This window comes from Rutilus rutilus, assembly GCF_951802725.1.
Source record: "Rutilus rutilus genome assembly, chromosome: 9".
Classification (NCBI taxonomy): Eukaryota; Metazoa; Chordata; class Actinopteri; order Cypriniformes; family Leuciscidae; genus Rutilus; species Rutilus rutilus.
Window position 1 is genome coordinate 14,099,648 of NC_140223.1, and position 144,179 is coordinate 14,243,826.

Below are 144,179 nucleotides of genomic sequence, written 5' to 3' on the forward strand. Positions count from 1 at the left end.
ATAAAAAAATAACATTTGTTTTAGCAGCTAAGTGAATCCCAGTAGGCTACTGTTTAAAAACAATCCTTTGTACATTTGTAACACATACACTATAGCATAAGTTTGGACACACTTGAATGTGTCCAATATAAATATTTTTTTTCTTTATTATTATTATTTTTAAATGTTTAAAATCTTATTTTTTAAATTTAATTTTAGATTCTTAAATATTTAATTTTATTATTTGATTTGATTTCGAATTTCTTTTTAGCAGCTAACAAGTATATAGCATGTGAATTCCAGTACTGGTTAAAAAACCATCCTTTGCAACTGTACACAGTGTACAATATGAATATATTATCAGAATGGGAACTCCAATATCATCTCACTTTGAAGAACTTCAAATATATTCCTGATTTGCATCATATTTTTGGTCAGTGCATAATTCCCATAATTCCATGTGTTATTTCATAGGTTAAAGAGCAAAAAAAGAAAAGAAAAAAATAATCCATCCAAACATTTATTTGGTCATGTACACCTGTATAAATCTTAACAAAATATAATATACCACCTTACTGAAAAAAAAAAAAAAAAACACCTTAAAGATCACACAGTTTTTTGATTGACACTACCGCTGATCTTACAATGTTTCACAATTCCACCACAGCACATTTAATAAGGTTTAATGAGCAGGCTTGTTAAGACATCAGAGTAAGTCGTACACTTAAAGCAGTGGAGTGTTATGGTGGGATTTTGTGTTCCTCTCGCTGCATTCACAGACCAGCTGCAGCTCGTCTCAGTGGCTCGAGTTCCCATAGTTCCATTAATCCCCCAGCAGCACTTGAGGAGCACACACACACACATAGGAGGCAGAGAGGAGTGGGTGGGTTGTATTGTCCTAGTCTAGTTTATCATTTATATGCTCTTCTGTGAGATATTAATGCAAGTTAGCCAAAGAAATGCAGAACAGCTTTTTCAGCAGGCATTTCAAAAGCAGTATCACATACATCTGTTCATCCTAACAGGGGGATCTGCCTTCCATCAGGCACTGACTACATATATATACACAGTAGGCAGCATTTGAAGTGGATCAAAACCTTTCATTAAAGTTATACTTGAATTTTGTCTTAGGACGACTTTGATTCACTTTTTGATCCACTTCAAATGTTGACTACTGTATATAGCATTTTTATATATAGATGTTTAAGCCAAGCCCTTCATTTAAAAAGTACTCTCTTCACTGTAATACAGTACTAAAAAAAAAAAAGAAAAAGTTTTGGCCTGCATTACAACGATAAGAATTTTGGGGGAAATGTGCTTTTTTTTTATTTTTTTTATACAAATAAATTAGTGTATTTACTTTAAATTAAAATTAAATGCAATTATAATGAAAATAATGCAAACCCATGTAAAGCATTTTAATGGTCTTAAAACAGACTTCATTTACCGTATGCAACTATATAATTTTCTATATATTTATGTAATTTATTATTTTTATCCTGTTTTGTCCTTTCATTTTTGGGCGAAATCAGTGTTATTTTAGCTTTTATTTTTATATTTTTAGTTTTCATGTTAATTTTAGTGCGTTTGTCATTTCATTTTTTTATTGTTAATATTGCTATTTAGATTTAATTTATTTTTTATTTTGTTCTCTCAATAATTTTAGTGCATCAACAAACTAATTTCAGGTTATTGCCAAATCAACATTTGGTTTTATTTTATTTCAATTAACAGAAATGGTTTTAATAGTTTTAGTAAACGATAACAATCCTGGGTGAAATATGATCCAGATATTATTTGACAGTTTTTTTACTTTTTATCTTGCGATAAAGATTACGGAGCCCCACACAAGACATGCAGACAAAAAATGTATATATCATAGCCACAAATTAAGAATTCATTCCCACGACTTATTAATTCGTCCCCTCGTTTTGATTGAACTAAAACAAGGGAACGAATTATTATATCGTGTGCACAATTTACTTAAAACAAGGAAATGAATAGTGAACATGCTGACGTAGTAAGTCTTAGGACCTAATTGTTAATTTGTGAAAACCTATAATGCAAAAATACTCCAGAGAGCAAGTCCCATGCTAAACCACCAAAAGTAAAGTGAAGTGAAGATGCGTATGCGCTGGATGTTTGTTTGAATGTGCTGTGGGACAGAAGGTGTGTTTGAAGTTGTCCTGCAGACTCTCTTCCACTAACCCTTTCATGACATGGCAGGAGAAGTGAGACAGCTGGCGCTCAGGCTGAGGGCGTTTATTTACCTCCACCGGCAGCAAAGGAAAAGCGCTCCACAAAAGAGGGCTCATGAATGGGCTCTCACTGGGGAAGCCTTCCTAAAGTTCTTTATGTGGGTCGTCCATTTAAGCACGGCACTTTTTGTTTGTTTCTTATAACAGCAGAAGCTTTTGGGACATATAACCGAGAGCGCATGACCTTACACACTAGGTCTGACAGGAAAAGAGGGAAAAATGCAAACAAGCTGCAAAATAACAGACTGGCATTCATAAACAGAAAAAAAGAGCATTAGTTGTGTTTTGTGTTACTGAGATATTGACATATGGGATAGTTGCGCAACATAATAATTGACGTAACAGAGTCTTGTGACTGGCATGTTTTTCTTCGATGAACATGCGTGTCATCTAGATTCTTTGTTTCTATGCTCAATTCATCTTTAGTATTTGATTTCCTACTTCCATAGAAACCTTTTCTCTCAAATATATATCAAAAAACAGTTTAAAAATCTATTTAATCTGTGCTTGAAATGTTTTCCAATATGTTCTAGTTCTTTTTCTACAGTGTCTGTGATAGTATTTCCTAAGTAAATTTAAAGTCATTTTCTTTACTATTATTTAAATGCCACGTTGGTGGATTGAAGCATTAATCTCTTTTGAAAATGTGGGTAACTTTTGGGTAGTGCTATGAAACAGATATTATAGGGTGTCAGACAAATGGATGGATGTTTATTGTTATATTGCATTCATTCTTTTTGGACATTTATTCAAATCCATCATTCATTCAAAAAAGCAATTTTTTTTATCCTTCATTTATTTGATATTTATTTGAAATATTTTTGAGCTTTCGCTCTGGATGACATTCATCTGACTGACAAAGGTTGCCCTCTTCTGGTGAAATCAAAAATCTTTTTTTTTTTTACTTCACCAGTAAGATATAACTGTTACATTCCCAAACATTAAACATATTTCTAAACTAAAAAGAGCAGTATTTCTTCAAATAAATAATCAGATGTGTCATTACTAAATAACAGATTTAGATCACTGTATGGAGAAATAATTTACATTTACAATAAAACAGTAGAAAAGCATCTAACATTTTTTACATCCAAGTTTTTTTTAATGTCTTATCAAACCTAAGTAAAATGGCCAAAATATGTTAAGTGACCTGAATCTGATATACAGTATAATGTGTAATAATTCAGAAGTTACAAAATGTCACATTTATGAAAATACGCTTCCATTATTATCTGTTTCAGTCATTTAGTTTGCATTAAGAAGTGTTGAAGTATTCAGAATATTTCCAAACACGTCAAGACTGTATTTAAAGTGAAAAAAATATGTATAGAAATGCGTGGGAACTGTCTCACTGAAATATAACTTGAAACTGCTTTATATCAAAAATAATGTTGTAAACATCTATGTCCAACTAATTCACACTGACAAAGTTTTAAATGAAGAAACATTCGTGTTCACGGCTCATTAGTCCATCCTAGAGTTTCTGAATTACAACTTGGAATTTACCTATAAAGAACAGAAAAATGATTTACAAAGGCAGTGAAGACAGTTGCAGTCTCAGTAACAGTGTCAAGTCACACTTTATCATACTTGTCATTAAAGAACCATTCAAATAGTATAACCAAATGTATTATAATTATTTATCTGTTTGTTTAATCATTCATATATTTAGTTACTAAGAGTTAAAATGGTGAGGGATATATAAGGTTAGCATAGACTTACATGATGGCATTGAAGAGACCTCTGCGGTCACTACACCCTCCAAGCCCAGGTTAGAGAGAGCGCCCCGAATCATCCCACAGGAAAAGGCCAAGTACTGCAGAGAGGACATGTAGGTCTATTTATATTTCACTTCTTATGGTTTAAAAATATAGACAAAATAAATGTCAGAAGAATATGATATAGTATGAATGAGCCTAATTATCATTCTCACTTTTGGGGCCTCCTCAAGGTATTGCTTTCCACTGGAGAACTGAGTAAGTAGTGAAAATTTATTATCCTGTAAGACATATGTGCCCTAGAACAAAGCCAGAGAAAAGAAATTACAATAATGCTACATGTGTTGCCACATATTAAAATGCCCCTATTATGCTATGTTAAAGGTTACCAATTTTGTTTTGGAGTCTCCAACAATAGGTTTACATCCTTTTAAGGTCAAAAGACACTTTGATTTTCTCTTCATTTTGGAGAATCTACTCTGCTCTGATTGGTCAGATGGCTCAGTCTGGGGTACAAACGGTGCGCAACGTTTTGCTACGGTTTCCGGGTTGAACGTCATGTTTCCTGGAAACGGCGTGCACCGATGTGCAACGGGGTTTGAGATACGTTTTGTCTTGTTTGGTGGGTGTGTCAGAACTGCAGTCCAATCAGCAGCAACATGTATATAAAGCACGTGGTATTAAAGTGAACTCGCACAATGGGTTCAAGGAAAGTAATTTACAAATGTGTTCGGTGCAGCTCGGTATACGCAACAACTGAGGATATTAGAAGACATGTTTGTCGTAAGTTTTATTGTAAAAATATAGGATATCAACATAATGATGTAGTTGTTTATATTTTCAGCTTCATTGCAAGTGCATGACATTTGGTATAGAAATAAACAATGGTAATTAAGTGCTTTTCCTAAAAATGATAAAGAAAATACAGGGTATTAAAACAGTATGAACTACAAATAAAGTCAGTATGTGAAGCTAAATAGATGTGTTTTAGTCTGAATTAGGTAAGATGTGTGCTTCCATTTCAGTTTCCACAAATCCCTTCACTCGATTGGGATGTTCTCTTTTGTTCTGGGCGGCAAGTGCAGTAACTGTAACATCGGGCATATTTTGTAGTATTAAACACATATTTATACCGACTTCATCAGGCTCAGAAAATTCTTCACAAAGAACACAAAGAATGGCCTTCTCAGCTGCCATAGTTGCAACTCTTGCGTCATCAGAACAATGTGTTCAACGCATCACCGTTTCTGTTTAAAAAACGTTGTGCAACGTTTTGTCGGGGCTGAACGCAGCCCTGTTGTGATTGGTCTAATCTACTCTGATTGGTCAGATGGCTTAGTCTTTTGTGATTGGTCTACTCTGCTCTGATTGGTCAGATGGCTTAGTCTGTTGTGATTGGTCTACTCTGCTCTGATTGGTCAGATGGCCCTGTCTGTTGTGATTTGTCTACTCTGCTCTGATTGGTCAGATGGCCCGGTCTGTTGTGATTTGTCTACTCTGCTCTGATTGGTCAGATGGCCCGGTCTGTTGTGATTGGTCTACTCTGCTGATTGGTCAGATGGCTCAGTCTGTTGTGATTGGTCTTCTCTGCTCTGATTGGTCAGATAACTCAGTCTGTTGTGAGTGGTCTATCTCTCACAACGTGTGTCAGAAACAAAACGCCCATTACCATATCTGAATTTCAGCTCTTCCTCAACACTTGATACACAGTGATACAAACAGTAATGATGAAGTCGGTTTTACTGTATCAATTCGTGCCATCGATCAATTCAATTCTTTAGATGTCCATGCAAAGTGGATTTGCTTTGGCAGCATTAAAAACAGTCTCTTCTCCACATGTTGAGGACACAAACCAAACAAAGTACTGTAGCATTGTTTACAGGCAGTCAATGAAGACCATAGGCTGGCATTATGCAAATTTGTTACAAAACTACGTAGGTTTGTGCAGGAAGTAAGACTGGAATTACTGACGACTCGTTTCAGGCAGTTCAGAATCAATACTTTATTTTTAGAGACTTTAGGTGCGTTCCATTCGACCGTAAGTGGACTGCGAAGTGGACTCCACATGGTATTCCGCCATCTTAAGTGAGATTCCAATCCGAAGGGAGCGAACATGTTCAGTTCGAAGGGCACTGCGCACGGCATAGGGAATAAGGGAACATCGATACATCACTTCACAGGAAGTGGAGAGCAATCCTCACCCAACTGTCATTTCGCGCACCACGTCATCACCAGTCAGAACGGTCATAACTAACGAGTTTACGTATGTGTGTAAGTATTCATACATTTCGCATGGTTATACAAATGACAGTATTTTTAACGGTTATTGTTGTGAATATTACATATACTATTTTTGATGATTATAATTTACCTCAGTGAATGCAGCCAGCTTAGCTTGTGAAGTAAAGTGATTTTATTTTAGGTAGTTGTAAAATAGTGCAATATAATTGTAAATATATAATATAATAACAAAAATTTAAATATGAATGTAGTCCTATATATATTTATGTCATATCATAATCTGCGCGACCCCGTGGTTGACTATCTTTGATGACGTTTGCAGGGCGTTTCAAATGAGCGGTTATTGTCAGTGAAGTCCACTTCAACTGATACACCGTGCTCAGGGAGTAGGGGAGCAGTGAACACTGCGTATGGACCCTGTCGAATGGAACGCACCTAATGACTCCCTTTATCATGCTCTTTTGCAGCTTTGCAGACCTTTTATCTTCACAAACAGCTAAATTACACACTACATGAAAGGTAATATCATAATAGGGGCACTTTAAATACATAATTGAACCTTCAGACCTGATGGTTAGTCCTCAAGTTGTCGATTTGTTTTTTGAAGACGGTGGTCCAGAAGTCTTTACAGAGGAACTTCATAACGTCCAGGTCATCTTTGAAGCTGGGGCAGTCTTTTGTAAACCTTCTCAAAAACATATGCAAAATCATGCCATTATTAGATTTATAAACTCTGGATTAAAAAAAATAATAATAAAATAATACAATGTAGTGCACTTTATTGTACAGTATGTGTACTTACAGTGTACTTACCCAAGAAAGTACTGGGTAAACATGGGTTACGGTTAGATTTAGGGGTTGGTTCAGGGTTAGTACCTAGTTATTGCACTATAATAAGTACATAGCTTGTACATGGGGAACAGGACAGAAAATAAAGTGCTACCACAACGTGTATAACACACAACTCTGTACATCAGAATACCTTTCAATCAGTCCTTGTCCAACTCTGAAGCCCATTGCCTCTAGAGTAGATACACACGTCACTCTCTCCTTAACAAAGCAAATCAGAGCATGATACAAATGCAAAAGACAAAATGCTATAACAAATCATCATTAAAGCAAAGGGAAAAAAAAATATGATATGTGCAGTCTGGACATTTTGTCGACTGCAATGTAAGATGGTACCCTATCAATGTCCTCCCGGGTCGCATGCTCCTTGTACACGTGAGAAACAATCTCCATGTGGAGGAATTCAAACAGAGCGTCATCTGCCATATCTGAAAGAGAACATCCATGGAAAGGTCCTCAAACATCTGGAAACACTCTTATAGAAAAACAGCCATTTCTGGGTTTAACCCATTCAGGCCCACAGGCAAACTTTTTCCACCTGAGAATATTTTTTTAAACGACTAGAGATGGTTTAAAAACAGCTGGCATAGAAGTATACAATCTCAGAAATAGTTTTTGACAACTTGCTGGATAATGTGTCACGTGTGGATGTTTAATGGGAGAAATAGGGGGTCTGTGGACGAAAAGAAACCCAGTAAAAATAAGATTAAACTAAATAAATAAATAAATAAATAAATAGATCAAATTCACAAATAATACATCTACTGTAACAGAACAGTGCTATAGTGAGTAGAAAAAACTACTATAAAATAGATTTAACATATTTGTCATATACATTTTAATAGTATAAACTTGTATACATAACGTTATACATTAGACCTTTACAGAAGCTGTCTTCAATGCATGTTGTTTATGTGAATTAATTAAATGATGTATGTCATCAATACCGATGTCTGCAAGCTTACTGCTAAAAGTCTGCTTTATACATAAAGCTAAAAATCCTAAAAATGCATAAAATGCTCATAATCTGCATGTTTAAGGTAAAGACAGCTGCTCAGCTAGCTAATGTTACTGCACCTCAACAATAGAGCTGTAAACGTGCTCAACCTATTGACGATAAATATGATATGGCATTAACATAAACACACGTTTTAAAGTACTTACTCCTTGCACGTATCTTCAGTAATCAAATAAAAATACATTTATGAAAAACACCCCCCAGATGCACAAAACCCGTCTTCAGTTCTTCAGTATAGTATCGCTGATACTGACAACCAATACTGCCACCTGCTGTTATGGAGAACAACGATCCGACATCCGCGCTCACTCATTAAATAACCTACATCATATTACAATTTAATACTAGCTCACAATATTACCGTTAAATACATTAAATAAATGCAGCCTTGGTGAGCATAAGAGGCTTCTTTCAAAAACATAAAGACATCGTAATGAACAGCGTATATATATATATATATATATATATATATATATATATATATATATATATATATATATATATATATATATATATATATATATATATATATATATAGGTGAATTGCCCTAATGTGGGACACCTAAGGTCTAGTGTTTGTAAGTCCCCCATAAATACATGAATGACAGTGAAACTATGGGTTAGACAAAGCTGTGGTGTCATATGATCAAAATCACATGACCTATCAAATGTCCAATCATATTTGAGGGTGGAGCAATCATCAAACAGGACGAGGCACCTTGTGTGAAGACCATCCAAAGGCCAGTGACATAGAGTTTTAACCAGTTTGATATTAAGGAGTTAAATACATTTTAAACAAAGCAGTCCTGCTACTTTTTAGTCTAATATGCTTATGAAATGTTTGTCCATCAAAAAATAGTGTAACTTTGTGTGTATAAAATATATATTTAATATTTGTATCAAATTTCCTAGTGTCCCACATTAGGAAATGTGGTTTCCAAATCCGGGACAGTATGATCAACCTAATGTGGGACAGTACTTAAATGAGTCAAAAATGTGTGAAATGTATTTCAGATCACAATGGCAAATATGAGAAAGACAGGGACAGATTGTCAGATGCAGAAAGAGAGACAGAAACAGGGAAAGGATAAGAGAAAGAAACGTATTCAGTGGAAGCAGGACAGGATGAAAGGAGCCATAGAGGAGTATAGGCAGATTGTTGAGGATGGTGGGGTCCCTCAGCTGAGACTGTTGGCCAGGGCATGGAATGTCCCTAAATCAACTCTCCAGTGAATCTAAAACAAAATAAGATTTTACTATTCTACATGTATCAATGTGATTTTTGGTCTTTTATCATAGATTTTTCAGTGTCCCACATTGGGGACACAACTGTCCCACATTAGGAAGATGCAGATTTTCTCAGACAACTTGCAATAAGAGCACTAATATGTGTATAATTTCTCTTATGAATGGGTTATCTGAATTTTCTCTTTTGATTTGATTAGGACACATCCTGGGTGTTTTAAAATGGTATTGGGTGTGGATTTAATGTTTTGGTTACACATCGCAATATGTCACAAAAGTCTAAAGTGCAAAAAATGTCCCACATTAGGGCAATTCACCCTATATCTATATCTATATATAGCATTTACCTATTTATTTAATAAATAGATCTTGTAATATATAATTTTAAAGCAACCTAATGATACATTTGTTACATATTATGTATTAGTTTATTATATAACTAATAAATAAGATATAACAAATTTATCATTAGGCTTTTTTTTTTTTTTTTGATTAGGTTGTTTTACTAATTAATGCCAAAATATCTCCCAATTATAGTCAATTTCAAAAGCTACGTAAAATAAGTTGCTCTACACTTAAGTACAATTAAATGTGGATTTTTTTTTTTTTTTACTACCACATTAGTATGTTTTTAGCCAGACACTTTGACTTTTGGGCAATTTTTCTGGCACAAAACCCATACTTGAACGTAAATTTGACTTCTCAGTACCCTGATGTACACTAGTGAGAAAGATCTGATTTCTTTGTTTCTAATTTCTAATGTTTCATTAGAAATGTTTCTAATGTTTCATTTCTAATGCCAGTGCCATTACAACTAATCCAACCCTGATTTAATTTGCATGTGAAAAATATGATGACACATTTCAGTGAAATATTACTTTATAATAAGAGGCAAGCAGTTATTGAAAGTAACAGACTTATAAGTTCATACTAAACCACATATGAGTTGACATTAGACATAACATACACTCTTTTGTTAAAATCAGTCTTAAAGTGTGTCCCAAACATAATTGAAAGAAATGCATACTTTTGCACATCTTGACACTTACCAATGACCTTTTTTTTCTCGGATAATGCAAGATGATTACAGACATAAAGCTACCTTGGTCCGAACTGCAATTTCAAAAGTTACTTACCATCTAAGATTCACATTGAGTGTTAGTTCGCAAACAAACCAAAGTAAATAAATAATAGCAATAAGTCTATTGTTCTATCTCTCCAAAGTGTTACTGATTAAAACATCAGAGCACTGAATATAATACTTTCCTATGAAACAAAAAAAATAAAAAAAAATAATGCACATGTTGATGTTTCAGATATTGCATCAGACAAGCAACATCCTGAAACATCTACAGGACAAAAGACTTGTGGCGGTGTTCCTACCGAATGCATAACGTCCCAATTACATGAACATCACTCAATCGTGCTTACACAATCCATTCTGCACAACAGCGTTCTTGGTTGAGGATGAAATCTCTAAAGAAGGTGGGCTAGAAGTGCTTTCTTTGCACCCCTTCATGGTTTGAGAAGTCTCGATGTTACTGCCCGATTGAGAAGGTGACCTTTTGTGGACTTCCACGAGAGAGACCTTCCAAGGAGAAGCTGTTGGTTCGATTTTGGGCATGAGGAACATGGGACATGGCTCAAGAGTCTGCGTTTGAGCTTCATGCACGTTCGGACTAACTGAAGAGTCCGTCTCCGGGGATTCGAGCTTGGGTTGGTGGTTCCTGGTGAAATTGGAGAGCTGCTCCAGGACCTGGATCTGGCGGTCCATCATTCCCAGCATGCTGCAGTGGAAGGCTCTCTGCTCGGCCAGCTGTTCTCCAAGCCGGTGGTTCAGGATGGTGAGCTGCTGGAGGATGAGGCTGCTGGTCTCCTCAGAAGTTCCTGCTCGGATGAAACAAGAAAAACTGTGACTCATGAGGTCATTAGGGGTGTGTTCACACTTGGCATGCTTGGTTCGATTAAAACAAACCCTGGTGTGATTGTTCTGCTAGTGCTGTTCATTTGAATAAGTGTGAACGCTGCCATCCAAAAAGGTGGGTCTCGGTCTGCTTCCAAACGAACTCTGGTGCGGTTCAACTGAAATATGAACGCAACACGGACCAAAGGCACGTCTCCTCGAAGCAGCTCTTCGTTTGTGTGTGTGACGGAGGGATTCCTACTGCTGTTTTGACTCCTTTACACATTTTATAAGCTCTTCACGAGTTCTCAGCTGTTTAAAATACCATTATATGCAGGCTACGCACATAAGACGAGCGCAGATATCGCAGCACACAGCCTTGTTTTGGATGTTCGGTAAGTTCCGTCACGAAATATACGTAATAAAAGTCGACCAATCAGGTTGTGAACATAACCCTATGCCTTCAGGTTCGGTATCTTTAGGTTCGGTGTTAAAATGCCAATGTGAATGCTAAGCGAACCAGGACTAAATGTTTTTTTGTTTTTTTTGGTTAGGACCAAATGAACCAAACTACAAGTGTGAACACACCCTTAGTTTGTTGTACCACACAGAATTGAACCAGCATGTCACCTGGGAAATCGTCGTGGCCGCAGTCGGCGGCGTCTCTTGTACTTTCTGTACTGTTGGGAGTGCACAGGGATGGTGGCTCGGTCTTCACTGCATAGAGGTATTCTCCTGACAAGCCCAGGGTCATAACTTCATCTGGTCCTACAGCCCAGCTTGGAGGCTCAGAACCAGCCATGTCATCTGGATTCAGGCTCTCGTCAACATCAGGTTCAAGTTTAGACATGCTCTCAGGATCACAGTTCGGGATTAAGCCTTCAGGGATTACACCTTCAGGCCAAGGACCTGAAACCGGAGACAAACAGGACCAATCCTCATCTCGTACAGTTATCACAATTAAAATGGACACAATTATAAGGAGCAACTCTAGAGAGACTCCGATGACATTTAAAGCGATACTCTGCCCAAAAATGAATAAAGGTTTGGAACAACATGAAGGTGAGACAGTAAATAATGTCATTTTTGGTTGAAATATCAAACCTGTATCAAAGTCCGTGTGCAAACGGGAAGTATACTCGATACGATACTGTTGCAAACTACAAAAATGTGAATTTGTGAAAACGGTGACGTCATGTGCATGTGTATTATGTGTTCAGTATATAGGCGCATAGTGTTTCTTTACAAAGTGACATCGCCATCTACTGGCCTTGTATGAATAATACAGTGTTTTTAGTTGTTTTTGTGGATTCATTTGACCACGTTGTTGTCTGTATGCGAAAAACGCAAAGGAAAAAAATATATTTTTAGAACACGGTTGACATGTAAACGTACCCTTGGTGTTATTCCAGAAACAGGGTTGGGAAATGCTAGTCTAATTATTGCCCTGAAAACAAGGCAATAATACCAAGAACCTGATCAAATTAAAGGAATAGTTCACCCAAAAATGAAAATTCTGTCATCATTTACTCCCCCTCATGTTGTTCCAAACCTGTATGACTTTCATTCCTCTGCAGAACACAAAAGAAGATATTCTGATTCTGAAGAATGTTGTCAACCAAAGAGTTTTGGCCAACTTCCATTATATGGACACAAAGACATTTCTCAAGATAACTTCTTTTATGTTCCGCATAAGAAAGAAAGTCATGTGGATTTGTAATGAGGATGAATAACATGAGGATGAATAAATGATAACAGAATTGTCTTTTTTTGGGACAACTCTCCCTTTAATATATTGTATAAGACCATAATTCTCAATTGGCAGGTCATGAAGTACAAATAATAAAAAGTAACTAACCATATAATTGTGCAAAATTACTATAAATGATTAGGCATCAACTTATAATTGGGAGCATAAAACAGTTCTCATATCTCTTTTATGGCGTCAAAGGATGCATGTTAAGGCTGTGAGGAGGTGTGACATGCCGCCATGCATAACAACTATGAACAAACCTGGATAAAGTAAGAAAATACGACTGGGTGGCCACATGTTCTGAGGTAAAAATGTAATAGTTTACCCAAAACTGAATATTCTGTCATCATTTATACACCAAAACACAGGTGACTTTATTTCTTCTGTGAAACTCTTTTTGTGTTCCACATACAGGCTCTTTCGACTACAAAGAAAGTAAACTGGGAAATATGCTAATTTGATACCAATGATGTCAAACCTGGTGCAACAAGTCTTGATGGACCATATTTAAAAATATTTGAACATGAATGGGATTATCAGTGAATAACAACTTGCACCTCACACAAAATGGCATGACTTTAGAAGATTTGGAATAGAGTGAACTAATCATAAGGACCACTTTTGTGGCGTTTTCATTGAGCCTGACAGCATCCAATTACGTCCTCACATTCACTGTAAGGAGAAGAGCAGCATCAACATTCAGCATCCCATTCTAACATTAGTGTTCCACAAAACAAAGGTCTGGAATGGCATGAGGGTGATTAAAGGACAGAATTTTCATTTTTGGATTAACTATTCCTTTGCATATAGACAAATAAACTGCAAGTCATGCAAAAAAGGTAATGGGCAGCAGTACTGTCTGTGTGGTCATCCAGGTCTGCGAGTGACCGTCCGAGAAGGTCGTGACCATCTGTGAGGTTGTCCTCCCTGCTTCCCGTCTTTGGTCTGCGCACCAACATGTGATCCAGCATATGAAAGTAGCGGAAAGACTCGACGGCAGAGAGGCGTGCAGCTGGACTTCGGTAGCTGGCCAGTTTGATCTTACGGTACTTATGTTTAAGGCTCTTCCAGCGGTTACGGATCTGGGTAACGGTGAAGTGGATGCCCCGCTTTGCCAGACTCAGACGGAGGCGTCGGAAGAGGGATTCGTTGCGCTGGCGCTTCTTGTCCAGCTCGTGGACCAGACCCATCTGCTCTATGAGGGCCAGCATGGCAAACGTGTCCGGTTCTGTCCACCACTTGTTGGGCTTCTTCTCATTCAGGTTCATGGTGTCCTTCCTGTTTGAGGCCCCTAAACATGCAACCCACTTCAGAAAGAGGGCAGATTAAAAAACTCGTTCAGATGATCTAACTCTCATTAGAGAGTAAAATGTATTTAAAAAGTGTATCATAAATGTATCATATCAAATGTATCATAAATTTAAAATGCATTTAAAAAGCATCACCATGAAATCAAAATGGACAGTTCTTGTTATTTATGGAATATTGTAGTATTTTTTTTATAAATGATTTATTCCTTTGACATCAGTATTTATTTATTTTAATTCATGTGCCCTCATAATCTTTAATCAAAAAAGATGAAAGACTCCCTCATGCAACAACATCTCTTCTCTTCTCTTCTTTGATGATGTTTACTGGCGAGAGGGCGACATATAATTTCAAAATATAAAACATGGAAACATTATGACGTAAAATTAATAAGAAATATTTTAGTATAAGGGGAAGTTCACACATAATGCACTGAACTGCTTTTTTTTTTTTCAATGTTAATGTTTCATTTATCATTGTGTTTGCCATTTCGCGTATGGTGTTCCAAAACCGTGGCACTTTAAATTTAAAAAATAAAAATAAAAAGCTCAATTTAAAAATAAAAAAACGTGTCTAGAAACCTTGCGTTTTAATGTGAGAATGGCCCATTAGTAGTTACAAATTTTTTTGACACTGACCATGTAAAGCCTTTCGTAAAAAGGGGAGCGTACCAAATACTCAAATCGGCATGAAACAGAAATTGCAATCGCATTTTTGGGTCTATTGTGATGTATATCTGAGTGAAACGACTTCTCAAAAGAGAGATAAAAATGTAGAGCGGAACTTAATTTTATCTATTGAAAATGTATTCGATTGTCGTTTGAAAATTGCTACAATCTCATGTGAGTGACAGGATGCTGGAGGGGAGGGATTATAATTGTCCCGCCCCCATGCCGGTGCACACCTCATAGATTATGAGGGCACATGAATAAAAAATAAAAAAAGATAATAATAAAATAATGACGTGCACAAGTAAGTCAATTATAATAAACTCGTGTGTTCCATAAACAAACAAGCATTGTCCATTTTTATTTCATAAGATATTATTAAATTTGTTTAAATATAGATTTTTTTTCTATTAAAAACTTGTGTCAATCATAACATTTGTAAAGGGGAAAAAACAATTATTCATTTTGACTAGTGGTCTCAGATATTTGGACCTCAATGCAAGTCATTATTGAACGTTATACATAATTAGATCTAGTCATTATTAAAACAAGTGAAATTCAGTATAAACCTCAACAGCAATAAGCATTCCCAGTCTACACAGACCTGTTAAGTTGTAGGCCTCCTGCACATACTGTAATGCAGAAGGGATTCATCGAAAACGCCTCCGCATCGACCGAAACGCGGTAATTTGGCGAAATGACAGGCTGCGTAAAAACATTTAGACGGTTGTTGATTGTGAAATATTTTGAATGGTATCAAGACACTGAGAACATCTGTTTACTTCATACTGTGCCTTTTCCCTCTTGGTTTCTCATAGAAATAGAACCAGCGGGTAGAATGACCATTAGCATGAAACATGAAATCTGACAGAGGCAGACATTAGCGGTCCGAATGATGTTTCCAATTAATCAGATACGATAGTTGTACAATTATTATGACCCTTCATTGTGTATTTTTGATTGAACGCCATTTAAAAATAACAATTGTCGTTTTTCTAATGTTAATTATTGTCCAGAACGTTACTTGTGTTGGTCATCCAGCCGGTGTTGTCATGTGATAATTGTTACTTTTCACAGCGCTGATTAGGATGGACCAATGACAGTCGTTTGTGAATATTTGATAATGAGTTTTGTAAATAGTCGAGTACAGATTGTTATGGTGGATTTTTGTTTTGTCTGTCATATAGGAATCTGTGGACTGAATATAATTTCATGATTATACATTTAGGTGTACAAATGCCCACCATAAGATATAACAAACCCTGAGATTTGGATGGGGCACAATGATCTATTCTGCTTTCTGGGCCATCAAGCGCCCCCTCTTGGAAGTATTCTACTTTGATTGAAAACAGTAACCTTTAGCTTTGCTTTGCAGTGCGATTTCTGCTGCTCCCGCTTGTGGTTGAAGAATATTACATTGTGACCTCGTTACTGCCACCTTGTGTATCGGAGTAGTGTTGATATTCTCATAGAGGTTCAACATAAAAAATGTCAAAAAAGGCTAAATTTGCAAACCAGTCATTCTCTAATGACAATAAGTGGGAAAGTCACTGAATGGAAACATTTAAAAATTACTATACACCAACCATACTACACATACTTTTATAAAGATCCATTACTTAAAAGTATAGTTCAGCCAAAAAATGAAAAATCTGTCATCATTTACTCACCCTCATGCTGTTCCAAACAAAGACTTTTGTTCATCTTCAAAGCATAAATGAAGATATTTTTAATTGGAGAGCTTTCTTTCCCTCCACTGACAGTCTACGCCAGTGTTTCCCAACCTTTTTTCAGTCATTTTTGAAATGATATGTGGCACCCTACACTAGTGTTGTCACGATACTACTTTGATACTATACCTTGAAATGTATCAATTTTCAATACCACAGGGAAGAACTGCCGTATAGGCCTACTGTCATCTAGATATTTTTAATATTATAAAAAAAATGTGTCCATCCATTTAAAGTCTAGGAAATCATAAATTTCATCTGAAGAGATCACTTTACATGATGACATATTTAATTAAGGCTTTAATTCATATATAAACATTGCTCAATTACCATTGCAAATGTTTACTCACCTAAATGTTTGCTCACTCAGTTTATTCGTGTTTTTATATTGGGATAATTTTGTTATAATTGCACAAGATAGCTTGTTTTTAATATATTATATGTAATAATTTCACAGTTAATCTCCAAAGTAATGTAGAAACAACATAAATACAGTATATTTCAAATAATTGTTTAATGGCATTTTTTTATGAATAAGTGTTATTTGATTCTGATGTCACTGCTGCACGTGGATCCCACACACGTCCCATTTTCTCACAACTCTTAACGTTCATTTAAGACTTTATTTAACTAATTTAAGACTGCTCTCATGAGGCTACTCAAAGCGAAAGCTCGAAAGAGATATCGATTCTGGCGCGCATCGTCCTGTGCGTCGTGTGTGTCAGCATCACAGACAGCGCATTCTTTTTTGTATTTTCTCGCTTGCATGGTTTAAAATGGTGCATGGTGCCGTGGCACCCCGGTTGGGAAACGCTGGTCTACGCAACTTTGAAGCTTCAAAAAGTTCAGAAAGAGATCATAAAACTAATCCATATTAATTGAGCAGTTTAGTCCAAATTTTCTAAAGATACACGATCACTTCATGAACAGATTGCATTTAGACTTTTATTCACATATACATTGATCAGCGAAACATAAACAGAAGCTCAACCGAACCAGCTTGAAGTGCGAGAACAACCTCATTGGTTCTTGCTGAAGCTCAAACGTGCTGCGTAATACAAGAATGAACCTCATTGGTTCTCACACATCAAGCAAACATGCTTGAGCTTATGTTTACCACAACTGATTTGTGCGTTGATGAAAGTTTAAATGTGAATACAATTCTAAATTCAATCTGTTCATCATAAGTGATCGTGTATCTTCAGAAAATTTGGACCAAACTGCTCAATTAATATGGATTAGTTTTATGATCTCTTTATGAATTTTCGTAGCTGTCGATGGAGGGACAGAAATCTCTCCGATTTTAATACAAATATCTTACTTTGTTTTCAGAAGATGAATGAAAGACTTATGGGTTTGGAACGACATGAGGGTATGTCTGTCATGGAATGACAATTAATGACAGAATTTTCATTTTTGGGTAAACTAACCCTTTCAGTAATGAGTATGTATGCTGTGCACCAGGGGCATCCCTAGTCCCTTTTTAGGAGGCCTTCTTCAACCCACCTAAAAAATTGTGATTAGCTCCATAATCTGTTCACAGATTCATGATCACCTCAGTCCCCTTTATTCGGCGGCTCCTCCCTGTCTTTTAGTCAGTGTGTCAGCATGTTCTTCAGTCTGCAGCAGCAGCAGATGACAAGGTGTACTTTTATTGATAGATTATCATGGCACCTACATCTCTGCAGTTTTTTGTTATAAATATAGTTTACATAATGTGATGCTGGAGCAATATAACACAGTTTCCCATCCACTGTAAAGTTTTCTCTGTGTTCACACCCCTCATCACACTACAGTTGTAAAAGTAACATGAAGACACTTTAGAATTTTTTTATATTTTTTTATTTGAAATAAAACGTGTTGTTGTGGATGTGGCATTAGATTATCGTGCACAGAAATTATTAAAGACAGTCACACTGTAAATCTGAACAACATTTGTGAATCTAAGATGATTTGACAAAAGATTTCAAGACAATAAATCATGAAAATAATTTTTTCAGTCAATGCACTGATTTAAACTGCTTATCACAGTGAATGACAGGGACAGAAAAACATCATGTGGAGTTATTTTGTGACCCAGCAGCTGATTGTGGCATACGTACATTTATTAGAGTAAAGGGATCTGTGGTTTTTGATGTCACTCTGAATTATAGAAGGTAAATGACAAATTGATAGATTCATTATTATTTTTCATCAGCTTTACCATCACAGGAATAAATTACATTTTAAAATATATTCAAATAGAAAAGCTATATTAAATTATAATAATATTTCACAAGATTACTGTTTTTTTTTTTTTACTGTGTTTTTGAGTCTTCTTTTGTTGTCTGTGGGAAAGTAGCACTGAAGGTGTTTTCCTGTTCAATAACAGTCATATAAAGTTAAATAAGCAGCTATTGATATCTGATAGCTGATGATAGTTGATCACATGCTGCCCCATGACACTGTAATAAATGTGTTTTTTTATTGATATGACCCAGTCCCTTTATATTGGTATCATTCTGTCCATTCCAGTAAATGACATTCCATCTCAGGCCCTTCAAGTTAATCTTTGATTTGACATTGTTCAAAACGGGGTTTCGGGAGTTGCTGTTCATCTAAACTCTACAGCTATGGACTCAAGAACGGTGTTTGTCTTATTATGGACGTTGCTGTCGTCCACCTCCACTGGAATCAAACTAGATGTAGATGGTGGTTATGTTGACATTTCCATTGCGATCAGTTCAAAAGTACCTCAGGATAACACGCTCATTGATAAAATCAAGGTGAATGTGATTATTTTTGTCTATTTAACAAACTTTATGTGCATTCATTGTTTTATTTGATTCTGTGAAAGATGTCATAGAAGATTCTGTGTTTTATTTTTTTTAAATCTTTGAAATATACAGTATATAATCACAATTTGTTGACAGTATTTGTGAATGCACAAATGAAATAATAATTGCTTTTGAATAAATACACTGAGCAGAGTTTTTTTCTCATTTTATCTTTTCACTTTCCTTCTGACAGGACATGGTCACTGAAGGGTCACTTCATCTTCATCATGCATTGGATAAAAAGGTCTATTTTAAAGATGCTACAATACTGGTTCCATCTCACTGGAATAGTAAGGAATTTACCAGAGCAAGAACAGAGTCCTTTGATAGGGTACAGAGAATTATGGCATTATATCTTGTAAAATATTCATTTCCATTAATTTCATTCACATGTGATGTTGCTGACCCAATCTCAATGTCAAACACAGGCCAAAATAAAAATCGATAACGCTGATTCAACTGAGCCATATACTCATCAGTATGGTGAATGTGGAAAAGAGGGAGATTACATTCTTTTCACCCCAAACTTCTTGCTAAGTGACACTTTCGTTAAGGTTTACGGATCAAGAGGTGAACATTATTTATCCTCCTTCTACATTTATACGTTTATAGTCAAATAAGACATCTTAAAGTCATATTTGTTACGTTTGGCATGTTTGAGTTTAATTTGAATTGGACTTTAAGTTGGTTTTGCACTGTTTTCTGTTGTTTCTGATGTTTTTGTCATTTTCTCAACTAACCGTGACAATATTAATATGGTAGTCTGTTTGTTTTACTAGCAGCTTGTTTGTTTGTTTGCAGGAAGGGTCTTTGTGCATGAATGGGCTCATCTGAGATGGGGCGTTTATGATGAATACAGTAAAACAAAGAAATTCTACCACTCAAATGGCCGTATTGAAGCTACAAGGTCATAAACTGTTAATTAAAAAAGGGATATTTTTTAAATGTCCTTGGAAATTACAATCACTATTGATTTCTTGCTTATGTTTAGGTGTAGCAAAAGCATTGAAGGACAGTATTATGAACGTACTGCTGATGGATCTCTTCAAGCGTGTCGCATTGATCCACAAACTTCCCTACCTACCGATGAGTGCACGTTTTTTCCAAACAGAAATCAAAACACAGACAGCTCCATAATGTACCTACCAAGCCTGGATTCTGTAAGTACAGATTTTGCATGTTTCCACACATTCCAGAAAATTATTTTAGTAACTAATTAAACTTACAGCGTACAGTACATGAGTTCTGTCCTGTTTTCTTCTGTTTGCCAAGTAATTTGGACGTTACATCCCACAATTATTATCTACATCTACATCAATTGGCAACATCTGCTTGACAAGTTACATTTGCAAAATATAAAGTTTGAATTGCAAGAAGCTAATATTCATTTTTAGTTTGTCAGACATTACAATGAGATATAAAATTGAAATTCAGTGGCCTGAGGACACAAAGATAATTACAGAGCCCCTAAAGGGACCTTTGCAAAAATAAAAATATACAGACTTTCTGGGCTGTAAATGGGCTGATGGCGCAATACAGCTGTGTGCATTGTACTATGTGTCCAAGTCCAAGGGTTATTAAAAAAGGCTGATACAGTAAAAAATTCTCAAGATGTGTCTTTCATTAGGGCAGTGTATCATATTTCAAGGCCTTATGTCCACTTTAACAAATTTAACAGAGAAACCGGGGAAATTGTAACGTGAGCACACACCAAAAAAAAAAAAAAATCCTGTGTGCATGCGAAAGTTTCTTATGAGCACGCAAAAGTCTGTATATGTTTATTTTTTCAAAGGTCCATAGAAAATCTATTTTTTTTGTGTGTGTGTGTGTGTGACAAATTTTGTTTTTAGGTGATCACATTTTGTCAAGCAAACGATCACAATTATGAAGCCCCCAACCTGCAAAATTACAAATGTGGCAACAAACCAACGTGGACCGTAATATTTGAGGATTCGGTGGATAAAGACGCTCTTCGTTCTCTAGAACCAATGCAGTCCTCACCACCAGCACCAACTTTCAAAGTTGTGCAACGATTGCAACGGGTTGTTTGTCTCATCCTTGATGTCTCAGGAAGTATGCAAGTATGCAAACATAAAAAAAAAAAAGAAACTTCATTTGAAACAATAGTGCCTGCATAATTTTATCCTTTACACACTGAATACCATACCAATGAAATTAGTTCCATTTTCTAGGGCGCCAGAATCCTTCGACAGCGGCAGGCTGCTACATATTTCCTGGAGAGCATCATTGAGGATCAAGCCAGTGTTGGAATTGTGACCTTTAGTAGTAATGCTAATACTCTGAGCCCCTTGATCTCTATTGACGACTCCACACGAGAGAATCTCATCAAATTGTTGCCAAACACAGCAAGTGGAGGGACGTACGTGTGTAAAGGCCTCGATCTAGGCTTAAAGGTGCCATATTAATTGTTAATTTTACTGTTTGCAATATGTAAAGTGTATAGTTTATTCAAGGCAAATGCTCTCTATTTTCTAACCATCAGGTACTTGCAACAGACAATTTGGATGTTTTAGGAGATGAAATCATATTTCTAACAGATGGTGAGGCGACGGACAACATTAATGAATGTAGTTTGAAGGCAATTAACAGTGGCGCCATTATACACACAATAGCTGTGGGTCCCAATGCAGATATAGCACTGAGGGAAATGGCGAATCAAACTGGTAAGTAAAAAAATAAATAAGTATCTATTATGATTAAATAAGTAATAATAAGTAAATCTTATTACATCAATGCCAGTTTAATATGTAATGCAAAATTGTTGCATGATTAAAATAGGGGGGGTATTTTTCTATGCCGGTGATAATTTTACCTCCAACCAGTTAATGGATGCGTTTGGTTCGCTTACATTATCAACTGGAGATAACACAAAAGAACCAGTTCAGGTTTGGCAAGTAATTGCTCATTGCCCATGATACAAATATTACTTTGAGAGTGTCATTGATATTGAGTATTTTAATATTTATTTTTGTTTCATTCTTTAGCTAGAAAGTGTTGGAAAAACAACATCAGACTGGTTCAATGGGACAGTAACAGTGGATCAAACTGTTGGCAACAAAACCAGCTTTGTAATAATCTATGAAAAAAGTGTTCCTATCATTTCCATACAGTCACCAAGTGGCTCAATCTACAGTCGGACACAAATGAGTCATGAAGTATCTCTGAAAACAGTCACCTTTAAAGTTCCAGGAACTGCAGAGGTATGACAACTTTTATGAACCAGATATTCATTTTATAGTTCAGACCATAAACATGTAGGCTAAACATGACCTATTATCATACAATAAAAGACATCTGGGCCAAGAGTTTTAGATAAACATTATCAAAATATGTTCAACAACAACTTCAGACTAAGACAGAGTTTATTAAATATGGTCAACAACAACTTTGGATTTTGGACACAATTTGGCCGTCTGAGACAAATTTTGCAAATCCTAAAAGATTCCTCTGATCCTAGGCTAAAATCTGAAGTCTTTGATTGTTAGTTTAACATGTTCACCGACAGCCAAAATTTTACCTCTGACTTAATTCTGGCAGTGTCAAAAGATTTGACTCACAGTCCTGCAGTGTGACTTCTCCTACGACGACCGTCAAATTGTCTTTGTTTTTTAAGCCATCATTTCAATCCTGCGTGTAATGCAGCCCACTGTCACCAAACGTGTCATTGATTAATGATGTAAAACTCCGGACGAGTTTTCCTGTGTGCGTCTGTTTATAACACATTTTGACTGTCGTAGTCTGACATTAATGAAAACTGAGATCTTACAGTGTGACATGGATTACAGCGATGATCATGTTCATAGTCTGACAAGCAACAATCGTGAAGGACTATTATAAATTGTACAGTGTGCACCTTGCTTAAGACAGAGTTGATCAAATATGTTCACCAACAACTTCAAACTAAGACTGATGATTCAGCTAATACATTTACAGCAAACCCTTATTTCTTTGCTTTTACTATCCATGTGTTTGGTAGATTGGGGACTGGAAGTACAGCATCCAAAGTCCAACACTTCAGTCTCTGACTATAACAGTAACAAGTCAAGCGGCGCGTGCTGATGTTCCCCCTATCATAGTCAAAACCCGCATGAACCAGCAGTTCAGTGACGGCACTAAACCCATGATAGTGTTTGCTGAGGTCAGTCAGAATTACAGGCCTGTAATAAATGCTGAAGTGTGGGCTACGCTGGAGTCCCAATCTGGGTCCGCAGAAACATTACAACTCCTGGACAATGGAGCAGGTAAATTACCCATCATTTTTGTTTCAAGTGTGCACTCAACTTAAAATATAAATAAGGTACATTTCCAAATTATATAACTCAGAGATCCATCTTTTTCAGGTGCTGATGCTTTTCAAAATGATGGCATCTATTCCAGATATTTCACAAAGTTCAAAGATGGGAGAAGCAGCTTGAAAGTGAGAGTGAAGAATCAAGATGGACAAGCCAGATTTACTTTACAAAAAAGGGGTGGTGCCCCATACGTACCTGGATACGTGGTAAACGGTAAACCCTTGGTCGTTTTGAAAATAAATTTAAACTTGGATCACATCTGAAAAGAAAACTTAATTCAGACCAACAGCACAATCGCGAGTATGATATTATTGTTATACAGCAGTTCATTACAAATTTTTACATTTAATTTTTGCCAGCAACAATAGTTCCAAATGAAGCTAAAGCAGAATTGTTTGTAAAGTCACTTGTTTCGCTTCTGAATAAATCGGTTTTTGAACAAGTGAATTCTAATCGACCGAAAGTGTCCTGCGAAGTGGATTTCACAGGGTAATCCACCATCAAAGGGACGCTCCATGATCAGTTCGAAGGGGCATTGCAAATGGCATCTACGGATTATAAGGGTTACATTGATACAATACTTTACAGGAAGAGAAAAACAAAAATGTGCCCACCAGTTATTGCGCATCTCTCCAGCACTTTAAAGTTTGTATAAAATAAAAAATAAAGGCCTGGTTTCACAGACAGGGTTTAGATAAAGCCAGGATTAGACATCTTGAGACAAAGTAATGGCACTAATGTATTTTAAGATATGTCAGTACAAGTTGCTTTCAGTTAAAACAGCTCAAATATGCATTTAGCTTAAGCCTAGTCTGTGAAACCGTGGGGAAAAGAAGTTGAGGATCTTATTATTGTGTTTAATTAATACAATGTGTGTTTTGTAAACAGCCGTTCATGGGTATAAAGTGTTCAAGACACAAAAATCACAATGCAACTTCCATGATTACTATCAAATAAGATAAGACATATTCATAAAACCAAATTACATTATTGTATTAAACAATCGCAACAGATATTTTTCACATTCAAATATGACGATTTATATTCATTAAAATAATAATACATTTTTACATAATATGGATGTATTATATACACATGTAGGCTATATTACACAAATATATGGTAATTTATATTATAATTATTTACAGAAGTATTACTTGGCCATAATACCTCAAACTGTTTGATGACGTTGCATTTAGTCAAGTGAAGTGATCTTCAACAGGTATCCTGTGCTAAGTGAATAGAGATAAGTGAACACTGCGTAGGGACCCTGATTATTGGAATGTAGCTTGACTCAAAGTTTAGTTCCTGAGTGAATGATTGTTTGGAACAAATCATTTGAGATGATTAAATTACTCACTTGTAAAAGTACTTGTATCTATGTAACCTGCAGAAAGAGTCAATGAATCCATGCACAAACTGAAACTAAGAATATAAATGTCAATAGTAAGCTACACAGTCAGCTGCTTAAAGAAAAACTTCAGAATCAAGCAGATTCAGGTGATTCCTCTAATTCCAGGTGTGGTGGAGCTGAACCCTCCCGAGCCTTCAGTTCCTGAGGAACCACTTGAGGTCGGAAGCTTTACCAGAACAGCCACTGGAGAGAGTTTTACAGTGGATTTAATGGGCTCAATTCCACCAAATTTCCCTCCTAACAAAATCACAGATCTGAGTGCTGAGATCCAGGAGGACTCTGTGCTTCTCAGCTGGACGGCTCCTGGTGAGGACCTTGACCAAGGGACAGGTAAAGCACACAATTACTATACCAGAATTTAAATACAAGGTTTTTAATTTCTTCACTGACAAATTGTAGTTTCAAATTTCGATCATGAAATAATGTCAATTTTATTGTCTTCGTGGCATGTTTCTTTTCCTTTAAGCGAAATCCTATGAGATCAGGTGGAGCTATGACCTTCAAATGCTTCGAGAAAGCTTCAGCAATGGCCATGCAGTCAACACAACTGCCGTCTCACCGCACGAGGCTGGATCAGTTGAACAGCATTCATTCAATTTCAGTTTCACAATCCAAAATGGCACCACAATGTTCTTTGCAGTTCAGTCTGAAGACAAAGAAAAAGCGAAATCTGAAACCTCCAACATTGCTCAAGCTTCAAAGATCCTCCCTGATCCAAAACCCCAAGGAATATCAAACCCAGGCATGAATTTGACAGTTCTTGTCATTTCTTTGTGTGTGGTAACTATGTTCATATGCTTTGTTGCTGCTGTCACTACATGGGCAGTGAGACGCAGAAAACGCCTTGGTTAAAGCATTATCTGGAATTAACAATCTGATACACACAATCAAAATCAATCCTTATGTGTAAATTAAACATAACCATGCATCCAACTACTTAAGAATATTTCTTACAATAATCATCTCTATCAAACAGACTTTCTAACTTCCTGAATATTTTTCCAAGTACATGTATTGCTATCTCATTTAGAATTCCCATTTATAGTTGATTCTCAATCGATTTATCTTCCTCTGAAATGTGAGCACCTTTAAATACAAATGAACAAAAACATTTCTGTACAATAAAAGGCTTGTATTAAACTTTCATCATGATGATTTAAAACACATTTTTAGTTGATTCATTATTTGAATTTTAAATGGCGACCTATTATGCTATTTTTCAAAGTGAACTTGTTTTTGGGCTCTACTAGACTAGGTTGTCATGCTTGAATGCTCAAAAAACACTTAATTTTTCCACATTATTTGACATTTTTGCAGCACCTCTCTTCCCAGACTGTCAGTAAGACTCAGTTTAGTTCCTCTCTCTATGAAGCCCCTCCTTTTGAAAACAGACTCTGTGCGTGATCCAATATGGTGGTTCGGCTGCTAGACTGCAACACTGTAAACAGCTCCAAGATCAGGTTTTCAGATATCATTTTCTCTCTTTTCGATCACTTTTTTCCCCATTTCACATTTTCTCCCATTACAAAACTGGACTACAACATTATACAACCTGGATCATTCATTAAAGGTAGACTATCATCCACCAACACATGCAGACTTTTCAACTTAATGTATTATTCTTCAATTCAAACAAACCTGATTCCTGTGGAAGTTCAAACGTGCTGTATAACACATGAGAATGAACCTCACTGGTTCTTGCACGTCAAGCAAACATGCTTGAGCTTCTGTTTACCACAACTGATGTCTGTGTGGATTAGATGATTAGATTAGATTCAACTTTATTGTCATTACACAAGTACAGGTACAAGGCAACGAAATGCAGTTTAGGTCTAACCAGAAGTGCAATAGCAGCAAGTGCAGGATATACAGTGGTTCATAAGTGCAGAACATGGATATGTACTGAATAAATATAGAGTTGAATACTATTATAAACAAAAATTTACAGATAGATTGTCCTATGAATATAATATACAGATAACTCTTACTGTGAACAGAATTTACAGCTAGAAATGTACTGAATATAATAATATACAGATGGCTATTACTATAAACAGAATGTTTACAGATAGATATGTACTGAATATAATATACAGATGGCTGTTACTATAAACATAATTTTACAGATAGATATGTACTATGAATATATATACAGATGGCTGTTACTATAAACAGAATGTGAGCATAATATACAGATGGATATTACTATAAACAGAATTTTACAAATAGATATATGTATAAGTTAGGCTAATGAGCAGTATAACAATGGATTTAAAGTAGTGCAAATAAAGTTTGGACAGAAGCTATCCGAGTGAGTGCAGTGGAAAGTAATTGCATATTACAGTTAAGGTACGATATTGCAATGTATATATAACAGTCGGTACTGTAAATAAACAGTCGGCAGTGCAAATGAGCATATTCCAGTCAAGGTAGTAGTGCAAGATGCATATGTAAACAGTTGTTACTGTAATAACAGTCAGCAGTGCAAATGAACATTATAGTATTGCAAATAACAAAATGGAGGCAGGTGTGAGGAGGGAGAGGAGAGTCAATCAGTATATAAGGGGAGTGGGATCAATGAGGGTTAGAGTTTAATAAAGAGACAGCTCTGGGGAAAAAACTGTTCTTTAGTCTGCTGGTCCTGGTCCGGAGGCACCTGAAACGCCTGCCGGAAGGCAGGAGAGAAAACAGTCTGTGGGCTGGGTGAGAGGAGTCCTTAAGGATGCTGCGAGCTCGATGCAGACAGCGTTTCCTCTGGATGTGCTCGATGGCAGGTAGTGGAGTCCCAGTGATGCGCTGGGCGGTTTTCACCACCCGCTGCAGTGCCTTGCGCTCTGCAACAGAACAGCTCCCATACCACACTGTAGCACAGTTGGTCAGGATGCTTTCTATTGCACAGCGATAGAAGTTCACCAGGATAGTGGAGGAAAGCTGATTCTTCCTCAGTGTCCTCAGGAAGAAGAGGCGCTGGTGAGCCTTCTTGACCAGGCTGGAGGTGTTGGTTGTCCAGGTCATGTCCGCCGAGATGTGGGTCCCCAGGAACTTGAAACTGGAGACACGCTCAACAGCCATTCCATTGATGTAGATGGTGTCGTGTGTGCCTCTTGACACTTTCCTGAAGTCCACGATGAGCTCCTTCGTTTTGGTGGTGTTGAGGAGCTGGTTATTTTCGGTGCACCATGTGGCCAGGTGCTTGATCTCCTCCCTATAGGCAGTCTCATCGTTGTTGCTGATGAGACCAATCACCGTAGTGTCGTCCGCAAACTTGACGATGGAATTAGATCCGTACACAGGCTTGCAGTCGGAGGTGAAGAGGGAGTAGAGGAACGGGCTTAGCACACAGCCCTGTGGTACACCAGTGTTGAGTGTGATGGATGTGGAGCAGTTGGAGCCTGATCGAACATTCTGGGGTCTGTTGGTCAAGAAGTCCAAAATCCAGTTGCACATGGAGGTGTTGAAGCCCAGGTCTCCAAGTTTGGCTATTAACTTAGTTGGGATGACAGTGTTGAATGCTGAGCTGAAGTCAACAAACAGCATGCGTGCATAAGTGTTCTTATTGTCCAGATGTGTGAGCACAGAGTGCAGTGCCATGGAGACTGCATCCTCTGTGCTCCTATTGCTACGGTAGGCAAACTGGTGTGAGTCCAATGTGGATGGTAGAGAGTCTTTTAGGTGTGCCAGGACCAGCCGCTCAAAGCACTTCATTACGATGGGTGTGAGTGCTACAGGGCGGTAGTCATTAAGGCACTTCGGGCTGGAGTGTTTTGGCACTGGCACAATGGAAGTGCATTTAAAGCATGTTGGTACAGTTGCTTGGGCAAGAGACAGGTTGAAAATGTCTGTAAAAACCCCAGCGAGCTGCTCCGCACATGCCCTGAGTACGCGTCCAGGGATGTTGTCTGGTCCAGCAGCCTTGTGCGCGCTGATCCTGCTCAGTGCATTGCAGACATCTGTGGAGGAGAGTGTGATCGGTGGGTGGTCAGCTGAGGATTTGAGCTTGGTGGCAGTTTCTCTGTTGTCTCTTTCAAAGCGAGCATAAAAGTCATTTAGCTCGTTCAGGAAGTTGACATCAGTGGCTGCGGGGGTGGAGTGAGAGGGTTTGTAGTCACTGATGGCCTGAATGCCCTGCCACATGCGCCGAGGGTCAGCGTTGGAAAAGTGTCCCTCTATCTTAAGCTTGTAGCAGTGCTTGGCCTCTTTGATGCCCCTTTTCAGATTTGCTCTGGATGTGCTATAGGCTTGTGCATCTCCTGATCTGAAGGCAGTATTGCGTGTCTTCAATAGGAGTCGCACTTCCCTGTTCATCCATGGCTTCTGATTTGGGTATGTGGTGATCTGCTTCTGGGTTGTAACACTGTCAATGGTGGTATTAATATAATCCAGTACAGAGGAGGTGTAGCAGTCAATGTCCGTGTGAGAGCCACTGGTGGCTTGAGAAGCAAACATACTCCAGTCTGTGTGTAGAAACCTTTCCTGGAGTGAGAAATCTGCCCCCGCAGGCCACACCTTGATGGTCTTCACTGATGGCTTCACGCGATTGATCAGAGGTGCATATTTGGGGGTGAGGAACAAAGAAAGGTGATCTGACTGTCCCAAGTGGGGGAGGGGTGTCGCGACGTAAGCTTCAGCCATGTTTGTGTAAACATGGTCTAAGGTTTTGTTTCCTCTGGTGTGACAGGAAACATGCTGGTGAAATTTCGGTAGCACTGACTTTAAGTTTGAATGATTAAAATCACCCGCAACAATAAACGCAGCTTCCGGGTGAACGGTCTGTTGTTTACTGATGGCTGCGTGAAGTTCTTTCATAGCAAACTTGGCATCAGCATCCGGGGGAATATAGGCTGCAGTTATAATAGTGGAAGTGAACTCCCGCGGTAGATAAAACGGTCTACATTTAACCATGAGAAACTCAAGGTTAGCTGAACAATGTCTCCCAACAATAGCAGAGTTTGTGCACCAAGCTTTGTTAATGTAAATGCACAATCCACCACCTCTGGTCTTACCGGAGCCATGTAATGTTCTATCCGCCCGGAATGTATGGCGTCCCGCTAGCTCAATAGCGTTGTCCGGTATTCCGCTGTTTAACCATGTTTCCGTGAAAATTAGAACATTACAGTTCAAAAGTCTCTTGCTGTATGTGATGTTGAGTCGAATCTCCTCCATTTTGTTCAACAGCGACCGTACATTGGCAAGGAAAATGCTGGGTAAAGAGAGCCGGTGTGGTGTTAGCTTTAGCTTAGCTCTTAGTCCTCCGCGCTTCCCCCGCCTTTGTTTACGATCTCGCCGGCGCCTGCGAGCACTTCCGCCCGGCCGGGCAGAGTGCATAGCCTCGGGTGATCTGGCGATCTCAGGAAGGAGTCGAAGGTTGTCCATAAAACTGTCGGAAATTCGCAAACCAATATCCAAAAGCTCACCTTGGGTGTACGATGTTAAGGCACAACTGTTCTGGACGAACAGACCCGAAATGAGCAAGAAAAATACTGCTAAATTACAGAATCTGGAGAGACCGCGAGCCTCGCGATGTACTCGCGCCGCCATCTTGGATCTTCTGGATTAATATTTATATGTGAATTAAAGCCTAATGACGTCTCAGACTATCTGATGGCAGATATGTAAAAGATAAGGGTTTTTCCTACTTTTGAGCAATTTGTTACTGTTTTGTACATGTTGTCATATTAATTATAATTCAAATGAATTTTGTTTTATTGACCACAATATTATTGTTGATAATTGTTGACAGGGGCACTTTTGATTAATTTTGAACTAGGGCAGGGGCTTGAGAAGTTTACCAAACTGTGATGACTTGCACTTCTGAGAACCCTGGAAATGTGAAAAGAGTCTTTCAAAATCTAGACCATTTTTTGGAGGGTTGGTGCAATGTTTTAATTTATGACTGAATGGCAAGAAAAAGAATTATGCAATATTTTATTGTGTCCCTTGTAATATGATATCACAATGAAGCAGTATCTGTAACTTCTCAAGGTTGAAGAAGATGAAGTTCCAGGCAAAAGATCCAAAATACTCAATATTTATTTAAACTGAAGAATATACGAAACAGTGTGCGTGCACAGACAAAAGAGTGCTAACACAAACATTGACCGACAACTGAATGATGGACAGAGAGAACTTAAATACATAGACAGATGAACACAAGACAGGTGATGCAAATGATGATGATGATGAACAGGAGGGTAATTGAGGGAGTGAGTTCAGGTGTGGAAACAAGGAGGATTCTGGGAACTGTAGTGAAGACAGGACGATGACAGACGGTGAATGTGACAGTATCTATATATATAAATATATTTATATATATAAATATAAGTGATATTGCATATTGTTGTCATTGCACAGGGAGAACATTTAGGCTACTGTTCATGAGGCAGACTGCCTGGGGGAATAAACTTATCTTGTGTTTGCTGCTCTGTAGTGCCAGACAGCAAAAGTTCAAGAGAAGGTGGTTTAGATGTGAGGGATCCAGAGTGATTTTCTGAACCCTTTTTCTCACTCTGGACGTATATAGTTGTTGGCGGGTGTACAGCCTTTGGCGGGTTGGCGGGTGTAAAAATGTTATATATTGAAGGGGTGGATTCTTGAATCCACTGCTGCTTCAATATATATATCCTTTTGAGTGGTTTGTAATCAAGTTATTAATCAATATTTATCCTTCCAAATATTAAACGATTTGAATGAAGCTTATGAGATTTAAGTAGAATTACATCTGTTCACTGTAACATGCTCTCTCCTTGTTTTTGAGAGAAGCACCCACCCAAAACATCTAGCTGACAATGAAAGCCGGTCACTGGAGTCACTCAGGCATGTCTCGTATGGGACCAGTTCAAAGTCAAAGCATTAACTTTACTTTTCATCTTCAGTCACTATAGAGATGCACAAGTTCACACTTACATACAATTTGAGGGGGTAAAGTTTAATGCGTATTTGGCGTGCTGTCCGGAGGGACGGCTCTGAGCTCGAACCCAGAGTACTCCCCCCGTATGTAAATGTTTTAGGACTAGAAGTGTGGAGAAGGGGTGGTGGGGAGATGCTGCAAAACTGTCAATGAATTGAGGTGAGACTGCTGAGTCCTGCTGAGACCTCTTACCATTGATTGCTGAGTGCTCTCCACTTGTGTTAATTATCTGAACATGCTCCTACCGAACTTTGTTAATAAAACCTCATATACAGTGAGGAAAATAAGTATTTGAACACCCTGCTATTTTGCAAGTTCTCCCACTTGGAAATCATGGAGGGGTCTGAAATTGTCATCGTAGGTGCATGTCCACTGTGAGAGACATAATCTAAAAAAAAAAATCCAGAATTCACAATATATGATTTTTTAACTATTTATTTGTATGATACAGCTGCAAATAAGTATTTGAACACCTGTCTATCAGCTAGAATTCTGACCCTCAAAGACCTGTTAGTCTGCCTTTAAAATGTCCACCTCCACTCCATTTATTATCCTAAATTAGATGCTCCTGTTTGAGGTCATTAGCTGCATAAAGACACCTGTCCACCCCATACAATCAGTAAGAATCCAACTACTAACATGGCCAAGACCAAAGAGCTGTCCAAAGACACTAGAGACAAAATTGTACACCTCCACAAGGCTGGAAAGGGCTACGGGGAGACAGTAGGTCATGTTTTCCTAGAATGCAGAAAGTATAGGGCAGAAAGAAATATATTCTTTATTAAACTGACAGGACTTGGAGTTAAGGCTTTTTCTCTTTTATCTTTGTTTGGTCACAGTGTTAAGCATAAACTGATCTCCAAGGCAGTTATTCAGTTCTTGCATGATACAGGACTGTATGTAAGAATTTAAGCCAAACTTTGACCTGTGGAGGGCAGTAATACGCTCAGCAGCGTCTACACTGCCGGAATCCTATAAGAAGAAGAAGAAGAAGAAGGGCTACGGGGAAATTGCCAAGCAGCTTGGTGAAAAAAGGTCCACTGTTGGAGCAATCATTAGAAAATGGAAGAAGCTAAACATGACTGTCAATCTCCCTCGGACTGGGGCTCCATGCAAGATCTCACCTCGTGGGGTCTCAATGATCCTAAGAAAGGTGAGAAATCAGCCCAGAACTACACGGGAGGAGGTGGTCAATGACCTGAAAAGAGCTGGGACCACCGTTTCCAAGATTACTGTTGGTAATACACTAAGACGTCATGGTTTGAAATCATGCATGGCACGGAAGGTTCCTGTTTCCAGACATGCAAAATGTATCTTTGGTCATTTGCAGTGCGTTGCATGCAAACATATGGAATGAAGTAATTAATCTAAATATTTGGTTTCAGGTGATGTAATTTTGTCGTGAAACCGAGCACAATTATGCAGCCCCAAACTTGCAAAATAAAAAATGTAGCAACAATAGTTATATATATTACTCGGTAGAGAATAGGAACACTATATATATACTGTATGTGTGTGTATATATATATATATATATATATATATATATATATATATATATATATATATATATATATATATATATATATATATATATACTGTATGTGTGTGTGTATATATATATATATATATATATATATATATATATATATAGTGTTCCTATTTATTAACTAGCCTGTGTGTATACATATTAACATATCTGTTATGATTTATTGTATGTCTGAAATATCAGTTAAGAATTTTGATCTTTTTAATCATGAAGTGTTTCACCACTTTCCACTTGACAAGTCATGTTTGATGTCATTGAGAGCTGCTCAATATATTTCATGAGATCCTGTGAGAGAGCTAATAAGACATCATGTAATGTACATTAGATATAAACACATCACTATGCCTTACAGCATCTTAACACTGTCATGTCTGAGGAGCTCTATGGGTTTGTAGTAATTTTCCTGTATGGCTTTATGGATGGGCTGATTGTGGCATTTGAAAAATCATAAGGGCCCTTTGGGTTCAGTCATGGCATTGTTTATGAGGATTTTAGTGTGTCATTAGATCTCATTGTGATCATTCAACTGTTATTGTGCTTTCTTTTTGTGGTAATTATATGGCAACTATGCAGTCATATAGTTTTATAAGGGGGCAATGATGCTGTACAAGGAAAATCATAGTCTAAATAAAAATGCAACTACTGGAAAATGACAATAGATTTTCAGCCATTAAGTCATTAGACACAATAAACCTCATGGTAGTATAACACAAGTTATATAAAGGAAACATGATGAAGTCAGTGTGCACCATGGGCCTCATTTATAAAATATGTACTGTGTACGCTAAAATCCAAGCCAATGTTCATATTTATAAAATCAGTCTTAACGTGCAAATGTACTTAGTGTAACCAGTCCTACTCCCCTCTAGAGCGCCTCTAGAAGCCAGGGGAGTGAGGTTTACACGATCAAATGTAGGACGGTTTCTACGCAAAGTTTTATAAATGAGGCCCCTTATGTCCAAAATATTTAAAATCACAGATAACTAATACTTTTATGCCATATGTTTCAAATTGTTATATGAATACATTTAACTTATTATATATAGCCTATATTTTATTTACATGTATATATGTTTTTGAAAGAAGTCTCTTATGCTCACAAAGGCTGCATTTATACAAAACTACAGTAATATTGTTAAATATTATCACAACTTAAAATAACCGTATTCTATTTTACTATTTTCTATTTTCAGTCACATAATCCTTCAGAAATCATTCTAATAAGCTAATTTGCTGCTCAAGAAACATTTTTTATTATCAATGTTGAAAACAGTTGTAGTGTTTAACATTTTTCCAGGATTCTTTATATATATATCTAAAGTTAATTCTTACAGAGAAGAAATTTCTGTCCGTTTTCAAACTATTAAGTCACATTCAACTTGATGCTAACTCATTTCTGATGCTGTTGAGCCATAATTACTCAACAAAGTTTAAGAAACGTTGCAAGAGGGTTAAACTGATAAGGGCCTATTCTAACACGACTACTTCTAAACTTCTAAACTACTTCTTGCCCGTCGTCACATCTTGGCTTTTCTCACACTATAGGAACAAAACTTTTAAATCTATGATTTTTTTTATCAACATGTTTGTGGTCTCTTACATTTTGAAAATCTGATAAGATTTTAAAAGTCTTTTTGTGTGGGCCAGCCTTAAGCTGGGACTCGAGATTTATAGCGTATAAACACAACATTTAGAATAAAAGCTTTCTGAGATTTAGAAAACAATCTCAGCTATAAATAAAGTCTTGTTTTACAGACAAGAAAAACCCCAAAACAAGACAAACAAGATATCTAGATAAACAGTTAAAACAAGATATTATACACTTTTAAATCCTCCAAATCTTCTGAACCAAATTTGCTTGATCCTGCTCTTGAGATACTTCTTGTCTCTGGGTTTCTCGGTTCTCTGTTGGGTTAGCAATGTAACAACTCACCCTGTTCACATATGCATAGCCCTATGGAATGATGTGTGTCTTGAAGAATGTGGATTTGCCCGCTGCAAAAAAAAATCCCCCCAAAAAACAAGGGTTATATCATAAAAATTGGTCACCTGTAAGGAGTAAGAGGATAAAACAAACACTGAAAAAAGGCTCACATCCAGGGAATCCCACTGCTACAATGACTTCCTGTTTGGTAGATGTGAGGGATGTATCAGGAGGATCGTAAAGACGCATTTTGGAGTCTAATTTCCTCTGGACAATGATACAAAAACACAAAACATTATTACAGATGTTTAGTACAGTAATGTCCAAAAAGTTTGGGCCAGTAAGATTTTTTAATATTTTTGAAAGAAGTCTCTCATGCTCATTTCTTATTATTAATAATGAAAACAGATGTGCTGCTTATTATTTTTGTGGAAACCATAAGACATTTTTTTTTTAGGATTCTTTGATGAATGAAAAGAACAGCATTTATTTGAAATATATGTTTTTTGTAACATTATAAATGTATTTAGTGCCAATTTTGATCAATTTAATCCATCTTTACTGAAGTACATATTTTTTTATTTATTTTTTTAAATCTTACTGACCCAAAACTTTTGAATGACAGTGTGAAGTACCCAACTAAGGTACAAAACATTAATAACCATACATGTAAATAACACAATACATAAATAACACAATAGACTGTGGAAAACGTGTAAGTGAAATAAAAACATTCAAAAAGACCAATTGTTTACAGGGTCAAACTCTGGCAAGCTGAACTGAGCGGGTTTCCAGCCCAAGAAGTATTCCTCTGGGGTGTGAAACTGAAGACCAATGTTGAGGGCAAACTGAGGGCACAAGAGATAAGGGATAAAAACCTGTAAAGCTGTATTTTGTCAAAAGCCCACAACATTGTAAAGTTTCCCTTTTTTGTGATACTAAAACAGAGCAAGAAAAACACTACCATGCCCTCTTGTGGCCCAACCAGAGAAAAGCTATTACACGTGATTTACATTTACATGAATATAATTTATTATAAAATGCAGTAACTCTTAGTAACAGTAACAAATTCAATCTGCTTATGAGTAATGAAGACTGCAGTTAACGTCATTACCAGTCTGTCACTGCAGGAGAAGTCTTTCTTCTTTTTCCCAGGGGCCCAGTTAGCAGGACGTCCTGCTGCATCTGTAAATGAGGGAAACCATTACTGAGCATGTAAATCTGAGATGTTATTTTGCACTATGTGCAGGAAATAAAATACATAAAATAAAAATTAAAAACAATGTTTTTGGTTGCACTTTATTTCAAGTGTGGGTATCTGCAGTCAGAGTAATTGGCGTGCCGAAAGGTAGCGGGATGTTTGAAAACGGAAAACATACGGAGAGCAGCAGCTTATATGTTTCTGCTCTGACAGCCGGAAGATCACGCCGAACACGGTGAGTGCATGTTAGAAATCAGGAATGGTGAGAGGACATTGGGTTTGGTATGTTTTAGTCTTCAAACCAAACTTGGGTCTTCAGCCTGTCTAGCTAGCGCGCTTCCCATAGCGTTTACGCATTAGGTCAGTATGCGGAGAGTAGGAAGTCTTTTGTGGCTGTTCGAACACATTTGACCACATGAGTCAATGACACAATGAAAGCAATCCGGTCGAATGTGTTTTTATGAAAGTAAAAGAGTAGCAAAACTCGAGAGCACGTAGATGTGAATTTGAAAACTTGTGCAATAAATATTCATACTTGTAGGCTATGTGAACATTTGCACTCACAGCTCCAATGTGAAAACCTGTAAAATAAAAATCTGAAGTTGAATGTTGAAATTTGCACTCACAGACAATAGGTACAAACCTGTATTCTGAATTTGAAGCTGCAGACAAGTAGTCACAAATGTGTAAAATGCCATTCACAGAAATACAATGACTGACACAAACTTATAATATATATTTGCATTTAATCTTACATTGACATTCCCAGTACAACCTCAATTAGGCACTTGCAACTTCTCAAATCTGTCAATGCAATTTCAAATATCATGCAGACAACTGCTCTTTCAGCGCAAACGGATTTGAATGTTCCAGTGTGAAGTTTTTGTCATTTAGGAATAAGATCGTGTGGGTGTTTGAATGGAGATCGTCTCTCTCTCTCTCTCTCTCTCTCTCTCTCTCAAAACGAGTGTTTTCATTACTATTTTAATATTCATGAGGTGAGTGTGAGATGACGCTATTAAAGAATAAGCTCCCCGCACTTCGCCCACACATCGGCCCAGAACCGTTTTTGGAACCGAAACTTAGGAATTTCGCATGGTTCCGGTATTCTGGTTTTCGGTTCCCAATTCACAATATTACTGTTTTGACTGTATTTTTGATCAAATAAATGCAGCCTTGGTGAGCATGAGATTTCTTTCATAAACACTAAAATAATTTGTTACATTTATATAGCGCTTTTCTGGGTGCTCAAAGCGCTTTACATTGAATGGGGGAATCTCCTCAACCACCACCATTGTGCAGCACCACCTGGATGAACGCCCACCACACATCAGCTTATTGGTGGAGAGGAGACAGAGTTATGAAGCCAATGAGTATATATGGGGATGCCATGATGATGGACAGAGGCCACTGGGCAAATTTGGCCAGGATGCCAGGGTTAAACCCCTACTCTTTTTCGAAGGACAATCTGGGATTTTTAATGATCAGAGAGTCAGGACCTCTCATCCGAAGGACGGTGCTTTTTGACAGTATAGTGTCCCCATCCATTAGGACCAACACAGACCACAGGGTGAGCGCCCCCATCTGGCCTCACTAACACTAACACAGCAACCTAGTTTTCACAGGAGGTCTCCCATCCAGGTATTGACCAGACTCAGCCCTGCTTATCTTCAGTGGGCAACCAGTCTTGGGCTACAGGGTGATATGGCTGCTGGTAATAATCTTACAGACGCCAGACTTCTGAACAGTAGTGTATGTAGTGAGCGTGCCATTAACCTGAATGGGCAACTGAAGTGTCTGTAGAATATCCTCAGCTTTGGACTTGAACACCTCCGGTCTGAGTTTTCCTCGAGATATTCCCATCTGATTGGTGAAAAATACCACCTAAACAGAGCAAAGCAAAGTAAAACCAACTGGACATTTATTGATGCTCTAACTTCTGTTATGAAACATTATCTTATACTGACAACATCAACAAGTGATAGTGGATTAAGAAGCACCTTGTATCCTTTCTTCAACAGACTGGCCAGTCTAGGCTGAATCTCTGGGAAGAGAATCCTAAAGAAGAGTAAATCATCATCAAGTGAGAGACAACAAACAGCTGCAGGGTATAGCAAGTTCTTCAACCAGACTCACTTCCAGTCATCTGGACTTGTGGGAAATACTTTCCCAGACTTTGTAGTGATAATGCAGCCGTCAATGTCAAAACCTGCGACCTGAATCACACAAAACAGCATGAAACATTATAGAAGCATAATGGTTTTGGTGGTTATACACTGTGTGCTGGTTAAACACTGTGTGCTGAATAAACACTGTGTGCTGAATAAACACTATTTGCTATGTGCTGAACAAACACTAAATGCTGAACAAACACTACATGCTGAATAAACACTATGTGCTGAATAAAGTTCATGAAAGTTCATGTCTTACTTTGGAGCTTTCTGGAACCCCTGCTGCAGTGAACAGCATAAGGCTGCCGATTTGTTGCCAGTGACTCTGAGAGCAAGTGGAAGACGGAGCGCTGGGTTTGATAGTTGGTGAGTCCAGGTTTTTATCACTCTCTCTCTCAGCAAATGCTTGTAACTGCTTAAGCTTTTTCTCAGATGAGGTCTGTTCATCTTCATCATCCTCATCGTCACACCCTCGTTTTATGCGAGGGACGTCCTTCTCTGGGCTGCGAGGTCGTTTGTTGCCTGAGAAAAAAGAGCCAAGGTTTTATGGGATATTTCATTTGATTTTATGACATAAAATAACTCTAAAAATAATAATAATAATTTAAAAGAAAAAATGGGTTGAAAGTGTTTGAAAATGTCTGTACCACAACAGGTGGTAAAAAAGCTGTTAATGATAGAATGTGCTTTGTTCTTGGTTCTAATCATAGACAGTATAAGAAATGGACACAGCGATTGGATTCAACGGAGAAAAGTGAAGTCAATTAGAAGCTCTCACTTCCTGATGGCCGAGCGTACTGCGCAGACTCAAACTGAGCTTGACGACGTAGATGTGACGTGAGTAACCCGTCTGTCTTCTAGTAGCTGTGCCAAGATCAATCTGAATCATTCCCTTCCGAAAATTGCAGAGACGGAGAGTGTGAGTAGGAGGTGTCCATGAGCTAGGAGCAGGAGAAACTTTTGCTAGGTATTCTGATTAATTACTTTGTCATTTTGCCTCCACGTCCCCCCGATTGCACGCGAGCTTCTCCTCCTGTCCATACGGTAATTTCTCTACTGTGCGACAGAGAGTCGCATGGTTATGACGCAATCGTTAGCCTATTTTTACAAAAACGTTTCTACTGGGCCATAACGTAAGATACAAGGTAATGGAGCCTTTTATACATTTTCGTGTTTCTTTAGAAATAAATAATGTACAAATGGAGTCTTTAAACGCCTCAGATGTAAAGTTATTCGCTGTCAAAGTGACGCCAAAATGAATGGGAGTCAATGGAATGCTAACAGCAGGTGATGGTCTGCTAATCAATGGCGGCGCCCAGGGAAGCTTCAATGTTTTCCGAAACACTGCCCCCCTGGTTCTAATTGCTCACAACCAGTGGGAAACTACAAAAGATAGATAGATAGATAGATAGATAGATAGATAGATAGATAGATAGATAGATAGATAGATAGATAGATAGATAGATAGATAGATAGATAGATAGATAGATAGATAGATAGATAGATAGATAGATATTTAATTTGGAATTTATAAAATCGCTGGATGTATGTTTTGCTATTGCTGTGTGATCTCATTTGAGTGACAGGTTGTCCCGCCCTCGCGCCAGTAAGCACGTCATCAGAGAAGAAGAAGATCACGTGCACAGATAAAACATTTATAATAAATACTGCTAAATTTCATAAAAAAAATAAGACTTGTCCATTTTGATTTCATGCTAACGCTAACCCGGACGTCAACGTCACTTCAGGGGTTTGGGAAAAGCACGTAAAAGTCCTGGCAGAAAGCGATGCATAAGGATGTAGTGTAACGACGTGCAGTTCCAGGAATGCACTAATATCTTTTTGGTAGTACCAGTTTGCAACAATTATTAGTTAACACTAAGTTGTTAACACTTCGGAAAAAATTATAATTCGTTGTTACACTGCACATCCTTATGCATCGCTTTCTGCCAGGACTTTTACGTGCTTTTCCCAAACCCCTGAAGTGACGTCAACGTCCGGGTTAGCAGTAGGATGAGCCGCCAGGCAAGTGTTATTTAAATAAACTCCTGATGTACTTACAATTTTTCCAATGCCTCATTTTATGACTACAGAACCTATTTGTACTAGATCTAGTTTGGTACCATTCTGGGCATTATTAGTGGGGTAATTTACGAGATACATCCTTGGATTTGTTATAGCGCCTGTGCACTAAGCCATCAGGCTGATTTCTCTAAATAAGCTCTAACTTTAATAATGTTCAACCAGGGGGAAAAAAAAGCTTCTGGGGGGTGTTTGGCTCGAGGTCATGGTGCAAAGGACACTAGGTTGATTTTACTCTGAACCATCCCTTTAACAGACACGGCAGCCATTGTCTCAGCTGTGCGGCGTGTCCGTTTTTATTTCGGCTCCCATGTTAACAGGTGCATGCGGCTCACGCGTGCATGCTAGAAATAGAACCGACGCCTATTTTTTACTGCCGATACTGTCAATACTGCCGACGTTGTCTTTGCTGCTATATATTTATGTTTAACATGAAGTATAGGCCTTCCACAACTCTCTCCCCATATGTCAAATATATCACCAATGAGGCTTTTCATATAGTGTATGATTTGTCCGTGCCACACTCGTACTGACTCTGACAGAAAGAAAAGCACGTAGCTTACTGAGAGCGGAGCGGTTTGACCAATCAGATGAAAGGGGCGTTTCAGCACCGCCCACGTGCGCAAATGAAATATCGAACCCATAAACCGATTTGTAAACCACAAACGAAAAATGAAAAATCGAGCCAAAATCTCATTTTTCGTTTTTTAAACTAAAGTAAAAAACGAATAAACGAGCTGGTTTTCATTTCTCGTTATTCCATTCCAAACAGGAAATGAAATGATCAAAAAGTACACGGACCGTATCTCTATTGCTGACAAACAGATACTCATCAGTCACTTGGCTGATGATACCACACTTTTTTTGCATGATGCTAACCAAGTTCCATTAGCACTAGAGTATATCCAGCAATTCTCCAAAGCTTCAGGCTTAGTCTTGAACCTTTCGAAATGTGAATTGATGTCCATCAAAGAGTGTAATTTGTCACAAATTTGTAATATTCAAATTAGAGATCAGGGGCCGTATGTATAAAGCCACTCAGAGTAAAATTTTAGTCTTAAGTCTCTCAAAATTCTAAGAATGACGTCACTTTACTTTTATTCCTAGACTTAAAAATAAGTGTGATTCATAAAGGTTCCTAAGTGTCAAGACTAGGTCTCAGCTCCTAAATTACTTAAGAGAGCTGAAGAGGTCTCCTAACCTAGTTAGGAGTAACAAGATGGCCACAGAGAGGAGGAGGCCACGCACTTTTCAATGAAAATATGATGTATTGGAGTTACAGTAAATGATGACGGAGTTGATCAAACAATAAAAGTTTGTTTTTATTTTTAATGACCCTACAAGTTTGCTTAAACCATCAAAATATGAGGAAAATGGTGTTTTGTTCTTCCCTCATATTTTACAATATTTGAAATATATAAATATAAAAATAAACTTAGTGAAGATATTTATCTGACAAAATTATTTCAAGTCGCTTTTTACAATACAGATTGTTTCAAAGCAGCTTTAAAGTGATAACAGGAAAATAATGCAACAAAGTTAGTTTGGGCTGTACAGCAGCTCTAGAAGAACATAGTGCCATTGTGCAGCTTAAGTAAGTTCGATGATGATTCATTTCCATTGTAAAAGATCATTAGTCATTAGTTATCTATTTAGTTCATTATACAGTCGCTCTGGAGAAAACAGTGATGTCATCATTCAGCTCAGTTCAGTTCAGAGACAATGGTGTCAATGCAGGCAGATCAATAATATGGTTGAAGAAAGGGCTAACTACAGCTACAGGTAAAAAAACAAAAAAAAAACACTAAAGAGCTCACAGGAGAAAAAAAAATCATACATTGTCTGCAACATAGTCAGTTATTAATATTTCATTGTCCTCTCTTGTTCATTTGTTTGACAGCTGTAAATTTTATTCCACTAACTGAGAGTACACAGAAAAAATATATGGCTCCAGTGAGATTGTCATTAAAGGGAAGAATTTTACTAGCCAAAGCTGAGGGCTTGTCAAGGTTAACATACGCTGTTCTTTCTTTGAGTGTCGACACCACCATTCTTAAAAAAAAATTATACAATGCTCCTCAACTTTGTTTGGAAGAATAAAACTCATTTTGTCAGAAAATCTGTACTTATGAACACCATTGAGAAGGGGGTTTAAACTTTCTTGATTTGACCACTTTAAACAACACCTTTAAAAATAAATTGGATAAAGAACTTTATTAATAAGCCCACATCTATCTGGAATCTGATCCCTAATGTTATTTTTTCCAAACTAGGGTGTCAAATTATCCCTTTTTCATAGGCAAATGTTATTAGCTTGGTCCCTCATCTTTAAACACAATTTTACACCTCACTCTTATATAATTTGGAATAATAAGGACCTACTGTATAAACATAAATCTCTTTTGTTTGATTATTTTTGTTTCTCAACTTTTCAATCAAAATGGTTCAATTTGTAATTATTCTGAGTTCTTGGTAAAGCATGGAATTCCTGTTACTCCAAAAGAGTTTGAAATCGTGGCTGATGCAGTGCCACAAGGAGTTCTCATGCTTTTTAAAGGATTTTCTTTTTCATCTCTTTGTCGCTCAGTGGATCTGTGTAAGACATTTGTAGGTAAACAGTGCCTTTCTTCTTCATCTAAATCAAAAAACATTAAGAAAATTTGAGTCTAGTCTGTTTCTATACCATTTGCAATTTCTTATTGGAATGGTTTTGTAAGTGACATTCCGTGGAAAAAAGTTTGGACATTACCTCACAAATACCTGATAACTAACAAAGAGAAATTACCTTTAAATTAATTCATAGGTTTTACCCATAGACTGTAAAAAAAGATAGACTTCGCTCTCTTCCATTGGTGAGAACTGAAACCGCCAGTATCCCGATTATGGCGCTGACATCTTGGGACTTGAGTCTGTGCAGTAGCGATCTCGGGACCAGACCTTCGCAGTAGTGAGCAGGAAGTAAAGCCGCGAAATCAACGCCCCGCTCTGCACTCTCCCTGCACTTTTTTCTGCTCCGTTCCTCCGTTCCGCTCCAATTTTGATGTCTGTTGATTGCAGTATGACAAGAGGCTTGTTAAAATAAAGTAATAGGCCGGGAGCCAGGTCCACTCCTCAGGATGTTTTTTGCTACCTTTTTTCACTATTATTTCCTATTATCTTATACCTTGGGCCATCACAAGTTGGTCATTATCACCCCCAACTCGGCCCCGTTTGGCCTCAGGGGCCAAAAAACACCCTTTTTGGGAAAAGCTTTTGGCGGAATGATGTAATTGTGAATATTAAGGTACTGCAGCTAAATGGCCATATAACCCTAAAATTGTGCATGGTGTATCCTGACACATAGGGGAAACTAGCAGAAAAAGATTCTGGGGATTGCTGCCTTTTGAGATCATGAAACAGATGAAGATGATTTGACTGATGAAATCCATACGAATATAGATGAATATGAGGAAAATGATGATTGAGAGTTGATATTCTACACTAATACAATACACTAAAATGACCAGTAGTCGAAGTACAGCATGGATAAGCAGCAAAAAGATCTAAGAACCAAATAACTGTTTTCTATTTTATGTTTGAGCTGTATTTTAGTTTCGCCATTTGGCTGTAAAGAATGTTTACCTGTACAGAAGGTTACTAATGTTTACTCTATTGAAGGTTGGCTTTTTGATAACAGACTGCACACTAGAGTCATCTTTATTCCTTGTGTTGCGAGGACTTTGTGGACTTATGGAACCCATATGGAATGGTAATGCTTGAAAGTTCTGTTTTCTCCGATTTGAGGTACAGTGGAGAGCTTTGGTTATACCAGCTATAATCCTCTAGATAGAAAGGTCATCTTGGACTTAAATTGAAGCTTATAAACTTAGGAAGTTTTTCATGTACATTTGAGGCAGTGATATATATAATAAAATGCTTGAAAATGATCACTTTTGATGACAATTTGTCAGGCGGAGAGACATCTTTTTGTCTTTTGGGGTATGTTGAGGGTGATATTTGACAGCAAAAAGGCAGCAATCCCCAGAATCTTTTCTGCTAGTTTCCCCTATGTGTCAGGATACACCATGCACAATTTTAGGGTTATATGGCCATTTATGTAGCTGCAGTACCTTAATATTCACAATTACATCATTCCGCCAAAAGCTTTTCCCAAAAAGGGTGTTTTTTAGCCCCTGAGGCCAAACGGGGCCGAGTTGGGGGTGGTCGTTATCAACTTGTGATGGCCCAAGGTATAAGATAATAGGAAATAAAAGTGAAAAAAAGGTACCAAAAACATCCTGAGGAGTGGACCTGGCTCCCGGCCTATAAATACAATCTTCTCAGTCCTCCGAAGATCCTGAAAAAAAGTCGGTTGGTGCTTCAGTGACTACTTCGCTCAGAGAACCTGTCAATCATGACGTTACACCACCGTTTTTATAGCATCGCGTAACTAACTAAAAACAAACTTATTTTAAAAACAGACACTTGAACTTACATCAGCGTGATAAAAACTACAGTAAATGACAGAAACCACCTTTGGAAAAAAGATATTTGAAGTGTAATTTAATTGTTTATTTGGTCTCACATCCTGTTGAATAACACACTTAGGCGGGGCTTATGACCTATACTAGGACCAGTCACCGGGGGGCGATCGAGACGTTTTGGCTTCACTTCTCAGGGCTTGTGCGGCACGCTTGGTTTTACCCAGATAAGTGCTCTCTCAAAAGACTTAAGAATGACATTAATACCCTCTGTTCTTTATGTTCAGAGAAACCTTCCTTCGTAGGCTAGACCAGTCCGAGCGCTTCAGATGCGCCCTTTGATATGGGACGTTGCTGTAGTTAGCAACAATTTGTTAATATTGTGACAATAAGCCTACATTTTGTTACTTTAATTTTCGGAACTGCATATTTCGTTAAGTATTCACTTGCAAATGTGAAGTAACCTGAAGTACTTTTTTTCCCTCACATCACAATGTGATTACATTACACTACACAAAAGTATATAATGTAACAACCAGATATTACTGTATATTGAAAATATACAGAAGTAAAATGCAACATAGCCTACGCAGTAATGCAGTAGTAGCCTAACATAAATGCAGTAGTTATTAAAAGTACTTTTTTCAGAAAGCCGTCGATTGAATCAGCCCTGCAAACCTGTTGGTAGACAACTTAGTGGATAGTGGAAATATGCACTTTAACACTCTGGAGACCATCCCAGATGATGTCCCACCAGCAGGAGGCCTTACCAGGGGCAGCCCATCCCGGTCCAGCAGCTCCAGCGTCTCCCTGCTCAGCTCAATAGAGTCTACATCATTTTTTTCTTATTTTATGTATTGTAAAATGAAATGTTTATGTTGATTTTGATATGTTTAACGTATTTTGTAAATAGTTGGAAAAAGTACTTTAATGTAGCCTAAAGAACAAATGATTTTCATTTACCAATTTTATTTGAAAAAATAAAAAGGTATAGAATTTGTTTCATGCAGAAAGTATAAACAATGTCCAGAACAATTCATTCTCTTTTATTTACACAATTAAAGTTGCATAAAAATAAATGTACATAATTTTTCTTTTAAAAAATAAAAGTGAAAAAAGTTAAACAAGAATATGTAGAAAATATATATATTTTTCAATAATTCTCTCAAGAAGAGAAAACAGCCTGTCCATCCTCTCCCTTCTTTCCTGTGCACTCCTCGCCTCTGCCTCCCTAGTTGCATTTCTTCTCTGATCAAGTCCAAAAACTCGTCCTGTCTCGCCGCCTTTGTGCTGGTGCTGCCCCTGGCTCCTCCTCACTGCTGAACTCGGCCCTGGTGTGTCCTCAGGGATTGAGGCGATGAGGACAGGGGGGTTGGTGCAATGCCTCTGTCCCAACATCTCATCCATGAGGACAAACCAGGGCCAAGTTGCAGCAGTGGGTTTCCCACTCACACCCTCTCCTGTCCCAGGACACTTGCAATCCTAAAGGCAGAGCAAATGAACCATGGCTTGTTAACAACAACAGGACAATACATTTCAGCAAAGATGTGTGTATTACTTTTATTTATATATATATATATATATAGACCCATTTTTTTCCTGAATTGTTCTAAAAAAGCAGAAAAGGGTACTTAACACAGAGGAGCAATCTTAAGTGCATTGTTAACACTGCAAAATATGACACATCAAGACAAGCATACAAAATACTTAAGAAATCATATTTCTGTATACTAAAATTTGGTTAAAACCACATAGCTTGCATGACAGCACTACAAAAACACATAAAAGTGAAACCCCATTGCCTTATCTACTGCTTTTCTTATTGTTTTGGGCTTTATTGGGTGAGTGATATTTCTTATAATACACAAGTGCAAATATTACAAATAGGTCGTTAAACTAATAACGTTATTACCACAAGTTTTGCCTAAAACTACCTGATAAATGAAGCCACACAATGGTGACGAAGGAGTTAAGAAGAAGTTTATAAGAAAATTTAACTCTGGTTTCGCTAGCTATTTGAGTAAATGAAAACATAATACTTACATTTAAATGTGAATTTGCTGTCCACCACCGATCTCTAGTCTCGGCCGCCTTTAAAAATAAATAAATAAATGCTGTCGTCAACGGCGCGCAATGAATTATGGGGTAGAATAGGCCGCTAAGTGTCCATTTATGTATCCTTCTTTTCATGGGGAAACGAAGGGTGCATTTGGCGTCGCTTTTGAATCAGGGAAGCCTTCGTCGCGGCGCCATGACGCAACCGGCCTTCGAATACGGCCTTCGAAGGATGGAGAATTGAATTGGGACAGCCTTCATCGAGCCGCGGTGACGCAATCTGCCTTCAAATGCGACCTTCCAAGGATGCAGCCTTTGAATTGGGACGTCCTTCGTCGCGCCGCGGTGACGCAATCGGCCTTCAAATAGGCAAAATAGGCAAGATGGCGCCGCGGATGGCTGCCTCGGTGTTGAGCTCTCCAGTTGTTACACTGTTTTTGTTAGTTTGTCCTGTTTTATGTTTGTCATTCGCTATCAGTTATACCAGGGACGAACTGCTGAACATTCGGCAGTGCACACCAACTGATCACCAACCAGTTTTTGATTCTTCTGGCGTTTTGCGGAACATTGTCGTCGGTTGTGCCGCTGCACTGTGGAAACAGTATAAGACGCGCAGGCGTGGGAAGCGAGCCGGCACACTCGTTAAGCTCAGGCAGCGCGGATTCAGAACGGCGCTGCCTAGCATCCATCTGGCGAATGTCCGCTCTCTCCCTAACAAAATGGACGAACTACTTCTGCTCTCACGCAAAAACAAGGACTTTACCAACTCTGCTGCTCTGTGTTTCACGGAAACCTGGCTGAACGAAGCCATTCCGGACAGCGCGTTACATCTACCGGACTTTCAGCTGTTCAGAGCGGATCGCGATATGGAGTCAACGGGGAAAACGCGCGGTGGTGGGACATGCTTTTACATCAACAGAAGGTGGTGTACTGATGTAACTGTGTTAAGGAAGATGTGCTGTCCTGATGTGGAAGTGCTTTTCATTAACTGTAAGCCGTTCTACTCGCCGCGGGAGTTTTCCTCGCTCGTTCTCATCAGTGTTTACATTCCACCGCAAGCACACGTGAGTACGGCGCTGCAACAGCTGGCTGATCTGATCACAGAAACAGAACAACAACACCCGGACTCTGTTCTTATCATTCTCGGAGACTTTAATCAGGCAAAACTCACACGTGAACTGCCTAAATTCAAACAGCACATTACATGCCCCACCAGAGACAATAATATTTTGGACCATTGCTACACCACAACAAAGGATGCATATCGCTCCGTCGCCAGAGCAGCTCTAGGACTTTCCGATCACTGCCTGGTTCATCTTCTACCAACTTACAGGCAAAAACTTAAAACTGCTAAGCCAGTAATAAGGACTGTAAAGAGATGGACCAACGACACAGAGCAGGTCTTACAAGCCTGTTTTGAATGCACTGACTGGAGTGTTTTTGAAGCTGCTGCCGGCGATCTGGACGAGCTCACAGAGACTGTAACATCATACATCAGTTTCTGTGAGGATTTATGCATCCCTACCAGGACTTACTTATCATTCAACAATGATAAACCATGGTTCACACCAAAACTCAGACAGCTTCGTCAGGTCAAAGAAGATGCCTACAGGAGTGGGGATAGGATCTTGTATAATCAGGCCAGGAACACATTGACAAAGGAGATTGAAGTGGCTAAGAAGAGCTATGCCAAAAAGCTGGAAAACCAGTTTTCCTCCAACGACCCTGCATCAGTGTGGAAAGGCCTGAAAGACATTACCAACTACAAGACACCATCCCCCAGCATCGACAGCAATAAGCATCTTGCGAACGAGCTGAATGTCTTTTACTGTAGATTTGAGACCCCCGATCAGACACCCCATACCCGCCCTGACCATCTCTCTACACAGCCATCAACACCTCCAGCCATCCCCCTCCCCTCCCCCCCTGCACTTCAGATCAGTGAGGATAATGTGCGTCAGATCTTCAGGAAACAGAAGAGAAGGAAAGCACCAGGCCCAGACGGTGTTTCACCAGCCTGTCTGAAAACCTGCGCTGACCAGCTGGCCTCTATCTTCTCACTGATCTTCAACAGATCACTGGAGCAGTGCAAAGTCCCTTTCTGCTTTAAACGCTCCACCATCATCCCAATCCCGAAGAAACCAAAGATCACAGGACTCAATGACTACAGACCTGTTGCCTTAACATCTGTGGCCATGAAGTCATTCGAAAGACTGGTGTTAGCATATCTGAAGGACATCACTGGACCCTTGCTGGACCCCCTGCAGTTTGCCTACAGAGCAAACCGGTCTGTGGATGATGTGGTCAATATGGGACTGCATTACACCCTACAACATCTGGACAAACCAGGGACCTATGCAAGGATTCTGTTCGTGGACTTTAGTTCTGCCTTCAACACCATCGTCCCATCACTGCTCCAGACCAAACTGACCCAGCTCTCTGTCCCTAGCTCCATCTGTCAATGGATCACCAGCTTTCTGACAGACAGACAACAGCTAGTCAGAATGGGCAAAATCACGTCCGACAGCCGCACCATCAGCACCGGTGCTCCACAGGGATGTGTTCTCTCACCACTGCTCTTCTCCCTGTACACAAATGACTGCACCTCTAAAGACACCTCTGTCAAGCTCCTGAAGTTTGCGGACGACACTACTGTTATCGGACTCATCCGGAACGGTGACGAGTCTGCGTACAGACAGGAGGTGGAGCAGCTGGCTCTTTGGTGCAGTTATAACAACCTGGAGCTGAACACGCTCAAAACAGTGGAGATGATCGTGGACTTCAGGAGAAACCCCCCTGCACTCCCTTCACTCACCATCATGGACAGCACTGTGACTGCAGTAGAGTCATTCAGGTTCCTGGGCACCACCATCTCTCAGGATCTGAAGTGGGACACTCACATAGACTCTATTGTGAAGAAAGCCCAACAGAGACTGTACTTCCTGCGTCAGCTGAGGAAATTCAACCTGCCACAGGAGCTGCTCGTACAGTTCTACTCAGCTGTCATCCAGTCCATCCTCTGCACTTCCATCACCGTCTGGTTCGGCTCTGCTACCAAAACCGACCTCCGTAGACTACAGCGGATAGTTCGGACTGCTGAGCGAATCACTGGCACTACCCTTCCCACACTCAAAGAACTGCACTCATCCAGAGTGAGTAAAAGGGCTCGCAAAATCACTCTGGACCCGTCACACCCAGCACACTTTCTGTTTGAACTGTTACCGTCTGGTCGGCGCTACAGAGCACCGAGCACAAAAACAACCAGACACAGGAAAAGTTTCTTTCCCCAGGCCATCTACCTCATGAACACTTAAATGTTCCGCTACTGTGGAACAAACATGTGCAATACTTCCCTCAGACATTTCATTATAGCACCTTATAACTTTATATATATTTATAATTTATAATCTTTTTATTTTTATTTTATTTTTATTTTTTCTATTTTTTATTTATACCTATGTTACTTGTCTTGTCACTTTATATTGTATGTGTACTGGAAGCTACTGTCACCAAGACAAATTCCTCGTATGCGCAAGCATACTTGGCAATAAAGCTCTTTCTGATTCTGATTCTGATTCAAATACGGCCTTCGAAGGACGCAGCCTTCACTTTGGGACACAGCTAGGGTCTTAAGCCGAGTTCAGACTGCACGATTTTAGCCCTGATTTTGGCTTGGCGACAGGTTTTGAGAAATCGCAGACAAATGCCCGAAATCACAGGCAAATCGGTGCTCGTTCACGCGAGTGACAATCACGTAGTGTGATTGAGCAAAGACGCAATCTGAGAGAATCGCCGATTTAAAATCCTGCTGTGTGTAAAGTGTTCTGACTGAAAACTACATCGGCAATGACCGACATCCAATGAGAGAGCAAGATACAGAGCAGCGGGGAGTTCGGGGAGGAGTTATAGACCAGAATATCAGTATTTTAATAGATATAAATTATATCAAACAGAAACAAAGCACAAACATTTGCTTGACCAGCAGCAACAGCAGCACATTGCAAAATTATTTATTTACCCACAACTCTCTTTGCAGAACACGCAGTCCTTGCTCCCCTCGTCTTCCTAACCATTTCTTCCTGCATAAACTGTTTATTTTTCTCCTTTTTGCTGCAAATCAGCGCACAGACAATTTGGATCGCAATCTTCTTGCAGGCAGTCATTTTTAATAACAATTTCAGTCTTGCGAGAGCTCCGGTCTCACGCACGCGTGATCTTGCGTTATTTCCTCATCACTTCTCGCATGTGTTTGGTTGTGAAACGTAGTTTGCGGACCAGACAGAAGTTGTCGGCGATTCTTTCTTTTGTAAAGTCATGCAGTGTGAAACCCCCTGCCGCTGATCCATCGTGCAGTGTGAACACACCAGCAACTGAATGTTACCCCAGATAGTCATGCAGTGTGAAAAGAACAGTGACCCAACTGCTTTGAAAATCGTGCAGTGTGAACTTGGCATTATTAGTCGAGCCTGCCACTTATCATCCAATCAAAAAAAAAGAAAGGGGCTACGCAATAGCCAATCAGAAAATAGCACTGTTGTATCTGGGTAAGATTTAACGCAACAACCATTAAAAAAAAGCATATCCTGGAATTGTTCAAGTGATTCTGCTACAACATCTCCCGAAAGTTTTTCGTTCACCCACAGAGGAAACCACTCCGAGCTCCGAGCATCACTTTGAGCACAGAGTAAGTCAAGATCTCCTGTTTTAATGTTACAACAAATTTACAACTTGTTTGACACAAACAGTGACAACTTGACTGCTGTTAGAGAATGTTTCCCAGATAATTAGCATCAGTTTTTCATGAGTGTCTGTAATTTAGCCAACAGTTTTACAGCCTGTTCACTGACAACACCTGCTCAGAACAAGTAGTCTAGGCCTAGTCATATTTTTGTTATCACACGATGATTGACATATTGTCACATTATAAACATCTCTCTCTCCAAATAGGCTTAATAAATTTATTAGCACTAAATAAATTAAAGTGTATTGCATAGTCGGTGTTATAGGTCACTTTTAAAATCATGTCACTCTTGCCTGTCTTCAAAACTTTAGAGCCCTGTGAAAATCAATACAATACAAAAGAATAGTATGAGTCTATTCAGTTTGTTTACGCCTGTTAGATGATAAATCTTAATTTTACATAACTATTATCATGAGATAGGATATCCTGCTAATAATTATGGCTTGATAAACACAGTTTATTTACTATGCATAATGCAGTACCAACAGTTTATTTTAAAGTGGCAAGCGTTTTTTTCTTACAACTATGGAACCCCGCACATAACATATGCATACATATAAACATAGAATATTTCATAGTCTGAAGCTAAAAATCAGAGTATGTGCCCATCATACGCTTTTCTGTGAAATTTGTCAACTATTGGCTTTCCTGTAGATCAAACAGTAGAGCGTTGGCGCTTGCAATGCCAAGGTCATTTGATTCCCAGGGAAAGCTACTCGTCTCACACAGGATACAAAATACAAATGCTGAAGGGAGTGGGTGATGGTGGTTTCTAGATAAACAAACAAAAGGAAAAAGGTTTATTTATGGGCATGCTCCTAGGGTGTGCTCCTTATCGGTCAGCCATAGTCATAGCCACAAAAACATTCCCACAGTAGTTAGCCTACACAAAGCTAAGAAGGAAAGTCATTTGAGCTTGCTTGTATCTACAGATAAAGTTGAGTGTGTGCAATTTAATATCAAGTTGCAATTTTTACATCTGTAGTCACAATTGGGATTGGATGGGAAGTAAAGTTTCAATTGTGTGTTCACTTCAGATTTGTGTATACTACTGTATATTAAATGTAATTCGTTAAACAACAAAAAAAAAAATACATTTACAAAATTACATTTCTATTTGTTTTTAAATATATGAAACTTGATTTTTTTTTTTTCTCTCTCTCTCATTTTCTGTCTTTGTGTAGGACTGAAAACCAATCGGTATGATTTTTCTGCATGCACTCTGGTGGAACAGACCCAGTGTTCAGACCCTTTAAAACTGTGTGTGTTTTGAATTGACTTACTAAAACAGAAGTAATTCACCATGGCACGCGAAAAGGACTACTACAGTCTCATGTATGGGCTGCAGGAGCTTGATTTCCAAGGAAAAGCAGTGCCCAGTGATCTTGTACTAATAGGTGAACATGCCTTTCCACTTGCCATGAATCCAAGAGGTCAGGTGTTGATGGCTGCATCTCTTTACGGTCAGGGACGTATAGTGGTGTTGGGACATGAGGAATACCTAACACGCTTTCCTGGCCTCGTCGAGAATGCTTTAATGTGGCTTATGCCATATACTGGTGATGCCGGCATTGTAGGAATTCAAAGGAGTTTACGTTCAGTAGTTGAAAACTTGAACTATTGCCCTATCAAGACAGAGCTAGGAGACTTCCGTAATGGATTAGCTATATATATCACAGATGCTTACTGTGTTGAGACCTGTGCAAAGGATCTGGTTGCTTTCCTCAAAGCTGGAGGTGGTTTGATCATTGCTGGCCAAGCATGGAGTTGGTCTTATGACCACCCACAAGAAAACACTTTAAAGAACTTTCCAGGAAACAAGGTGTGCAGTGTTGCAGGAATTTATTTCTCTGAACTCCCAGGAGAAGTTGGCAACTTTCCTGTTCCAAGAAACATCCCTACTAGTTGGCTTTCTGTATCGTAAGTTCAGCACACATGTTTGCTTTTTACCCATTCTTTAAAAAACCATTCACTATTTGTCTTGTCTTTTTTTCAGAATAGGCAAAGACTTCAAAGATGATCTAGAGTTCCTGCTACAAGGTGTGTCCGAGTTTGACACCCAAGGAGGGGCTATAGCATCTGAAGTGATGGTGCATGGACCATTAGCATTCCCCATTGCAGTCACTCCTCCTGGAAAAGCATTCATTGCTGGTGCTTATTATGGACAAGGTCGAGTAATTCTGGTATCCCATGAAGGCTACCTGGGCCGGGACTCTCTGTCCACATTCATGATCAATGCTATCAAGTGGCTTGATGAGGGTCGGAAGGGTGTTATTGGGATCCTACCCAGCCTCAAAGCAGCCCATGGGGTATTGAGCAAATCAGGTTTAGATTGCCAGTTGACCGGCTTCAGAGAAGATCTAAGCGTCTACGTCTGCACTTCCTACAGTGATGCCCAATGTGCAGAGATCCAAGAATTTGTTGCTGAAGGTGGAGGACTTCTGATTGGGGGTCATGCCTGGTATTGGGCTCAGACCCACTGTGGCTGCAATGTGATGACCAAATACCCAGGAAATCATATTCTTAACAAGATGGGATTGTGTCTCTTAGGCAATACCTTGGGTGGAGGGTTATATAAGGCCCTAGATATAGAGCATAGTTGTAGAGAGGGGTACCACTTTCGTAGAATGCTGCAGCGGTTTGCTGAACATGTAAGCCTGGGGAAAGAATTGACTGCTCATGAACAGGGCTGCTTGAAGCAGTTGGGCAGTGACTGTGCCAGTTACCTTCGTATGTGTTCTCATGACAGTGCCGCCTACACCTCAGTAGTAGCAATTCTTAGTGACATAGTGAAAGAGGTCGGTGTTCCACAGGTGTGCAGTAATTGTCCTGTTGAATGTGCTAAAGACCACCTGATGCTCCAAATTGGATCTGAGCTATACAAAGTGTCACCTAATCCTGATGCCCTACTTCCATACATCATCAAGGACAGACCCAACTTGCCCACTGTGTCTAATGCAAGAGTTCGGATCAGTGCTAACACTGCGGGTATGAAAGATTTCTTGCCAAATGCAGAAGGAAAAATGTTATTCCTTGTTTAGTTTGACTATTTGAAGCACTATAAAATTACTTGTTTCAGGTTGTGAAGAATGGATAAGCACAGGCTTATATCTTTCTCATGGTATGAAGACATACATATCAGTACCTCCAGAGATTGTTGGGAAAAATTGGCAGGTAATCAATAAAGTCTACTCTATACATGTTTCCAATCAAGGAATGGTGCTGTATGCAATAGTTATACTTGTCATTCTAGATACAACCATATTACACATAGGGCTTGGAGAGCATGTTATTAACATGAGGAGATACTCTATGTAGGTGCAGCTTGGTTGCCAGACAGATAACATTGGTGAAGCAAACATCCTGAAACGGGCTCCTGTGGTCCATGAGCGATTCCCTTTGGACACAGAAATGGTCCAGGTCTGGAATTTGTGGGGAGGGCTCATCTACCTAATAGCACCTCCCCAGAGCAAAGTGGATGGGGTGGAAATTGTCGTGCAGGTCTCAGTACAGGCTCCATACTTTAAATCTGGTAAGAATTCTGAATTAATATTCAGTGAGCATCACAGTAAGGTTTCTATTCAGAACATTTAAAGGTGCTCTAAGCGATGTTACACATTTTTCAGGCCAAAACATTTTTTGTCACATACAGTAAACATCTCCTCACTATCCGCTAGCTGCCTGTCCCCTGAACACACTGTAAAAAAAAACGCGGTCTCTGTAGACAGCCCAGGCTCCACAAACGGCAAGAAAAACAAACTGGGCTAACCCGCACCACGAAACATAACAAACTGTTCCAGCCAATAACCGACAAGAAGGATTTGGGGGTGGGGTTAATGCGCGGATGAGGAGGAGGGAGGGTCTAGCTAGCCTCCGTTTTGTTTGACAATACTTTGAACGTCAACAAGAAGTGACGTCACCCAAAATCACTTAGATCACTACATGATAAAACTTGTTCTGTCCCTCAGGAGAGACTAGTGTAGCTGACTGGGTGAGCGGGATCCGTTCGGCACCTGCCCCCTGGGCAGAACTTGAGTTTGAGAACATCATCATCACATTAGAATCAGAAATTATAAGGAATCTGGACTGCCCTGATGAGGTGGCTACACTCTGGGATACCATAATGAGAAGCATAACTGACCTGGCAGCAAGGCCTGCCAAGTTGCCCCGCAAGGAGCGGTTTGTTGCTGATGTTCAGATCTCTCACGGTCAGTGGTACTATTGCTGGGATGAAAAAACCCCATCACTATTACAACAGAATCATGCCATTATTACCTATTATATTCTCACAATTCTGATGATAACATGTCCCCCCTTTCACCCCTTCAGGTTTCATGCATGCTGGATATCCCATCATGATGCAAACCAACTCTGCCCCAGCACTAATAAACGTAAAGGAAGCCTATAAAAGTGGTCTTTGGGGACCCATTCATGAGTTGGGTCATAACCAGCAGCGTGGAGTTTGGGAGTTCCCTCCACACACCACTGAGTGCACCTGCAACCTGTGGTCCTTATACGTACATGAGGAAGTTCTGCAAATGAATAGCGCTAATGCTCATCCAGCCATCACTCTAGAAAAGCGTCAGGCTCGTGCAAAGATGTATCACAGTGGCGGAAAGGATTTAAAAAGCTGGAGAATGTGGACGGCACTCGAGACTTACATGCAGGTAAGAACAGACTGTGTATAATGTTTTAACAGTTTGTTTAATCATTTAAATGCATGTGTTTTAAAACATAGTTTGATAATGTAAATTTTTGGTTACATCATCATTGTCAGTATTGTAATTTTTTAAAGAGAGATTAAAGCAATAATGGATTATTTGTGAGCCCTAGAAGTAATAATTCATTATTTTAAGGTTAATTTTTAAAGGGATACTCCACTTTTTTCGGAAATAAGCTCATTTTACATCTCCCCCAGAGTTAAACAGTTGAGTTTTACCGTTTTAGAATCCATTCAGCCGAACTCCGGGTCTGACGGTACCACTTTTAGCATAGCTTAGCACAGATCATTGATTCTGATGAGTCCAGTAGCATTTCTTTCAAAATGACCAAAGAGTTTCAATATTTTTCCTATTTAAAACTTGACTCTTCTGTAGTTAAACCGTGTACTAAGATCGACGGAAAATGAAAAGTTGCGATTTTCTAAGCCTATATGGCTAGGAACTACTCTCATTCCGGCGTAATAATCAAGGAACTGTGCGGCTGTACCATGAGTGCAGCAGGCGTAATGATATGACGCAGCGCCTGAAAATAGTCCCCAGCTCGGTAACTTCTTCCAACGTGACCGGGACTAAGTTTGTCTAACCTATTAGACCTATTTTCAGGCGCTGCGTCATATCATTACGCCTGCTGCACTCATGGTACAGCCGCACAGTTCCTTGATTATTACGCCGGAATGAGAGTAGTTCCTAGTCATATAGGCTTAGAAAATCGCAACTTTTCATTTTCCGTCGATCTTAGTACACGGTTTAACTACAGAAGAGTCAAGTTTTAAATAGGAAAAATATTGAAACTCTTTGGTCATTTTGAAAGAAATGCTACTGGACTCATCAGAATCAATGATCTGTGCTAAGCTATGCTAAAAGTGGTACCGTCAGACCCGGAGTTCGGCTGAATGGATTCTAAAACGGTAAAACTCAACTGTTTAACTCTGGGGGAGATGTAAAATGAGCATATTTCCGAAAAAAGTGGAGTATCCCTTTAAATACAAAACAATAAAATCTGATGCGGAATAAAAAAATAAAAAAATGTAATTGTAATTGTTTAGTAATTATTATAAAAAAATATAATTATATAAATATAAAACATATTTTTACCCATTTTTATACCCATCCCATCATCCTTTTTATTTTTTATTTTTTAAGCTTCAGGAAAAATTTGGCTGGGATGCTTTTAAGAAAGTTTTTACTGCCTACCATACTATGAGTGGAGTGCCAAATGACAATGCAGGCAAGATGAATCTGTATGCTGAGACCTTCTCCAAGGTGGTCAACATGAATTTGTCCCCCTTCTTCAAAGCGTGGGGTTGGCCCATCCAGCCCAGCACAGAAGAGAAGATCTCTCATCTCCCTGAGTGGAATGACCATCCTATGAGCCAGTACGCATAAGAATCTCTCAGTTTTAATATAATTGAGGGGTTAGATTAAGTATACAAGATGATATATGCTTATCTGGGGTTTCATGGACATTATTGTATTCATGTCTCTCATTTGAATGAATTGTGTGTAGTGAAGTGTGTAGATGAGCAATTGATTCATATCAATATAAGGCACAAACTTATACATATAATTTAAATATGCTGAATGGCTATTGGGCAAGTGGGCTAAGGTTTTATATCCTGAACATGCATGTTAAAAACACAACATATACATATACAAATACCAAAAACTACATGTATGTACTACAATTAAAATACTGTCAGTATGGCATGGCATTTTGAATTGGTGTACTTTCCTTTCCTATGCAAGCGAATTTTGAATTGGTGTACTTTCCTTTCCTATGCAAGCGAATTAATCATACATACTATTTTATAAGATACTAACGCCATCTTCACTTCAGTGCAGTCTGTTTCCAGATATGAGGGCTGATGCTGCAACGGCAAGGAATGATCCAATGAACGAAGGTTGCGGAGATTTGCTCCTCTTCTGCAAACGTGTAGTCTAGACAGCCTCCTTGACGATGGCACTGATCGTGGTTGTTCCGGGTAGACGAAGTCAGGACAGTGTTTAAAAGAGTACAAAATCCGGCCATGGTCACAGCTGGAAACCAGACCTACAAGATCCGCGTGACTCGGGCCTTCATGCAGCAAGGCACGGAGGTGCCTCCTCAAGCGTACCAACACACCGCCACGTGTGCCCCGTCTTCTACACCGTTTCTTCCTCTGATGGTAATCGCAGGCCGGTAATCGACATATTTCAGATGGCAGGAAGGTCGAAAAAGGAGGATCAGGAATCTTGTACCCCCCGTAATTCGGATCAGAGAAAATTTCAACAGTCCTCTGTATATTGAGGAGAAACGAACGGTCATAAACTGTGGTAATTTTTTGTGCAGACAAACACACAAACAAGACGAATAAACTCAGTACAGAGGACATAGACAACAGACGACGGCTTGCCAAACACCACACTGGCGCCATCTTGGTCTCTATAACATTATACAACCTGGATCATTCATTAAAGGTAGACTATCATCCACCAACACACGCAGACTTTTCAACTTAATGTATTATTCTTCGATTCAAACAAACCTCATTGGTTCCTGTGGAAGTTCAAACGTGCTGTATAACACATGAGAATGAACCTCACTGGTTCTTGCACGTCAAGCAAACACGCTTGAGCTTCTGTTTACCACAACTGATGTCTGCGTGGATTAATGTTTATGTGAATTAAAGCCTATATGACATCTCAGACTGTCTGATGGCAGATATGTAAAGATAAGGGTTTTTCATACCTTTGAGGTTTTTGTTACTGTTTTGTACATGTTGTCATATTTTGTTTTATTGACCACAATATTATTGTTGATAATTGTTGACAGGGGCACTTTTGATTAATTTTGAACTAGGGCACGGGCTTGAGAAGTTTACCAAACTGTGATGACTTACGCTTCTGAGAACCCTGGAAATGTGAAAAAAGTCCATTCAAAATCTAGACCATTTTTTTGGAGGTTTGGTGCAATGTTTTAATTTATGACTGAATGGCAAGAAAAAATTAATTATGCAATATTTTATTGCGTACCTTGTAACACCATATCACAATGAAGCATTATCTATTGAGATTATGAGAGAGCTTTATTGCCAAACATGTTTGCACACAAAAGGATTATTTTTTTTATTTTTTTTTATTTTTTGGTTACAGTACACAGAGACAACAACAGTACAGAGATCATTAGTCTTTGTCTTTGTAATATTGAAATAAAAAAGAAGGGTATTGTCATTTATTTGACAATACCCTTGTTCTTATTATATATATATATTGAATAAGAAGAAGGGTATTGTCAAATAAATATAAGAAATATTGCATATTGTTGTCATTGCATAGTAGGGAGAACAATTACTGTTCATGAGGCAGATTGCCTGGGGGGAAGAAACTTTTCTTGTGCCTGGCTGTTCTGGTCTTTGCTCTGTAGTGCCAGACAGCAAAAGTTCAAGAGAAGGTGGTTTAGATGTGAGGGATCCAGAGTGATTTTCTGAACCCTTTTTCTCACTCTGGACGTATATAGTTGTTGGCGGGTGTACAGTTCTCTAGGGTTTATAGAATACTACTTTGCTTCCTGAGAAGTTGACATAATCCTTGAGGCCAATAAATTTATTTAAAAAGCATCATTATATTTGCACCATCAATCCATAAGCAGGGGCATGACTTGGGCTAATAGTCCCTAATGTTTTGTTTTTGTTTGTTTTCAATATGGTATTTTGTCATTTTTGAAAGTGTGGTGAGATTTGGTACTGCATCTCATCTCCTGATTAGCTTTTAGTATCGTTGTATCTAAATAGCCTTTTGCTGTCAGGTCAGTATAAGGTTAAATCATCCCTAGCTTGTTTAATTGTACCCCCAAATCTAGGTATGTCCATATAACACTTGTGAAACCATAACCATTCCTTGTCATCAAGTCTTGTGAATTAAATTTATGCTTACCCTCTGGTAGAATTCTTCCTGTGTCCTCAGTTGGGCTGTGATAATACCAGAAGTACTAATGTGCTCTTAATATCACTTATGGAACTGCAAGCTGATATAAAAATCAAACGGTGTTTGTCTTTATGAAATAAAAATGTATTTAAACAAACGATTTTTATAACTGGTTACACAATGATTAATATGCGTATCAAATATATCACAAATTACAGGATATAATAATTCAGCTTATCCAACCTTAACAGGGCAGTCCTGTATAAGAGGATATTACAAAGACTAATTTGCCTTGTAAGCAGTTCACGCAATAAATGTAAAAATAATACTTGTTCTCTTAGTAATACAAGTTGGATTAATACAGCAGAGCAAATTGAGCAAAAAGATTAGAGAAAGAACTAATTTCTTCTCTTGGATGCACTAGACTTCAGAATCAAAAATGCAACAACTCAAATTCAAAAAGCAGAGATTATATATGGAACGGGGTTACATTTTGTTCCTCTTTAGCATTGCTTGGGTTTTTCCAAGAGAAGTGAAAACATACAGTATGACCATGTTCCTTGATGGTAATAATAAAACACATAACATCAATCATCAGTCTCAACCCGAGCAGAGTTTTCCGCTGCAGGCACTGTTTCCCAAATATTATTCTTCCTGCCCTTCCGGCTTCTGTGTCTCAGATTCTTTCTTAGGTGTGTGCGCGTATACTGTATGTATCTGAAAGTGAGTTTGTGGGTTCATAAAACATTCCCAAATTCAGGCTTTGTCCTCCAAAAGTCTAGTGGCAATTGGGTTGATTTAATGTGCAATCTAGACTAGAGTACACATGAAGAGTTCAGATGCAAAAGCCTCTAAGTGCCATCTGAAATTTTCTTTTAGAATGATCATTTTTATCAAGCTCGTATATTTAAATTCAGTAATTTCACTTAAATGGCAATGAAAATGACCAATTTATTGTCATTTAAGTGAAATTACTGAACTTAAATATACAAGCTTGATAAAAATGATCATTCTAGAAGAAAATTTCAGATGGCACTTAGTATGGAAGCAGATTAGTCTCAAATGTAATTCACGCAAAAAACATGATTCACAAATGCGTAGACAATTTCACATGCATGAAACCTAATTCACGTGCACACAAAAAAAATCCACGTGCGTGAAAAAAAATATATATTCACAAAAAGCAATTCACATGCGCAAAATAAAATTATATACTCATAAAATACATTTCACAAATGCAAAACACAATTCGTAGATATACAACTGTGCACAAAAACCTTTGAATGTTTAAAATGTATGAGTGTATCCTTGCATTTGAATGTGCAAATCGTCATTCACGTACGAATCACCTTAGATACAGTGCTATGCATAAGTTTAGACACTCATGCTAAAGTTGACTAAAAAGAGGAATAAAAAATCATCTTTTGGAAATTGAACTTAATGCCTTAATTAAAAAAATTAGGAAAAATCCAACCTTTAAGGACACCAATTTTCTTTGTGAATGAATAATGTATCGTAAATAAATAAATGTTCTTCCTTAAAATACATGGTGCATAAGTTTGGACACCCCTATGTTAAATTCCCATAGAGGCAGGCAGATTTTTATTTTTAAGTATTTTTTTAAATTTTTTGTTTAGGATACTATGCATCCTGATAAAGTTCCCTTGGCCTCTGGAATTAAAATAGCCCCACATCATCACATAGCCTTCACCATACCTAGAGATTGGCATGGGGTACTTTCCATAAGATCATCTCTCAATGCAAATCAAACTAGCTATTAGGCTAACTGAAATAAAACCATGCCAATCTCTAGGTATGGTGAAGGCTATGTGATGATGTGGGGCTATTTTAATTCCAGAGGCCAAGGGAACTTTATCAGGATACATAGTATCCTAAACAAAAAATAAAAACAAATACTTAAAAATAAAAATCTGCCTGCCTCTATGGGAATTTAACATAGGGGTGTCCAAACTTATGCACCCTGTATTTTAAGGAAGAACATTTATTTATTTACGATGCATTATTCATTCACAAAGAAAATTGGTGTCCTTAAAGGTTGGATTTTTCCTAATTTTTTAAATTAAGGCATTAAGTTCAGTTTCCAAAAGATGATTTTTTATTCCTCTTTTTAGTCAACTTTAGTATGGGTGTCTAAACTTATGCATAGCACTGTATGTGTGTGTGTGTGTGTGTGTGTGTTTTTGAGACTTTGCTGGCAGCATAAAGGCCTGTTCACACCGGGACGAATTTCGCGCGCGATATTCGCCGACGTTTAACGCCTCGTGACTAAACAAAGGGCGCCAATGTGAGTGTGCACACCGGCGCGAAAAACGGCACGCGTAAAAGCGTCATTTTTAAAAAAACGCCTCGGGTTCGTTTTTTTGGTTTGACGCGCCGCGTCAAAAACTATCCTACCAATGAGATTGGCGCTTTTGCTCACGTGTCTGGAGCTTCTGAAGTTACAGTAAAACACAACTTGGGGGCGCTCAAACACAAACGGTCTTGCCGTGCACACGTACGTAACGGCGAAGAAGATATACACCAAGTAGCGTCTACACTGCCGGGAAGAAATAAGACGAGGAAGATGCAAGGCAAGATGAGTGTAGAGCTGCTGGTCTCGTTGGTGTCGGAACATAAAGAACTATATGACAAACGCGACAGCGACTACAAAAATCTTGATAAAAGAGAATTGTTATGGAGTGGTTTCTGTTTTACATTAAGCGCCATCTAATGTCAGGGAATGAATTTGCATGTTCACTCGGCTCATCGTCAGCGAAAATCGCTTGGGTGTGAACACAAAAAACGCGTTGAAAAACGCTGGCGAATAACGCGCGCCGATATTCGTCCCGGTGTGTAGGGCCCTTAACACTTGTAACACAGAGCAGTCCTACTCTTTAGCCAATCAGATTTAAGCTTATCAATCGACCAATCAGTATCACGTGAGGGCGGGCCTACCTACATGTTACGTCATCAGCTTTTGACCAGTTTATGGCTGAGCAGAGGTAAGTGCAGTTAATCGTTCATTTCTGTGTTTAGAAGTTAGAGATCATTTGAAGCAATAGTTTATTAACTGCTGTTTAGTCCACATGTGAATATAAACATTTATTTTTAGTATTGATGGATTTTCATGTCCTGTCCACCACACATTCAACCTATGATAATGTATGTAATGACGTGCATATATAGGAGACATGTTTTGATCTGCATATATTATGTAGTTTTATTGTTTCAGATTTCCAAGACAGATGATGTATGAAGTTGCAGACAACCAGTACTGTGATCTTACCATTTCTACTGTAATTCTTTGAAAACAGTCATGTTGCAAGCCATCCATTTTGACAGTTGTTTCAACAAGTGGTTGAAAGTGATGCATTGTTACTGTATTCAGTTGTCTCCTGCGGACTATGTACACGCTTTAGGAATAAAGCCTTGCTATGGATGCATTATTAAATGTTCTTGTAAGAATTAAAAGATTCAGACATAGTTCATAGTACAATTAATTTGAAAGTTTCTGAATCCTTTGGGAATAAAATATATAAAATGACTTGATCATGATTAATGTTCCTGTTACATATGAAGATCATGAACTGACACTCTAAACTGTAAAGCACAATATTCAGTACAGAAAAATATACGTCTCTTCAGGAGTTGTGAGATCCAGTCAGAGTGTACTTTGCTTTTAGAGTATATAAATATAAGTGCAATACATCAAGTGAAAAGTTAAAAAATGAATTGTGTTCAGTCCGGTCATCAGTAGACCTCTCTGTTAGGACATATAAGATTTTGTCCTGATATTTAAAGTACTAAAACCCTATAGTACAAGAGGTGCAGACAGAGGACGTGGGAGATTAAGTGATGGTATTTGAATAGAGTTTACGGAGTAATCTTAGTCGCATAATCATAATTGCCTTTCTATGATAAGTACCTTTGTCTCATCAGCATAAAATCAGATTTGCCTATTTTACTAGGCAAAGTAAAATTAATGCTTCACAATACTGTCATGAGACCTTAAGATGACAATAAAAAACCTTATTTAAAAACCTTGCGATGACAATACAGCACAAAACATAAGGAAATGCATGTTGAATATATTGCTAACACTCTACAATAAGGTACAATAACTTAGTTAACATTAGTTCATGTATTAAATAACCATGAGCAATACATTTGTTGCTGTGTTTGTTAATCTTTATTAACGTTAGTTAAAAATACAGCTGTTCATTGTTAGTTTACAGTGCATTTACTAATTAACAAAAAATAATAAAGGCTGTTCACGTGCAGTTCATTATTAGTTCATGTTAACTAATGAAACGTTTTAATAAAGTGTTTACCAATTAAGACATAAATACAAAAAAAAAAAGGTATAAAAGAGAATTAAGAAACACCATGAATTAAGATAATCCTGATAAAATGCAGGGAAACAAGTGTTAATAATAATTTAACATCATACACAAATGGCAAAAAACACTGGGTGCTCATTAAAATAGGTCTATTCACTATTTAAAGAACAATCTCGATGGGTATTGACCACAGATGATTGTTTTGCAATCATTAGCGTGATTGTAGCTGTGAGAGCTGTCTGTACCTTCAGCTAAAATACAACAAAACAAGCATCATTCTTCTTCATTTTTGACACGATATGGGACATCTGATTACAACAACACTTGCTTACATCAGTTAATAGTTCATAAACTATTGCTTCAACTGATCTCAAACTTCTTTAACTTCAGTTAACACAGAAATGAACGATTAACTGCACTTACCTCTTCTCAGCCATTAACTGGTCGAAAGCTGATGACGTAACATGTAGGTAGGCCCGCCCTCACGTGATACTGATTGGTCGATTGATAAGCTTAAAGTCCCTGTAAAGTCAAAATGAAGTATGTGTTCTGAGTTTGTCACACCACAGAAAAATGTGTTATTAGCCACCCAGCCAAATTTGAATGATAAAAAAAGCCGGCAAGTACATAAAATAAGCTATCAAAATCTTGATAAAATGAGCAGTAGTCTCTGCTCTCAGACGGAAGTTTATAAAACTATCCCGTGTAAAATGATCACTACAGAGGCGGGTTTTGGCGGTGATCCTCAGCTGTCCATCAAGGTGGCTCTTCACAAAATTAATCCACCTCTTCTTGATGTGATTGTTTTTCGGAAATTTAAATAAGGACACCGATCTGTTTTGTACGTGATCGCATCCAGGTAGTACGCATTTCCGCGACGAAGGCATAGCTAGCTAGCAAACTGTAGGCTGTACTGACAGTAACTTGCGATCGGCAAACTGATGTGAATGTGCTATATTGTTAGGGGAGGGCCAGCGTCAGGGGCTCCAGTGCGTCATCGAGTAGGGGCGTGTCCAGGAGCTCAGGGGCTCCAGTGCGTCATCGAGCCCCCGTTTTAGCCCCGCCCCAAAAATCCGGAACACAGTGGTGAAAAACTGTTTAACGGTCTAACTCACAATTCAGTACTTCACAGTTCACAGTCTTTGTAATATGTTTTAGCAATACATTTCTAACATTTATAATGTGTTTAGAATTTTTTTTTAGAATTGCCTTTACAGGGACTTTAAATCTGATTGGCTAAAGGGTAGGACTGCTCTGTGTTAGGAGTGTTATGCTGCCAGCAAAGTCTCAAAAACACACACACACACACACATATCTAAGGCGATTAGTACGTGAATGACGATTTGCACATTCAAATGCAAGAATACACTCGTACATTTTAAACATTCAAAGGTTTTTGTGCACAGTTGTATATCTACGAATTGTGTTTTGCATTTGTGAAATGTATTTTATGAGTATATAATTTTATTTTGCGCATGTGAATTGCTTTTTGTGAATATATTTTTTTTTTTCACGCATGTGGATTTTTTTTTTTTTGTGCACGTGAATTAGGTTTCATGCATGTGAAATTGTCTACGCATTTGTGAATCATGTTTTTTGCGTGAATTATATTTGAGACTAATCTGCTTCCATACTTAGGCTTTTGCATCTGAACTCTTCACATATTCTGTTGAGCTCGTATTTTAAAGCAGAACAACTTAATTATGAACTTTGAGCATTCGCATCATTTCCCCACTTTAATACTTGACAATAATGACAAGGTAAAAAATAAGATAATATTAATAGATGTAAAAAAAAAATAAAGTTAATTTTAAAAATGGTTTTCAAGTCTCTAGTTGAGTTTTTACTTAATACACATAAACATTTAATCTGTTTCCTGTTTAACAGGAAACCTTATTTCCTGTTTTAATGCACTCTTTTGAGCCCATATGGAAATATATCCTTTTGAGTGGTTTGTAATCAAGTTATTAATCAATATTTATCCTTCCAAATATTAAACGGTTTGAATGAAGCTTATGAGATTTAAGTAGAAATACGTCTGTTCACTGTAACATGCTTTCTCCTTGTTTTTGAGAGAAGCACCCACCCAAAACGTCTAGCTGACAATGAATATCAATGCACTACAACATTATATTGCACCAAGTAAACTAATTAAGAGTCAGCCAACAATTTACAAATGTACCAGCCTTGAGAGCAAATTTAGTATATGAAGTATATGCATCTTATGTTTTAAATGGGCCATGATGTTGGCAGAATAGTCACACCCCTGCATGACATTGGAGCACACACCCACTTATCTCTTATCAGCATTAAGATCATTTGTGAAATTGTTCAAAACGTGGTTCCAGGAGTTGCTGTTCATCTAAACTCTACAGCTATGGACTCAAGAACGGTGTTTGTCTTATTATGGACGTTGCTGTCGTCCACCTCCACTGGAATCAAACTAGATGGAAATGGTTATGTTGACATTACCATTGCGATCAGTTCAAAAGTACCACAGGATAACACGCTCATTGATCAAATCAAGGTGAATATGCTTATTTTTGTCTATTTAACAAACTTTATGTGCATTCATTGTTTTAGAGGATTTTATGAAAGATGTCATAAAAGATTCTGTGTTTTAATTTTTTTAATCTTAGAAATATACAGTATATAATCACAAATTGTTGACAGTATTTGTGAATGCACAAATGAAATAATAATTACTTTTGAATAAATACACTGAGCAGAGTTTTTGGTAACACTTTATATTACGACCCGCAAACAACTGCGTAAGTAAACCGAAACTACGGTGTACGTTTCTGTAATTATAGTGTACTTCCGTGTAGGTATAAGGGAACAATATGTTAAGTTTTGGGTAATAAAGGGGTAACAAGCAGATATACAACCTGCAAAGAACTTCGTAAGTAAACCGAAATTACGGTGTATGTTTCTGTAATTATAGTGTACCTCCGTGTAGGTATAAGGGAACATTATGTTAAGTTTTGGGTAATAAAGGTGTACAACCAGATATACAAGCAAATTATTTATAATGTAATTATTTTAAAACTAACAGGTAGGCCTACCTATTCTGTTAATATATTCCAGGCAAAAATTGTACGTCTGTTGTATATAAACGTTTTTATCACATTTCTGAAAAAATATGTTCTTGTGCAATGTAGTTACAGGGTAATTTTGACATCTGTGGGTTGTAAATTAAATATATATATTTATGTTTATAAAATTAGAAACAATTTTATAAACAGCTGATTTCGAAAAACATTGGCAATGCTATTTATTGGCTTGTCTTACTAAACTACTTAATGTTTAGCCCAAAAAAATTGTTTTATGCTATGACTTTAATTTAGAACATACCATGTAGAGTAGTACTTAGTACTTACCTTATCACATTGTATTGCAATGACACTTAAATGTCAGGGCAAATATACTGTGTAATTAAAAGTTTTTTTTAATTTTTTTTATAAGAGTAGCCTACCTTTCTCTGTAATTACTGTGCAAATAGTGTTGTTTCGTATTGTTACATAGTAAGTAGTGTTTGTTATTGTTACCCGTTTCAACTGTGAATTTACAGGGTAAGTGTAACTCCTGCGGGCTGTAAATTAAAGTGGCGCTTGTTACCCCCTTGTTCTGTGTATTTACAGGGTAAGTGTAACTCCTGCGGGCTGTAAATTAAAGTGGAGCTTGTTACCCCCTTGTTCTGTGTAGTTACAGGGTAAGTGTAACTCCTGCGGGCTGTAAATTAAAGTGGCGCTTGTTACCCCCTTGTTCTGTGTAGTTACAGGGTAAGTGTAACTCCTGCGGGCTGTAAATTAAAGTGGCGCTTGTTACCCCCTTGTTCTGTGTAGTTACAGGGTAAGTGTAACTCCTGCGGGCTGTAAATCAAAGTGTAGCTTGTTACCCCCTTGTTCTGTGTAGTTACAGGGTAAGTGCAGTAAATATACAATAAAGGATCCAATTTAATTTCTGACTTTTATTTTACAAAAACATTTCAAAACACTTTTTCATCTTAATAAAACTTTGTCTTTTCTACAGTATACTCAAACAACAAAGTAACACATTATACCCCCCCCCCCCCCCCTTTATTTGCTTCTCTTGCTTTTCTTCTTCTTTCTTTTCTTGCTCTTCTTTTTCTTAACTTCCACTGGGGACTCTGAAGTTGAGGAGTTGATGGAGTCCCATTGGTCTTGCTGCACTGCAAAAATATGAATATATATACATGCTCTTAGCAAGCTACACCTTCAATTTTAAGTTGTCGAACAATCCTCCACTCTAAAACATTTTGTGCCACCTGATATTACTGTAGTAACTGTCATTTTGAAGAAAATACATTTTGGTGAAGTTTGAGGCAGATCATGGGGGGGTTGTGATATTTTATAGTGATAATGACTGTAGTGCAGCAGAAAATGTTTTTTAAAAAGGCATAGTTGTTCTGACAGCAACAAAAAAAACAAAAAAGCATGAAACACAAACATATGAGCTGTGGCACTATAGTAACAGTATATCTCTGTGCCATTGCAGATGGGACAGCAGACTTCATCTTTTCAGTTTCCTTTTTCAAAAAATCACACTCATCTTTGAGCAAGGTGATCTCTGCTTTAAGAGTGATAATCTTATCTTTGAAAGAAAGAAAGAAAGAAAGAAAGAAAGAAAGAAAGAAAGAAAGAAAGAAAGAAAGAAAGAAAGAAAGAAAGAAAGAAAGAAAGAAAGAAAGGTTAGACGTTTAAATTTTACTCCTGCCCTACTCCAGGGCTTATACTTGTGACCACTTTCCTATTTTTTAAAACATCAAATTGAAGAACTAAACATACTGTACATTATAAATGCACTTGTTAAAGGATTAGTTCACCCCAAAATGAAAATTTACAACGGACTTCATTGGTCACCATCGTTAAGTCCAAATCAATGCAGTTTCAAGTCTTTTAAGTGTTTAAACGGGCTGTACGCGATCACAGAAGAATAGGTTGTTATCTAGCGAAACGATAGGTCATTTAAAAAAAAGAAATATATAATTTATAGACTTTTTACCTTCAATAGTTCGGATTGAGCTGATCAACAAACGGACAGGGAACTACGTCATCGCGTTGAAAGGTCACGCCGGCGCCGGCAATACTATTTGAACTACTATTCATATTCATCAGAATGTTATTCATATACTATTCATATTCATATTCACTGAATACTATTTCTATATATATAATCGCAAACAATACTATTTGAATTATCCTCCTACGGTCGCATTGTAAACAGTGGGGCGGTACTTCGGCCGGCGCAGGCGTGACCTTTCAACGTGATGACGTAGTTCCCTGTCCGTTTGTTGATCAGCTCAATCCGAACTATTGAACTATTGAACTATTGCCACAGCCCTCAGGTTTGTGTTTCATGCTTTTTTTTTTTTTTTTTTTTTGCTGTCAGAACAACTATGCCTTTTAAAAAAACATTTTCTGCTGCACTACAGTCATTATCACTATAAAATATCACAACCCCCCCATGATCTGACTCAAACTTCACCAAAATGTGTTTTCTTCAAAATGACAGTTACTACAGTAATATCAGGTGGCACAAAATGTTTAGAGTGGAGGATTGTTCGACAACTTAAAATTGAAGGTGTAGCTTGCTAAGAGCATGTATATACTGTATATTCATATTTTTGCAGTGCAGCAAGACCAATGGGACTCCATCAACTCCTCAACTTCAGAGTCCCCAGTGGAAGTTAAGAAAAAGAAGAGCAAGAAAAGAAAGAAGAAGAAAAGCAAGGGACGCAAATAAGGGGGGGGGGGGGGGGTATAATGTGTTACTTTGTTGTTTGAGTATACTGTAGAAAAGATAATGTTTTATTAAGATGAAAAAGTGTTTTGACATTTTTTTGTAAAATAAAAGTCAGAAATTAAATTGGATCCTTTATTGTATATTTACTGCACTTACCCTGTAACTACACAGAACAAGGGGGTAACAAGCTACACTTTAATTTACAGCCCGCAGGAGTTACACTTACCCTGTAACTACACAGAACAAGGGGGTAACAAGCTCCACTTTAATTTACAGCCCGCAGGAGTTACACTTACCCTGTAACTACACAGTTGAAATGGGTAACAAACACTACTTACTATGTAACAATACGAAACAACACTATTTGCACAGTAATTACAGAGAAAGGTACTCTTATTAAAAAATAAAAATAATAATAATAATAATAATTACACAGTATATTTGCCCTGACATTTAAGTGTCATTGCAATACAATGTGATAAGGTAAGTAGTAGTACTAAGTACTACATGGTACGTTTTAAATTAAAAACATAGCAAAAACTATTTTTTTTTTGGCTTAACGTTAAGTAGTTTAGTAAGAAAAGCCAATAAATAGCATTGCCAAAAAGTTTAATTTACAACCCACAGATGTCAAAATTACCCTGTAACTACATTGCACAAGAACATATTTTGCCAGAAATGTGATAAAAACTTTTATATACAACAGACGTACAATTTTTGCCTGGAATATATTAACAGAATAGGTACCTGTTAGTTTTAAAATAATTACATTATAAATAATTTGCTTGTATATCTGGTTGTACACCTTTATTACCCAAAACTTAACATATTGTTCCCTTATACCTACACGGAGGTACACTATAATTACAGAAACATACACCGTAATTTCGGTTTACTTACGAAGTTCTTTGCAGGTTGTATATCTGCTTGTTACCCCTTTATTACCCAAAACTTAACATATTGTTCCCTTATACCTACACGGAAGTACACTATAATTACAGAAACGTACACCGTAGTTTCGGTTTACTTACGCAGTTGTTTGCGGGCCGTAATATAAAGTGTTACCGAGTTTTTTTCTCATTTTATCTTTTCACTTTCCTTCTGACAGGACATGGTCACTGAAGGGTCATTTCATCTTCATCATGCATTGGATAAAAAGGTCTATTTTAAAGATGCTACAATACTGGTTCCATCTCACTGGAATAGTAAGGAATTTACCAGAGCAAGAACAGAGTCCTTTGAAAAGGTACAGAGAATTATGGCATTATATCTTGCAAAAATATTCATTTCCATTCATTTCATTCACATATGATATTGCTGACCCGATCTCTATGTCAAATACAGGCCAAAATAAAAATCGAAAACGCTAAATCAACTGAGCCATATACTCATCAGTATGGTGAATGTGGAAAAGAGGGAGATTACATTCTTTTCACTCCAAACTTCCTGCTAAATGACACTGTCATTCAGCTTTATGGATCAAGAGGTGAATGTTTGGTCTGTGTTTAAGTTTACTTTGAGTTGGTTTTGTGCAGCTTTCTGTTTTTTCCTATATGTCCTATGTCATTGCCTCAACTAACCGTGACAATATTAATATGGTAGTCTGTTTGTTTTACTAGCAGTTTGTTTGTTTGTTTTCAGGAAGGGTCTTGGTTCATGAATGGGCTCATCTGAGATGGGGCGTTTATGATGAATACAGTGAAACCAAGCCATTCTACTACTCTAATGGCCGTATTGAAGCTACAAGGTCATAAACTGTTAATTAAAAGAAGGGATATTTTTTAAATGTCATTGGAAATTACAATCACTATTGATTTATTGCATATTTTTAGGTGTAGCAAAAGCATTCAAGGACAGTATTATGAATGTACTGCTGATGGATCTCTTCAAGAATGTCTCATTGATCCAAAAACTTCCCTACCTACCGAGGGGTGCATGTTTTTTCCAGACAGAAATCAAAACACAAACAGCTCCATAATGTTCCTACCAAGCCTGGATTCTGCAAGTACAGATTTTACATGTTTCCACACATTCCAGAAAAGTATTTTAGTAACTAACCTACAACTTACAGTACATGAGTTCTAGTAAATTAATTTATGACCTGGGCCAAAGGGGCCACTGTCCTGGGGACTTGGACTGTCTTCTTTTGTTTACCTAGTCAATTGGATGTTACATCCCATAATTATTATCTACATCAATTTCAGTTTGCAACATCTGCTTGATAAGTTACATTTGCAAAGTCTAAAGTTTGAATTACAAGAAGCTAATACATTTTTTTGGATTGTCAGACTTTGAGATATAGGGCCCTATCATACATGCAATGCAATGCAGCGCAAGCGCGACGCAAGTTTATTTATTTTTTAACTTTTAAGTTTAAAAGTTTTTATTAGCCTTATAAAACTCTATCAACTGTTAAAACAAAACATCACAACTAGTGGAGCCTAAAAATGTTTAAACGTATGTGTAACACACACACACACATACAGTTAAACTCTGGTGACCTAACAAGGCACAATATTTGATTGAATGCACTGTTGCAATCTTACTCAATCTTTTTTGACAGCCCACTCCAACATGCAGCAAAGGTAAAACTGCCCGCTCCTGCGAATCCCAATGCAGCACTCTAATCTGAGGACACAAATATAATAAAGTTTTTTTTTTTTACTTCCTGTTTAAAAGGAATACACTGAGTGAAACTGAGTGTTTGATGACATATTACTGTTTACTTAGTGACAAATTTTGTTTTTTAGGTGATCACATTTTGTCAAGCAAACAAACACAATTATGAAGCCCCAAACTTACAAAATGAAAAATGTGGCAACAAACCAACGTGGACCGTAATATTTGAGGATTCTGTGGATAAAGACACACTTCGTTCTCTAGAACCAATGAAGTCCTGTCCACCAAAGCCATCTTTCAAAGTTGTGCAACGATTGCAACGGGTTGTTTGTCTCATCCTTGATATCTCAGGAAGCATGCAAGTATGCAAACATAAAAAAAAAACCTGAACTTCATTTGAAACAAGAGTGTCTGCATAATTTTATCCTTTACACACTTGAGTACCAATGCTCTGAAATGAGTTCTGTTCTCTTACGAGAGGTTCTCTCGTATTGCGTAAGTTAGCTTACGCTACGGGAAAGTTATCTTTTCTCGAGATCTGAAGCCAAAAAATTATCCTTAATTTTGTATTTATTGTCAACGCAGTGCGACAGCCGGCAGACCATGGCAGGCTACATAAGCGTGCTCATTGGCTGTCCAGCGGCAACTGCTGCAGCCTACCAGTGAGCCCTGTGTGACGTCACGCCCAATGAGGGCGCTTCGCGCCCTCCACACTCCTCTAACCGTCAGGATGGGTGTGGCTAGCGTGTATATAAGGAAGGGCTCACAGGCTGAAAATCTGATTTTCTTGATCTTGAGAGAGCCGCCGCCGTCGAATCTAGCGACCAGCAAGCCTAGGAAGCGTCTGAGGAAGCCGGCCGCCTTCGCCGCCTTCAGCCATCCATGCCTGCTACGCCATCCGGCGACATATCCTTTTCTGCTGTGTGTATTTGCCCCTGCGACACACACTCTCTCTCCTCTTCTAAAAGAGCAATTTCTACGAGCCGTTGTTTCAAATGTCTCGCACGACTTCCCGCTCTCTCTCCCTCTGTTCGAGCCGCGCAAACTGCGCCGTTCACAAGGGATGCCAGAAGCGGACGGTCTCGGAGCGAGCTTCCTCGCTTTCTCTCCCTCTGTTCGAGCCGCGCAGACTGCGCCGCTCACAAGGGATGCCAGAAGCGGACGGTCTCGGAGCGAGCTTCCTCGCTTTCTCTCCCTCTGTTCGAGCCGCGCAGACTGCGCCGCTCACAAGGGATGGCAGAAGCGGACGGTCTCGGAGCGAGCTTCCTCTCCCTCTGTTCGAGCCGCGCAAACCTCACACTATAGGTTCCCCATCCAAAGCCACCGGGACACTGTGTGTAAAACGGCCAGCCATCGCTGCATGCGAGCCGCCGTATTTAAGCACGCGATACGCGGCAATCAGAGCCCGGAGGCCATTCTGCCCCTAGCCGCACACGCGAAAGCGTGGGAAGCTATTCCAGGCGCGTCAGAATGGGTGCTGAGCACAGTAAAAAAGGGCTATACTCTGCAGTTCGCTCGCCGCCCCCTGCGCTTTCGAGCGCGAACCGAGACGAGAGTGAATGGGGAAGCAGCACATCTACTTCAAGCAGAAATAGCGACACTTCTGTGCAAAGGGGCTATAGAACCGGCACCCCCTTCTCTGAGCGAGTCAGGCTTTTACAGCCGTTATTTCCTCGTTCCCAAGAAGGACGGAGCTCTCAGACCGATTTTGGATCTGATATATTTGAACAAAGCTCTTATGAAAAGACCGTTCAAAATGCTCACAACCAGGCAGATCCTCGCACAGATTCGCCAGAGGGACTGGTTTATCTCCCTCGATCTGAAAGACGCTTACTTTCAGATCCAGATAATACCCCGTCACAGGCCATTCTTGAGATTCGCCTTCGACGGTCCGGTATATCAGTACACCGTCCTGTCGTTCGGCCTGTCTTTAGCACCCCGTACATTCACGAAGTGCATGGACACGACTCTCGCTCCCCTGAGAGGTCAGGGAATGCGAATTTTGAACTATTTGGACGATTGGCTGATTCTAGCACAGTCAGAGGAAGAGCTTATCGCTCACAGAACAGTGCTTCTCAGCCACCTGGAAAGCCTGGGTCCTCAGCCACCTGTGAATGCCCGAGTGCCTCACAGAGCCTGGGCTTCCGGCGGCATTCGAATCAGAGTGACTCAGAGCTGCGTTTCAGCACTGAAGCCCTGGTTAGCGGCTGACTGGTACCAGCAGGGAGTGACAATGGGAGCGACAGTGGGACCTAAGCATCCAACTTAGGTTGGGGCGCTCCTTTCGAGGGCAAACCGGTCTTTGGCCTGTGGTCAGACCAGGAGAAATGCCTCCACATAAACTGTTTGGAGATGATAGCGGTCGAGAACGCGCTCAAACGTTTCCTCCCATTCATACGGGATCACCATGTGCTAGTCCGCTTGGACAACATGTCCGTGGTGTCCTATGTGAACCGACAGGGCGGTGTCAGATCCAGGAACCTCTGCAAACTGACAGAACGCCTTCTCGCGTGGGCTCATCACTCACTGCGCTCGCTGAGAGCCGTGCACGTGCCGGGCCACCTGAACGTCGGCCCAGACAGACTGTCCAGAGACATCATTCCCCCGGGAGAATGGTCTCTGCACCCTCAGACAGTCCAGTCACTTTGGCGCCTATTCGGCAGGGCGGAAGTCGACCTCTTTGCGTCAAAAGACAACGCTCACTGCCCGACGTTCTTCTCAAAGAGCGAGGACGCACTAGCCCAAACCTGGCCCAGCCTCCCGCTGTACGCTTTCACTCCGATCTCCCTGTTACCACAGGTCATCAAGAGGATCAGGGAAACGCACCACCCAGTGCTCCTTATAGCCCCGCGATGGGAGAACCAAATCTGGTACCCAGAGCTAGTGAGGCTGTCGCACTTAGCCCCATGACCGATCCCGGTGAGAAAGGATCTCCTATCTCAGGCCGGTGGATCAATTTGGCATCCCCATCCAGAGCGCTGATCTCTGCATGCGCGGATAATCAACGGATACCCGTTGACCTGCCAGAAGGGGTCGTAAACACGATCACGCAGTCTAGAACTCCTTCCACGAGAAGGCTCTACGGGGGTTCCGCGGGTGCTCTCCTTCCTACAAGAGCTGTTGGACAGGGGCAGGTCCCCCTCTACGCTCAAAGTGTATGTTGCGGCTATTGCAGCGTTCGTGGAGACGACGTGCGGCCGTGCAATAGGAAGGAACGAGCTCATCATCCGTTTCCTCAGAGGAGCCAGACGGATGAATCCCCCGCGGCCCTCCTCGGTTCCTATTTGGGATCTGTCCTTGGTCCTGGAGGCCCTGAAGGCTTTTCCCTTTGAACCGCTTGAATCCGTGGATTTGAAATACCTTTCGTTCAAAACCGTTTTTCTGATAGCTCTGTCTTCAGTAAAACGCGTGGGGGATCTACACGCGCTATCTGAAAGCCCCGCATGTCTTGAGTTCGGACCAAATGACTCCAAAGTCATCCTCAAACCGAGACACGGTTACATCCCCAAAGCGATTGGTACCCCCTTTAGGGCGCAAATCATCTCACTGTCGGCTCTGCCAGCATCCGATAGCGAGGACTGTGATAACCTCTTATGCCCAGTCAGGGCGCTGAGAGTTTACATCACGCGCTCTGCCGCCTTTAGGCTTTCCGAGCAGCTCTTTGTTTCGTTTGGTGGGCGCACCAAGGGTCTCGCCGCCTCGAAACAGAGCCTGTCCAGGTGGATAGTGGACGCGATCGCAGCAGCCTACGCCTCCAAACACCTGCAGTGCCCTATGGGTATCAGAGCCCACTCCACTAGAGGCATGGCCTCGTCGTGGGCTTGGTCTAGCGGGATTTCTATTCACGAAATTTGCATGGCGGCGGGCTGGGCCTCCCCATCTACATTCGTGAGGTTTTATAACCTGGAAGTTCCCGCCTTGCAGGCTAAACTGTTATCAGTATAAGTGATATGTATGTTCTGCCCAGTTGCTCATGTGCAGACTACGTTCATGTACTGTTAATATTTCTGGTAAATGGCACCAAGAGAAGAGTTTTTCTGTACACAGACCGGCTGTGCCGCTCTGTCTTCTTGTCCCCCTTGGCCTGTGTACCGGTGCTGGCCCGCGCCGCTGGCCCGCGCCGCTGGCCGCCTATCCTCCACTCAGTTGCGCTGGGGATTATTCTCTCTACACATAGACCGGCGAGACCACTCTATTTTCCCCTATGATGTGCTTATGTACTGTGCTGGCCTGCGCTGCTGGCCGCATTGCCTACATTGATACATAGACCGGCAGCTCCGCTCTATTTTATATGAAGTGCTTATTACATGTGCTGGCCCGTTTCTCCGACCGGCCACCTGTTCCAGCATGTGGTTTTTCCCCGGTTTCCCTGGGACTCATGCACTGGATGCTCGGCGCGCACAGCGTTGACAAAGGGTTCCCGTAGCGTAAGCTAACTTACGCAATACGAGAGAACCTCTCGTAAGAGAATGTACTCGGTTACCTAATGTAACCTCGGTTCTCTCTAGAAGAGGGAACGAGTATTGCGTAACCTGCCGTGTTGCGCCACAAGCTTTTGCGCTTCAGACTATGAAAACCAGATTTTCAGCCTGTGAGCCCTTCCTTATATACACGCTAGCCACACCCATCCTGACGGTTAGAGGGGTGTGGAGGGCGCGAAGTCACACAGGGCTCACTGGTAGGCTGCAGCAGTTGCCGCTGGACAGCCAATGAGCACGCTAATGTAGCCTGCCATGGTCTGCCGTCTGTCGCACTGCGTTGACAATACATACAAAATTAAGGATAATTTTTTGGCTTCAGATCTCGGAAAAAGTTTACTTTCCTGTAGCGTAAGCTAACTTACGCAATACTCGTTCCCTCTTCTAGAGAGAATCGAGGTTACATTAGGTAACCAAGTACGTTTTCTAGGGCTCCAGAATCCTTCGACAGCAGCAGGCTGCCACACATTTCCTGCGGAGCATCATTGAGGATCAAGCCAGAGTTGGAATTGTAACCTTTAGTACTAATGCAAATAATCAGAGCCTCTTGACTACTATTGACAGCGACTCCACACGAGAGATTCTTATCAAAAAGTTGCCGGGCCAGTCAGACTCAGGATCTACAAACATTTGTAAAGGCCTCCATCTGGGCTTAGAGGTGCTATATTAATTGTTAATTTTATGCTTGTAATATGTGAAAAGTGTATATATATATATATATATATATATATATATATATATATATATATAGTGACGAATGCTCTCTATTTTCTAAACATCAGGTACTTAAAAAAGACAATGAGGATGCATTAGGAAATGAAATCATTTTTCTGACAGACGGTGAGGCGACGGACAACATTGATAGTTGTAGTTCGGAGGCAATAAACAGTGGTGCCATTATACATACAGTAGCTTTAGGTCCCAGTGCAGCTAAAGCACTGATGGAAATGGCGGAACGCACTGGTAAGTAAAAAAATTAATTAATAAGTATCTGTATCTGAGTAAATGATATTACTAATATTGAGTACCAAAAAAAGAGTAAATGATAGTGCCAACTTAGTATGTAATGCAAAATTGTTCCATGATGAAACTAGGGGGAAAATTTATCTTATCCACTGATGAAATCACCTCCAACCAGTTAATGGATGCGTTTGCTTCACTTACAATATCAACTGGAGATTACACAAAAGAAACAGTTCAGGTTTGGCAAGTGATCTCTCATTGATGAAATTATTACTTTAAGAGTGTTATTGAAATGGTGTTTTGTAATGTTTTTTTTTTTCATTTATATTCTTTAGCTAGAAAGTGTTGGAAAAACAACATCAGACTGGTTCAATGGGACAGTAACAGTGGATCAAACTGTTGGTAACAAAACCAACTTTGTAATAATCTATGAAAAAAGTTTTCCAAGCATTTCCATACAGTCACCAAGTGGCTCAATCTACAGTCGGACACAAATGAGTCATGAAGGATCTCTGAAAACAGTCACCTTAAAAGTTCCAGGAACTGCAGAGGTATGACAACTTTTATGAACCAGATATTTAAGTTTATAGTTCAGACCATAAACATGTAGGCTAAACATGAACTATTATAATATAATTAAAGACATCTGGGCCAAGAGTTTTAGATAAACATTATCAAAATATGTTCAACAACAACTTCAGACTAAGATGATTCAGCTAATACAGCAAACCCTTATTTTTCTGCTTTTACTATCCATGTGTTTGGTAGATTGGGGACTGGAAGTACAGCATCCAAAGTCCAATACTTCAGTCTCTGACTATAACAGTAACAAGTCAAGCGGCGCGTGCTGATGTTCCCCCTATCATAGTCAAATCCCGCATGAACCAGCAGTTCAGTGACGGCACTAAACCCATGATAGTGTTTGCTGAGGTCAGCCAGAATTACAGGCCTGTAATAAATGCTGAAGTGTGGGCTATGCTGGAGTCTGAATCTGAGTCTGCACAAACATTACAACTCCTGGACAATGGAGCATGTAAATTACCCATCATTCTTGTTCCAAGTGTGGACTCAACTTAAAATATAAATAAATAAGGTACATTTCCAAATTATATAACTCAGAGATCCATCTTTTTCAGGGGCTGATGTTTTTCAAAATGATGGCGTCTATTCCAGATATTTCACAAAGTTCAAACCAGGGAGAAGCAGCTTGAAAGTGAGAGTGAAGAATCAAGATGGACAAGCCAGATTTACAAAAAAAAAAAAGAGTGGTGCCCCATACGTACCTGGATATGTGGTAAACGGTAAACCCTTGATCATTTTGAAAATACATTTAAATTTGATCACATCTGAAAAGAAAAACTTACATTTAGACCAACAGCACAATCGCAAGTGTGATGTTATACAGTAGTTCAATAAAAACTTGAGGACCGGATAACTTGAGTTTTATACACAATATTGCTAGTTACGTATATTACCTATAGTTCCAAACAAAGCCAAAGCAGAAAGTAACTTCTGAATGAATCAGTTTTTGAACGAGTGAATTCTGATCGACTAATCCAACATCTTAAGTGTGACTCAGTTCGAAGGGCACTGGCAAATGGCATATAGGGATTATAAAGGTTACACCGATACATCACTTCACAGGAAGTGAAAAACAAAATGTGCCCACCAGTTATTGCGCAACACTCCAACACTTTAAAGTTTGTATAAAATAAAAAATAAAGGCCCGGTTTCACAGACAGGGCTTAGATTAAGCCAGGATTAGGCTTTAGTTCAATTAGGGCATTTAAGTAGCTTTTATAAATGTGCTTTTAAAAAAAAACATTACTGGGGTGCATCTTAAGACAAAACAATTTCAGCTATTTTACAATTTGTCAGTGCAAGTTGCTTTCCGTTAAAACAGTTCAAACATGCATTCTATCTGGGACTAGCTTAAGCCTTGTCTGTGAAACCGGGGGAAAAAGAAGTTGAGCCTCTTATTGTGTTTAATTAATCCAACGTGTGTTTTGTACGCAGCTGTTTGTGGGTATAAAGTGTGCAAGACACAAAAATCTTAATGCAACTATCTTGATTACGATCAAATAAAATCATATACATATCCATTGTAGCGTTTATACGCCCATATAAATATAATTAATTATTATTCATAACGGATTATGATCAATAATTAATAATTTAATTATTTTCAGAATTTACTGTAGCAGAATCAATAGTATGATCATTTTATCAGTTCATCCAATGAACAGAAAACATAAACAATTATTAACTCTAGGAAATATAATATCTTCCTGGCCAAGAAAGAATAATCCCCAGCTAACAGTAAATTAAGAAATAAATCAAGGGTAAAAGCATAGGTAACTTAGATCGCAGTTCAAGACAATAAATTCGTAAGCACATAACACAAGTAATACTTCTCTTTTCAAATACAAACAATACTTTATTGATTACATGCTAACACACATGAAAATACCTAACACAAACACACGCACACGCATATACACACACATTCATACAAGTTACAGAAAGAAAGAAAGAAAGAAAGAAAGAGTTTGGAAAGAATGAGTTTAAGGGTGAGAGGAAGAAATCGCCTCGGTTACGACTGTAACCTCGGTTCCCTGAAGAGGGAACGAGCGTTGCGTCGAAACTGACGCTATGGGGAACGCTTTGCGTGATGACGTCTTGAAGCACATGTCAAATCAGTCCAATGGTGTGGCGGAACATCAGAGGCGGGTGACGTCACGTACCAGGAAGCTATAAAAGCCGGCCCGAAACAGAAAACTAAAGCTTCGTAAAGTCTGAAGTCGCGCTGACAGGCATGAAGGAGATATGGCAAGGCGACGCAACGCTCGTTCCCTCTTCAGGGAACCGAGGTTACAGTCGTAACCGAGGCGTTCCCTTTCAAGGGAACTCCCGTTGCATCGAAACTGACGCTATGGGGAACGTCTATACCAACGCCTCCATAGCTACAAATGTCTGTCCTGTGTGTATCAAGTGAGCAACACTAAGAAGACAAAACATGAGACCCTGGAGCAGAGTCTAAATCCAGAGAGTAGAACCTGACGAAGGTGTGCGGTGAGGACCAGCCTGCCGCATCACAGACGTCCTGTAACGAAACTCCTGATATAAGGGCCTTAGAGGCCGCCATACTCCTAGTAGAGTGCGACCGGACAGCCAAAGGAGAAGGCTGTCCAGCTGCCTCATAAGCAAGTGAGATAGCCTCAACCACCCACTTGCTCATCCTTTGCTTAGACACCGGACCTCCCTTGTTAGGAGACCCAAAGCACACAAATAATTGATCACTTTTACGCCACAGGGCAGCTCTGTGGACATAAGCGTCTAACGCCCGAACTGGGCAAAGCAAATTATTAGCCTCCTGGTCCGCATTCTGAAAGGGAGGAGGACAGAAGGCCTGCAGAACAATAGGTCTAGCCCAGCCTTTCTCAAACTTTTTTCAGTCAGGGCACCTTTCAAAAGTGCATAAAATCTCAAGGCACCCCAGTGTAAAATATAATTTAAAAACACTGCATAACCCAAATGTAAATGCAAATTTTATATATATATTTATCTAAAATGAATTTACAATTTTATTAATCCGTTCATATGTTTAACCCTTTCACACGTAAATTTAAAATATTCTGGCTGACCCCCCAGCGTGAGTTTTTCAAGGTGACTGTTATTTAGAATGTGTCACTTTATGGTTTCCATGGTGACGCGTCATTGCTTGTCACGTGACACACCGCAGCAACAACAGAGCTGAATGAATGATGATCTGCTTTTATGTCATTTTTCCTTTTTTATTCAAAATATTCACAAATTTGTTAGATATGGCATGAAATATCTGATATTCCGATTGTCAAATATATGCAAGTGGAAGTGTTTTGTTTTTTGAACACCATTATAACGATCGCGTTAGTTGAGCTATATGCGCGATGGGCGCCGCCATGTTAGTTTGTGCCGCAGATGCAGTTCAGAGAATCGGATCTGTTGGATTTACAACACGTGAATTCATCCACTTCTCCCGAAATACATAAAAGTAAGTGGCAGGTGAACTGGGAGAAGAATAGAGTAAACTTTAAAGTTACTTACACAATGTGTATCTGATATGAATAAAACTAATTATAATGGAAAGGATTATTATTGCCTCTTCCTTTGACATCAGTGTGTATTTTACAAACTCTAAATGTATTGTTTTTTTAGTACTTATGTCTGAAACCTAAAACAAACATTATGTGGATGAAAACACTGAAAAGGTGTGATATATGACAGCTGAGTGCGTCTGGCTCAGCGCCAGCCAACGCGCAAAAGCACATTTGAATTTAGCAGTTGATCACGTCATGCACTGACCGTTCTAATCGTACGTGCGAAAGGGTTAAAAAGAAGAATGTATTTATGTAAATTCAAATATATATATATATGAAATGTCCGATTTTTTTTTAATTTTTTGTTAATTTTTTTTAGCCTACGTATTTTTTTGGCGGCACCCCTGACACAGTCAGGGGGCACCCCAGTGTGCCGCGGCACCCACTTTGAGAAAGGCTGGTCTAGCCACATTAGTGGGGACCTTGGGGACATAGCCCGGTCTAGGGTGAAGAAAAGCTTTGACCATACCCGGAGCAAACTCCAAGCATGACGGAGCAACCGACAATGCCTGGAGATCCCCTATTCTTTTAAGAGAAGAGATGGCGAGAAGAAACAGAGCTTTCAGAGTTAGAAACTTCTCAGGAACCTCCTCAATGGGCTCAAAGGGGGCCTGGGAAAGGCCTTGCAGCGCAACGGACAAATCCCATGGTGGCACCCTAGAGCGAACTGCAGGCCTCAGCCTCCAAGTGCCACGAAGGAAACGAGATACCAGAGGGTCTTTCCCCACAGACATTCCACCCAAAGGAATGTGGTAAGCACCTATGGCCGCCACATAAACCTTTAGAGTGGACGGGGTCAGACCTGCAGTGAACCGGTCCTGCAGGAACTCCAGAACTGTACCAATTGGGCAGTTGACTGGATCCAACCGACGGTCACTACACCAAGAAGTGAATACTCTCCACTTCAGGGCATAAAGTTTCCTCGTGGAGGGAGCTCTGGACTGTAGAATGGTCTCAACAACCTCAGTTGAGAGACCTGACTCTATGAGCTGGGCCCCCTCAGAGGCCAAGCCCACAGGTTCCACAGTTCTGGCTGAGGGTGAAATATCGAGCCCTCTGCCTGGAACAGAAGGTCCCTCCTGATGGGTAACTCCAGAGGATGCCCGTCGAGGAGGGACACAAGATCGGGAAACCATACTCTGCCCGGCCAGCGCGGGGCTATAAGAAGTAGATGGACCCGGTCCCTGCGAACTCTTTCCAGAACTCCCGGGAGCAGAGCCACTGGGGGAAAGGCGTACAGACGTAGCCTCGGCCACGTCTGTACCATAGCATCCAGTCCCAGAGGAGCTGGATGCGTGAGGGAGAACCAAAGTGGACAGTGAGACGTCTCTCGAGACGCAAATAGATCCACTTGTGCTTGGCCAAACTCCCTCCATATCAGCTCCACCACCTCGGGGTGGAGCCTCCATTCCCCGGGCCTCGGCCCCTGTCTCGACAGAGTGTCTGCTCCTATATTCTGTACCCCGGGGATGTAGGCTGCCCTGAGAGACAGCAACTTCCCCTGGGACCACAAGAGGATATGGCGTGCCAAATTGGACAATGGGCGCGAGCGCAAACCCCCTTGGTGGTTGATATAGGCGACTACCGACGTGTTGTCCGTATGTACTAACACATGGTGTCCCCTGAGATCTGTGATAAAGCTCCTCAGAGCCCGGAAGACAGCTAACATCTCTAGGCGATTGATATGCCAGGAACGATGATGGTCTTCCCACAGACCTTGAGATGAGCGACCCTCTAGGATCGCTCCCCAGCCCGTGAGGGAAGCATCCGTCGTTAGCAGTTTGCGACGACAAGGAGCTCCCAACACTGGGCCCTGGGACAGGAACCAGGGTTTCTTCCACATAACCAAGGCACGTAGGCATCGCCGCGTGACCTTGATCGTGCGAAATGGGTTGCCCCTCGGGGAAAACCCTCTGGTCCTGAGCCACCACTGCAGGGGCCTCATGTGCAGTAGTCCAAAAGGTATCACGTTGGAAGCTGCTGCCATGAGACCCAACAGTCTCTGGAACTGTTTGACAGTGAGTAGCTGGCCTAGCTTTACACTTTTCACAGCTGCAAGGATGGAATCTATCCGTGGCGGTGACAGGCGCGCCTGCATCGACACAGAATCCCAAACCACGCCTAAAAAAGTGGTCCTCTGTAGTGGAGAAAGCACACTCTTCTTGGCGTTCAGCCGTAACCCCAGCTCTTTCATGTGGGCGAGAACAACATCTCGATGTTGAACCGCCAACTGATGCGACTGAGCTAAAATCAACCAATCGTCGATGTAGTTCATGATGCGAATACCCTGGAGGCGCAGAGGCGCCAGAGCTGCATCCACGCATTTGGTGAAAGTGCGGGGTGATAAAGCCAGGCCGAATGGAAGAACTCGATATTGGTATGCTTTGCCCCCGAAAGCAAACCTCAGGAACTTCCAATGACACGGACGGATGGAAATATGGAAATATGCGTCCTTGAGATCTATCGTGACAAACCAGTCCTCGGACCTGATCTGTGGCACGATTTGTCTCAAAGTTAACATTTTGAACTTGAGCTGCATGACTGACTCGTTCAGAACTCGAAGATCTAAAATGGGACGCAATCCCCCGTCCTTTTTTGGAACTATGAAGTACCGGCTGTAAAACCCGGTTTCCCTGTTGGAGGGAGGTACATATTCTATGGCCCCTTTCTCTAACAGAGTGTTTACTTCCTGTTCCATAACCAGAACCTGCTCGGGGCCCACCACTGTGGGCAGGACCCCCATAAACCGAGGTGGGCGTTTTTTGAATTGTATCTGATACCCTTTTTCCACGGTCTGCAGGACCCAACGAGAAACATTTGACAGTAGCTTCCACGCTGTCAAAGATTCTACTAGAGGTACCAGCCTCTCGAGACTGGTTTCTGGATTTTGTTGCTGTTGAGTAGTCGGTTCGACGCCCTGTAACGGCGTACCGGCAGGGAACGACCGAACAGACTGCTCTAGCACCCTCCTCGGAGGGGGCGGGCATCCCGAGGCCACTACGTTTCCGGGTGGACCTTGAGATATGTGCTCGCCGGAGACCGCTGCGCCCTGTAACACCGGAGGCGGCAGGGTTGGCAGAACGGTCCCCTGAGGGTACCGAAGAGAAACGGGCACCGTTAAAGGAGGTGTTAACCGCTCTGCTTCGGGGGGGACTACCCTCATTTGTCCTGAGCCCTCGGACATCAGGATTTCTTCCCAGCAGCCTTCTTGGCGGTAATAACGGTCCGCAGATCCGCTCTTCCCCTCGAAGACTGCTGGGTTTGAGCGCGCCCTCCGTGTCCCCGAGGTTTTTGTGGGGGAGCACGGGAGGACACACTCTGCTTTTGAGTGGCACGATGATCAGCGCTCTTTTTAGAGGAGTGAGGCTGCTCCCGCTCAGCAGCCTCAATAAAAGAACGGCGGGGGAGAAGTTTCTGGAGTGCAGCAGCCTGTTTTGAAGCTTCTTGTGATTTAGCTACCGCACTGTTCACTGCATCTCCAAATAGCCCAACAGTAGAAACCGGAGCATCTAATAGAACATGTTTCTCTCTATCTTTGATGTCACTCAGATTGAGCCACAGATGCCTCTCAGTGGCCACCAGGGCTGCCATAGACCGCCCGATTGATTTAGCGGTCTCCTTGGTGGCCCTGAGAGACAAATCTGTGGCTCTACGCAGTTCGGCTACTGTGTCGGGACCAATACCCCCGCCCTCCTCTAAATCACCCAGTAATTCTGCCTGATAGGCTTGCATAAGGGACATCGTATGCAGACACGCTGCAGCTTGACCAGCGGCTGCATACGACTTATGAATCAGGGAGGAAGTAAATTTAACTGGTTTAGTGGGGAGTGTAGGAGCCTTCAGGGAAGATGCCGTTGCTGGAGAGAGATAGCCCGCAAGCGTCTCTTCCACCTTCGGCATCTCCCCATAACCATACTCTTTATATTTGTGGATGGAAGAGTAATGTGAGGTTTGTGGTGTGTAAACTCTATATGACACAGGTTTTCCCCACGATCTCGACACCTCGGTGTGGAGATCGGGGAAAAACGGAAGACTCCTGCGCTGAGGCTGTGCACGAGATGGCAGGAAGCGTTCGTCGAGCTTACTTTTCGAGCGAACGTCCTGCCTATCCTCTGGCCACTCAATAGATAATCTGTGAACTGCTCTCGTGACAACATCGAGCAATTCCTCAAAAGCGTGAGACTGAGGTGGCGAATCCTCAGACTCAGCTTCAACACTAACAACGTCCAACTCCTCAGAGCTGGACAATTGCAGTATTGGTGCCTCCATCGGGGGGGAAGAAACCGCAGCGCGTGCTTCCACACCCTGATGAGAAGCACTGGATCTATCAGAAGGTTGCTGAGATAAGGCAGAGCCCGTCTCAACATCCACTGATAGATCCATTTGCGAACCCCAGGTCTGAGATCGACACTGTGCCTCGGCAGCAGCGGGACCAGAGCCCTGGGGAACGTGATCGGGATTGAACCGTGCCAACCGGGATCGGAGCGTACGCAATGGAAGCGCACAGCAATGCACACAGTCACCACCCTCGAGTGCTGACTGGGCATGCTCCTCTCCCAAACAAACAACACAAAGAGTGTGTGTCACCTCCCGTTAAATAACGCGGGCAGGGATGGACACACACTCGATACTGCTGCTTGCTCGCCATATCTGAATAAATATATATATATATAGACAGACAACACCAAATAACAGGGACAGATTCAACACAGAGCGCAACTGAAGACTCAGAAAGCTTTCGTTTTCTGTTTCGGGCCGGCTTTTATAGCTTCCTTGTACGTGACGTCACCCGCCTCTGACGTTCCGCCACACCATTGGACTGATTTGACATGTGCTTCAAGACGTCATCACGCAAAGCGTTCCCCATAGCGTCAGTTTCGACGCAACGGGAGTTCCCTTGAAAGGGAACCCGAATTTCTATATGCACTCAAGACATGACCTGAACGAACCATCAATCATTAACTTAACCCTGGTCGTTCCTTATGCAGGTTATAAAATGTTATAATGCACCAGTTCAGTTAAGAGTCTAGAGGTTACTTGCTTTTCTGCATTACGTTTGAGGATTCCTTTTTGTCGGGTACAAGGGTGTTTTTCGGGGTCCGTTGGTTGATCTCCTCTTGCTTAGATAGAGTTCAGGGAGAACCAGTCACGTGGTGTGCTGGCGGATGGTTGAAGCGTCTTTGAAGTTGAAAGCGTGCGTTGCAGCCGTGAATCGTGGACCGAAACTTTGCAGCAAAACTTAACGTAAAACCGAGACTTTCAATCGGAAAAGAAGAATAACACCAAGAATGAAAGAAAATGAGATACGGAAAGTAGTTAGATGACTGGAAATGAATCTAACCCATCTGATCTTAATTTGGGTTGGTCTGCTCGTCTGTTACATGGTTACTATAACCATCGTCTGCTGTCTCCATCTTTGTTCTGCCCTTGTTCTTCCCCACTTAACTAACGCTCTGCGCTGGGTTGTTAAAGGGTTTTTTAAAACAAAAAAAGGTTTGTTACTCCTACAAATGGGAGTTCTGACTGCTGCTTTGTTTTCAAAGTCGTAAATCATGTCTTCCCTGGGGGTGTCGGTTCTCTAGCTTTAATTGGAGACCAGATGCAACAGTTTAGGCATGATTTCTAATTATCAGAATACGAAACATTTTACACAGATTTAATTCCAGCCATCTTGTTAGTTGTGTTTGTAAAATAGCATTGATATGAAACAGTACACACTTTCATTCACACATCTAATATCTAACGATTTACTGACTTGTATGGGATCTAAACAAGTATAGACACATATACTAGGTTGTAGACAACAAAGAATTATGTAGTTGAACGTCAGTCAAGAATTGTTCTGGGATGAGTTTTATGGATTTTGATATGTAAAGTCTCTTGGTGTGTAAAGTTTATGGGGTTTATGACATTCCAAATTTCCTGCTGAAAGCTGTTTTGTTCATCTCTCATGGGACCTTGGTCTCGTTCATTCTCTTAACCAATCAGTGTTCGGCAACAAAGCTAGCATTGACCAGTTATTTCGTTAGTGCTGGGGGGCTCTTTTAAATAGCCAGAATGGTGGCGCCGGCCCGATGGCAAGATTGATGATGATCATGAGACGTTCTGAACAAATCTTCCCCCCTCATTCGGCGAGAAGCGGAAATTATTCATTAATCATCTGGAAGAAGATTAGTTTGTGTTTGGTTCATCCTTGTAGTCGTTACACCGTACAACCAAATTACATTATTTCATATTAAACACCACAACAGATATTTATCACATTCAAATATGACAATTTATATTTAAATTAATAATACATTTTTACAAATACATATGGATGTATTGTAGGCTATATTACTGAAATATAGGGTGAATTTAAAGTGAGTTTAATAAAAGGAATGAACATAATAACAAATCAAACATGGAGAACAGGGAACCAAGGAACCAGAGAATGAGTGCACCAAACATACATACGTGTAGGACAAGACTTGACAAGGAACACAAGAAACACTGGGGTTTAAATGCACAAGGGGTAATGGGCAAACAAGACACCTGGGAAAAATCTAACAAGAAAACTACAAAGGACTATAAAACATGGTGAAACAAAATAACATAAAAGTCCACACAAGACCATGGGAAAACAGGCTGGGATCATGACAATTACACAAACGTATGGTTATTTATATTATAATTATTTACAGAAGTATTATTGGGCCATCATACCTCAAAATGTAGTCTATGTTTGATTAAGTTGCATTTAGTCAAATGAAATAATCTTCAACAGGTATCCTGTGCTTGGTGAATATAGAGAGCAAAGGGACTATGTAGGGACCCTGCAGCTTGACTCAAAGTTTAGTTCCTGAGTGAATGATTGTTTTGAACAAATCGTTTGAGGTAAAGATTCAGTTACACACTCGTTCAGAAACTTGTATCTACTGTATGTAACCTGCAGAAAGAGTCCATAAATTCATGCACAAACTGAAACTAACAACATAAATGTCATTATAATTAGCTACAAAGCTGCTTCAGACAAATCAAGCAGATTCAGGTGGTTCCTCTAATTTCAGGTGTGGTAGAGCTGAACCCTCCAAAGCCTCCAGTTTCTGAGGAATCACTTGAGGTCGGAAGCTTTACTAGAACAGCCACTGGAGAGAGTTTTGAGGTGACGCTTACAGGCTCACATCCACCAAACTTCCCACCTAACAAAATCATAGACCTGAGTGCTGAGATCCAGGACAACTCTGTGCTTCTCAGCTGGACGGCTCCTGGTGAGGACCTCGACCAAGGGACAGGTAAAGCACACAATTACTATACCAGAATTTAAAATACAAGGTTTTTCATTTCTTTAACATCTTCATTGACAACATAAAATGGTTTCAAATTTAGATCAGGAAATAATGTAAATTTTATTGTGTTTGTGGCATGTTTCTTTTCCTTTAAGTGAAATCCTATGAGATCAGGTGGAGCTATGACCTTCAAATGCTTCGAGAAAGCTTCAGCAATGGCAATGCAGTCAACACAACTGCCGTCTCACCGCACGAGGCTGGATCAGTTGAACAGCATTCATTCAATTTCGGTTTCACAATCCAAAATGGCACCACATTGTTCTTTGCAGTTCAGTCTGAAGACAAAGAAAAAGCAAAATCTGAAATCTCCAACATTGCTCAAGCTTCAAAGATCTTCCCTGATCCAAAACCCCAACCTGATCCAAAATCCCAACCAAAACCCCAAGAAATATCAAACCCAGGCATGAATTTGACAGGTCTTGTCATTTCTTTGTGTGTGGTAACTATGGTCATATGTTTTGTTGTTGCTGTAACCACATGGGCAGTGAGACGCAGAAAACGCTTTATCTGGAATATCTGAAATTAACAATCTGATAGAAAAAATTTAAATCAATCCTTATGTGTAAATTTAACTTAACCATGCATCCAACTACTTAAGAATATTTCTTACAATAATCATCTCTATCAAACAGACTTTCTAACTTTTTTTATATTTTCATATTTTTTATATTTTTTTACTTTTATATTTTATATTTTTACACAAGTATATTTAGCTACTTTATTGACTCTGTTGCTACGGATGGTGAAGCGATGAACAATCTGAAAAGCTCCGAAGCTTATCAGTACTTTCACAACAATAAAGTCGGTCGTGTTTTGTTAAAGGAGGTGGGACACAATCTTGTCTATCTTACAGCAGACATAGAGCCTAGTCAGAGCCTTAAAGTTTCATATCACCAGGCCTGGGTTTTAGTTTCATCGTCAGGTGAAATACAAACGGCAGGGTGTTCATGTGTTGCGGGACCAGGGCGATCTTGCAGCCACGCAGCTGCAATACTTTGGAAGGTAAAATGTTGATACTTCGGATAGTTTTGTAATGTCAGTTTGCCTGTTACATCTTAATAAATTGTTATAACCTATTCCTTAACAAACGTGTATTCATTACTTCAATGCGCTCAGTTTCTGCATTAGATTAGTACATTATTAGCTAACTGTGTGAATAGTAGGCCTATGTATATGCACATTTATGAAAGACATTACACACAGTCACCTCTGATAAAAAAAATCACTCTAAATTGTAATTGTAATGCATTTTCTGTAAAGCTGCTTTTGAATGATTTGTATTGTGAAAGGCAAATAAATAAATAAATGTGGATTTTACATTAATTTAATTGAATCAGCTTGCAACTGCTGAGTGTATTTTATAATGGAACATTTTCTAATGTAGGTTGAGAATGCAGTCAGACAGGGAAAGACAGGGATATCGTGTACTAATGTGCAGAGGAAGTGGAATGCAGGCACAAGGCAGAATGTAGAGCAGAAAAAGGTTGAAGCACATTCATTTTAAACGTTATAAACCAGACCACATTCATCCAGGCTCATCAGCACCAGATCCCTTAAGTGTGTCATCCACAGAAGCACCCCCCAAACTTTTCAAGGATCACTCAGAATTTAAAACTTATGTCAGTTCTTCTGTGATGGCCCCACTATTTAATCTACAGACGGATGGTCTCCTTCAGCTGTGTTACAGATTAGATGTAGAGAATAATGAGTCTTCTCAGAGCCAGTGTGATCTACAGATACCAGATACAGAACATGGAACAGCACTAACCTGTAAGAAGTGTCTCACTTTTTATGAGACCTATATTCAACTAAGCCCTGCTCAGATGGAGAAGTTGACTGAAGAGACACAGGTACAGAGTGCATCACAACTTTGGCATGATGCAAGGAAGCTGCGATTGACTGCGAGCACAGCAAAGAGAGCTCCCAAACGGAGCACTACTAACCCACAAAAATACCAGAATGAACACTTGCATCCCACCTTCACTGGCAATACTGCAACTAAATATGGAAAAGAAAATGAGGACATAGCCATACAGCTCATGGAGGCTCATGGGCACACTGTGGAGAGGAAAGGCCTGGTGGTGTGTCCTGACCATCCCTGGTTTGGAGCCAGCCCAGATGGAATTTTGGACTCAACACAGCTTCTTGAGATAAAGTGTCCCCTAAAGAGTGCCATGTCACTTGCAGAATTTCTTAGTCGGCCAAATGGTGACATCAGATGCTTAAGTGATGGGAAGTATCTCATCCTTCCCAATGGGCGAAGGGGACACTACCTCCAGGTGGGTGATTTATTTTTTATTTTATTTTTTTTTGAACTAATGGGAGAGATACTTGTTGATACTCATTATAACAAAATGTAAGCCATTTTATTTCCAGATCCATCTGACAATGATATGCCTGGGGCTGCAGAGCTGCAAGCTGGTTATCTGGACATCAACTGAGCACCTGGAGTTAGACATTTCATTTGACAAAAAATATGCAGATGCACACATGAAACCCCTCCAGAATTTTTATTTTTCACACATGCTTCCAAGATTAGTGGATGATTTTGTTGCAAAGAAATTGAAGCTCTGCCCTAAATAACTGGATCTTTTGAAAATACAGTAAGCTGATACAAGGTGTTATAACTTGTACACACCACAAACATCAAGAGTACTGAATGAAAGCATCAATAGGAAAACAAAAATGTAGTTAAAATAAAAAAAATAAAAAAGTATTAAAAACACAAGGCATTAGAAAGGTATATTACATGTGTTAGATACAAAAGTTAGATAATACATTGTATCATAAAAAAAATGTGAAGTGTGTGTGTGTGTGTGTGTGTGTGTGTGTGTGTGTGTGTGTGTGTGTGTGTGTGTGTGTGTGTGTGTGTGTGTGTGTGTGTGTGTGTTGGAGTGCAATAATAAATGTCTTCTCGTTCTCACTTTTCACTTGAAATAAGCTCACCTCTTAAATTCACTAGACCAGCACAGATCTTGAGCATTTTATAAATTATTGGGTTCAAGCTAATTGCCACTGTTTGCGAAACAATCTTGTACACCTTCAGACGCCTTATTGCCCGTTCAACATGAATGCAGGCGTGAGCAATGCGCAGTGTATGCGTTACCTCCTCGTTGGTCAGCTGGCATCCTTTGTGTGTAAATGCTGGAATGATTAAGTTCACTCTATGCTCCTCCAGCAAATCCCTGATTGTGAAACCACGATCCCCCATCACCTCATGAGTTCTGTGTTATGTACCGGTCACTCCATTTGCCACCAAAAGCATCTGAAATGAACATGATTATTCCAGAGGGAGAAATTGCCACTAAATATTTCACAGTGTTGTTGGCATAGTAGTGGCTGTATGATTCACTTCTAGAGTCCAGGTTTTTGGCTTTCTATAAGACAGTCTCTGAGCAGTCAATTACACAGGTTGTGTTTGAAAAGTGTTCTTTAAAAGCTTAGGGCAACATAGCTTTGATTGTTTCACGAGGCAACCATGCAGATAACAAGATCCTTGGTGTGTTCAGACATTATGTCTATCCAGATTCCAACAGTCTTGCTGACCTGACCTTGCGACGTTTTAAATCTTCGTGCTAAATCAGCCATGACAAAGTTTTGCCTTAGTTTCATTAGGTCATTAGGATTTGGTCCACAACAGGCATGGATGAAGAAGTAGGAGCAAATGGTTGTAGGCAATTACAAGGGTGTGAAACGCAATGAGTGGAATCCCTGTATACAAGAGAGAGTCAGCATCACCCTTCAAAATACTATCTGCAACAGGGCATGATAATTCTGGGGATGGTGTAGTGCTCGCTCTGCAGTTGATGGTTGGCCCTTTTGAATAGGTGTGGTCCTCCATCTCTGGCTCTGACCACTGTGTTTGGGCATCACAGGAGAGCTTTAATGTAGAGCATGGCTCCTGCTCCTCATCTCGATCCATCTCTTCCGACCCATCAAGCTCATCTGAGGGTAACAATGCAGTTCACAGTTATTAGGGCATTAGAGATATAATCACTTCATCATTATTGGATTGTGCTGCTAACACATTCAGTTTTTATGATATGCAATTTAGCTTTAGTTTCTGAGAAGGGTCATTCTGTGTCAAATCAACCAAATTTCAGAAACTTCCCGGCTCAATTTTTTGATTTTGTTAATATTTTTTTCTGAAGAAAGACAAAAACATAAATAGTGATTAAAGTCAAAATATTAAATGTCATAGATGTATATTTTCTGAATAATCCACTATTTTGTAGAGGGGTCAAAAAAATCTTTTTAAATCTGAGATTAGGAGCCAATTTACAGGGGTGTAAAAATGACTTTAGAAAGATGGCAGCCTCATATTATTTTTACACAGAGATTAGTAGGTTGATTAATTAAATAAATAACAGTGAAACTAAAAATTGTTTCTTGTTTCTCTCTATCAAAACTCCATCAGCGTTTTTTCTACACTCAAAAAACTGTGTACTGTAAACATACTGCCCTGCAATCCGTGCCATAAGCTGCCTTACATTTTAAGATTTACAGAAAGCAGTCAAACTAACTGGTTGCCATTAACGTTACCGGACAAGCACTACAATGCTGTGTCCTCCATACATCTGAAATCATACCTGATGTTCTCGTGGCACTGCTGTCAATCCTTTTGAGGACCCGATGTCTCTTTTCTGGTGGTCTTTCGTAGCCCAACCACAAAGTGGGATGTGGGTTTTCCTCCGTTGGTTTTTTGTTGACAAAATTAAAGGAACACACATACACCCCTGGTTTCACAGACAGGGCTTAAGACTAGTCCTAGACTAAAATGTAAGTCTGAGCTGTTTCCACTGAAATAAACTTGCACTGACTGATCTTAAAAATATATCAGTGCCTTTTTAGTTTTAAGATGCACATCGGTAATGTTTTTTTTCTAAGCATGTTTATAAAAATTACTTAAATGTCCTAATTGATCTATATGGTCTAATCCTGGCTTAGTCTAATGGCGCTTTTCCACTGCATGGTACGGCACGGTTCGGCTCGGTACGGTTCGACTCGGTGCGGAACGGTTCGGCTCGCTTCGCTTTTCCACTGCGTGGTACGACTCGACTCGGTACGGCACGGTTCGGTTCGCTTTAGCTCGGTTGCTTTTCCATTGCAGTTAGTACCGCTTCAAAATGGGTGGGACTGATCGTTATAGTTGCCGCCTCTACTGCCATGACATCATCGTAAACGCGCCACATTTCAAACGCACAACACAGGGGATGGTGCTCTTGATTCTCGGCATGTGGATGTTTTTAAATTAAACGTTCTTATAATGGTTTACTATATGGAAGGAAAATTCTTAACGTGTAATTAAACGTTGCGTTCATATTCTGGGCTCATCTGATTTTTTGTACATAGCATAGCCTACTTTATGATTTTAGTATCATAATGATTAATAAATGCACGCACAATTATCCGTGAACTTGATTTGAACAAATGCCTTTCAACTTGTGTGTGCAAAATTCAGAATTAAATGAATGTGCAGCAATCTTTACAAATAGAGAGTCTAGGCCTAATGTACTGTTTTAAACTACTGCCATTAAAAAAGCGCATTTAGTTAATGTTATGTTATTTTTTTTCCATCTGCCTATGTTGATTATGAAAAGTGAACAGCACGAGTAGAGAGACATGGAGCGAGTCAGACATAATTTTGACCACTTCATTAAGTTTTGTTTTGTAGAAAGCATTTCTTTAAAGTGAATTTCGTTTTGTATAAATTGTATCTTAATTTTAATAATTTTTTCATCAAACAATTGCCTGGATTGAATAAGATGCAAAATAGACAATTTAATCATTGAGGCGCCCGAGCGGTCACTTGCATTGTACGTTAACTGGAGCGCATCTCATCTTCAAATACACAAAGCTTGAAATGTCTTTAATCGAAATAATTCAAAACAAAAAGAAATAGGCTACTCTCTTATGTAATCCATTATGTGCATTTCTCTCTATAGGCGCGTTTACTACGAATATGGCGATCGTCAACTTCATCTTTGCCATGCACAGACACTGACAGAAAACACTATTTTATAAATAAAAATCAGTGCACGCGTTTTAATAAAAATAAAACTTTAATTGTGATCATTAAAATAATTGAATATTAAATATTTTGTGGCCAAGGTTTGCTCATTTATTAATAGTAGGCTATATATATATATAGGCTATATATAGGCCTAATTTTATTAAATTGAACAAGCGCAAAATTCAGCATTCAATCAAATATTCAAAAAGACTTAATAATAATAATGTTATTTCAACATAATATCTCGTTATTTCGACATAATGTGCGTGCAACAAGCAAGATGTGCGTTTGTAAATCCGGGGACGCGTGCAGTGATTTTTATTTATAAAATAGTGTTTTCTGTCTGTACATGGCAAAGATGAAGTTGACGATCGCCATATTCGTAGTAAACGCGCCTATAGAGAGAAATAACATTATTATTATTAAGTCTTTTTGAATATTTGATTGAATGCTGAATTTTGCGCTTGTTCAATTTAATAAAATTAAAACTTTAATTGTGATCATTAAAATAATTGAATATTAAATATTTTGTGGCCAAGTTTTGCTCATTTATTAATAATATATATACACACACATATGTGTGTGTGTGCCCTCAGCACATGCGTTAAAAATTATCCGGCGCCGCCCCTGACTGCAAGAAACAGTTTACAAGAAACTTTTTAACTGCAAGACACTACAGCGTTGGCTGTTGTCTACTGGCTATTTAAATCTAGCGGGTTTGTCTCGTGCATGGTCTCGTGTGTCGCAAATACAATGACACTGGTAGTGACGATTCTGTCTGACCAATCAGTGATCTTCAGTGTTTTCACGTCACATTTTAGTACCGGTACGGTACGCTTGGAACCTCAACAGAGGTGGTACCATTTAAAGCGAGCCGAAGCGAGCCGTACCGTACCATGCAGTGGAAATGCGCCATAAGCGTGCCGTACCGAACCGAGCCGTACCGTACCATGCAGTGGAAAAGCGCCAAAGCGTGCCGTACCGAACCGAGCCGTACCGTACCATGCAGTGGAAAAGCGCCATAAGCCCTGTCTGTGAAACCAGGCCACAGTGTTTTAGGTGGTCTCTTTAAGTTTAGGTTTTTCAGCCACATTTTTTTTGCATTCCTCGTCTGTTGGTAGGCGATGGAAACTGTACACTGTTAGACATTTTATCGTATTTTTGCGGTAACTTACTGGCAGCACTATTGCCAGTAAGTTACTGTAAGTTCCCCTTTACAGTAGCTTACCTGTAAATGTGTTTTACGGTATGATGCCATTACCGCAATTTAATTTTACAGTAAGATGCCCTTACCGCAATTTAATTTTACAGTATGATGCCCTTACCGCAATTAAATTTTATAGTAAGATGCCCTTACTGCAATTTAATTTTACAGTATGATGTCCATACCGCAATTTCATTTTACAGTATTATGCCCATTTTACACTATTTTATTATTTATATTTTACATGAATGCTATTGAATTTAATAAATTACAAAAAAGCGACTTGAGTCCATGTACATCAGCATATTCTTTATTCACTCTCACAATCAATTACATCCATTTTATTTATTTATTGTGATGCAACATTAGGCAAGGCAGTTTTATTTATATAGCACGTCATACACGGCAATTAAAAGTGCTTTACACAGTAAGGAATTAAAATAATCACAAAATAAAAGCAAGGAAAATTAAAGTGCCCCTATTATGGATTTTTGAAAATGACCTTTCATGTAGTGTGTAACAGCTCGAAGGCCTCGTTTACAAGTGAAATGTAACCCAATTCAGATTTTTTGCTCATATGTGACACAGATCGGATGTGTTCTATGACAATGTAAACAGGAAAAAAAACACACGCATTCAGATATTTCGAGATCAGTTTCAGGCCTCATTCATATGTGGAAATAAATCAGATATAAATCGGATATGTGCCAATGCGATTGTCATGTAAACAGGCTGATCAGATTTTCTGAGGCATTAGGGAAAGTGTCCTGAGAGCCTCTGCAGGTGCAGAGGAAAAGGTTCTCCAGCGAATGGTCAGTAACATCCCTGCCTTTACACCAGAGCTTGCAGGAGACCACGACATCCGCGCCTACCTGCGAGACATTGACTTTCACCTGTAGTCTTTGATGAGTGTGCACCATCAAGATAGACTCTATCTGATCTGGATCACATCCAGCCCAGAGGTGCGACGCTTTCTGGCTCGGCAGCCAGAAAACATCAAGTCTAACTACCAGCAGCTGGAACAAGCCATTATAACAGGATTCTCAGACTTAAGAGTCTGAATGCTGATTGGGCACTGCCCAGATGACCAAACAGACCTAAACGTGGCTGTGCTACTACCGCAGACTCTGTACGAGCTTACCATGGAGCTCGCAACGAACTTGTGACAGAGGAAAACACCAGCTCCAGTAACCTTTTCCTCCAAAACCAGTTAGTCACCATTTTTGGCCGCCCACTCAACGATGTGTGACTTGATGCAGAAGGCCTTTAACACAAAGCCTCGTCAGAAAGGGTTCCTAAGACCCCAGTGACTCTGAACTGCAAAGATCAGAAGACACACAGCACGACCATAATGCAAGCCGCTGCTACAAAGTTCATAGTCAGCATAGGACATAGAACTTTTAAAGTAGATGAAAATGTGTGTTCAAAAGAAGCAGGAAGCTGCGTTAGTAAAATTAGAATTTTACTGATTTAAAGAAAATTTTGAATGCATGTGTAAGCCTCACGTGCCAACAGACTATGCACTGCTTTTGAACCATACAGACATTTGCCACCTGCTGTTTGAAATTGGCACTGCCGCATGTTCGTTTCCATGACAATGACTTGTCACATGACATACTAACTTTAAATAGGGCATGCGTCACCCTGACGCCAGATAGTAAGCAAACCACCTGAGCTGCGTAAACTAACACAACCTAGCGTCCCTTTGTTTAAACTACTGTTATCCTAAAAGTGCGCATTTGATCATTCCGATCCAAATAGGACACAACATGCAATACGCATTTTGATCACTAGTTACTGGCTTGTTTAAGTGCAGATAAAACGATAGCTGGAACTGACATCTCTACTAAGAATAAAAAAGTCTTAGATTTTTAACTAGTATCGGTAATTTCAGCATTAAAGTGCAAGTCTGTTTGACAAAGGAAGCTCAACTCAGCGGCATGCTGTACCGGTATTTATTATTCTGCTGATTGGAGAAATCCAAAGTGCAGCATTGTTAAATATGTTCTGACGAAGAAATCTCAGTACAGTGTTATATACACGTAGACTTGGGTGATGCCCCCCCACCCCCCCCACCCCCTTTCTACAATGTAAAGGCCTTACAAATTATTGTTAGGTTGATGTAATTCATCTAAATTTTGGGCTGCATCTACAAGCAGAGCTACCTAGTGATCAAAATTGTTTCACTCGCTGAAAGTCAATATTTATGCATGAGATGGACGTAACCTTGTATGCTTAGACAAGCTTTAACTTACAGCAAATCCATTTCCTTAAAGAAGAAGTTGTTTAAAGTAAAGAGAAGCGTTACACGAGTAAAAGTTTGAAATGCCAAACCACATTTGCATTTTACTGAATATAACATCAAGTTTTGGAAAGACTCAAAGTATAGGCGCCACATTTTAACTCGTTTAAACATGTCTGACTCATTTCAAATGTGCAGACATTCTTCATATATACTCGTGACGTCATATTGTAAACAAACCAGCCTAGATAGCTAAGCTAACCTAACCTAGCGTCAATTCAGCTTAGGCTAAGCTAAATAATAACTTCTACAGTTAGCGGTTAGCATCATTTACTTGAAGCCTTCAACTGCAGCTTGTGCTGTGTACAGTGCAAAGTGATCTAAAATACCTTTCCTTTAACCCCAGTTAGGGTTCTGATTTTTCACTTTCTCTTTCCTTATTTTCAATTCTTCCCAGCTGAATTTCACCGCCACTGTCGGCTAAATTTGCAGTTACCTTGTAAATTAAATCTAAATTTGATTACATGTAAACTGGGTAGCTAGAGAAGAATTATTATAGTCATTGTCATCAGCATGTTGACTAAACTTTTGTAAGGACACACACAGTAGCAGTAGACACATGTGTCTTGAACACACAGCAGCTGTGACCCACTATGGAGTCTGGTCCAAGCAAATTAAAAGTTTAGCCACTCGTGCTATTGATTATTCCTAATTTCAGATCATTCTTGCTGTTTTGATCACTTACTTAAGTTTTTATTTTATTTTACTTTGATAATAATAGCCGTCCGCTATTCACTTGTCTATTCTTTAATTTATGTGATTTATTTACATTTCCCCTCTTGTTCTAATGTGGTTCCAGTTCCCATAGGGCCCAGAAAGGAACCAGAGACACCTTTATTTGTGATTTTGTTTATTTTCAACAAGTGCACTCATTTTTATGACCCTGTAACACATGTAATCTCAATGATTACTAGGGCATGACTATAGTCCTGAGGATTGATAATAAGCATAATCTGAATTCCTCCTATCCTTCACTTCGTCAAACCCATCACACAGGTGTCAATCGGAGGCTCCACAAGGACAGCTGGACACACCTGACTCAGAGCTACAGGAGCTGCTGACACACGCAAACCAGCTCCCTGCACAGGACTCACCCGAGGAGTCCTGTAAAGTACAAGCTTCCAACTCCTTGCCTACCCCAGCTTAGGACATCAGCACCGCCATAAGGATAGAGCAACACTTCAATCCTTCAGACTTCTCGTGACTGAGAGGTTAACAACTACCTTCTGACCTCCTGCCACCAGCACTAGGCCGGCCTGAAAACCTCTCTATGTTACATAGAGCCCTAACCACTTCCTGCTACCACAAGCAAACTCCTGCCCAAAAACTAATGGGCTTCAGAATGACAGGTGTTGTGGAAAAATTCAGTATTTCTTATATGCATTTGTTTTAAACCATTGTTAATCTCATTGAATCATGTATTTCTGTGAGTATCTTAGCAGCTGACGGAGGACAGGAAGGAACAGACGCAATAAAACGGATGGGCCAGGGAGATTGTAAGACCTGGGCTCGAGAAATGGTTCAGTAAGGAGAATACAGGGGTCGTTCAGTATTAAAGTCAAGCCCCATGCCCTCTCAGGAGGGGAACAGGAGATTATTTAAGTCATAAATGGAAGCCTTTTGGCTTCTCGGGGACAAAGAACAATTTGACCTGCCCAGGGGGATAGAAGCCAGTCCTAACCGGTTAAGATATGAGGATATCAGTAAGGAAAGTTACAGAAACTGGGGAGGAGGAGTATAGTGTCAGAGAAGACACTATAAAATGTCTGTTTTTGTTGAGTCTGTTAGGTTCTGTCTTCCTGATACCGGGTAGCTGCAGTAACTGTGAACAGAATTCTCTCAAAGAATAAAATGTTTTCTCTTTATTACAATTTGCCTCTGAAAGTTTTCTTATGCCTTTTGATGCTGTTCGATTAACCTTTGAAAATTGCGATTACACAGGTGACACCCTGTCAAGGCACGTCCTGCTGCCTCGACACCTGCTGCACCAACACTTGGCTACGGTTTACATTACCTGATGGAACGACCACCGCTCCAGGAAACACAAGCAACCAGAGGCCACCATGGCCTTCCAGCCTTGTATGACAGAGGTGTGTCTGATCTTTCTGCACTTCCAACGTCGTTCGTGGTTGTCCTTGAGAGGGACAACAACGACCGAAAGGGGGGGAATCTGTAACGAATGAGACCAAATCAGACACACATTTGGTACATGTACCATAAAAACTTTCAAACTTCTCTGGGATCTGCAGCCCATCCCCCACACAGGACAAGACGGCCCTAGTTACCCGGACAATGATCAGATAAGGAGCTTTATGACTTTTAGCAATGCGGACAGAGCCTCTGCTACAAAACCCACAGAACACATTAGAACAGGCTCTCCTGCATTCATTTATTGATGAACTGACTAACATGAAATGAACATGCATTCCAGAACATTTTGTGAATGAGTTACTTTGGTAAAGGATTGTCTTGTGTTGTGTCTTGTAATACTGCTATCTGTTGATACTATTATGGGACCCACAGCCCATGTAACCCCACGTATACCATGTTTGGTTTCTATAAATTGGTAATTTGAAGATCGAAATGATTGTGTACATGATATGCCGATAGCTGTACAACATATTAGTATTACAAGAATCTATCTTAGTTTCACCTTCAGAAACCAACCCAGTGTGCCATTGCAAATGAGCACGCTTAGTACAAAGGCTTGTAAATCCTGGTGACAGAGGAAACTCCCGCCAGAAATTCTACCCTTCTCATTGGGTGAACCAGCCTGCATAGGGCTGTCCTTTGTCAAGCTTTAAAAAGGCCTTTTCACTAGATCACCCCTCTTTTTGTGTTTGTGCTGCTGGCCTCCACTGTACTCCTCATGTTGGAGGGGGGGACCCCTCCCCCCCACTGGGGCCCAGGGCCCTGGATCCAACAGGCCTAAGCAATACCTGCCATGCTTTCATGCTCCAAAAAGGGAGACTGCAAAACTGCAAACCTACCATCACCGTGCCGTCCAACGATCAACTCCTTGCCTTCTCGGCACTTCAGGAGGCCGCACCGTCCAGCATGCACTCAGCAGGCCAGGACAGCAGGCTTCGACTCACCACAGCCATGTGCTCGAAGCCACCATGCAAGCTCCGACCCACAACAGCATCGGAACCACACGATGGCAACTTGCACCATGATTTTTGACCCTCACGGACCCACCAACGGACTCATTTTTCAACCACTTCAAGAATTGTCCACGATTGCAACTGACCATGCAAGTATTTAATGAGGTGCTCTGAAAATGATCAGCTGATGGTTCTGTTCAATGTTAAATAGATCTTTTCCATAGTTCTATTTCCTGTTTCCAGTTCCACATCACTCACCCCCTTTACCTAAGCATGTATGGATGAATGTATGTATGTTTGTGTGTTTGTTTAGTTTAGTCATGTTTGTGATTTAGTTAATAAAACTTGTGCACAATTATGCATTTGGTTTCTGATTCTCTGTTTGCATACAAAGTCCCTTTTACGATCTTGATCTTGTTACATGCTCTAAGCGCTGTACAGGCTAAGGAATAATTATTTTTCAGTGACCATGAAAGATACGTTGTTCTTAGAATAATTAATAATCAATCAATTCGTTGGAACTGATTCATTGATTGTAATATTAATTTGGTTTACCTCAAAGTTAATCTAATTAACTGACCCAAATATTAATAATTCGTCATAATTGGTTATTATGGATTATTATTAATATTTCCCCTTTGAGCTAATGTTACATTATCATCCAGCTCAGTTCAGTTCTCATATAATGGTGTCAATGACAGATCAATAGTATTATTGAATATTAACTTACAAAATACTTAGAGACGTTTTGTATAAGCGTAACGTTAAGTATGTTGTATCCAACAAAGATAACTTATTTTTAGCTTCTTCTCTTCTTCTTTTCCTTGTTCTACCGTGTTAAACATGAACTCCGTCCACTTCCGGCATCAAACTTTGACCCCGCCCACTTCCGGCATCAGACTGTCAGGCTGGAGCTGTCGTCCTCACACTGTTATGACCATAGACTGTAAAAAAATATGGACGTAGTGTCCGTGACGTCACCCGTAGGTTTCTGAAGAGCATTTTTGAAGCCTAAAGTGGGCGGAGCCGGCCGTCGCCATCTTGGCCTTGCGTCACTCCCGGATAACAGAAAATGGGCAAAGAGGCGGGGCGTGAGTGGAGCTGAGGAGCCTGGCTATCTGAAATCACGCCCACCTAGCTCGACGTGATCGAGTTAGCTCAGGCTGGGGAGGTAATGCTATAACGTTATGCTACTGACAATATCAAGTCTGCGACTGCACAGGGCCTTGCTCTAAAGTGACAGTTGATGATGTAAAGCCAATTAAAAGTTCCTATTTTTGCCCTTCGAAATATTATAATAGTTAAAAGACATGGCAACAAGTGAGACTGTGTATCGTGATTCTGTACTATTCTGCTAGTTGAAAATGTATTATGCAGTAACTTAATATTACTCTGAGAGAGTGTGTGTGACAGGGATTTATGTGCATACATGTCAGTCACTCTTTTTTTATAGTCTATGGTCCGTCAGCGCGGCATCGCTCGTCAAGTTCGTAGAGAGCTTATTCAGTCCATTTTAAATTCTGATTTTGGCCGCCTCTCAAATGGGTTAAACCATAGATATATTGCCTATGAAGTAAATGCGCTAGAAAATCCGCGCTCATTCAAGGATGTGCATTTATAGCATGGACGGAGAAAGCGCCGACACCTGCAGGATTTCACCTGACGGCACATAAGCATATTATAATCTATCTGTTCCGTGAGAGCAGAACGAACGAGCCTTTATTGACGTTTTTAAATCTAAAAACTCCAAAAATCAACGAAATTGTCAGACATCCATTAGTGCATGTTCACAGAGGAAAACAACTGAAATACAGCGCTGGTTGTTCTCTCGAATGATACTCGACGACAACGACGGAATCCTTACGGTGCTGATCCACTTGTCCGTGCGACACTTCTGTCGCGCCGCTCTCCACTATATTCCTATGGGTGACGTCAAGCGACTTTGACGCGCCCGCAAAGCATTCCGGGAAGGTGGAGCTTAATTTGAAAAAAATGCTGCGCGTCAAAAAGCTGGCCGATGCCCATCTTTATGCAAATGAATTCCGTTAAACGCGACGCGTCTATCCAATAGAAGTAGAGCATATGGAGATGGAGGGAAGTCTCTCGCAGGTCCTCTGTTCTAATACGCTACATTTCTCGCTCAGTCAAAACCACGCCCATAGCGGTTAACGCCCATCAACGTACCAATGTGGGGAGGCGTCGCGACACCACGCGACAGTCGTGTCGGACAAGTGGATCAGTACCATAAGCCGTGGGCGAAGTAATAATGAATAATGAGTGTATTAAATGGTATGAAATAATCCCGAAAAAAAGCACAAAACACCGCAGAGATGGCAAGTTCAGCAGCTAACATTTGCTGAGGTGAAGTGACGGCTAGTAACAGCAGACAAACGACTAGCATTGACATCAGCGGCAATCCACCTGTCACTCAAGTGGCCACACCCTTAATTATGCAGAACTTTAAATATTAATCAACTAAACGGATGAGTTATAAAAAAATTCACCCCCCCTTGTCATGAAAGGCAAAATTAGCTATATAGACCAAAGCCACATACAGACACCAGGCTGTAAACACATTTTTTCTGCTGTAAAATGTGGCATTTTAACATGGGGGAGATATAGATTTGACTCACTTTTGACACCAGCCTCAAGTGGCCAGTCAACGAATTGCAGTTTAACTCACTTCCGTGTTGGTTTCAAGAGAGAGACTGCACGTCTGCCCGTCTGCACGTCTGCACGTCTGCACGTCTGCCCGCCTAATTTTCCTTATTTTCTCATTCATTTACTGTTATAGACATTATCATAGATAATCTTATTTTGGCAGTTTACTTAGAACTACATTGGATTTATTTATGTCTATAATGCTAAATGTCTGTTAAGTACATACATTTGGTATCCCAATGATAGATAAAAGTCTATTGTCATGTAGGCCTATATACGATCTTATGAGAGATAAATAAAATGGGCTTGTAAAATTCAGAAAAAGTGGGTCATATCATTATTTGTTTGTTTAAAGGAGCATTTCACCCATGGGAACATTGATCTTTATTGAAAGTGGGTCATATATGTAGTCGAAATGTAAAATAAATTTTGAATTTGGTGCCTTCTTGACCGAGGAAAGAAAGAAAGTAACTTCAGGACGCATTTGTATGAAAGACAACAACTCCCACAATGCACCACATTGCACAGCTGCGCAAGCCACTCCCACTAATCCAGAACAGCATATGAATCACTCATCCGTCCATAAGGCTAGCTACCACCGGAGCTTGAAATTCATTTCACACAAAATGTCTAACGTTAGTTAGTTGGCGAACTCATTAATGAATTACTCCTCATTTGTATTTCTTTCGAAGTGGTGAATTATTGCATGGTTACGTTACCGGGATGTTCAGTCAGATGCGGTGCGAAACTAGGATGGTTCACAACACAAACGTCCGTGTCCTCGTCTGATTCAGAGATTTCGTCCAGGAGAAATTGGCATCGTTTAAATTCTTTGCAGCAGACGGACTCTATCTCTGTGTTCGTAGCGGTTCGTAGTTGCATAGTGATATCACCGGCGCCACCAGTCCGCCCCCAGCTCGAGCCAGTCTGGGCTTCTCGTCCGCGACAGGCAGGTCTTCTGCCTCGGCTGCTCTTCGCTATGCGGCTTGCAAAGGTAGCCACAAACACCTGATTCGAGCATCAGACTTCCAAAATCCTCTTCTTCTACATCATATTGAGTAACGTTACCCTCCGCTATAGTCATATCTTCACAGCTTGCTCCACAGTGCCTGTTAGCTTAGCTTCCAAACAAGATGGAGGATATTGCTTTTAGTTTCAGAAAGTGAAGTCCCACCCACTGATCTGTAATAGGCCTGTAGCGTGAGCGGGTCCCGCCCCCTGGAATAATGAGGAGCTAGTGTTTGTAGTCTCTACACTTTTCAATGAAATGTGACTTCCTGCTTATTATGACGCAAAATGATGATTTTTACGTCATAATAAGCAGGAAGTAAAACACTTAAATCCTTATTTCTCCCATCTCAGGGAAAAATTAATGAAAAATCCACGTTTATTATAATATATGACTGGGTTTCTAACAATACAAAGCTTAATGCAAATGGGTGAAGTGTCCCTTTAAGATGTGTTAAAGCCCTGCAGCAGCCGGTCTGCATGCCTCAAGTTCATTCACAGATGCTGCATTTAGTATTAATTAAGCATTCAGAAACCACTTTAAAACTTATTGGAATTTAAACTAAAATGAATTATCATACTTCTGATTGCCGGTTACTGCTATACTTAATCTGAACAGGTCATTAATCATTCGATTTAAAATTGTTTAACATAAATATACTATTTAATAGAGCTACACTAAAGTTTTTATAAAGCCTAGCACTCTACTAGTTGTAGCCTAGTCATACTGCACATTAAGAGCATACAAATATATCACCCAACTCAGGCAAAACAATTGACAGCCCTGATAAATAAAGTAAAAGGCTTAAACGGATGCATCTTGTTTTCACCTGCAGGAAAAACAAACACTTAAAACAAAAATGACATGAAATGACCACTAACATCAGTAGGTGGCAGCAGAGGGACACTTATCTGCTCATAGCCATGTCCACTCCTTGATATACTTGTAGGAGGTTTCAGTCTTGGGTCATTTATTCCTGTACATTAAGGGCTCAATGCATTAACAATTTCTGAAAAGAGCAATGTTCAGTATAGTGTACATTTGTTTTTGTAAAATATTTTCAGTGCTTTAAATGTCTTACAGATTTGTATTGTATGGGGGTTCTGCATCTTTGGAAAAGTTATATTCCACTAACACAAGATAAATAATGAGTGAAATGTATGACTGAATGATTTTTTTAAATGTATTTTTATGTCAAAACGAAGAGTTTGTAATGTCATTTGTAGCATCTTTTAATAACATAATAATAGACTTAAATGGTCAGAGTATGACTGCTTTATTCTATGGTATTGCCTGCATGCTGGTCCTATTCCTGTCTACCTATTTATACATGAGATACCCATACCGTTACTCTGCTCTTAAGCACACACAATAATCATAAATGCTACACTAAATCTTTAAATCCTGGGAAATAAAGTTTGTTATGTAAATAAGAATTACAGTAAAAAGCATTCACTTAACAATTTCACAGTTAATGAAGTACGTTATACAATATAACAGTGTTCAGTATTTTCAGATTTAAACTATGGCTACGATTTATATTTATATTCTTTATATCATAATGACATACATATGTGTGTATAGTATATATACACACATACACACTCTGTATATATGTGTGTTTGTGTGTTACATTGTCTCTATAAAGTATATTTACTGTATTATGTAAAATGCAAGTGGAGTATGTATACAGTATTACAGAACTGAAAATAATGTCTGATTACACACCTGTTTGGTCTACAAACATTTGAATGATTGAAGACACTGTTGTTCTCCCAACATTCAGCTTTACCTTTTGACCCAGTCATTGTAAGGTCATGATTGATAACATTGTCTGCAATAGTGTCCTTATTTCATTAAAAACATGTCCACAATCTTGACCTCTTCCACTGTTTTGCCTCCGTACCCTTCCACCACACATCATTATTCCTCTTCTTCACGGCTGTTGACCCTGTTTGTTTCTGTGTTGTTCTTCCATTATCTAAATGTGTGACACTGAGTTGTGCTCTGTCAATAATATATGCTTGTCAAATGAAGCTTCATGAGATGCACCTCTGAGCTATTTCAGAGACCTGGTTGATTTAATGCTTTACATTCCCCTTCATTAATGCAAAATTTATAGCCAAGACACTGTCATTAAAACGTTAAAATGTAGCTTGTCATGGGAACCAACAACAGCACATACATTTAGGCTATACCCATATTTCTATTTATAACGCAGCCACTTTAAATTCAAATAATGTTTCACTTCTGAGTAACAGAAATATATATATATATATATATATATATATATATATATATATATATATATATATATATATATATATATATATATATGTATGTATGAAAATAATGAAAATTAATTGCCAACTGAGACAAGTTGAGGAAAAATACCAAGTAAAACACAAATTTGTAAATATTTGTTTGAATGTTTCTGTAATGAGCAGTTTTTAGAAAACCAGAATGCCTGTAAATAAACAATATATTAATGACTGGCATTTCACACAATAGTCGATGAAAATACAGTTCCAAACAGCGCCACAGCAGAACAACTGCAATTGTCTGAAAGGAGTGTGGGTGTTAAATATATATTTGTGTTTTTGAAAGAATAGGTTGAACATCAACCAGTAATCTCAATAGAACAGGGCCATGGCGCCATCTACTGGCAATTTTATATTGATATTTAGTAGTTTAAAGTACCGGTAGTTTAATATTCATTTAGCCTCCTTTCATTTCGGCATTTACAACTTGGTTTAAATGAGCTTGCTAGAAGTTCATAGAACGACTTTTTATAACATAGAAATTCTGAATTAAGTAATGCATCCACTCTACTATAGAACTTTTTTATTATTATTGTAGCCTATAGCCTATTTCCTATTCCCATGCATGCTCGTGCATAAATGATATTGTAAAATACATTCAAAGCTTTTTACTGTTGAGATTAGTTTTTTATGTATCCAAACCTAAATAGTTTTTTATTAATATCCTTCGAGGATGTTAAAGGCTAGGCCTATGTTAAATAGCTATTAAAGTAATTTTCTCTGCTGAAAAATATTCCATCTAATTTAATGATAGCTTAAATGATCAAATATTCTAGCCCACACTGTTTAAACAGTGTCTCAAATAAGACAAGTCCATCATACACAAGTAGCTGCATAAAAGTATGTGTGCTATTTTGAAATTAGCCAAGGCACGTTATGTATTGCGTTCAAACGGGCAGACGAGCAGAATATTTATTTTAATAAAAATATTTATTTTGTTTAAAAAATATTCTATTCTAAAACCTTGTTGAATTATATTAGAGTAGCCGGCCTACTCCGGCCATTCAAAGTTCATTCTTGTTCATTTTCTGCATTGTTCTGCATTGTTTTCATTATTCGGATCCATTTGCAATACATTCCATTCTGAATAAACAAAGCAGTTTACATGCTTCGTCCTTGTTGCATTATTCATTAAGATAATAATTAATAAATGCACGCACATTTATCCAAACTTGATAAATGTTGCAGATGTGTTTTACATTTGTTCATGTAGGTTGTCTACAAACCGAAAGGTTGGTGGTTCAATCCCCGGTTCCACCTGACCAAGTGTCGAGGTGTCCATGAGCAAGACACCTAACCCCAGCTGCTCCCGACGAGCTGGATGGCGCCTTGCATGGCTGACACCGCCGTCGGTGTATGAATGAGTGAGTGAATGGGTGAATGTGAGGCTATATGTACAGCGCTTTGGTGGCCATAGGTCTGTGAAAGCGCTATATAAATGCAGTCCATTTACCATTTACCATTTACATGCCTTTCAACTTATGTGTGCAAAATTCCGAAGTAAATGAATTTGCAGCAATTTGTACAAATTGAGTATGTAGGCCTACTATAGCCATTCAATTAGCGCGTTTAGTTTCATATTTGTTAAAATATTATAATGTTATTTTTTTCCATCTATGTTGATTATGAAAAGTGAACAGCAAGACCAAAATATGATGCGGAATATATCGGGAGACATAAAGTGGGTCAGACATGATTTTGACCACTTCATTAAGTTTTGTTTTGCAGAAAGCCTTTCTTTAAAGTGAATTTCGTTTTGTATAAATTGTATCTTAATTTTAATAAATTTTTCATCAACCAATTGCCTGTATTTAATAAATAAGAAGCAAATATCGCAGTCAGTATAATCCTGACTGAGGCGCCGGCGCGGTCATTGCACTGCACGTGAACTGGAGCGCATCTCATCATATAAATTAACCGAAACTCAGTGTATGCCCATACAGACATGAGAAATATATAAAAAAAAAAAAAAAGTTTGAAATGTCTTTAAAAGACACAATTCAAAACGAAAAGAAATCTCTGATCATGTAATCAATTATGTGCATTTCTCTCTAGCCGCGTTCAGAGATGGCGATCGTCAACTTCATCTTTGCAGCCACTGACAGAAAACACTATTAATAAAAATCAATGCATGCGTGTCAACGGATTTACAAATGCACATCTTGTTTATTTCACGCACACATATTAAGTTGAAATAACGATATATTATGTTGAAATAACATTATTAACTAGATGTACCGCATGGCGGTACAAAATATGACCGCCGCTCAGGTCTGCACTGGCTTTCCACAAAAATAAATGACGTGGAGCAATTTGGCTGTATTTCGTGTTTATGTATATACCTAAAAAAAGTAGTAGTATGTGCATTTCTGTCTGTGTGTGTGTGTGTGTATGTGTGTGTGTTTGTGTGTGTGCATGTGTGTTTGTGTGTGTGTGTGTCTGTGCATGTGCATGTGGATTTGTATGTGTGTGTATGGGTGTGTGTCTGTGCCTGTGGATGTCAGTGTGTGTGCATGCTTGCGTTTGTTTGTATTCCTGCATGTGTGTGTGTGACAGTATCATCCTAAACCAGCAACCCTTCGGTCAACAGCACCATCTACAGGCCGATGAGTGTACAGTCACTAAATGTGCACATAAATGAATTTATTTTATACCCCCCCATGGATGAAATTCTACGAAACTTAGCATACCCCCCGGGGACCAAACAAAATTTTTCCGTAAAAGTCTAGTGGGGCTACATGCCCACCAAATTTCATGTTCCCCGGTGTTTCGGTGTCCCTGGTATCGTTGACGGAAAATTCAGTAGATTGACGAAAAAAAAAAAAAAAAAAACTTTGACAATCGATTATGGGCTAGGTTGATGTGGGCCCTTAAGACCAACATACTTTGCAAATTTCTTCATCCTCGGTGCCACGGTTCAGGTAGTTATTTAGGGAAAACTGCATTTTTTGGGTTTGGGGGCCCAGCGCGGGGGGGGAGTGGCCCCCGGGGACCAAACGAAATTTTTCCGTAAAAGTCTAGTGGGGCTACATGCTCACCAAATTTCATGTTCCCCTGTGTTTCGGTGTCCCTGGTATCGTTGACAGAAAATTCAGAAGATTGACAAAAAAAAAAAAAAAAAAACCTTTGACAATCCCTATATGACCGCTTTCGCTAGCGGCGGTCATAATAATAAATCTTTAAGAATATTTGATTGAATGCTGAATTTTGTGCCTGTTCATTTTAATAATTGTGATCATTAAAATAATTGAATATTAAATATTAAGTGGCCGATGTTTGCTCATTTATTAATAGTATTATATAGCCTAATATATACCCCCTCAGCACGTTAAAAATTATCCGGCGCCGCCCCTGGTTATAAAATGGTCAAATTTAAATCGGTCTCGGGCTCATAATTACAGTTTTGTGTCGGGCCGGGCAGGGCTCGGACACAACGTGCACGGGCTCGGGTGGGGTCGAGCACTCGGGCTTGATTTTTTGGGCCCGATCTAAGCTCTAAGATGGATTATATCGTGAAGCATCTACCTAGGCCTATCCATTCCAAATCATTATAATCAGCAATAGTAACGGACCCACAACGGCCACTGTAAGAAGGCTTAAAAAAGTTGCGCATTTTATGATCTTAAAAAGCGAGATGGACTATATCGTGAAGCATCTAGGCCTATCTAAATCATTATAATCAGCAATACAAACGGACCCACAAAGCAGGCATACAGTAACAGTTGCTACACGCATTAAAGCATTATTATAGGCTACCAGCTGTCATTTCCGTAATAAGTAGCCTACCACCTGCTATTCAATCAGTTGCCAGCTATCGGGTAGTCTTCCGAAATTTAAAAGACATACCAACAGACCAATACAAAAGAAACGAAACGGAAAGAAAATAATACGGTCGGACCTTGGATTCGAACCCCTGTCACTAAGAGCAAAACGACATCACTGCCCGTGCACGCAGACCAACGCCCTATTGAAGGTAGTAAGATTGCTGGGAAATCTAATGTATTTCACAGACATGAATGTAAACAGAGGCTAAAATCAGCCCACATATGATAAAGGAAAAAGGGGGATACACGCACCTAATGAAGAAATAAAAAATATGACACGATAAAAGTCCAAACACTTGTCCTAACAACGTTAGAAAACCAGAACCCTATCATTCAGGGGTGCATTTCCCGAAAGCATCGTTAGCCAACTATGGTCGCAAGTTCCGTCGTTATCAGCATAGTTCAACGATTTGGTGTTTCCCGAAACCATCGTTCCAACAAACGTTCACAAACATCATCGCAAACTTGTGTGGTTGGAACGACAGCTCTCGAGCTGTGGTTAGAAGCATAGTTTCTAGTTTACATGAGATGAATAAATCCTTATCTTTAGCAAAATAAGCAAGCTGACATTCAGTACAACCCGTGTTATTTATTTAGAATACATGTACAAATGTAATTTACGTCTTTTAGTTTGTCAAGAGATTTAAAGCACCGTTTTTAAAGACTGCGCATGTGCGAACGTGCTCATACTATGTAAGAACGAGCCAAACTGAGTCTGGTAATAAAGCAAAATAACTGAGAAAAATTAGAAATGGTCTTCAGATGCCATGTCTGTAGCTTATATCACAAAATCTAGCGTTAATTCGATCTCAAACAGATTAATTAAAATAAGTTATTAGTCCACCACGTGCGAGACGTCATAAACCAACGTGGTTGAACGATACTTTGCGACATACGGTTTCGGGAAACAGTCGTGACTAGCTAGTTGATTTCTCCATCGATGCATCGTAGCCTACTATGCTAGTTAAGCAGCGAGCTAGATCCATGCCGATCCGCTAGTGCGGCAAGAATTTCATCATTTGTAAAACCACGATCGAAATACTCCTTAATCTGTTCATAATTCATCATGTGTTGGGTCGCGTGCGTCAGATCAATGAGCGTGCCAGTCGGCAAGTCATAATTTCGATTTAGTTATGTCATAATTTTGACTTTTAAAGTCATCATTTCGACTTAGTATGTCAAAATTTCGACTTGGTATGTCAAAAGTTTGACTTTATCACATAATTATGACTTTTAAAGTCATAATTTCGATTTAGTAAATCATAAATTCGACATTTCATGTCATAATAATGACTTAAGAATGTCATAATTTCGAGTTTTTATGCTCGTTTTTTTTTTCTTATGTGGCGGGAATGGGCTTCCATAGGAATGGGCTTCCATAATTACGAGATGTTAAGTCATTATTACGAGAAAGTTTCTCATTATTATGAGATGTAAAGTCATTATTACGAGAAAGTTTCTCATTATTATGAGATGTTGTCATTACGAGAAAGTTTCTCATTATTACGAGATGTTAAGTCATAATTATGAGAAAGTTTCTCATTATTACGAGATGTTAAGTCATTACGAGAAAGTTTCTCATTATTTTGAGATGTTAAATCATTATTACGAGAAAGTTTCTCATTATTATGAGAAAGTTTCTCATTATTTTGAGATGTTAAGTCATTATTACGAGAAAGTTTCTCATTATTATGACTTAAAGAATCTGTATTTTTTTTACTCAATGTGGCAGAAAACGGGCTTCCATAGTTTTCTTACAATACTAATGAGAATTTTTAATTAAAGTATATTACAAACTTTTAATTTATACCCTAAAGAATTATATTAGCTTGGACAAAAATGGCATTATATGACCCCTTTAACTTTCATCATGATGATTTAAAGCACATTTTTTGTTAATTTATTCTTTGAATTTTAAATGGCGATCTATTAAGCTGTTTTTCAAAGTGAACTTGTTTTTGGGCTCTACTAGACTAGGTTGTCATGCTTGAACGCTCAAAGAACACTTTATTTTTCCACATTATTTGACATTTTTGCAGCACCTCTCTTCCCAGACTGTCAGTAAGACTCAGTTTAGTTCCTGTCTATATGAAGCCCCTCCTTTTGAAAACAGACCCTGTGTGTGTGATCCAATATGGTGGCTCCCGGCTGCTAGACTGCAACACTGTAAACAGCTCCAAGATCAAGGTTTCAGATATGATTTTCTCTCTCTTTTCGCTCACTTTTTTCCCCATTTCACATTTTCTCCCGTTACAAAACTGGACTATAACATTATACAACCTGGATTATTCATTGAAGGTATATCATCCACCAACACACGCAGACTTTTCAACTTAATGTATTAATCTTCGATTCAAACAAACTTCATTGGTTCCTGTGGAAGTTCAAATGTGCTGGATAACTGTCACGGTTTCCCTGGTTTTCCCTGGCCCTGTCACGTACTACATTTCCCAGCATCCCCCTGGATCCACACCTGCACTCACTTCCCTCATCACCGCAGCTGAACCCCATCTCCTCATCATTACCTCATCACCAGCCTTTATATTCAGCTCCCTCTCATGCACTCACTGCTGGGTATGTTGAATGTATCTTGATGTTATGGTTTGGGTCTAGATTGGTTATCTGTTACTGGTTCCAAAGATCATCGGTGAGTGTTTCCTCACTCGGGGTGATTCCAGTGTCGTTGAGAGTTTACCGTCAGCACAAACAGGGTGGATCCCCGTATCGACGGAGTATCAAGAGTTTGTGTGGTTAAACACTGGTTCCAAAGGTCATCGGCGAGAGATTCCATGTTTCCTCTCTTGAGATGATTCCAGTGTCTACGGTGATCTAGTGTTTACCGAGTCTGAATCTATGTTCCATGCATCTGTGAGTCTTCATTCAAGTTCAGTGTATCTATGAGTCTGTGTCTGAGTTCTGTGTATCTACAAGTCTACGTCTATGTTCCATGCATCTGGGTCTGCATTCAAGTTCAGTGTATCTAAGAGTCTACATCTAAGTCTCCAGGTTCTATGGAGACTGAGACTATCATCTACAAAGACATTTCCTGAGTTTGAGCATTCAAAGACATTTCCTGAGTTTGAGCATTCAAAGGCATTTCCTGAGTTCGTGCATTCAAAGACCCTATCTGAGTTCCAGTATTCAAAGATGCTTCCTGAGTTAAAGTATTCCAAGAGACTCTGTTCATTGCCTTTTGAGTTTGACCTTCAGTTGCCTCCAGGGATTCTTGGGGTTGCACACGTGTATAAATGAGTTTAAATTGTGTTCTGGTCTCCTGTCCTATTATAGCGTGACAATAACACATAAGAATGAACCTCACTGGTTCTTGCATGTCAAGCAAACATGCTTGAGCTTCTGTTTACCACAACTGATGTCTGCGTGGATTAATGTTTATGTGAATTAAAGCCTATATGACATCTCAGACTGTCTGATGGCAGATATGTAAAGATAAGGGTTTTTCCTACTTTTGAGTGATATGTTGTTGACTGGTTTTGTTTTGTGCATGTCATATTAATTATAAGTCAAATGTTTTTTTTTTTTTATTTACCACAATATTATTGTTGATGGGCATTTTTTTATATATATAATTTTGAACTAGGGTACGGGCTTGAAGTTTATCTATGACGAAAATGTGAAAAGAGTCCATTCAAAATCGAGACCATTTTTGGAGGATTGGTGCAATGTTTTAAGTTATGACTGAAAGAAAAGAAAAAAAAAGATACAATATTGTATTGTGTCCCTTGTAACATGTCACAATGAAGCAGTATCTATTGAGATTATTGGAAAGAGCTTTATTGCCACATGTTTGCACACACAAAGAATTTTTTTCTTTTTTTGGTGACAGAGGAAGATTCCCGTACACAGAGACAACAGTACAGTAAATCAAAAAATGCAGATGTATGTGAATAAGGTACACACACACACATACATATATAATGTTATGGAATATGCAATTTTTTTTCATTATAAATGTCTTTTTGTGTATGAAGCACTTACGTATTGGAGTCAACCATAATGGTAACCTTATATAATGAAAGTATTATAAAGAAAAACACTGCAATAGTTTTCATAAAATCAGTTATTGAGAAAATGGTTTATAAAGAAAAAAGGGAGTTTCCAGGAGCACAGGCCTTAAAAGAGATATGAAATGAAAAAGGGAGATTAAGAGTGTAATTTCCGGGGTCAGTTCTGGTGCACTCCACTGGAATTTTGTAGCATAAGATGTGATGGCAGATTGTAGAACAGTCAAAAGCTGAAATAATAATGTCGTCCTTAATTAGGGCCAAAGCCCTGAAAAGTTGAAGGCCCTATTGTTATCCTTAGGATTATTTATTATTATTACATGGCTTGGTTGAATTCCAAAGTAGAATGCGGTCTGTTTTCTTGATAACAGACCGCTGCCAAGTATAACACACCATTGCCATGAAAAACAGAGCGTTGCCATGGACACAGTTCTGTTCACTCTGATTGACAGCTATCAATCCGCTGAAAGAAGTGCGGATCAGCTGTGGCAAAAAAGCCAGAACATGGAAGATTTGAATATTAATTTCAATATTTATGGAGAGAATGAAACTTTTGAATCGTGGTTAATGGCTGTTTTGTCCCCGGTAAAGAAACGGAAAAGAGAACCAAAAGACAACGCAAAAGATGCAAGAGAGGGTAAAAGACACAAAGAGCTGGATGACAGAGAAATCGACAAAATTGAAGAAGACAGGCACAAAGTAAACACTAAACGGAGTACGGCATGGCATGGGCTCTGGCAGTGTTTAAAGACTGGTTAGTCCAAAAGAATATGTCAGCAGACTTTGATAGTTACGGGGAAGAAAACCTGAATCAGATGCTGCGATCCTTTTATGCATCAGTTAGGAACGCTAACGGAAAACCGTAGGCCCTACTCAATTTCAAGTTACATTGCGATTAGGTCTGGGATATGTCGCCACTACACGACAAGGTTTGATATAATGAATAGCGCCACATTTAAATCCAGTAACAGGGTATTTAAGTCGGTCATCAAAAACCTCAGCAAAAATGGGAAAGACAAGTTGCTGTCTCCCAACACAGCGAGCAGACTGGTCCGAAAAGTGTGGTTCGACGTCCAGCTGTATCTGGCAAGACGAGGCAGAGAGGGCAATCGAGACTTGAAAAGTGACTCTTTTAATTTAAAACGTGATGAGAATGGCATAGATTTCTCTTGCTCACAACGCTGAGACCAAGAACCACGATGCCAAAGATTCATGTAAAGAAAATTACAGGGGGTGCATCTTCGCTGAGCCTGGCAATCCCAACTGCCCCGTAGCTTTTTTTAAAAAGTATGTATCCCTTTGCCCTCCTGACGCGAGTTAAAAAAAAAAAAAAAAAAAATTATTAAGGACCATGTACAATTTCCAACATAAATGTTACCATTTGATGCATTGTACCAGAGTTAGCCATAGGCTAATTTACATCTGCAGTCCATTAAAAAACAAAAAAACATACAAATTACACTCAACCCACCCCCTAACCACACATACACAAAACACATTTTGTCAGCACCACATCAATGTCAGGGGGTACATATTTGAGTGGTCTTCAGAAAAGGTTTCAGTTTTGATTTAAAATATATATTAAATAGATATTGCAGCTCTTTATGTCATCAGTTATTGCATTCCACTGTGTAGTGGCTTTCAAAGAAAAGGCAGATTGTTTAAAAGTTGAAAAAGATATGTTACAGTCAAAAATAGACGCTATTCTGGTAGATTTTACAGAAATTGCTGGGCGATTACAAACAAAAACCAATAAACATGCAGGGGCCAGGCCATGTAGAATCTTATACACTAGAGTCAAGTTTGAAAAGAGTCTAACATTTTCAAAACTCAATAAATTGTGTTTCTCTAGGATCTTGCAATGGTGATACCGAAATGGCCTTTTATCAAGGATTTTTATAGCTTGCTTATATAATGATTCTATAGGTCTAATGGCAGATTCACTGGCCTGTCCCCAACAGGTGATACAGTACGAAATATGTGAAGAAATTAAAGCATGCATAAATATTTTGGCTACATCCATAGGGAGGGACGATCTAACTTGTCTGAAGTTTGCCAAATTATATTTTATTGTTTTTGTAATTTTCTTGATATGTTTCTTGAAGTTAAGATTCGAATCTAAAATTATACCAAGATATTTAAAATCAGTAACTATATCAATTGATTCATTTTTAATAAAAATGTCTGCAGTTTGAATCTGCCCCTTGGTTTTACAAAAGAACATACCTTTTGTCTTGCTGATATTCAAGGTAAGACAAGATTCTTCAAGCCACTCAACAACACCTTGCATGGCATGAGTTAATTTCTCAGCTGCTAGCTGAGCATTTTTTGCATGGGTGTACAAAACAGTGTCATCGGCATATAATGTATATCAACACCTTGACAGTGCTGTGGAAGATCATTAATATAAAGGCTAAAAAGTAAAGGACCTAATACAGATCCTTGAGGCATGCCCATTGTGTTTTTCATATACAGTAGCTGGAGCGTGCATCTTTGATTCTAACACACTGCATCCTATTTGACAAGTAAGATGAGAGCCATGCTAGTGTTTGTGCAGAAAAATTTTAATTAGAAAGCTTGGAAATAAGGACATCATGATTCACTGTATCAAAGGCTTTACGCAAGTCCAAAAATACAGTGGCAACAACTCCTCCCTTATCAAGTTGTGTTCTTACTTTTTCTGTGAAGTGCAAAACGGCTGTTTCTGTGCAATAGTTCTTCCTAAAGCCAAATTGCATGTGATTTAAAGCAGGGTTACAGTTATTTAGATGCGTTGTCAGCTGCTCTATGATAATTTTCTCCATTACCTTTGACAGTACTGGTAATATACTTATCGGCCTATAATTACTTACTTCATAGCGGTCTCCAGATTTGAAGATGGGTGAGATAACTGCATGCTTCCAGTTATCAGGAAAACAGCTGAGTGTAATTGGTAGGTAGAGTGCTTTCTACCTTCACCCACAAAAAAAAAGACCAACAGCTACTGAACAGTCAAGCAGTGTGGTACTCTCGTGAGCCCATGGGACACAATTTCCTTGTCAAAGTTATAGCGCCACCAACTGGCAGCAGGAAGTGTTTCACTTTCAAAATGCTTTGAAATCACCCTCTTATTTTTACCCGATTTGTTTAAAACTTTATCTGTAGTCAAGTCAAGTCATCTTCATTTATATAGCGCTTTTGACAATGGAGATTGTTTCAAAGCAGCTTTACAGGGATAAACGTATAATTTAAGGTAAGATTGTTTTGGCTTTACAGCGGTTCTTTAATAAAGCCATTTTCCTGCTAAAGTTAGTTTTGATTGATTTGCTTCCGTCGCAACGATCATTTGTTATTAAATTAGGGGCCGCTAAGACGACACCATTCTCTCTACACAAACTTTAAACGCGAACCTGTGAGAAACGCTGATGGCGTTCACATGCGCATTAAGAATTGGTTCTATAGTTATGTGCGTTTGAATATATGTGCGCAGGTTTGTAATTCCCTACAAACCAAGCCTAAACAAAGTACTGTTGTTTCCTTATAATTTTGATACAGAATTTTATTTTATTTTATTTTATCAATTCGGGGTAGATACGCAAATTGAGTTTTCCCGACGACGCTTTATCTGTAGAGTGGGAAAGGGATCCTCCATAGGGAGAGACTAGTTGGCACTTCAGCACTGCATTGACATCGGGTCCAGGCGAAGGTCCTTCGTCAGATCTGGAATACGGCCTGGATCCGGCAGGCTGCGGGAAAACCTCGGGATAAACAAAGACACTAAAATTAGCGTAGATGCCATTCTTCTCATAATGTAATGAGTACATCAGGATTTATGGGAAGTGTTCCTGGTTCCAGCTGACCTAATCTATGCAGCCTAACATTGAATTTTAGAAATCTATAATGTATTATGCGAATGCTAGGTCAAAGAGATGTGTCTTTAATCTAGCTTTGAACTGACAGAGTGTGTCTGCTTCCTGGACAATGGTAGGAAGACTGTTCCAAAGTTTTGGCCCTAAATAGGAAAAGCATCTACCGCCAGCAGTCGATTTTGATATTCTAGGTATTATTAACTGGCCGGAATTTTGAGATCGCAATAGACGTGAAGGACTATAATGCATTAAGAGCTCGCTCAAGTACTGCGGAGCTAAACCATTTAGTGCTTTGTAAGTAATTAGCAATATTTTAAAATTGATGCGTTGTTTAATAGGGAGCCAATGCAGTTTTGACAGAACTGGGCTAATATGGTCATACTTCCTGGTTCTGGTAAGAACTCCAGCTGCTGCGTTTTGAACTAGCTGTAGTTTGTTTATTAAGCGTGCAGGGCAACCACCCAGTAGAGCATTACAATAATCTAGCCTTGAGGTCATGAATGCATGAACTAATTGTTCCGCATTTGTCAATGAGAGCATATGGCGTAATTTAGATATATTTTTAAGATGGAAAAATGCGGTTTTACAGATACTAGACACGTGACTTTCAAATGAAAGATTTGTATCAAAGAGCACACCCAGGTTCCTAACCGACGATGAAGACTTAACAGAGCAGCCATCAAGTGTTAGACAGTATTCTAGATTATTACGTGAAGAAGTTTTTTGTCCAATAATTAGAATCTCTGTTACATCTGTATAATGTAAACACACAGCAAATGTAGACCTGTGAAAAGATTATTGATATCTTAGATACTGTTGCTGTGGCAACGCATCAAAATTTAATATTCTTTTGTGATGCTTTTGAGACTCTTAGCAGACTTGAAATTGCATGAAACTTGACAGACACGTCACATTTATTAGCCAGTAGACGTTCAGAAACGTGCATGGTGAGGGGCTCAGTAGCGCCACATTTTGACAAAAGTGGGGGGTTAGTCTTATCTACAGTCACACAACTCGGTACGTATATTGTTCTTATCAAGCCGGACAACTTTCTAATTTACAGTCTTAGCTCCGACCAACAGGAAGTCAGATATTTTGGTCTGAATGTGGATTTTTTTTTTGCAAAATCAGCCTCTGAATTTTTAGCCACTCCTCTTAAGTGGTTTATTTTATTCCCACCAACCTTTTTCAACATGATAAAAATATATTAATGATGCTAAATTGTGAACGGATATTGAATATCTCAAACGGTTTTGCTGTGGCAAGGGATTAAAATAATGTCAAAAAGGAAGCAGGAAACGTCTCATATCTTCTAAAAATGTAATTATACACCATTAGTTTTTATATAAAATTATACAAATATTAGAACTAAACCCATTTTATTCTGTTTTTGCAACTCAAGAAGTATATAAAAATAAAAAAAGCCAATTTAGTGCTATTTGGTTAAACAAAAAGCATACATAGGGCTATACTGCCCTCTTGTCTCCAAAATGATATCAAAATAGTATATAAAACTTTTTATCAGGTAGGCCTATATTGTATTTAAATATATTTTCCCACCAGTTAATCGACCTGTGACACGAGCGGGTGCTTTTAAATCACTAATATAAAAGTGAAAGTAAAATACAGACGTCCGAACGGACATTGATAATGGTGCACAATCAAATCACACAGACCCATCTCTCTCTTGCCCCTCTCTTGCAGTCCGCAGACAGACCCATCTCCGCACACAGGTAACTCGCGCACGCATCTCTCTCTCTCTCTCTCTCTCTCTCTGTTCCTTCTCTTTCAGTTCACTGTCTCTCTCTTTTAATAATGAATTTAAATAAATGTGATAATTCATTCAGATAAAAGCAATCCGATGGCTCTACTTTATTTAAAGCGGACGGAGTGCTAGAACTAATTAACTTAAGAAAATAACCGTCAATTTTACACGTCTGTTAAAAAATTACACTGTAAACATCAGTTACAGCTTTAACTTGTTTTTAACTTGGCAAATAACCAAGGTATAAGCGGGATAATCCACGGCTAGCCATGCATTAAAGGATTTTCGTAGAGGCATTGCTAATGGATTATCGTGGATTATCCCTTACATATATACTGTATATAGCATAGCATATAGCTATAGCATATATATATATATATATATAGCCTATATATTACGGTGACGCATTGCTGCCACATACATATTATTTTTTCCACTCAATTATGTCATAATAACGAGATCTTATGTCGTTAAAACGACATCTTTTCTCGTAAATCTTTTCTCGTAATAACAAGATCTTGTCGTTTCGTAATAACGAGATCTTATGTCGTTTTAACGACATCTTTTCTCGTAATAACGAGATCTTATGTCCTTAAAACGACATCTTTTTCTCGTAATAACGAGATGTATGTCATTAAAACGACATATTTTCTTGGCCTTATAGACATGTGTAGTCATGTACAAAATATGCCTTTATCCACATAAAATTGATAGCCAATCATGTCTTTATCATACATCTACATTCAAAAAGCTGAAGAAATAGCAGCCCCCAATGGACATTCATGTTAAAAGATCAAATTCAGTACACACCTTATTAATAAAGCATTTAAAATAAAATAAGACACATTTGTGTGGGAAGCCAGATAATTACAGCATTTCACTCGATTTGTAATATAAAAGCGTTTTTAATGTTATAGAAACGTAAAGGTCTCGTCACAGTTTTCCGCCAAAATAAAAGCTCAAGTGTTTAATCCTTTCAAGTGGAGAAATTAAGACAAGTGTTATCATTTAGCTACCTTAGTGTAAAATGAAAATTAATATAAAAAGGAAACATTCCTTTATGTTGTTGCGCAGTTGTATTATTAGTAGGCTTATATATTTCTGTCTTGCATAATAATTAGCATAAACATTCCTCAGACACTTATTCAGTTATTTATAATATATGTTGTTCAAAAAAATCAAAAGTAGTTTCAATGTAGCTAGCTACTTTTTGATAGTAACTTGTAGTGTAGCTAACTACTTTTCCAAAAGGGTAGCTCGACTGTAGTTTAACTACTTTAACTTACGAGTAGCTTGTAGCTTGTCAAACTACAGTTTCAGAGTAGCTTCCCCAACACTGATAGGTTGTTTTGAGGTTTGTGATATCTATGGTTTTCAATGAGAACCAGAGATGACCCAACAGTAGAGCTAGATTATTTACGGAGGAATTATTACTGCTCGATTATCTTAAAAAACCTTGTCTGCTTTACTTTCCTGGATTATAGACTTAGTTATAATATATATTGATTATAGACTGGATTATAGACTACCTGACATGCAGACCTCAGTTTGTGCGACTAAGGGGTGGTGTGTCTGAACGAGTGGTCAGCAGTACAGGAACACCACAGGGGACTGTTCTTTCGCCATTTCTATTCACGTTGTACACGTCAGATTTCCAACACAACTCAGAGTCCTGTCATCTTCAAAAATACTCAGATGACTCTGCAGTTGTTGGGTATATTAACGGTGGAGATGAGACTGGGTACAGAGATTTGGTTGATCGCTTTGTGTCGTGGTGTGGGATAAACCACCTTCTCTTAAACGTGACTAAGACAAAAGAGATGGTGGTGGACTTTAGAAGGACCAGGAAAACAACATTAAAACCCATTTACCTGCATGGAGAGGAGGTGGAGGTGGTTGATCATTTTAAATATTTGGGTGTGTACCTAGATAACAGACTGGATTGGAAACGCAACTCTGAGGCCATCTTCAAGAAGGGCCAGAGCAGACTCTATTTCTTGAGGAAGCTCAAGTCTTTTAATGTATGCAACAAGATGTTGTATATGTTTTATCAGTCTGTCGTCGAAAGTGCAATATTCTTTGCAGTCATCTGCTGGGGCAGCTGCATCAGAGGCAGTGACAGTAAGAGACTAAATAAACTAATAAAGAAGGCTGGCTCTGTGCTGGGGTTTGCTCTGGAACCTATGGAGTTGGTTGTGGAGGAAAAGATGTTGAAGAAACTATTTAACATCATGGACAACACATCACATCCGCTGCACAACTTGGTGGTTGGGCAGAAGAGTGTTTTTAGCTGGAGACTACGGCAACTCTGCTGTATCAAGGACCGGTACAGAAAGTCATTCCTACCCACTGCAATAACAATATATAACAGATCTTCTCTGGGTAGATAAGAGATTATGGACATTAATGACAGAATAGAGAATAACACATGAATATATGGTATATGATATTTAAACTGCACATCTTGTGTAACTATTTTATTTATTTATTATTATTCTTAAGGATTTTTATACAGTATAGGTCAATGTATGTTATATGTAATATGTCTGGTATGTATTGTAAATTGCTGCTGTGACATCACAATTTCCCCTTGGGGATTATTAAAGTCTTTCTATTCTATTCTATTCTATTCTATTTACACAATTTAGATACCTTGGAGTTAATCCTAGTCCATAGTTATGCAGCTAGCTCGCTAACAGACTTGATAGCTACTAGAAAGACCTGGAACTACAGGTATACTATATATATAACTACAGGACTCTGTAGGTATTTTGAAAATACCTGTTTGTTGCCCGCCAGGTATCCATGGTAGTCACGTGACTGCAAAGTATGAATAGGCTAAGTGTTTCAGACGCCCTTTTCAAACTGATGCAAGAAAATGCAACCGAATTTGAATTGTTAAACATGGAGGATTATCCGTCTGGAATGGCCGCTCGCTCTAACGTTAACCTAGCTATATAAATGTTCGCTATTATTAAGCGCATATCCAAGTGTTTGTGCGGAGTGTGGAGCGTGCTGCATGACATGGAGGCGCCGGTGCCATCACTCGCATTTTCCTATCAACAGTGGAAACAACTTAAAATAATCCATCCTTTCTGGTCATACAGAAAAGAATAATATATCAGTAGCAACTACTTTTATTTGTGTAAACTCACAACAACAAGAAAACGTTGTGCTTTTGTAAAATAAAATAAAACGAATTGGAGCGCGTCTCAAAAATGAACTGAAAAACAGTGTATCTAGACAAGCCTCACAGACATGAGAAATATAGCTATCTAGCCTATATAAAGCTTATAAAAAAAAAATTTCACCAACGAAAAAAATCCAATCGAAAGCAAATACGTACGGTAGCCTAGAGAATGAGGTCTCTGCAGAGCAACAAAGGGCGTTCCTGAATTTTGGGGCGTTTTCCAACTGGGTAGGTGTTTTACAACCTCTGTGCCTGGTTTGCTAAAACTTGAGTGGGCGATTCTACTTGAATATGCTTTTCCCATCAGATATGAGTGATAAAGCGAGAAAGCGGTGAAATGAGGAGAGAGATCACCTGTCCTGTATATGGATGTAAGTGGATTTTTATAAATTCTCATTTTGTCTAAGTTAACGTTTTAATTAGTTTGTGTAAATTTGCTTGCAACATGATTAGACAGAAAAAGCTCCAAGAGGTCTGCCACTTACAATCTATCGCTAACCTTTAGCAAACATTCGCTAACTTTTTGGTGCATAAGTTTGTTACTTTAGTGTTGATAGTGGTAGTTTGCTTAATTTTTTTTCCTGTCGGCGTATTCTAATATAAAAAAAAAAATAGTTAGCTTGTCAGACTAGAAAACAATAGTTGTAAACAAATGTTAATGGGCTATTCCACCGAATAGGTGCCATTTATGTCCCCAGGACATTATGGCCCGGTTTCACAGACAGGGTTTAGCCTAAACCAGGATTAGTCCATAGTTCAATTAGGACATTTAAATAATTTTCATAAACATGCTTAGAAAAAAAAGAGACAAAACAAAGGCACTGATATATTTTAAGATCAGTCAGTGCAAGTTTATTTCAGTTGGAACAGCTCAGACTTACATTTTAGTCTAGGACTAGGCTTTAAAATTGTTTGTGAAACCGGGGGGTATAGGTACTAATATGTACAAAAAAATAACTATAAATACATTTTAAGGAAAGTGTTGTGCACATTAATCTAACTGCAAATTTGATCTAATTAAAAAAATATTAAAAACTATAATAATTTTGGATAAATTACGTTTTCATTCAGTCCAGAACACACTCCCTTCATATATGAAATGGTGTTTGAGTGTGAGGTGCACTGTAAGAAAACAAGAAAAGCTCCACAGAAAAGCTGAAAAAGCATGGCTTGTTAAGTTTATTATTTTTAATATCAATTTTAATGTAATATTTATAATTTTTCTGTTATTTATATTATATCTCATAACCCATTATGTACACCTAAACATAACCCTAACAAAAACCTCTGCAGACCACTAGATTTAAATAGAAACATGATTTGACCTTTTTTAGCAGTGAGATGCAGCTCACTAGTCAATGTTCAACACTCTTCATTATATCAGTGCAGGCATTAATACCTCACATGTGTAGTCAAACCTATAGACTAACATAATGGATGAATGTTAAAATGTAAAATGATTATGTACAGAGAAGGAAACTTTTTTTAAATTCAAATGGATGAATTTGTTGTCTATTCAGCACATCACAATTCAGCGGAGAGGACAAGAGCCTCAACCACAGCACTGTCTTGCAGCGGTGGAGTCTTCATTCTAATGGTAGGATCAATGGCTATTGGTTCTGCAGGTGCCATGTCAGAATTAAACCCATGTGCAGTTATTAATACATAATTCATGTTGCAGTATGCTCTCTATGTCATCTTGGGGGGAACATTTGACTTTTCACAGGTGGGTTTTCCAAGCTCATTAAAAAACATTCTGTAAGTTTAAGAATTGTTTTGATAAACTTGTGCTTTTTCCAACTATAGTCAGACATACCAAGCATACCAAGCATAAGAAGATGGTGGTCTGTCCTTTTGCTGGAGAAATTCCCACCAAGGTGTTTGACTCTTTCTTTCTTTCATTTTTATTGTTATTAGTCCTTTTCTAACAAATAATGACAAGGATTGCAAAATGCCTTTACAGTTAGTGTGACTTTTAGTTGTCATATCTTCATGCAATGAAACTTGATATACTGTATTAATGTGTTTTTATGTCATAAATTTATCAAGATCGGTCATGGAAATCCAGCAAAGAAAGAGAAGGCGGATTGACAAGCCACACAAAACTGGTATGATTTATTTTGTTTGAGGTGCTCTATTATTTATAGTAAATGTTGACTGTCATTTACTGATGTTCTTCATTTGTCCCTTCATAGTGGCAACCGTTGACCAACCCCTGAACATACAGGAGGCATGTATTTGTTATTACTCAATTTATAAAATGCAAGGGAATCATTATAACCACAAGAAGTTCAGATTGTTATGTTTTGATTGTCAGTGGTTGGACTGTAAGTTTTATTAGTGTCACTGTTTGGTTAATCACAGCTCTCTCTCTGTTTTTTTTTTTTCAGTTATGTATGGTTGAATATTAAGACAATGATGATGTCAGCTGACAACTTTTTTTTTTTTTTTTCAAGTGCCGTGAACTGGAAGGCATTCAGTCAAAATTTCAGAAACCTGTACAGGGTTCCACACAGTCTATCCAGATGTCTCCATTGTGAAACTACATACAAAGACTGGTGAAGGCTACAGAGGAAGAGGGCAAAGAGGTGTGATGCAGGGGTTCTTTGGCTCTGATGACTTCCAAGGATACTGTGGAGACGACTGTTTCTATGAGGCTGGAGGAAGCATCTAATGTTTCATCCAGTGGTTCAATGTGTTCCTCATGTTTGAACTTGTCACATTTATTGCTTATTTTATTTTATTGGATTCTCTCTTTTTTACTATTACATTAAGTAGAGAATGCTGCATTTATCAATACAGTTTTTCATCATATTGGTTACAGTATCTGTACGCTCAATAAAGTGATGCTAATGTTTAAAGTTTTCAGAGTCATTATTCTAAGTTAACATTTTACCTTAATTTAAAGGTCAATACGTTTTACATTATATATCATTTAATGTAAGCTACAAATATCACTTAAATATCAGTCATTACATATAAATATCATATTAAAAAAAAAAAAAAAAAAAAAACAGGTGAGAAAGACCAATACAATCCTTTTCACCATTACTTTACAGTAGGATTTGGTAACTTTGGTAACAAAATTGCTATTAATTTTCCTTGTTAATCACCATTACAACTTGATTTATGTTGTGTTGTTAACACACACACAAAACGAAAATAAAACTAATGTAATTATAAATAGTTGAGTAATAAAGTAATTTTTTATACTTTTAGCTGTATAGCTACAGCTATAGCTTAGCTGTTTACATTTAGAGAAAAATTGCATGTAGGTAGGAGAGAATATTATAAAATATAATACACACTCACAGGCTATTATATACAAGATCTGTATCTTATAACATAAGAACGGGAAATTTGGTTTATGAAAGAATTCCATATTAAAGATCTCTCAGTAGTTTAATGTAACACTTTTTTTTTAATTTTATTTTTAAGATAATAGGTACTGTAGCCTGTATTTTATACACATATTTTATTTTATTTGTTGTCGCGATATCGACATAATAGTACAAATCAGGGGGGGGGGGACATGGAAAAAACGAGAAATTATAATAACGCATTTCCGCTTCTGAAAGGGCTTCCGTACGAGAAATAATAATAACGCATTTCCGCTTCTGATAGGGCTTCCGTACGGTTTTGATTGGATGGTTGGAAAATGCCTAGACCGGTTTGAAAACATAGACAGTAAAAGTTTGAAAACGCCCAATAATTGGGAAACACCTTCTTGTTGTTCCGCAGAGACCTATACTTGGAAGCCTACCATCTGATTATCGTAATCCTGTCCGTATGAAAGGCGCATGCTACATTACTGCGGAGATGTATGGAGATATGTTTGCAGGCAGCCTACACTGATTTAGAAAAGACTATTAATAAACAATTAAAATGCTTCGTTATTTTTTTCCAGACACATTTATTATCATTAGCCTACTTTTTCCGGTGCATTGCGGCAAGTTTTATGCATGCGCTTGCGCTTGAGCGCAGAATATAGGCTATAGCCTATACATGCACTCAGGATTGAATATAAATGTGTGATTAGTCCTATTGCTTAAATGAATGACTACTAGTCTAGAAAAATCATATGGCAACTCTAATCAATAGCCTACATTTCATATTTTACTATATTTAATTAGTAATTAATATCCAGCTCTTTACATTAAATGATTGAGTTAACATAATTAATGAACTAATAAAATAAAGTTTAAATTAAGATATAACCATATATTTCTAGCATTGCTTATTCCACCACACAAAGGACTGTTTATAAGGTGACAATCCGTTATACATGTGAAGATTGTAGGCTGTATCTTTAAGATTTTTGTATCTTCTGTTATAAAGACGAAGATTGACATTTCGTTAATTAAACAAAATAAGAACACAATGTTGCATGTTCTGTTAGATGTGTTTTGACTACTTTTTGTTTAATTATATCTCTAGGTAATGAAGATAGCCTATTAACAAAAATAAATCTTACATATAATATAAAAAAAATTATAGGCCTATATAAAGAATATTTAAAAAAAAGGGCCTAATTGATTAATTTTGCTTGTTTGGGGGCTGCTTTGCTTAAGCTTTTTGACCATAGAAGTGTGATAAAGGCGTGATAGGCTATCAATTTTATGTGGATAAAGGCATATTTTGAACATGACTACACATGTCCCTATAAGGCCAAGAAAATATGTCGTTTTAACGACATAAGATCTCAAATTGAGGGGAAAAAATAATATGTATGTGGCAGCAATGCGTCACCGTAATATATATATATATATATATATATATATATATATATATATATACAATCTCAGCTATAAATAAAGTCTTGTTTTACAGACAAGAAAAACACAAAAAACTTAAATCACGCCCAAACACTGGAAAATATTGAAGCAAATTAATTGTTTTTGATCAAACTGAAACAACCAATTGTTTCCTCAATATTTTTTACAAGACACTTTTATTAGTAGTGTCTTTATAACAGCAGGTAGATTTTAGCAGTTATGGGTAAATTTACCAAACAACATTAAAAAGTTACAAATTAAAGACAGTGAAAGACAAGTGTAAAAATGAGAGAAGACGACAATTTAACACAATATTTAAATTAGCATTGTATTATCAATCATGTTCCGAATTTTCAATACATTTTTCTTCTGCTAAGTTGGGTTGTTCAGCCTTTGTTTTTTTCTTCATTTTTCGCTCAAACGTCAGACTCAGCCCTCAGAGAACTGCCTGAAGAGGAACTCTGATCTTTTGTCACTGAAACTAGGCACAAAATGAATCTGCAGGATTTCAGAGAAGCCCTCAGACAAACTGGGTGCCACAAATTTTTTCCTACAGAGAACAAGAAAAAGTCAGAAACCAATCTGCTCAGTAATAAATGAGTAAATAAAGATAAAAGATAAAGAAGCTTGTTCAAAGGTGTGATTTCCTGGCAATATGATCTGGTACAGTGGAATAAGCTCAGCTTGCTGCTATTCACTCACTTGTAGCTGTGAAACACCATGTCATTGACATGAACATGCTTTGTGGCAGAAGGAATCATCTCACGAAACTACAGCAAAAAAAAAAAAAAAGTTAGTAAAATGGTATAATTTTTTTTTACAGAATTTTATATTTAAAGTCACCATGAAACAGAAGTTGAGATAGTCTTTTCTTCCCTATGGTGGCGTATATCTGAGAGAAACGGCTTCTCCAATGAGAAAATAAATAAATAAATCTAAGGCGGGACTTGATTTTGTCCATGGGGAATTGATTAGATGGTTGTGGTTTGCTATTGGTTGATCTCATGTGAGTAACAGGTTGTCCCGCCCTCGCGCCAGTAAACACATCATCAGAGAAGAGAAGTGAATTTTCACATTAATTAAAAAAGAATAATAATAATAATGATAAATAATTTATAATACCGGTAAATACTGCAATAATAAATAAGTATTGTTAATTTTGATTTCGTGGTAACTTTAATGTAAAAAACTACAGTAAAGACAGATACCCTGTTGTTATGCTTTGCTTGTTCCAGACTGGTTGAGAAGTTGAAACACCTGCAGGGGACTCCAGCGCTTTGACTGACATCTACATATCTGTGGAGAAAATCATTGATGGTGCCATTTCAGTTGAAAAGACAAAGATAAATAAGCATCTGCTTTGGAAACAGAGATAGGCACCTTTTTCTCGACTCGGGGTCAGGGTTAGTGTTATCCACCGCTACGCTCTGGCCTTCCTTTAGAGCGCGTTCACAGGCTGACACACACTGCTGCCAGGAGCCAAGCATGTCCTAGAGTTCATGTGCAGATGTCACAGCATTCAGTGGCAGTTAAAACAAGATCCTCCAAATCTTCTGAACCAAATTTGCTTGATCCTGCTCTTGAGATCTACTTATTCTCACTGGGTTCTCGGTTCTCTATTGTGTTATACAAAGTAACAACTCACCCTGTTCACATATGCATAGCCCTTTGGAATGATGTGTGTCTGGAAGAATGTGGATTTGCCCGCTGCAAAAAAAAATCCCCCAAAAAAGGGTTATATCATAAAAATTGGTCACCTGTAAGGAGTAAGAGGATAAAACAAACACTGAAAAAAGGCTCACATCCAGGGAATCCCACTGCTACAATGACTTCCTGTTTGGTAGATGTGAGGGATGTATCAGGAGGATCGTAAAGACGCATTTTGGAGTCTAATTTCCTCTGGACAATGATACAAAAACACAAAACATTTTTACAGATGTTTAGTACAGTAATGTGTTTGGGCCAGTAAGATTTTTCAATATTTTTGTAAGAAGTCTCTTATGCTCACCAAGGCTGCATTTATTTTATCAAAAATAACACTAAAACAGTAATATTGTGAAATATTATTACAATTTAAAGTAATTTAGCTTTCCATTTGACTATATTTTAAAATGTAATTTATTCTTGTTATGCAAAGCTGAATTTTCAGCATCATTACTCGTCAGTGTCACATGATCCTTCAGAAATCATTCTAATATGCTGATTTGCTGCTCAAGAAACATTTCTTATCATTAATAATGAAAACAGATGTGCTGCTTAATATTTTTGTAGAAACCATGAGACATGTTTTTTTTTTTTTGATTCTTTGATGAATGAAAAGAACAGCATTTATTTGAAATATATATTTTTTGTAACATTATAAATGTATTTAGTGCCAATTTTGATAAATTCAATCCATCTTTACTGAATTAAAGTACTTGTTTCTTCTTTTTTTTTAAAATCTTACTGACCCAAAACTTTTGAATGGCAGTGTGAAGTACCCAACTAAGGTACAAAACATGAATAACCATACATGTAAATAACACAATACATTAATAACACAATAGACTGTGGAAATAAAAACATTCAAAAAGACCAATTGTTTACAGGGTCAAACTCTGGCAAGCTGAACTGAGCGGGTTTCCAGCCCAAGAAGTATTCCTCTGGGGTGTGAAACTGAAGACCAATGTTGAGGGCAAACTGAGGGCACAAGAGATAAGGGATAAAAACCTGTAAAGCTGTATTTTGTCAAAAGCCCACAACATTGTAAAGTTTCCCTTTTTTGTGATACTAAAACAGAGCAAGAAAAACACTACCATGCCCTCTTGTGGCCCAACCAGAGAAAAGCTATTACACGTGATTTACATTTACATTAATATAATTTATCATAAAATGCAGTAACTCTTAGTAACAGTAACAAATTCAATCTGCTTATGAGTAATGAAGACTGCAGTTAACGTCATTACCAGTCTGTCACTGCAGGAGAAGTCTTTCTTCTTTTTCCCAGGGGCCCAGTTAGCAGGACGTCCTGCTGCATCTGTAAATGAGGGAAAACCATTACTGAGCATGTAAATCTGAAATGTTATTGGGTCATTTTGCACTATGTGCAGGAAATAAAATAAAAATGTAAAACAATGTTTTTGGTTGCACTTTATTTCAAGTGTGGGTATCTGCAGTCAGAGTAATTGGCGTGCCGAAAGGTAGCGGGATGTTTGAAAACTGAAAACATACGGAGAGCAGCAGCTTATATGTTTCTGCTCTGACAGCCGGAAGATCACGCCGAACACGGTGAGTGCATGTTAGAAATCAGGAATGGTGAGAGGACATTGGGTTTGGTATGTTTTAAGTCTTCAAACCAAACTTGGGTCTTCAGCCTGTCTAGCTAGCGCGCTTCCCATAGCGTTTACGCATTAGGTCAGTATGCGGAGAGTAGGAAGTCTTTTGTGGCTGTTCGAACACATTTGACCACATGAGTGTTTACACAATGAAAGCAATCCGGTCGAATGCGTTTTCGACTACCCCTGGAAGTGGTCGAAAATGGACAAGCTAAATGTTTTAGACCCCGTTTACACCTCTATTTAGCACCATCCATTTGTGATCCGATCGACCAAAACTTAATACCAGGTGTAAACAGGGCCTTAGACTTGAATGAACTTGATTTAGCTCACCTCCAACATAGAAGCTCTGTGACACATCTATTGCCACTCCACCATTCGCCTGCAAAACACAACAGTGTCTTAATATACATAGCCTACTGGGACTGAACTTGCTGCTTGTATGTAATGTAAAGCAAAAAAGATACTTTAAAATGCAATTCCTGTAATAGACAACTACAAATAACCACAAAAGTGATTCACCTTCTCACACAGATGTTCCCACATTCCGATAACAGGCTTTCTGTAAATACCAGGGGCTGTGGAAACAAACACCTGGAAAAAGACAACGTGTTCACATTCGTAAATAAGTTAAGAGAAATACTAGCCTGGATGCCAGCCGAACTTAGCCCCGCCCACAAAATTTTTTGTTCGGGAAGTTCGGTCTGGACTCGCTCCGTTGAGGAGCTATTATGCCCGAACAAAAATTGTTCGGACCAATCAAATTGTCAGGGCGGGCTTTATACGATGATGGACAGATGAGCAACGTAATCATCTACGTCACCAACGAGCGCTTGGGTTGAATTCGTTAACAACAAAGACGACAGCCGCTTGAGAATTGAGATTTCACGAGTTCACACTTACAAATAAGTTAGATAGAATAAATGCATATTTGACGTGCTGTCCGAGGAGAGGCTCCGGGCTCGGTATTCGGCCCGAACCCAAAGTACTCCCACCGTATTCCTGGCTGTGGAAGAACAGGCCAAGAGTGAGTGGAGGGATGCTGAAAACTGTCAAGGAATGTTAGGTGAGTTGACAGAGTGAATATATGTTTCCTCTCATGCTGATAGGGTAGACATGGTGTTTGATGACAAGTTGATTGGATTGATTATGTGAACGTGCTCCTGCCGAACTTTGTTTATGAAACATCATGTGTAGATTCCACCATCGCGTCTGTTATAGAAGATATCGACAGCGCATTCATTTTAAAAGAGGAACAGAGAGCCGCGATCAAGGCATTTGTCGATCGGAAACATGAATGAAAACTTACTCCGTTGCTCTGATTGGTTGTAGGTCTATCCAATTGAGTGCAGAGGCATTTTCCTTCCTGATTCGGTTGAAACACGCCCCATAATCAAAGCTCAATGGAGCAGTATCAGACTCACATTCTGACTAGAATCTGAGTATGACGACGTCAGGCTAGAGAAATACATCTACTACACTAAATTTCAAACTTGCTTATGCTGCCATTCAAAGGTTCGGGGTCAGTAAGGTAATAAATTAATAATTTTATTCAGCAAGGATGCAATAATTGATCAAATTGTAAAGACATTTATAATGTTACAAAATATTTCTGTTCCAAATAAATGATGTTTTTTTGTTGTTGTTGTTTTTTACTTTTTTTATTCCTGAAAAAACTGTATCACGGTTTCCACAAAACTTCCACAACGTTTTCAACATTGATAATAATAAGTAAAAAAAAAAAAAGTTTCTTGAGCAGCAACTCAGCATATTAAAATAATTTCTGAAGGATCATGCGACACGGAAGACTGGAGTAATGATGCTGAAAATTCAGCTTTGAAAATGGTTATTTTAAATGGTAATAATCATTCACAATATTACTGTTTTGACTGTATTTTTGATCAAATAAATGCAGCCTTGGTGAGCATGAGATTTCATAAACACTAAAATAATTTGTTACATTTATATAGCGCTTTTCTGGGTGCTCAAAGCGCTTTACATAGAATGGGGGAATCTCCTCAACCACCACCATTGTGCAGCACCACCTGGATGATGCGATGGCAGCCATATTGCGCCAGAACGCCCACCACACACCAGCTTATTGGTGGAGAGGAGACAGAGTTATGAAGCCAATGAGTATATATGGGGATGCCATGATGATGGACAGAGGCCACTGGGCAAATTTGGCCAGGATGCCAGGGTTAAACCCCTACTCTTTTTCGAAGGACAATCTGGGATTTTTAATGATCAGAGAGTCAGGACCTCGGTTTAACCTCTCATCCGAAGGACGGTGCTTTTTGACAGTATAGTGTCCCCATCCATTAGGACCAACACAGACCACAGGGTGAGCGCCCCCTGCTGGCCTCACTAACACTAACACAGCAACCTAGTTTTCACAGGAGGTCTCCCATCCAGGTATTGACCAGACTCAGCCCTGCTTATCTTCAGTGGGCAACCAGTCTTGGGCTACAGGGTGATATGGCTGCTGGTAATAATCTTACAGACGCCAGACTTCTGAACAGTACTGTATGTAGTGAGCGTGTCATTAACCTGAATGGGCAACTGAAGTGTCTGTAGAATATCCTCAGCTTTGGACTTGAACACCTCCGGTCTGAGTTTTCCTCGAGATATTCCCATCTGATTGGTGAAAAATACCACCTAAACAGAGCAAAGCAAAGTAAAACCAACTGGACATTTATTGATGCTCTAACTTCCGTTATGAAACATTATCTTATACTGACAACATCAACAAGTGATAGTGGATTAAGAAGCACCTTGTATCCTTTCTTCAACAGACTGGCCAGTCTAGGCTGAATCTCTGGGAAGAGAATCCTAAAGAAGAGTAAATCATCATCAAGTGAGAGACAACAAACAGCTGCAGGGTATAGCAAGTTCTTCAACCAGACTCACTTCCAGTCATCTGGACTTGTGGGAAATACTTTCCCAGACTTTGTAGTGATAATGCAGCCGTCAATGTCAAAACCTGCGACCTGAATCACACAAAACAGCATGAAATATTATAGAAGCATAATGGTTTTGATGGTTAAACACTGTGTGCTGAATAAACAGTATATGCTGAATAAACACTATGTGAAAGTTCATGTCTTACTTTGGAGCTTTCTGGAACCCCTGCTGCAGTGAACAGCATAAGGCTGCCGATTTGTTGCCAGTGACTCTGAAAGCAAGTGGAAGACGGAGCGCTGGGTTTGATAGTTGGTGAGTCCAGGTTTTTATCACTCTCTCTCTCAGCAAATGCTTGTAACTGCTTAAGCTTTTTCTCAGATGAGGTCTGTTCATCTTCATCATCCTCATCGTCACGCCCTCGTTTCATGCGAGGGACGTCCTTCTCTGGGCTGCGAGGTCGTTTTGTTGCCTGAGAAAAAAGAGCCAAGGTTTTATGGGATATTTCATTTGATTTTATGACATAAAATAACTCTAATAATAACAATAAAAAAAAATAAAAAAAATGGGTTGAAAGTTTTTGAAAATGCCTGTACCACAGAAATGAAAAATGTAAATTTCCCACTAATATAAAATAAATGTTTCTTTTATGAATTTATACACTCCTGCAGACTTGAATTAACTAACCTTTTATCTTTATTAGTGTATTCAATATTGTTTTGTCCTAGCTCACTGTTTCTTGCATGTTTCTTCAAAAACACACAGAAAAACAGTGTTTCTAAAGCATAAATACAATATTATTATAAACACTTCCAAAAAAATAAATAACTGCAGTAATACAGTTGATGACATCTATATAAATTCAGAATGAGGAAATGCATTATAGCCATTTAATTGTGATACAGAATTGCCATGTGCCAACATTTATATTTCCTTCTGTAAAACTATGTTAGATAAAGTTTATCTGTTATTATCAAAATATATTTAACTTATTAAAATGCAGCAAAAAATACTGTTGACGAAGAAATTTGCAGAACTGTGTTTACAAGAGCAATTTGGGAGGATGACTGTCCAAAAAAAAATCCCAAAACAGAAAGAAATAATAATAATAATGTACTGGCTATTTTAAACACTGTCCTTTTAATTCCAACAATGCAATTTGTTGTAGTTATACTTTTTTTTTTTAAATCATACTGAAAGATGGAAAATAATCTGTTTATATATATCTTTTTTTTTTTTTTTTTTTAAGAAATTTAATTCATTTGAAATAGAAATCTTTTGTAACATTTTAAATGTCTTTACTGTCCCTTTTGACCAATCTGATGCATTCTAGTTGAATAAAAGTGTTAATTTCTTTCCATTTTTCTTTCCAAATATTTTTTAAAAACATGGATTATATTGATACCTTTTTTGAAGATTTAGAAAAGAAATCCTGGATGGTCCTTTTGGGATAATCTGCGCTTTTCTGTTCATCTCTGCTTTCATCTGCTACATTTCTATTCTTCTGAGGAGAGGAAGACTTTTCGTTTGAATTTCCAACAAATTCCACAGTGAACGGGTGGGACTGATCAACCAAGTACAGTGTGCAACCAGATGTCAGACATCCAGACTCGCCACGACCCAAAGACTGACCGTCTAGGGAAGATGGGTTGGGCCCGAGCTGTAGAAACAGAGAATGGATTGTACTCACTTATGCTTTCCTAGATTTAAGTATTAAGAAAATAATTGGTTTCATAAAATGTATTCTCTTAGTAAATTATAACATGCTGTTTTTTTGTTTTGTTTTGTTTGTGTGTTGTGTTACCTGTGTAACCAGAACTTCCTGTTTGGCATAGTTGGCCACAAGTTTGACTGTCAAAAAGAGAAGCACTACGTTATTCTTTATTAGCAGACACAAACGTGACGCGTTCAACTCTTTGTATAGCTAACTAGGCTGGGTGTGATGAGAAAACCCACCCTGATGCCTCGAGCACTTCTTGTCTGAAATTCTGGATTCAGGGCCTCGACCAAACATAAGAGCTCGACCATCAGCCAGCTCCACCCGAGCCCCATTCACACTCACTAGTGCGCACTGCGTCGCCATTCACAGGCGAGAACAGCTGGACTGCAGGAGGAGAGAAGTTACAGCAAGAAATACAATGATTTAAAATTAAAATAGTCAAAATGTAGGCCTATGCTAAATGACCAATCTTCCGTATAAGAAATTTTACCATGATGTACTATAGTACATACCATGGTATACCATAGTAGTACCATGGTAGTACCATGGTACCTTACATATAACCATGGTACATACTATATAGTACTTAAGATATTATCATGGAACCATGGTACATTGCATGGTACTGTAGATGTTACTATGGTACATAGTATGGTACCTCAGATTTACCATGGTACCTACCATGGTACATACCATAGTACCTCAGATATAACCATGGTACATACTTTATAGTACTTCAGATATTATCATGGTACCATACTATGTACCATAGTAACATCTACAGTACTGTACTGTACTGTATATACTGTACAGTATGTTACTATGGTACATAGTATGGTACCTCAGATTTACCATGGTACATGCCCTAGTACCATGATTAGTCTTCACAGGTGTTTCAGTTTACCACGCCCCCCTTGTTATCTTGTTTAGCTTGTATTCCCTGTGTATATATACCCTGTCTGTTTTAGTATGTGTCACGGAGTCCTTGTAAGATATCACACCACTTCTGTATTCTGTTCCTGCCTGTTCCTGTCTTTGTGTCTCATTGTTTGGATTGCTTGTTTGGATTATGACCCCTGCCTGGACTGGATTTTGAGTACGGATTTCCCCATTAAAATTCACTTACTGCATTTGGATCTACCTGTCTTCTGTTCGGTGTGGTTCGTGACAAAATCTATGGAAAAAATAAAATAAAATGGGAAAAACATTTTTTTAGTTTACTGTCTTTTTATTTGCCTGAGCTAATGTACATGTACATTTGACAGTTGTAGATATGGTACAAATACCATGGTACATACCATGGTACACATCCCATTGTACTATTAAAAATACCATGGTTTATGTACCATGGTGCCATCAATATACCATGGTACATGTACCATGGTACACGTCCCATTGTACTATTAAAAATACCATGGTTTATGTACCATGGTGCTATCAATATACCATGGTACATGTACCATGGTACTGTCAAAAATACCGGGGTACTAGTACCATGGTATTTGTACCATGGTATTTGTACCATGGTACTACCATAGTACAAATACCATGGTAAAATTTCTTATGTATACATTTGGTATTTATTTAGCGAGCTAATTATGAATATTTAACCAGATAACTGAAAAGTAACTCATTAGCTAACTTACAGACAGGTGTTGTGCCGAAAAGTGATGGTCTGCCGAAAATTGATTGCATTATTTATTGCAATAAGTAGAGGCTTCAATCATTTTGTTGTAAGTAGAATACTGCATTTTATGGGTTGTTTTTGAAATTTAAAGGTATTTAAACAGGTAAAAAGGGCTGGATTATTTGGTACACAGCAGGTAAAATAATGCAGAGTCATAAGGATAATTGCAAAAGAGATCATGTCTTTATTTTATATATAGCTCAGCAGTAAGTCATGTTATTATAGGCTACAGTCCGTTTTCCAAATACAAACACGTATTCCATCGGCAACAACAGGCTTCTATTATTTCCTATAATCATATAAATGTCATACCTGAAACTGCAAACACTTATTTGGCCACAATTTTTATCATTATGTTAAAAGAAACGTTAAAGTATCACACAGACATACCTTTGCTATTACCACAGACATATATTTGCACGTTATGTCTGTTTGATCCAGCTGTAGACGTAAAGAGACTGGGCGCAATCAATTTTCGGCGGACCATCACTTTTCGGCACGACACCGGCATGTAAGTTAACTTAGTTTTAATACGTCTTTTAATGTTTCATGTGTAAAAACAATTAACTTAGTCGGACTTTAACACCAGAGGGATTCTAATAGGCTCAAGCTAACTTTAAAACCTGTGCAGTCTGTGTGAACCTACAAAGTTTCTCAAACTTATATTTCAATCAGGCCACCAAAATTTTACTAAATACACAAGACAAAATCCAAATAACACTTACCTGTTGTCTAAAACTTTACCGTTACTTGCGATTCATTTGTTGTACGCCCTTCACGGGTCCGGTTTGTAAATATTTCCGATGTGGAACAACGGCGCCCATAGTTTAGTTCCCATGTCATTGGGAATCGCAGTTAGTCATCTATAGTTTCTGCCACACCAGTTACTGTAGTTAAAGTTACTACTATAACAGTGGGGCGACATGGTGTTGGCCACCGCTGTCATTAACCAATTTAGTATTTTTTCTCAGTTTCATTATCACATGTAAGTTAGGCTATTTTATTGTATAGCCCACTAAAACAAACTACACCTTTTGTAAGTTTTTAAAAGCTGTTAATGATAGAATGTTCTTTGTTCTTGGTTCTAATTGCTCACAACCAGTGGGAAACTACAAAAGATAGATAGATAGATAGATAGATAGATAGATAGATAGATAGATAGATAGATAGATAGATAGATAGATAGATAGATAGATATTTCATCTGGAATTTATAAAATCGCTGGATGTATGCTATTGCTGTGTGATCTCAGTTGAGTGACAGGTTGTCCCGCCCTCGCGCCAGTAAACACGTCATTATAGAAGAAGAAAAATCATGTGCACAGATAAAACATTTATAATAAATACTGCTATATTTCTTGGTATAAGACTTGTATAAGAAGAAAATAAGACAACAATTAAAAGTAGCCTGTCTGTTTTTCTAGTATTTGTGTTGAAAGGGGGATTTAAAACTTTGTTTGTGTAGTAGGCCTACCTGAAAATCAATACAAAGTGCACAGACAAAAGAATAGTGAGTCTATTCAGTTTGTTTACGCCTGTTAAGATGATAAATCTTCAGTTTACTTAAGTATTATCATTAGATAGGATATCCTGCTAATAACTATAGCTTTATAAACATAGTTTATTTACTCTGCATAATGCAGTACCAACGGTTTATTTTAAAGTGGCAAGTGTTTTTGTCTTACAACTATGGAACCCCGCACATGACATATGCGTACATATAAACATAGAATATTTCATAGTCTGAAGCTAAAAATCAGAGTCTGTGCCCATCATACGCTTAGTGATTTTTTGTGTGAAATTTGTCAATTATTACTGCTCAAAATCTGCCGACTGGCTTTGACTTTCGACAACTAGTGTTGATTCCTCTTGACTGTAAATCTGGGCAGAAATCTGGACAAAAGTTGTGTAGTGTATTCCAGCCTTTAGGCCTACCTAAAACAAGGAAACAAATGAATAAGTGGCCATGATATCTTGTTTTTTCTCCCACATATCATTTGGGGAGCTCTGTACGAAGCTACTCGTCTCATACAGGATACAAACTACAAATGTTGTAGGGAGTGGTTGATGGTGGTTTCTAGATAAACAAACAAACTGAAAAAGGTGTATTTATGGGTGTGCTCTTTGGGTGTGCTCCCGGTGAGCCATAGTCATAGCCACAAAAACATTCCCACAGTAGTTAGGCTACACAAAGCTAAGAAGGAAAGTCATTTGAGCTTGTTTGTATCTACAGATAAAGGTGAGTGTGTGCATATTCAATATCAAGTTGCAATTTTTACATCTGTAGTCACAATTGGGATTGGATGGGAAGTAAAGTTTCAATTGTGTGTTTATTTCAGATTTGTGTATACTACTGTATATTAAATGTAATTCATTAAAAAAAAAACATGCACAAAATTACATTTCTATTTGTTTCTAAATATATGACACATGATTTTTTTTTTCTTTTTCATTTTCTGTCTTTGTGTAGGACTGAAAACCAATCAGTATCATTTTTCTGCATGCACAAGCTCTGGTTGAACAAACCCAGTGTTCAGACCCTTTAAACCTGTGTGTGATTTGAATTGACTTACTAAAACAGAACTAATTCACCATGGCACGCGAAGAGGACTACTACACTCTCATGTCTGGGCTGCAGGAGCTTGATTTCCAAGGAAAAGCAGTGCCCAGTGATCTTGTACTAATAGGTGAACATGCCTTTCCACTTGCCATGAATCCAAGAGGTCAGGTGTTGATGGCTGCATCTCATTACGGTCAGGGACGTATAGTGGTGTTGGGACATGAGGAATACCTAACACGCTTTCCTGGCCTCATAGAGAATGCTTTAATGTGGCTTATGCCATGTACTGGTGATGCCGGTATTGTAGGAATTCAGGGGAGTTTACGTTCAGTAGCTGAAAACTTGAATTACTGCCCTATCAAGACAGAGCTAGGAGACTTCCGTAATGAATTAGCTATATATATCACAGATGCTTACTGTGTCGAGACCTGTGCAAAGGATCTGGTTGCTTTCCTCAAAGCAGGAGGTGGTTTGATCATTGCTGGCCAGGCGTGCAGTTGGTCTCATGATCATCCACAAGAAAACACTTTAAAGAACTTTCCAGGAAACAAGGTGTGCAGTGTTGCAGGAATTTATTTCTCTGAACTCCCAGGAGAAGTTGGCAACTTTCCTGTTCCAAGAAACATCCCTTCTAGTTGGCTTTCTGTAACGTAAGTTCAGCACACATTTTTGCTTTTTACCCATTCTTTAAAAAACCATTCACTATTTGTCTTGTCTTTTTTCAGAATAGGCAAAGACTTCAAAGATGATCTAGAGTTCCTGCTACAAGGTGTGTCCGAGTTTGACACCCAAGGAGGGACTATAGCATCTGAAGTGATGGTGCATGGACCATTAGCATTCCCCATTGCAGTCACTCCTGCTGGAAAAGCATTCATTGCTGGTGCTTATTATGGACAAGGTCGAGTAATTCTGGCATCCCATGAAGGCTACCTGGGCCGGGACTCTCTGTCCACATTCATGATCAATGCTATCAAGTGGCTTGATGAGGGTCGGAAGGGTGTTATTGGGATCCTACCCAGCCTCAATGCAGCCCATGGGGTACTGAGCAAATCAGGTTTAGATTGCCAGTTGACCGGCTTCAGAGAAGATCTAAGCGTCTACGTCTGCACTTCCTACAGTGATGCCCAATGTGCAGAGATCCAAGAATTTGTTGCTGAAGGTGGAGGACTTCTGATTGGGGGTCATGCCTGGTATTGGGCTCAGACCCACTGTGGCAGCAATGTGATGACCGAATACCCAGGAAATCATATTCTTAACAAGATGGGATTGTGTCTCTTAGGCAATACCTTGGGTGGAGGGTTATATAAGGCCCTAGATATAGAGCATAGTTGTAGAGAGGGGTACCACTTTCGTAGCATGCTGCAGCGGTTTGCTGAACATGTAAGCCTGGGGAAAGAATT

At 38.9% G+C, this 144,179-nt stretch overlaps 8 protein-coding genes and 2 long non-coding RNA genes across 14 annotated transcripts in view; 6 read left to right on the top strand and 4 right to left on the bottom strand.

The window, feature by feature from the left end:
- Window positions 1-3,415: 3,415 nt before the first annotated feature.
- Window positions 3,416-8,324, bottom strand: trappc6bl (trafficking protein particle complex subunit 6B, like). The gene is made up of 7 exons (XM_084418680.1): window positions 8,210-8,324; window positions 7,382-7,473; window positions 7,179-7,246; window positions 6,764-6,881; window positions 4,171-4,254; window positions 3,960-4,053; window positions 3,416-3,743 (listed from the first exon to the last, which is right to left on the bottom strand). Exons 2-7 carry the CDS (start codon window positions 7,469-7,471, stop codon window positions 3,712-3,714), a joined length of 486 nt encoding a protein of 161 aa, XP_084274806.1. The 5' UTR covers window positions 7,472-7,473; window positions 8,210-8,324; the 3' UTR covers window positions 3,416-3,711.
- A 1,845-nt stretch (window positions 8,325-10,169) lies between these two features.
- LOC311296927 (uncharacterized protein) lies at window positions 10,170-15,764 on the bottom strand. Its single transcript, XM_084418928.1, has 4 exons — window positions 15,545-15,764; window positions 13,821-14,271; window positions 11,842-12,120; window positions 10,170-11,195 (listed from the first exon to the last, which is right to left on the bottom strand). The coding sequence occupies exons 2-4, from the start codon at window positions 14,230-14,232 to the stop codon at window positions 10,726-10,728; spliced, it is 1,161 nt and encodes a 386-aa protein (XP_084275054.1). The 5' UTR covers window positions 14,233-14,271; window positions 15,545-15,764; the 3' UTR covers window positions 10,170-10,725.
- A 3,469-nt stretch (window positions 15,765-19,233) lies between these two features.
- Window positions 19,234-26,357, top strand: LOC311297569 (calcium-activated chloride channel regulator 4-like). The gene is made up of 14 exons (XM_084419923.1): window positions 19,234-19,435; window positions 19,680-19,817; window positions 19,915-20,056; window positions 20,288-20,393; window positions 20,478-20,646; window positions 21,337-21,567; window positions 21,679-21,900; window positions 21,990-22,170; window positions 22,286-22,392; window positions 22,492-22,707; window positions 23,484-23,748; window positions 23,848-24,012; window positions 25,319-25,543; window positions 25,680-26,357. The coding sequence occupies exons 1-14, from the start codon at window positions 19,283-19,285 to the stop codon at window positions 26,063-26,065; spliced, it is 2,706 nt and encodes a 901-aa protein (XP_084276049.1). The 5' UTR covers window positions 19,234-19,282; the 3' UTR covers window positions 26,066-26,357.
- An 8,559-nt stretch (window positions 26,358-34,916) lies between these two features.
- LOC311297574 (uncharacterized protein) lies at window positions 34,917-52,016 on the bottom strand. Its single transcript, XM_084419930.1, has 9 exons — window positions 51,581-52,016; window positions 39,225-39,487; window positions 38,931-39,010; window positions 38,795-38,852; window positions 38,571-38,678; window positions 36,708-36,778; window positions 36,349-36,441; window positions 35,764-35,860; window positions 34,917-35,664 (listed from the first exon to the last, which is right to left on the bottom strand). Exons 1-8 carry the CDS (start codon window positions 51,723-51,725, stop codon window positions 35,851-35,853), a joined length of 828 nt encoding a protein of 275 aa, XP_084276056.1. The 5' UTR covers window positions 51,726-52,016; the 3' UTR covers window positions 34,917-35,664; window positions 35,764-35,850.
- A 180-nt stretch (window positions 52,017-52,196) lies between these two features.
- Window positions 52,197-60,957, top strand: LOC311297568 (TRPM8 channel-associated factor homolog). Its single transcript, XM_084419922.1, has 8 exons — window positions 52,197-52,246; window positions 53,488-54,223; window positions 54,300-55,291; window positions 55,383-55,477; window positions 55,622-55,835; window positions 56,272-56,511; window positions 56,633-56,970; window positions 58,168-60,957. Exons 2-8 carry the CDS (start codon window positions 53,607-53,609, stop codon window positions 58,408-58,410), a joined length of 2,739 nt encoding a protein of 912 aa, XP_084276048.1. The 5' UTR covers window positions 52,197-52,246; window positions 53,488-53,606; the 3' UTR covers window positions 58,411-60,957.
- Window positions 60,958-67,536: 6,579 nt separating this feature from the next.
- On the top strand, window positions 67,537-91,880 carry LOC311297564 (calcium-activated chloride channel regulator 4-like). The gene is made up of 14 exons (XM_084419908.1): window positions 67,537-67,794; window positions 72,142-72,279; window positions 72,378-72,519; window positions 72,675-72,780; window positions 72,866-73,034; window positions 73,784-74,014; window positions 78,561-78,788; window positions 78,913-79,093; window positions 79,225-79,331; window positions 79,429-79,644; window positions 79,862-80,126; window positions 80,230-80,394; window positions 90,282-90,506; window positions 90,656-91,880. The coding sequence occupies exons 1-14, from the start codon at window positions 67,645-67,647 to the stop codon at window positions 91,078-91,080; spliced, it is 2,748 nt and encodes a 915-aa protein (XP_084276034.1). The 5' UTR covers window positions 67,537-67,644; the 3' UTR covers window positions 91,081-91,880.
- A 34,204-nt stretch (window positions 91,881-126,084) lies between these two features.
- On the top strand, window positions 126,085-127,549 carry LOC311297575. The gene is made up of 3 exons (XR_014628833.1): window positions 126,085-126,194; window positions 127,344-127,420; window positions 127,505-127,549. It is a non-coding gene; the product is annotated as an uncharacterized lncRNA (long non-coding RNA).
- Window positions 127,550-127,648: 99 nt separating this feature from the next.
- Window positions 127,649-128,053, top strand: LOC311297576. Its single transcript, XR_014628834.1, has 3 exons — window positions 127,649-127,700; window positions 127,873-127,931; window positions 128,019-128,053. It is a non-coding gene; the product is annotated as an uncharacterized lncRNA (long non-coding RNA).
- Window positions 128,054-130,912: 2,859 nt separating this feature from the next.
- Window positions 130,913-138,910, bottom strand: pnkp (polynucleotide kinase 3'-phosphatase). Of its 2 annotated transcripts, none has more exons than XM_084419927.1 (17): window positions 138,770-138,910; window positions 138,618-138,664; window positions 138,219-138,473; window positions 137,022-137,285; window positions 136,823-136,902; window positions 136,687-136,744; window positions 136,463-136,570; window positions 134,435-134,506; window positions 134,246-134,294; window positions 133,544-133,614; window positions 133,185-133,277; window positions 132,401-132,497; window positions 132,244-132,305; window positions 131,979-132,088; window positions 131,807-131,894; window positions 131,301-131,368; window positions 130,913-131,148 (listed from the first exon to the last, which is right to left on the bottom strand). In XM_084419927.1, the coding sequence occupies exons 1-17, from the start codon at window positions 138,894-138,896 to the stop codon at window positions 131,028-131,030; spliced, it is 1,770 nt and encodes a 589-aa protein (XP_084276053.1). In that variant the 5' UTR covers window positions 138,897-138,910; the 3' UTR covers window positions 130,913-131,027. The 2 variants fall into 2 exon arrangements, with proteins under 2 accessions (XP_084276053.1, XP_084276054.1); XM_084419928.1 differs by having other exon boundaries at window positions 132,244-132,301; window positions 132,400-132,497.
- The window catches only part of LOC311297565 (TRPM8 channel-associated factor homolog), a 7,953-nt gene continuing 2,579 nt past the window's right edge, over window positions 138,806-144,179 (top strand). Inside the window, exons 1-3 of one of the 4 annotated variants that reach the window (XM_084419912.1) lie at window positions 138,806-138,939; window positions 142,801-143,429; window positions 143,505-144,179. The exon at window positions 143,505-144,179 is cut by the window's right edge and continues 317 nt beyond it. In XM_084419912.1, coding sequence (XP_084276038.1) covers window positions 142,813-143,429; window positions 143,505-144,179 — 1,292 coding nt within the window. In that variant the 5' untranslated portion in view covers window positions 138,806-138,939; window positions 142,801-142,812. Of the gene's footprint in view, window positions 138,940-140,583; window positions 140,732-141,562; window positions 142,459-142,689; window positions 143,430-143,504 lie in introns of those variants that run through there. The other 3 variants (XM_084419909.1, XM_084419911.1, XM_084419910.1) reach the window with 3 other exon arrangements.

What these genes read in the sequence shown, in the direction of transcription:
- pnkp (XM_084419927.1), bottom strand. Translation starts at nt 138,896, where the DNA reads ATGGCGACGCAGTGCGCACTAGTGAGTGTGAATGGGGCTCGGGTGGAG. An exon ending in GAAGTGCTCGAGGCATCAGG is followed by an intron (nt 138,665 to 138,769) that starts GTGGGTTTTCTC and finishes TCTTTTTGACAG; the next exon opens with TCAAACTTGTGGCCAACTAT. An exon ending in GGGTTCCAGAAAGCTCCAAA is followed by an intron (nt 136,903 to 137,021) that starts GTAAGACATGAA and finishes TGTGTGATTCAG; the next exon opens with GTCGCAGGTTTTGACATTGA.
- LOC311297568 (XM_084419922.1), top strand. Translation starts at nt 53,607, where the DNA reads ATGGCACGCGAAAAGGACTACTACAGTCTCATGTATGGGCTGCAGGAG. An exon ending in TTGTTGGGAAAAATTGGCAG is followed by an intron (nt 55,478 to 55,621) that starts GTAATCAATAAA and finishes TACTCTATGTAG; the next exon opens with GTGCAGCTTGGTTGCCAGAC. An exon ending in TGATGTTCAGATCTCTCACG is followed by an intron (nt 56,512 to 56,632) that starts GTCAGTGGTACT and finishes TCACCCCTTCAG; the next exon opens with GTTTCATGCATGCTGGATAT.
- LOC311296927 (XM_084418928.1), bottom strand. Translation starts at nt 14,232, where the DNA reads ATGAACCTGAATGAGAAGAAGCCCAACAAGTGGTGGACAGAACCGGAC. An exon ending in CCTGGATGACCACACAGACA is followed by an intron (nt 12,121 to 13,820) that starts GTACTGCTGCCC and finishes CTCCGGTTTCAG; the next exon opens with GTCCTTGGCCTGAAGGTGTA. An exon ending in CGGCCACGACGATTTCCCAG is followed by an intron (nt 11,196 to 11,841) that starts GTGACATGCTGG and finishes TCATCCGAGCAG; the next exon opens with GAACTTCTGAGGAGACCAGC.
- trappc6bl (XM_084418680.1), bottom strand. Translation starts at nt 7,471, where the DNA reads ATGGCAGATGACGCTCTGTTTGAATTCCTCCACATGGAGATTGTTTCT. An exon ending in ACTTGAGGACTAACCATCAG is followed by an intron (nt 4,255 to 6,763) that starts GTCTGAAGGTTC and finishes GCTTTGTTCTAG; the next exon opens with GGCACATATGTCTTACAGGA. An exon ending in ACCTTGAGGAGGCCCCAAAA is followed by an intron (nt 4,054 to 4,170) that starts GTGAGAATGATA and finishes TCCTCTCTGCAG; the next exon opens with TACTTGGCCTTTTCCTGTGG.
- LOC311297564 (XM_084419908.1), top strand. Translation starts at nt 67,645, where the DNA reads ATGGACTCAAGAACGGTGTTTGTCTTATTATGGACGTTGCTGTCGTCC. An exon ending in ATATCTCAGGAAGCATGCAA is followed by an intron (nt 74,015 to 78,560) that starts GTATGCAAACAT and finishes TACGTTTTCTAG; the next exon opens with GGCTCCAGAATCCTTCGACA. An exon ending in ACCTGGATATGTGGTAAACG is followed by an intron (nt 80,395 to 90,281) that starts GTAAACCCTTGA and finishes CTCTAATTTCAG; the next exon opens with GTGTGGTAGAGCTGAACCCT.
- LOC311297574 (XM_084419930.1), bottom strand. Translation starts at nt 51,725, where the DNA reads ATGACTGCCTGCAAGAAGATTGCGATCCAAATTGTCTGTGCGCTGATT. An exon ending in GGGTTCCAGAAAGCTCCAAA is followed by an intron (nt 39,011 to 39,224) that starts GTAAGACATGAA and finishes TGTGTGATTCAG; the next exon opens with GTCGCAGGTTTTGACATTGA. An exon ending in CACTTCAGTTGCCCATTCAG is followed by an intron (nt 36,779 to 38,570) that starts GTTAATGGCACG and finishes CCTCATTTACAG; the next exon opens with ATGCAGCAGGACGTCCTGCT.
- LOC311297569 (XM_084419923.1), top strand. Translation starts at nt 19,283, where the DNA reads ATGGACTCAAGAACGGTGTTTGTCTTATTATGGACGTTGCTGTCGTCC. An exon ending in GAACAGAGTCCTTTGATAGG is followed by an intron (nt 19,818 to 19,914) that starts GTACAGAGAATT and finishes TGTCAAACACAG; the next exon opens with GCCAAAATAAAAATCGATAA. An exon ending in ACTCCTGGACAATGGAGCAG is followed by an intron (nt 23,749 to 23,847) that starts GTAAATTACCCA and finishes CATCTTTTTCAG; the next exon opens with GTGCTGATGCTTTTCAAAAT.